This window comes from Cynocephalus volans, chromosome 10 (genome assembly GCF_027409185.1).
Source record: "Cynocephalus volans isolate mCynVol1 chromosome 10, mCynVol1.pri, whole genome shotgun sequence".
NCBI classification, from domain to species: Eukaryota; Metazoa; Chordata; class Mammalia; order Dermoptera; family Cynocephalidae; genus Cynocephalus; species Cynocephalus volans.
This window is the reverse complement of record NC_084469.1, coordinates 46,412,948-46,556,235: the sequence shown is the minus strand read 5'-3', so window position 1 is coordinate 46,556,235 and position 143,288 is coordinate 46,412,948. Positions and strand designations below refer to the sequence as shown.

The 143,288-nt window shown below is 45.7% G+C and overlaps 4 protein-coding genes across 5 annotated transcripts in view; all 4 read left to right on the top strand.

Annotated features, from left to right (window-relative positions):
- FBP1 (fructose-bisphosphatase 1) overlaps window positions 1-16,535 on the top strand; it is a 22,160-nt gene extending 5,625 nt beyond the window's left edge. The window contains exons 2-7 of the mRNA XM_063112086.1: window positions 4,835-4,997; window positions 5,309-5,401; window positions 10,177-10,317; window positions 13,175-13,312; window positions 14,458-14,577; window positions 16,228-16,535. Of these exons, the coding sequence (XP_062968156.1) occupies window positions 4,835-4,997; window positions 5,309-5,401; window positions 10,177-10,317; window positions 13,175-13,312; window positions 14,458-14,577; window positions 16,228-16,419 (847 nt within the window). The 3' untranslated portion in view covers window positions 16,420-16,535. The remainder of the gene's footprint in view (window positions 1-4,834; window positions 4,998-5,308; window positions 5,402-10,176; window positions 10,318-13,174; window positions 13,313-14,457; window positions 14,578-16,227) is intronic.
- An 8,413-nt stretch (window positions 16,536-24,948) lies between these two features.
- On the top strand, window positions 24,949-67,744 carry FBP2 (fructose-bisphosphatase 2). The gene is made up of 7 exons (XM_063110780.1): window positions 24,949-25,223; window positions 28,421-28,583; window positions 30,564-30,656; window positions 38,599-38,739; window positions 42,390-42,527; window positions 63,945-64,064; window positions 67,032-67,744. The coding sequence occupies exons 1-7, from the start codon at window positions 25,054-25,056 to the stop codon at window positions 67,224-67,226; spliced, it is 1,020 nt and encodes a 339-aa protein (XP_062966850.1). The 5' UTR covers window positions 24,949-25,053; the 3' UTR covers window positions 67,227-67,744.
- Window positions 67,745-79,843: 12,099 nt separating this feature from the next.
- On the top strand, window positions 79,844-85,621 carry LOC134387367 (procathepsin L-like). Its single transcript, XM_063109853.1, has 8 exons — window positions 79,844-79,909; window positions 80,459-80,678; window positions 80,752-80,861; window positions 82,900-83,124; window positions 83,598-83,663; window positions 84,153-84,246; window positions 84,915-85,032; window positions 85,522-85,621. The coding sequence occupies exons 1-8, from the start codon at window positions 79,844-79,846 to the stop codon at window positions 85,619-85,621; spliced, it is 999 nt and encodes a 332-aa protein (XP_062965923.1).
- A 37,465-nt stretch (window positions 85,622-123,086) lies between these two features.
- LOC134388180 (procathepsin L-like) lies at window positions 123,087-126,294 on the top strand. Of its 2 annotated transcripts, XM_063111027.1 has the most exons (7): window positions 123,087-123,212; window positions 123,497-123,619; window positions 123,717-123,863; window positions 124,053-124,277; window positions 124,779-124,941; window positions 125,572-125,689; window positions 126,195-126,294. In XM_063111027.1, the coding sequence occupies exons 1-7, from the start codon at window positions 123,087-123,089 to the stop codon at window positions 126,292-126,294; spliced, it is 1,002 nt and encodes a 333-aa protein (XP_062967097.1). The 2 variants fall into 2 exon arrangements, with proteins under 2 accessions (XP_062967097.1, XP_062967098.1); XM_063111028.1 differs by lacking the exon at window positions 125,572-125,689 and having other exon boundaries at window positions 126,195-126,217.
- The last annotated feature ends 16,994 nt before the right edge of the window (window positions 126,295-143,288 follow it).

Genomic DNA, 143,288 nt, shown 5'->3' with positions numbered 1-143,288 from the left:
GACCAATTAATTTGAATAAAATTGAAGCGAAATGTCATAAGCATCTCAGATGAAATAATATCCCTTGTGAGATTTTATCAAATTTAAACTTGGGAGCACTTTTTTTTTTTTTGCCAGTTGCCTGTGACGATAGTTCCACATTGGCTGCCTTCCTAGAAGTTACCTGCAAAACTGGTTTAGAGGTTGGCTCCCTTCCACTGCCCGCACCCCGCAATGAACCAACACTTACCTAGTGGATGCCTCTGGGCTCCATTAGGAACAACAATGGCCACCATGGGGGCTATGAACAGGTGAATTCCACGAATAATTCATCATCCTTGCAAACCTGGTCAGAAGCAATCACGGAGGGAATTTGGACAGCTTGAAGGAGGTCACATAGTCGGTAAGAGGGAAAGGCGAAATTTGAACCTAGGTCTTTCTTGTGCTGAGTTTTTGCCAGTATCCCACTGTGCTTCTCAGCATGGTTGTGTTAAATGCCATGGGAGTTAGGGGTGGAACAGTAACATTTCTTGTATACTTGCCTATGTGTCAGGCACTATCCTGGCCCCTTTACCTGTATCAGCTCATTTATTCTTCCTCTCTACATGCTATGAACTTGATGTTCTGTATATTACAGAGGAAGAACCAGAGGTCAGAGATGCTAAGTGGCTTGCCCAGGGCTGCTCAGCATGTGGCAAAGCTGGGACTTGAACCCCGGTGGTCTGGGGAACACAGTCCACTCATACTCTGAGCACTGGCTCAGTGGGTCAAGCACAGGCCAGGAGCCGAGGCCCACAGCTGCTATTGATTCTGAAGGCAGGTCACACTGCTCTGTCCACGTGGTCATCGGAATATACAAGGATATGTCAAGAAGTTTGTGGAAAATAGATTTAAAAGATAATACGAATCTTTGCATGAACTTCTTGAAGACTCCTTGTATTGTGAAGGCTTCTTGTTAATCTATTCTCCAGGGCCTTTGAGGAGAGATGACTGATTGGCACACAGAAATGAGTTGTTTCTAAGTGGGTTTCTAAAAACTTAGGGGGAAAACTCCATGTACTCTTCAGCTCATTAGTTCCTTGAGGATATTTTTGAGGGCTTTCCCCTCTGTCAAAGCCACAAAGGCCTTGCCTACTTCTGGCTTTTCCTTGACCTGTGGAAACGTGTTACCTTGGAGACATCTCTCAGCCCTTCTCAGGTGCCCCGGAGGCATGTCAGAGGAGCTAGTTGGGGGCCTGCCTAGCCCTGACTGTGGCTGTGCACCCTGACCAGGATGCACAGGGCAGCCTGGAAACCTGAGGCATGGCCAGCTTAGTGTACTACGATGCGACTCAGTGCCAGTGACATGATCACACCCCGATGTCCCTGCTAGCACCTGGCAGCATTTGTGGTTGGCAGCCTGGGAATCATTCTCCTGAACCCTGTTTTGACCTTAGAATTGCTTTCCTGTGCTTTCTTAAAGATTTTCTTAATGCCAGGCTCACCAGGGGGAACCCTCTTGCAAGATGTCCTAGCAAAGCGCATGAGTTTTGAGTTTGAATAATCTATCTCCACATGTTGTGTGTGTGTGTGTGTGTGTGTGTGTGTGTGTGTGTGTGTGTGTGTGTGTGTGTGTGTGTGTGTGTGCTTCACAACAACTGGAGGAGAGCTGGTGAAGGATCCTTCCTGTTAGAACTGGGGGCATCCTTACCGGGGGGATGGAGAAGAGGAATTCTCAGAAAGGGGTAAGAACCCTCTTAATACATGGGTCACCAGCCAGGGGTGAAATGGAAACCCTGGGGGCAGGTGGAGCCCGTGTCTGCCATGGTTTGGTGGATGAAGACACCTGTTCAGTGCAGGGAGTGGAGGGGTCCCCTCCATGTTCATCCCCTCAGCGTACTGTGTGGCCACATGCAACTCCCATCGTGGATGGGTTGTGTCACCTCTGTGGCCCTTAGCTTCTCCGTGTGTTGGTCCCTGTGTGATCCAAGGGTAGGAGCCGTCTTAGAGTATGGGAGCGGTGTGAGGAAGGCTGGCTTGTGATCTTGGTTTGGCAAGTCACCCACCCTGACACCGACTGTGACCGCTTTTAGGCCAGGGCATGGTCTGGGGCAACAGGAGTTGCTTCTCCCTTCAGTTTGGCCATTTGCTGAGTCTGCAGGCTCAGAAAATGCAGTCCAGTGCTTCGGGGAGTCTCCTGCATCCATCCCATCGCACTGAACACATCGTGGTGACTCTGGGACACAGTTACAGGGTAACTTGTCTCTCCTCGGCTGGCGGGCTGGCCCAGGAGTACTGCAGACCAGAGCTGGCCGTGGGCCAGGCGAGCCTTGCAGGGCTCTCTCCTCCGGACCTCTTCCAGAAGTTAGATGCTCCTTGGACCCCGGCGTCATGGGGGGAAACCTCGAGTTTTAAAAAGTTATTTATATAAATGTGCACACAGCACCTGCCCCCTTCCACTCGGAAAAATGTGAAAAATCAGCTTAATGTTTTCTTTGGATAAATTATTAACATGGAGCTCTTCTCTGGAGTCATTACTGGCTCACCACCTTGGGCTCCTTTAGGGCTATTTTATATCCTCTTCTTAAGAAAAGCATTCAGAATGCCGTTCAGTTTGGACGCTCCTTCACAAGGAGTCTTTCCTTTACCATCCAAATAAGCACCTGCCCCGCCACCCATCCCACCCGTCACCTCGTTTTATCTTTGACAGTGAGCTCCTGTCACTATTTGGGATTACCTTACTCAGTCCCAAACACTTACTTGTTTCTGGCTGCTTGTTCGTCTCCCCTCACTGGAGTACAAGCTACATGAGGGCAGGGTCTCATCTGTCCTGCTCAGCACTGTAGCCCGGCACCTACCACAGTTCCCTGTGCACAGTAGGCCCCCAATACAGGCTTGTGGAACAAATGATCCCTCAGACAGGCCTCTGCGAAGCTTTTGGTAAAGGGGCCATGACCCGAGTGTCACTGAGGGAGGGACCTGAGGAGGTGGCACTTGGGCCTTTCCTCCTCGTGCCTGCCTCGAGTCCCCATCCACCTGCCCAGCACCTTCAGCCCCTCTTCCCCAGCTTCCCAGCCTCCCTGGAGCTGTCCCCACTGGCCTGCACCTGTTCGGTGCCAAGGCTGTGCTAAGCCCTCTGTGTGCATTAGCTCACACACTCCTCTGACAGCCCCTTGAGACAGATATTACCTCCCTCTTTGGGCACACACAACACGGAAGGGAGGCTCAGGGAGGGTGAGGGACTCGCAGAGCTGAGGGCTGGACCAGGTCTCTGTCTTGAAGCCCAGGTCTTGTCCCTCAGCCCCGTTCACCCTCCTGAGTCAACAGCGACCTCGCTGGTGGAGATCTCAGGCTAGGAAGGTGAGAAAACTGCCACTAGTGGGGCTGGTGAGGGGGATGCATGTGGGTGGGTGGGCCCTGCCAAGCCCCCTGTCCCCCAACTCCCAGAATTTGGCTTCTCTCTTCCAGCACAGTCAAGGTCAGAAAGAGATTGTGCAGAGAGAGAACTGAAAGCCCAGAGATGGGGGCTACAGCGGCAAGTCGGATGGCTCTCTTGGTCTTTTACTCGCAGATAGGGTGGCACCGTGAGAAGAGAAGAAACTGGAGGAGGGCTGGACGCTGTCTTCCGGGCTGGAAAGGGGACGGTGCCGAAAGTGAGCGACACAGACAGGGCTTTATGACATGACTGGAGTCACCTCCCGGGGACAGTCAGGCCAGGCCAGGCATTTGGGTTTGGACGGTTTGAGGGGTTAGCTCAGTTTTGTCCAGCCAGGCACCAGCAAGTCGTGTTTTAAGAAAATGCATTTTCAGGAGTTGATGCTGTCACAATCCCCGAGGCAGTGACCATCGGCTCCTAAGCAAGCGCGCAGAGCAACCTCGGCCAAGGGAGTAGTTGCACCCGGCTCGCCCGGCCCGGTGGCCTGGTGGTGTCTTCCACGCTCCCTCCCTTTCCCTTCCCACATCCAGGGTCCTCCCTTGTTCTGTGCATCCCTTCTGCAAAACGTCTCCTGTCCTGGAGTCTATATTCAACCCCAGGCTGTGACAGCCTGCCTCTTCCCTTATTCTAGCAAGCTAGGATGAATTTTGGACAAGCTATCTGGGTTCTGGGAATTCTACAATGACTTAAAAATAAAGCAAAAACTTCCTTAGGACTCCTGGGGCAACTGGGAGTCACAAAGTCCTGGCCTGGAAGCGTCTCACCCCAGCTCTGCCTCTGTGGTTTGGAGAGTTTCCTCCTCCATGTAATGAGGCAGTGAAACCAGGTGACGCCTCATTTTTTCTTTTTCATTCTTTTCTTTTAAAAGATTCTCTTCTTTTAAGATCTTTTCTTTTAGATGTGAAGCCACAGACTCCTCGGCTGAGTTCACATCTCAGGCTTGCTCCAGGCCCGCTCCCGAGCTTGTCATGTCTCTCAACCAATTTCTCTAACCCATGCGGTGGGAGGCAGAAATGGTTCTTGGTGAGCAAAAAGCAGAAACAAAAATCCCAAACTTTTTATGTGTAAAGCACAGATATACATACAGTAATAATAAACAGACATAAATGTGTAGTGTTAAAATGTCATGGGGGAGTGTGGTTAAGAAAAAAAACGTTTTAAAAGGCTCCTTAGGGCGACCATAATGAACAAAGAGATTGAGAAACGAGATGTACAGGGCACCATGACAAGTGCTGGCCAAAAGGTGAATGACAGTAACTTCTCCTCTCTAGGAGCTGGTCCAGAGGGATGACCACCCTTGCTGTTTTATCTCTCCCAGATGATGTGTCTGCTTTCCTTTACTCTAAATCCTACTAAACATTCACTTTCGGTGGCTTTATAGATGCTTCTGCATCTTATGGTGGCCATGGCTTATTTTTTTTTGGCTTTTCTTTCTTCTAGCTATGGCATTGCTGGCTCTACCAACGTGACGGGGGATCAAGTTAAGAAGCTGGATGTCCTCTCCAATGACCTGGTGATGAACATGTTAAAGTCATCCTTTGCCACCTGTGTTCTTGTGTCGGAAGAAGATAAAGAAGCCATCATAGTACAACAGGAGAAGAGGGTGAGGCCGTAGTTCTGCTGTCGAGGGTAGTAATGTGACCATTTTTATTCCCAGCTTCATCAGTGACTCCACTTGTTTAGCCAAGCCGGATCCCTAGGAATCGCCCTAGGTCCCACCTGTTGTCTTTTCACAGATTCCACCTCACTGCTGCATGTCAGATCTGTCCTCCCTCATATCTTACATGACAGAGTATAAATAAACAAGACCAACATCTGAGAACTTTCCTCTAGATTCCCATTTTTAAACCCTTAGTATATACTCTCTGTCTTGTTACAATATATTGAAGTTGTATTCCTTTTTTCTTTGCTCAGGGTAAATACGTGGTCTGTTTTGATCCCCTTGATGGATCTTCTAACATCGATTGCCTTGTGTCCATTGGAACCATTTTTGGCATCTACAAAAAGGTAAAATGTGATATATCAAGCACCTGATTTTGCATCAAAAGAAAAATTGAAATCGAGCATCTAGTCCTGATTCACTATAGTGGAGCAGCCAGAAGGTATATCATGAAATTCTGTGGGGCTTGAACAGATTCGTATCTCAGGTTCTGACTTTTTCAGCATTTATTGCATAATGAAGATCTCTTAAGTTGTTAAAAGAAAATATAGTACTAAAATGTGGGTGAAAAGAGGATATTTCACTGTTTTAACTATAGCTTTCTCTTATGATGAAAAATGAAATTTAAAAAAAGACGGTATAGGGTAGGTATAGTGATGATACTATGTGAAGCGAGACTTGTGAAAGTATGGCAACAATAGAGATTATTCATGTTAAAATTTTCTTTTAAAAACCCTCTAAATCAGTGGTGTGCAAATTATGACCCCTGAGCCAAATCCAGCCTGTTGCCTAGTTTGTATGGCCTGTGAGCAAATAATAACCATTGTTCATTTTTAAATACTTGAAAAAAAATCTAAAGAATAAAATTTCATGACTCATGAAATTTATATGAAATTGAATTTTCACTGTTCACAAGTGAAGTTTCACTGGCATATGGTCACACTTATTTGTTTACATATTGCCTTTGGCTCATTTTGAGAGGCACTGTCAAGGTTGGGTAGTTGTGATAGACCGTATGACCCCTAAAGCCTAAAATACTTACTGTGTGTGCATGGAAAAGAATGGCGGAGCCCTGGGGCAGGACAGGAACCCCGAGGCTGCTCTGGGTCTTCCAGCTGCATGACCTGAGCGGTCACTGTGCCTCCAGAGCCTCTCTCTCCTTCCTCTTCTTTAAGTGTGTGTGGGGTTGTGGGGAGGTGGGGGGGTTCAGGTGGAGAGAGCTTAAGTATACAGAAGAGTGAAAAATAGAGTGAATACCTGTGGACCCATCATAAAATGTTATAAAATCTAAAATGTGTCCTGTTAGCTTTAGCTCTTGTTTATTATAAAAATAAAACCTCACAGATACTGTGTGGCTGAACTTATTTCTTCATCTTAATGGATGAAGTGGTTAGTGCAGCTGAACTCTATTCTAGGATACAAAGGCCATAACTTAAAGTGACACCCAAATTTGCATTTTATTTCTATAAGTGACTTATTATCTAGTATTGTACATAATTTCCTTTCAAGCATATGAAAAGCAGAACCACCGTGGGACTGTTGCCTTTGTCACTGGGATGCATGTTGTTTTCATCTTGAACGTTCTAATTCTCGTACCACAAAGGCAAAGGCGGCAATTCCTCGTAGTTTCCACCTCATGCCATGAAACATGCTGTTCGTGCTGTAGACATGGGGGTGTAATTTCATTTGCAAAGTATGAAATCTGTAGCAGCAAGCGAGGTGTGCAGCAAGACTCTTCCATGGGGAGGACGACCTCTGGTTGACGACTGAACCAAGACTAAAGCAGCCCTGATGTCTGCGGCCCCTCTCCAACCCAGCCCCCAGATAACACTCGCTAAGGAAAACTGGGAGACACTGGCTAGCAACTAAAAGAAAATCAAACCGGCTTGCGAGAGCCCCTTGAATCACAAACATCAGCCGCTACCCTCTTCCCAGCAAACCCGCACTGACTCGAGCGGGAGCGGGGGTGGCTACGTCACTTCCGCTTCCGGCAGACCCGCGCCCGAGACCCGCGCCCGCCTGCGCCGCCTGACGCCTGCGCAGAGCCGCGAGGGCCCGGGCGGTCCCAGGCTGGCCCAGGCCAACACCTGCGCAGAGCCGCGAGGGCCCGGGTGGCTCGAAGGTTGGCCCAGGCCGATGCCTCCGAGTGCTGGTGGTCAGCATGGGCAGGTGCCCAGGGCTGCTCCATTATTGCTCAGTTGCCCTTTCAGAGCATCAGAAAATAGTCTTTTATGTGCTCTCCTGCCCTCCCACCTGCTTATTTTTCTTCTGCAAGCTAAGCATCTTCCATATGAGATGACTTGTAGACCTCTCTCTAGCCTGGCCACCCTCTGCTGGATACACGGCAATTTGCAACATCCTTTAAAAATACCCAGTTCCCACAGCTAAAAGCACAGCTTCAAAGGGAGGGTTTGGTTGCCCTGCGAGGGAAGACCATTGATTGGTGACGACAGTGCTCCACGCCCCAGCCACTTCTGATTGACTTCCTCCCCTGCTGCACCTCAGTGTCCAGAATCCACGGTGTCTTGCCTATTACGGGGTGGCGTGGAATAAAAGAGAAACCAATACCTACCGCAGGAGATGGCCTCAGATAGGTAGACAGAGGGAGAGTCCAGAGACGTCCCTCCTTTGCCAAGTGCTTTATGCCCACTGATCCCTGGGCTTCTGCAGAGAGTGGAGTCGCTGTCCTTGGAGGAAAGGCGTCCAGAGCTTGGGTTTGGAGGAGGGAAGTCACGCCTTAGAAAGGGGCTGGGCTAGAAAATAATTCCTCCAAATCCATGACTCAGTGGAATTATTTTCTCTTTCTTTTGAGCATATGGGTCATAGATAGGGGTTACTATTTCTTGTCCCAAGCAAGGAAGTGGAGCTGTAACAGTGTTTGGTGACGGTATTTCAGGGAAAGGCTTTTTTACTTTTGCACCTTCCCTGCAGGCAGGCACGGATGGGTCTGCACAAGATGAAGCTTTGGGGGACTTTTCTTGCTGGAGAACCGGTTATTAGAAGCCTGTAGTTGGGGGGGGGGGAGAGGATAATTAGAGGCCTGAGTCTTCCCACTAGGAGAAGTCTTCAAAAAGTTCATGGAAAGGTTCATATTATCCTTTAATTCTATTTTTCCATGAACTTTTTGAAGTATTCTCATATGTCATTGGCTTCAAGGGAGATGGTAATTATTAAAATGACCCTCTGACAGGTAGTCCATATCGACAAACGCCACTGATTCCTTTTTTCAAGGCTGTGCATTGGCTAAATTTGGAGTTAAGGAAAACAACTCAAATTTTTGATCCTCTGTTTAGTCTGTGTTTAGCTGCACTGCACTATCTGGTGAATACAAAGCAAACTAGATCAAGTAACTTAACCCAACCCGACTGATTAACCAACCACCCACCCAGATGAAAACCAAGAAGAATGGGACTGGTAGGGAAAGGAGAGAAATGGCTTTTGTGATTCTTCCTTTTACATGAATAGTTCTTATACCATAGGTGACTTGCACTAAAGTCTGTGACAAAATGCAGATTCTGAGACCAACTGTAGAAAGTCTGACTTAGCAAGTCTAGGCTGCAGCCCAGAATATGCAGTTTTATAAGCATCCCAGGTGATTCTGATGCAGATGGTCTATGGGCCACAGTTTTGAAAGTTAAAGGAGGAAGTAACCAAGGATGTTTTTGATGGAGGACTTCCCTCTCCAGCTTCATGCTAAAGATGTCCTCATTTACTCTCAGTGGCCGGAATCTCTGACTGGGGAAGGAATGGACGAAATTGGGGGAAATTGCCCATTTTTGTTTCTGTTTAAATTCAAGCAAAGAGTATACAAGCTGAAAGATTTGTTTGGGGCTGTTTTGGGGACCAAAGAAGTCAATCAAGAGATAATAAGCTAGTATTGGTAAGAGGTGGCTGATTAGGAGCCAACTCCTTAAGGTGTTCCCTTCCTTAGTGTTAGACAAACTTGGGTCACATGCCCCAGCAAGCTGTGTTTTTAATGGAAAAAATAGAAAATTAGAGTGCATGCGTAGGGAAAATGAAATGTAAATCGTCCCTCGGGGGGGGGGGTTCGGAATCTTGCTGAGCATTTGACGTAAATGATAACTGTGCGTGTGTGCCCAGGTGTTCCTTGACTATTGTCTGTGGGTGCATGTGGGCACCCAAGTGTTCCTGGGTTATTGGACTTAAGTATAAAGGACAAACAGCTCTGATCCACAGTGCCCTTGGGATGCTCCAGGAGGCCACCAGGGCTGCTGCTGCTAGCTATCTGAGCTTGCATCTGAATAAAGCCTATTAATTTTTACTCACGGCTCCCAGGATCTTTTCTCTATTACTTAGTTCATGGACCTGCAGATGAGGGGTTTGTGACACAGTCTGTACAATTTGAAGGGTCTGTGGGCCCTAGCCCTAGCGAGACAATTGGCTACATCAGCAGGATTCTGACAGTTGTTTTAACCATACAGCACATCATTGTCTAAGTGTAGGTATTGTTCTGTGAAATTGTTGGTGTGTGTGCATGTGGATTGGTACTCGTTTGTGATGTAAAATGTGTTTCTTACTAAGAGTCACAGTCAAACAATCCAGTAACATCTGCCCCACTCTGTAATGACTCTGGGGAGATATTCTAAGTTCCTGTATTTCTGAGAATTTCTTTGATGTGTGAGTGATGTGGACCACACTGCTCAGTGGGGTATGTGCGGCAATTGGCAAGAGCTCACAAAATTCATTTCCTCACCAGTCTGCTGCCCTGCAGCACAGCGTTAATCTGTTTAAATAAAAATGAAGTAGGCAGGTGAAAGACACTGATGCCCATAATGAGATTACATTAGTGAGAGCTGGCGAGAAAGCATGCTTGTTTTTGGAAGTATTAGTGGAGAGATGAGGGAATATCAAATTAGAAAAATTGGAGGAGAACGTTGATTGGAAGGAAGGATCCAGATGCAGGAAATCTGGGGTCTGGCGGGAAGGCTGCTGTGGTAATATCCTCAGGGCATGACTGCCGCATGGAGGAAGGCCCCTGTGGGAAGATGCCCTATCTCATTAGAAGAGCACCTTGATTATGCATCCCATTATTGGTTGACCTGGAAAAAAGCACCACAAAACAACACAACAAAAACATGTTTCGTTTTCTTTCTTGTTCTAGAAATCAGCTGGTGAGCCTTCTGAGAAGGACGCTCTGCAGCCAGGCCGGAACCTGGTGGCGGCCGGCTATGCGCTCTATGGCAGCGCCACCATGTTGGTCCTCGCCATGGACAGTGGGGTCAACTGCTTCATGCTGGACCCGGTGAGAGCTCTCATAGGAGGCTGGGCACGCATGGGAGGTGGCCAGGGTCACGCAGAGGTGGAAGCCAAGGCCCAGGGAGGGACTGAGATGGTGGTGGGTTGGGCGGGTGGGACAGTGCCTATGTCAGAAAGAGATTACGGAAGTGAGAGATGACATCTATCCAGAGCAGAAGAGGGAGTCTTTGTTCCAAAAGGAATTCTTTTGAGCAGCCATAAATTAGTGAAGTGTGCTGGGACAGAAGGCCAGGGGCATGGGGTGGCCCTGGACAACACAGAGACATCCAGCAATTGTCACTGTTAGGGGAGAGGGACCCAGTCTCACCAAGGCTTTTGATGTTGCAAGAAATGCTGGATTTTAAAAAATGTCATGTTTCTCATATGAAACACTGCTAGCCAACTCGAGCTCACTGGCTGGCCGGCCAGGCCATGGCTGGTCTGTTGCACGCACTCCGTCCCCTGTGGCCCCTGCCTTCTGCAGCAGGAGGCTGCTTCCCTGAGTGAGGGGCTGTCCCAGCTCAGCAGTGGACGGCGTCATTGCTTCAAAAATGCCCCCAGACTTAGCTGGTGTTGAGTGTGTGCACTCAGACCTCCAGTTAACTACTGCGGTTTTGATAAGTCTTTGATGAACTCAGGGAAATGAAAGTAAAGAAGGGGACGAAGATAATTCCTTAGTCTACCTTAGGGAGAAAAGTTAGAGAGGAGCCCACAGTGCCATGAAAAATGTTCATTAACTGTTTCAACTTGCGGATCACTCCTTCCTCATGTCCATTAATCTGAGTAATTTACTTATTCAGTTAGATGACAGTTTGAACAGAGCAAGTAAATTGAAGAAATCTCTTTAAATATTTGGTGCAACTAAACCCACCATTGAAACAGACTCAAAGAATAATCTTCAGTAGTTCAACACGTTCATTGTGTGTTTGGTCCAGGGTCCCAAGGAGAAAAGAATTGGATTTATAAATTCCTCTTAATTTTAGAAATGTCCTCAGCCGACATTAATGAAACCCTTTACAAAACCAGTGCCTTTTGCTGACAGTCTGAACACAAGGTACAAACAGTGCCCGTAGTCCTCCATGGGACACAGGTTGCTCCTGGTGAGGCCCGCAGGCCTGTGTGGCAGGACATTTGTCCCTGCACTCTCACAGAACTGGGCTTTCGCCTCCTTGGCAGTGTGGCGCGTAACACATGAGCAAGTGCAGGGTGACGGCAGCCACCAAGGCTCCAGACAAGGTAGGCTTGGGAGATGGCGCCAGAACCAGGGCCAAGCCCAGTCCAGCCCAGGGCATGGTTTCCAAAGCCACTGATGTTTGCGGACATACCGCCTCGCAAGACCTTTGAGTTGATGGATGTGTAGAAGGTATTACACCTCTTCTCGTCTCTAGACTGTGGACAGGCGTCTCAGGGAGTAAGTGTCCATGTACCTGACAGTCCTTCGCCCTCCGCAGGCCTGAATGTGTGCAAGAGCACGGGGCTGCTGTGCTGCTCGGAAGCCAGGACCCTGCTGTGGGCTGTCATTCGGGGGGCTCCTGCCAGGAATTTGCTGAGCGCTTCCTCTTCGGTCTGGCTGCAGTGAGAGTAGGCTGATGTTGCTGCTGGAACCACTGCAGCAGCTGTCCTTGCGTTTCTAGCAGGCTGCAGCTTTCAACAGCTCTTATGTCCCCCGTCTCTGTACAGTGGAGATGCCCCGCTCCGTACCTCTGCTCTGGCGGGCACCAGCACGGGGCACCTGGGAAGCCTGGCTTCCTGAGCTCTGCGTGTAGTCCTGCTGTGAGATGGCTTCCTTTGCTAGACAGATTTTGTAAAGACATGTACTTACTTACTTAATTAGTTGTGTTGATCATAAAAGAATATTCCTATGAATTTGTGGTCAAAATTTTTGAAAATACAAAAAAAAAAGCATAGAAAAGAAAAATCACTCACAATGATACTTTCGATGGCCACTGTTAATTCTGGTCCCTCCTTTCCTCCTGGTTTCAACACACTCCACATGCCGCAGGGCAGCAGGAGCCAGCCTTTGCTGTGGGCGTAGGTGGCTGGGGAAGATGCATGGACGGGCCCTGCCTTCTTGTCAACTCTTGCCTCATTGATTGGAGCAAGCCCCCTCCCAAATGGGCAGAGCCTCAATTGCCCTCTTATCGGCCACACATAGGAGCCTATACTAGTCCTTAGTCCAGAGCAATAGGCATTATGGGACACTTAGTAACCGAATTTAAATCTCCTTTGAAGAATCTAGAGCTAAAGGCAGGAGCTCAGCACTGGGGCCGTGTGGGAGGAGATGTTCTGAGAAAAAGTTTGCGTCTCTGAAGTTGTATGTGCTGGGACTCAGAACGCAGGGTTCTGCTTTGTCCTGTAGCAACACACAGAAGGGAAGATTTGCAGAAATGTGGAGCCGGGAACTGCGCCCTCTGGTGTGACCCGGGGGTGGCAGGCGGCAGCTGCCTGTGTCCACCGCACCAGCTTGTTCTCTTTGTGTTTCCTAAGAGACGCACATCTTACGTTACTCTGGACACACAATCCTCTCTCAGCTTTTGCCGTTGTTTACATATTTCTGCCCTTACGTTTCTGTATGGTTTCTTTCTAGTTTTGCTGAAATCATTTGCAAACAAAGTCAGAAGTCCCCTCTATCCCCGACCACGTCTGCAGCAGCCTCTGCCCCCCACCCGCCCGCCCATTTCCTTTTTGCTTGTTTTTGCCACTTTCGCTTCCCTCACCCCATTCACGATTCTTGGAGAGTTTGGCAGGAATCATAGTGCCCCAGGGTGAGATGTGACCACAGGCTTGGCGCCCCCCAGCCCAGGCCCTGTGCAGGTCTGGGGGATGGCTCGTCACCTCTCTGCTTTTCCTTCCTGGTATCAAAGGCCATCGGAGAGTTCATTTTGGTGGACAGGAATGTGAAGATCAAAAAGAAGGGTGACATCTACAGCCTCAACGAGGGCTATACCAAGGACTTCGACCCAGCCGTCGCTGAGTACGTCCAGAGGAAGAAGTTCCCCCCGGTAAGTGAGGGCCGGGCTGCTGCAGAGTCCAGGTGTCAGGCACCAGGGCAGCTCCGGGGACCGGGTGTCCCCAAGAGGAAAAGGGACCTGGGATGGAGAAGGGCCCGGACCTCGCTTGGGACTTGTGAGTTATGTGACAACCTGTGGATTCACGATTCACCTGGAGGTGGATGGAAGCAGGGACGGAAGTGGACTGGACTTTGACATGTGCAGAGCCCATGACTGAGTGCTTACCTGGGGACTGGGGACTGGACTTCCTGCCCTGAGATGTCAGAACTGGAGTTAACCAGATGAATGAGTGCATGGCAGTGAGATGTTTCCCCTCCTGGGGTCCAAGGTCCCAGGTGGTGCAACTGTGGTTCTCCCGCCTGGGTGTCTGTCCCTCCAGACCTGCGTCCATGAGGGTCTACCAGTCGCCTCAAGATGAGAGTGTCCGTCTTGGTATCTCTCTAAAGAGGTTACAAATTAGAGAATACGGAGGGAAGAAATGGCTGATTGTAGAACTGGCTCTGTGTGGGAGTATCTGATTTTGTCACACCCTTGCTTAAAAGCCACTGATGGCTGCGGTTTTCTGAAGATGAAGCCCAGACATTGTTAGCATGATGTTCAGGGCCCGCAGAGCTAGCACCAGGCTCTCCCCCAGCTCACTCATTTTTCCTTTCCCACCTGGCCTCCCCTGCACCCCAGCCCCCCACACACTCTGGCCTCTGGCCTCCTCTGCCAGGCCCAGCGTCATGGCACCTGCCTCTCTGCCGAGCTCGCCTTGGCTTGTCTGGTTTCCTCTCCTGCGAAATATGTTCCCCACCCCTGCCCAGCTCCTTAGCTTGGCAAAATCCTTCTCAATCTTTAGGGGGCTGCTATAAGCTACAGTTTTTGTGATGCTGCCCAACCCTTTAGGCAGAATCAGCCACACCCTCCTGGCTCCTGCAGGTAATTTGACCTACGTGACCTGTGTAAGAGCCCGTCTCCGTTATTCCACTTTCTGCTTCGTAGGAACAGGATTTTCATCACATGTCTGAGCACAGCCCCAACACGCACCTCATAGGTGCTCAGTAATGACTGTGGAGTCAGAAAAGCATAGCGGACACAAAGAGAACTCTGTCTATTTTCTGCAACCCTAATCATTGCTGGTCTTGACCTTGCAGAACAATGCAGCCCCCTACGGCGCCCGGTATGTGGGCTCCATGGTGGCCGATGTTCACCGCACCCTCGTCTATGGAGGGATCTTCCTGTACCCCGCTAACAAGAAGAGCCCCAACGGAAAGGTAAGCACACCCTGAGAAGTGATGGGGAAGCAGTGGGTTTCATTGCAGCCCACAGGATAGGATTTCATTAGGAAGAAAGGCTATGAGGGCTGGTACGCTTTGTAGTAGGTTGCTAAGGATGTTTGTGGCATATTCTTTTCTAGATTAAAGGTAAAGCAAAAAAAAAAAAAAAAGAAAGAAAGAAAGAAAAAGGAAAAAAACAAAATTAAAAAATGTAAAGCAGGCAATATCAACTACACATAAAAATGATCTCTTGAGAGCCCTTCCATTCTCTTTATGGCAAAAGAGAATTGATGGTGTCATGGTCAGGAGGGGGACTTTAAGTGCCTGGAGCTTATTGTGGGTGTGGCTGGGGTAAAATGAATTCCATTCATAAAGTGAGATAAAACAGTACAGTTTCATTTCCAAGGCAGCAAATCAAATATGTATTCCAAATAGATGTTGTCTTTGATTGCTTTCAAAAGGCCTAAAATAGAAATATCTCATGAGCCTACATTTGCTACTTGGAAAATGATACCTTTTAGGGAAGGAAAGACGCTGGAGCTTTCAGGTGAGCTGTGACTGCTGCCCGCACCGGCCCCACACACGTGGTGTTCCTGGCAAGCTTAGGGTCGGCTGTACTTTCTTATGCCAGCTCAGGGAGCCCCACTTTTCTTCTGTGCAGGGAGACAGGGTGTTCCTTCCTAAGCATTGTGTCCCCTTTACTTTTCCCAATGGATAGGTTGCCTTTTTTTTTTTCTTTTAATGTATGTGGGAGAAGGAATAGGAACAATAATCCTCTTAAGACAGTTAGAAATCTGTATATTTTGGATACATTCAGATCTCTGTACAGGGCTTGTGGTGTCCAGTTTGCTGAAGACATTCTTATTTACTTAAAACACCAGCGTTGTGTCCACTTCAGGCATCTCAGTCTATGTGATCAGCCTGCTTGACAGCACTTTTCTCCAAGGCCTTAAAAAACTGTTCCTTAACACAAATAGTGAGGCTCCTCCTTTTTTCAGTTTTTCATCTCCGGCCATGACACCTAGATGGAAATAGAGTCAGGAAACACCTGCAAAAAGCTGTCTTTTCAGTAGGCAGACTGCATGAAAATGCATACAATAAAAAAGTTAATATTTAATAGTAAATGCCAAGATGTATAATATACTGAATCTCAGCCCTTGAGCCTTAGGAGAATTGTGAAAGGAATGCATAGAGTTGCAAACAATATTACACTGTTTGGAGGAGCCAGTCTGCTTTCCAGATGTCTGCAGCCAGGCACTACCGTGGAATTTTTAATGCTTTTAGAATAGGCAAAGCTCCATCCAAAACATATGCAGAATCACTCATTAAGTCCAGTTTCTGTGCTATAAAGAGAAGGGAACCATCAATTCTGCCAAAATGTCATTTGGTCCTGAACCCAGGTGGTCTGTCTCACATTTGCATCAGGTAATCTGTTGCTGGCTTTGTCCGATGAATGATTTAATTTAATCAAATGGTTGAGGGTTTTGTCTCAGAGGCAGTCTGGCGTGGGAGGGAACTTTCGCAGCCTCACAGAAGGAAGAAGGGAGCATCGGTTACCTGGGAAACTCCCCCCAGCTCTGCACTGTTGTGCTGTGTAGATCAAGTCCCCTCTGGTCTGATGACACTGCTCGCGGTCTTGTCTTCCAGCTGAGACTCCTGTATGAATGTAACCCAATGGCCTTCGTCATGGAGAAGGCGGGGGGATTGGCTACCACCGGGAAGGAGGCTATCTTAGACATCATTCCCACTGATATTCACCAGAGGGCACCAGTCGTCTTGGGGTCCCCTGATGACGTGAACGAGTTCCTGGAGATCTGTAAGAAGCACTCTGCCAAGTGAGGAGCTGGCCTTGCCCGTGACCAACAGAAATGCCTTGCACCTCACGTGGCGCTACCCCCTCAGACAGCAGGCGTGAAAAGCATGGATCTTTCTCACCATCAAATGCTGCGTAATGCCTGGTGCTACCTACCAAAAATGCTATCTTGATAACGCCACTAGTGGGCAAGATATATTTTGAGTGAATGGAGGAGAAATAAACATATTATTCCTTTAAAAAAAAAGTTGTCATTGCATTATGTCAAATAATAATAGCGATGAGATAATAACAGCTAATGCACAGAGCATTAGAGGGTTCACTCAATCTTCACAACAATCTTATGAATCAATATACTGCGAATAATCTGTTTTATAGGTGACAAAACGGAGGACAGAGAGGTGAAGTAATCTTCCCCAGGTCTCCAGCCAATGAGCGGCAGAGCGAGGATTTGAACCCAGGCAATCTGGCCACCGAACTCCAAGTTAACGTGTCACTTTCCCTATGTGTTGTCCTGCTGAGGTCTGGCTGTGCAGAACTAGCCTGAACGAGGCTGCTATGCTTCCTAGAAATGGGAGAGTCAACGGTGGCACTGAGTATGACCTCTTGGCCTCCTGTACGTGGCTGTAACTACCTGTGTCACAAATGAAGGTTTACATTGTTACTCAATGGTGACTTTTCTATAAAAGCGAAACACTTTGTTGAACTCACAAAGCTTAATAATTCCAAAGGTCTACTTGCCATAAGGAAAAAGATTCATCATAAGAACAAGATTTAAGCAAATACAATTTGTTGCCAGCAATTGTGTTTCTCAGTAAGTTCTTATGGAGCTTAAACTGTTCCTCCCTTAGCTAATCCTGTTTCTTTCTGGCCCAGAAGTCCAAGACCATGGCAAGTTCTATCAGATGTCAAGTAACACCTGTGGCCTTTCTTGAGCTCTAGATTTTAAAGTGAGCGTACAACACACACACACACACACACACACACACACACACACACACACACACTGAAAACAGGTGTCTGTGGAAGTCCCACTCCTTCCCCTCCAAACACTCCACATTCATTTCCTGTTTTGCAACAGGAACTCAGTCTGATCCGAAGCATTGGAGCTGCTGTTGTCTGCTGACTAGACCCAAAGCCAGTGTCCCCCTCCCCAGCTGTGTCTGGCCCTCTCAGGAAAGCCCCCTGGCTCACCAAACACCTTTTGATTTTTAACCTTCTGTGACTCACTTGGCTTCTGGCTCTCAAGGCATTGAGGGGGACGTGGCAGTCTGGGACCCTCTCCTATTACGGCGACCACTGTGTGGGAAATGGTACACCCCACCCTGGTCCACAGCAAAGCCAAGCCAAATAGCAAGAGACCTCCCCTCTGCTTTGTCTGTGTGTTGTGTGTGGTGTCTTTCCACTGAGCTATTGGGCCATGTAAGTGCTTTCAACTGATGTTTGCGTTCTACTGAACATGGTCCATCCTCGTCGCTTTCTTCGAGAGAGAGACACAAACACACAGACCCAGAGAAACAGCAGCACAAACGTTGATTCTCCTCTGATGATTCTTGCAAACTCGGAGTTCAATTTGACCTTGGAGACCCTTGAATGCTGCCCTTGGACAAACGAGGGTGATGGGGTCACATCTGCTGAGTGTCCTGTAGAGACGCTCAGGAACTCAGGCTCCATGTTGTCACATTGCCCCTAGAATGGGAGACCCTTTTTATTCCTATCAAGACACAGGCGATTCCCTGCACAAAGGAAAGCACCTGCCAACCACTCGCATACTTGGCTGCTAGAGATTTTCTACTGGGTTCCTCAGTATGAGCATTAGCAGGATTTATAAAGAGGCCCCATGCCTCTCCCTTCCCACCCACAGGTCTGCCTTTTGCTCTGAGAGGTTCTGTAGCCTTACCCCTTGCTGTGGATTGATGTTTCCCAAAACTTAGTCCCCACTGTGACACTGTAAAGAGGCTGGGAAGTCCTATTATGATAATTGAAAGGTGGGGTCTTGAAGAGGTGATTAGATTGTAGGACCCTGCAGTAGTGAGTGGATTAATAATGATGGTTAGGGGCGTGGTTCTGAGGGCTTCAAAAGGAGAGCACATGAGGAGCTATCTTTCCGCTCTGCAATTTTCTGCCATGTGAGACCCCTGGGTCACTGTCGTCACCACCAAGTCCTTCACCAGATGTGTTCCCTGGACTTTGGACTTCCCAGCCTCTGAAACTGTAAGCAGTAAATTTTGTTCTCTTACTAATTACCCAGTTCCAGGTATTTCATTATAAGCAAGAGAAATGGACTAATACACCCCGCACCTTCCAAGTTAAGGCCTTACTTGGCCTTAAGCCTAAATTCTAAGCATTTTAAAGCAAATTGGCAGAGGAGTTTCTCTACAATGGTTTGCTTCTTGCTTTGTGTCCTTTGCCAAAAATAAAGAAACCATCCTTCAAAGAAAGTAACCTTCCAGCTTGACACGAAACACCCATCTGTCCTGGCCTTGCCACTGTGGCAGGTTAGACACAGCCTGTGCCAGTGGGCATCTGATGGATCACCAGGACCAGATGGACACAGAAGCTGCACTCAAGAGTCACTGGTTCCCTGGTCCCTAGAGTAACTGTGCCCGGTCCCAACTTCAGAACCGGGAAGAATTTCAAGATGCCTGTAGTGGGTTGAATGCTGTCCCCCACTCCCCCCAAAAAGACATGCCCATGTCCAAACCCCTGGGACCTGTGAATGTCACCTTATTTGGAAAAAGGGTCTTTGCAGAAGTAATTAAATTAAGAATCCTAGATTATCTGGGTGGATCCTAAAAATAATGGCAAGTATCCTTATAAGAGATACACAGAGCCAAAGGCAATGTGAAGCTGGAGGCAGAGACTAGAGTGAGGTGGCCACAAGCCGAGGAAAACAAGGAATGTCACCAGAAGCTGGAAAAGGAAGGAATGATTCTCCCTTAGAGCCTCCAGAGGGAGTGTGGCCCGGCTGGCACCTTGATTTCTGACTTCTGCCCCCAGAATTATGAGGGAATAAATTTCTGTTGTTTTAAGCCACACAATTTGTGGTCATTTGTTGTGGCAGCCCTAGAAATGTTTTCTAATTGTGTACCCCAAGGGATATGATTCAGGGTCCCTCATGTAAAAGAGCGCAGAGAACATCTCTTCCTTCACTGGCTGAGCTCATCACACAGAGGCTGGCACCCACAGGCTGCCTACTACACGATTCTGGGAATTGGAGGATCAAACTCAAAATGGCTCTGCCCTGTCACTGAGATGCTGCCTTTGGTTTCCCTGAAGTACTGAGGTGCTGCTGCTGAGATGCAGGTGCTGCCCATGGCCTGCACAGGCGGAGACGGCAAAGTGGAGAGCGCCGCTCCTTTGCCCGTCAGGAGCCCCAGGGAGCTGCAGAGAAGGCACGTGGCAACAGTGCCGATGAGATGACTCACCCTGGCGCCAGGATGCCCTGAGTCAAGCCCTGCCTCTGCCACTTACCAGATGTGTGAGCCTGGTGGAGACCAGCCGGGTTCTCACCAAACCTCTCCCAGCCTGCCTTACACGCAAGCAGGGGGTGGAAATGATGCCCACTACTTCTCGGCTGACACAGTCCTCAGCCCCCTCTTCCTTTCCATGCCATCTCGGAAGCTGGGCATCTCAATGACAGCTCACAGTGTGGCAGCAGCCTGGATGCCTGAGCCACCACCCTGGATATATCAGTCTGTGATGTGAAGGAGAAATAAGCCTTCACTGTCTAAGCTACTGGGATTTCGGGCTTATTTGTTACTGCAACATAACCTAGGCTAGCCTGACTAAAACTGAGCTGGGCCACAATTTAAACCCCTCTGAGCCTGTTTCCTCATTTGCAAAATGTTAATTATAATATGTATTGTTGTAGTCAAGGCCGTTTTCACTGTAAGTAGCAGAAAGCCACTCAATCAGACTAAATCAGAAAGGAAACTTGTTGGAAAGATTCAGGGCATCTGACAGTAACTGTCGCTTATCTCGCCCCCTGGTGCATCCTCCTGGTTGCAGCGCTGTTGGCCGATGGGTGGGTGTCTCACCCAAGTGCCCAGGAGAAGAAATCTGATTGGCTCAGCTCGTTTCAAGTGTCTACCTCTGGCCCAATAAGCTGCAGCCAGACATCAGGGTCATAAGAGACATACCTGGTCTGAGTTTTCCTCTTATGGGTGGGGTGCACTTTGCTCCAAGATGAAAATCACGGGCTGAGTAGATACCCAAAGACATCTGCCATGCTATGCGCAGGATGTTGAGGTTTCGTGAAAAAGTGAACGTGGGGATTACATGAGATGGTGCCTGTAAAGCATCTCAGCAGAGTTTTGCTAACAAAGAATGAATGGTCCGTCTGTAAATACTCTAGAGTCACAATCTAGACCCTAGTCTTCCAGTGGAGGGCCCTGCTCTATGAGCAAGACTGCCGTAACTGTTCCGAGGGTCCATGAGTCTTCATGGACTCAGATTCAGGCCTGTGAGGATTTTCCAAGTTGAGCAAGGCCACAAGTAGCTTTGTGATCACTGATGTATCAGTGGCCCTGAAATAACCGAGGGAGAGCCTGTTCTCCCTTCCTCCAGGCTTTTGCCAGAGCTGCTCTGTGATCTTCCACCCTGCCATGTGCCCTGAAAGAACTCTGGCATTTGCTGAAAGGTCACCAGCTGCAATTTCAGGCCATGTGGGTAACTCAAACTTCTCACATTTAAATGTGGCTGCAAAGGGTGTGACTGCTGCTCCCACTGTTGATCTGGGCTAGATGGTGGCAGAAATAGCAGGCCCTCCCTCGGGTCCCTGTACGGGGCAGGAGTTGACTGCTTCTAAATGAAGTACTAGCCAGTACTTCTCGCTGCTGATCCCCAGGCTACCCAGCCTTCTGCTCGTCCTTGGCATCCACACGGTGCTCGGCAGACAGCGCCTCTCTGGCTATCTGTGCTGAAGCACTGGTTTGTTTGTTTGTTTCTTTCACTTCCAATCTGTTGTGAACAGATACAATTATAAAACATAATGAAAAGAATTACTGGAATGGCCAATAAACCAGGAAAAGATGCTCAACATTGCTAATCATTAGGGAAATGCAACTCTAAGCCATAATGAGATACAATGTCATATCCATTAGGATGGCTATTACAAAAAACAAACAAGGAACAGATCCTGGTCTCCGGCAGACAGCAAGCAAACAAACAAAAAACAGAAGCCAACCAGCCAAACAAAAATCAAAGCAAACAAACAAACAAACAAAGCCAGAAAATAACATGTTGGTGAGGATGGGGAGACATTAGAACCCTTATTAATTGCTGGTGGGGATGTGAAATGGTGCAGCTGCCATGGAAAATATTATAGCACTTCCTCAAGAAATTAAACATAGAATTACCATATGATCCAGCAATTCTGCTTCTGAGCATACGCCCCAAACACCTGAAAGCAGGGACTCGAACAATGTTTGTACCCCCATGATCACAGCAGCGTTATTCACAATAGCCAAGAGGTGGAAGCAGCCAAGTGACCACAGATGGATGAACAAAACATGGTATATGCACACAACGCAATGTTATTGAGCCTTAAAGAGGAAGGGAATTCTCACACATTCTACAGCATGGAAGAACCTGGAGGACCCTATGTTGAGCGGAATAAGCCAGTCATACAATAACAGTGGAATATTGTATGATTCCACTCGTGTGAGGTACCTAGAAAAGTCAATCCATAGAGACAGAGAGCAGAATGGTGGTAGCCAGGGACTACGTGCTGGGGAACAGGGGAAGGCGAAGTTACTGTTCAATGGGTACAGAATTTCAGTTTGGAAGGATGAAGTTCTGGAGCGGGGCGGTAGTGGTGGTTGTACAGCCACGTGAAAGTACCTAACGAAAGGAACTGTACACTTGCAAATGGTTAAAATGGTAAAAAAATTACTGGAAAAATGAAATTAAAAAATAAATACATGCAAAATACAAGCCCCAATTATTTAGTGTTAAATTGTAATTTTATTTATATTTAAATTACATGTTACTGTTAAATTTAATTGACATTTTACTGTTAAATTTAAATGGCATTTTAATAAATGTAATCAGAACAAATATGACATAGCAAAATTGCTGTAGAAATTTCTAACTACTCTCAATTTTTCTGCTTTCCTTGTTAGACCAGTTTGCAGACTGCCCGTGATCCACTTCGTATTTCGTTTTACAGTAAAATTGACTTTTAAAAAAGTGTACAGTTCTATGAATTTTACCACATGTATGGATTCGAGCAGCCATCACCGTAATCAGGATACAGAATTGTTCTGTCATGAACAAAACGCCCTTGTCCTATGCCCTCCCCATACTCCTGTCCCCTGGCAACCACGGAGTCGTTCTCTCTCAGCATAATTTTGTCTTTTTGAGAATATCGTATAAATGGAACCATCCAGTACGTAGTCTTGGGACTGGCTTCTTTCACTCAGCATAATGCTTTAGAGGTTCGTGTAGCGATAGTTTGCTTCTTTTTATTGCTGAATGGTGTTCATTCCAAGGATCTGCCGTTCACGTTGAGGAGCATTTGGGTGTCTGCAGTTCCTGAGCTGCTAGCGATACTGACGTGTGGGTTTCTGTGTGAACAAACATTTTCATCTCTCTAAGGTGGACGCGACGGTTTATTTTGAGGGGCATCGCTTTGCACCATCACGTGGGAAACCCTCTTGATCGCATGGCAATGTTAGGCTTAAAAGGAAACCTGAAAACCAGTCACCCGGGCTGCTCTCTTCATCCTGCAGCCATTTACTCTCTGGAGACCAAGCTGTTGCTCTTTCTATAATTATATCAGAGAAATCACCATCGGTCGCTCCATGTGGAAGACAAAACCTATTTATTAATGGCAACATGTAGATTAGGTCAAAGAAAGTTGCACTGTGCAGTCCTCACAATTCTCAGAAGCTCCTGGGAAAGGGAAAAAGAGTTTTCTGGGTTTGATCCCAGTGATATCGAAATCCAAATGCTGGCACAGTGGTTCTTCGGGGCTGTACCTCACCGAGGCATTCGCTCCAGCACACGCACAGACATAAGGACGCGGCATTGTCTGAACAGCAAACTTTTCCAAAATAATCTGGATGCTCATGCTTTGGAATGCGGTCTCTGTGGACCGCCCCGGATGCATTTCCAAGATGTTTTGCTGTGGTGGACACTTTAGAGTAGTTGACGCAACAGCAGCGCCTAACACAGACCTGGCCACTGCCGTGTAAGTGAAAGTCCCTGGGTGGGAGGATGGCTTCTGGGGAAATCTCTCTTCCCTAACAGGAGAGAACTGACTTGGTTGGAGCTGCCCTTTCCGCCCTCTCTGGGTCTTCAGTGTGGTCTAGATGTTCAGAGCTGTGGTGGCCCTTTCGTGCGCATGAGATAGCAAGCACGGGGCAAAAGCCAGCAGACCAAGGATGACAGAAAAGAGACAGAGAGGTCCCCATGGACCTTCTGAACAGCTGAACAAAGGCCAGCAGCCGCCACCTCGTGAACTCACGGTCCGTGAGTTAAATAGCCCACGTGGACAGGCCGCGCTGTGTTGTCTGCTGCTTGGAGCTGCACGTCCTGGCTGAGATCACTGTCAGGGTAAGAGTCAAAGTGCAGGGCCATGTGCGTATTCTACTGCTTTGTAAAATGGAATTCACACTTGACTAATATAGGTACATTGAAAAACTGCAAGGATAACAGCAGCTGACAAAGTATTGAGTGCTTCCTATGTCTCAGGTCCTCTTATCACCTTGAATCCTCACAGCCACTCTACAGGGAGGAGGTCTCATGTTACCCACACTCACGAGAGAGGAAACTGAGGATTCAAGGGGTCAGTAGCTTTCCCAAGCCCTACAACTAGCAGAAAACTAGCTTGGGCCTCAAAGCCAGTTCTGTCTCCCCTAGAGGAAGTGCTCTGACCACCATACACAGACCCCTGCCCGTGCCTGGTGGCTGTACAGACCGCCCCAGCTCGGACAGCAGCGATTTCTAGGGGGTGGGATGGGGGGATGGGCCAGTGGGGCAGACTTCAGTGTTTTCTTTATACACTTCCTCAGTGTTTCCTTTTTAATAAGCAAGTATTATTGTTGTTATAAAAGTACAAATCCAGAGAACTTGATAAACTAACACTGGCACCAGGTCCTATAGGAGGAATATAATTGTTTTCTTCCAGATTTGGATATCTGCTATGGATATCTACCAGTCATACACACTTTCTGGAAATAAAAAGCATTTTTTTCAAACTCGTTTGAAAGAACTCTGGCTAAGGAGACTCCATGATCACCGTTACTGTACTGTGACCTATGCCCCAGATAAGATATTTGTCATCTGCCACCTGTAACGGTGGGAGAGTTGGTCCTGCAGCGGATAGATGTCCTTGAATAGGACAGTTTTATGGGTAATTTTTTATCATCAGATGGATTTTTCACCTCCCACCTGTTCCTAAGTGGTTAGATTGGGGAGCCCACGGAGAGGAAGCAGGCTCCGCCCAGTTCTATTTAGAGCTTGCTCAGGGCGCTTTGGCTGCTGTCACCAGCCTCGAGGCCAAAGGGATTTCCGTGAGGGCTCAGCCAGTTGCTGCAGTCACGTGGGCTGCGGCCTTTTTCCTTAAAGCTCCGGGTCCAGCACAGGTTGCTCATCAGCTTCCTCACTGCCGAGCTGCAGGGCGAAAAGGCGGATTTGAAGCATTACCAGCCACAATGTCAGACAGAAGCCCCTTCGAAACGGACATGCTCACCCTGACCCGCTACGTCATGGAAAAAGGGCGCCAGGCCAAAGGGACTGGGGAGCTCACGCAGCTGCTGAACTCCATGCTCACGGCCATCAAAGCCATCTCCTCAGCCGTGCGCAAGGCAGGCCTGGCCAACCTGTGAGTCCTGGGGAGGGCCCCGGCAGGGCGGGAGCTGCAGGAGCTTGGGCAGGGAACCGGGTCCAGAGCTCATTTGCCTTCTGTGCCCCAGAAGGAAGTTGCATCCAAGTTTCTATCATGGTGCTTCGATAAAGGGGCCTTTAACCTGCATCAAGAAAGGAAAAAAAACTTCGAGACACGCTATGGAAAAAATATATATAATTTTTCCAGTTACCATTTATTAGAATGATAAGTGCAATGGCTTATCACATCTAACGTAGATTGAGTCCTCATGACTTGTACGTGCACGAGACATTGTCACTGGCACGGAGCAGTGGAGGGGAGACTTGAAACATCTCTTATGTCCTCTGCAGAGTGAGCGTTTTATTGTTATGACCTTTGCCAATGTGTTAGAATCTGGAAATCATTCACAAAATAGAAAACTTCACAGGGCCCGTCCTACATCTCTCTCGCCACTGAAAGGAATCTTGCTGGCAACATTTCTTATTTCTTCTCCGTGACTCGCTCTTTCTCTTTGTCTCCACTTGGTGTGCAGGAGGCTGGGAGGAGTCGGGAGGGGGTGCAGAACCTCTTCCACTGGTCGCCCTTGGTGCTTTATCCAGGCACAGAATGAGTCCATGTTCACACTGTGGCTGCTGATGCTCACAGCCACGGGTCCCTCTTAACTCTGTGACAAAAAGAACAAACTTTGTAGCAATTGCAGTGGCAGTCCACTCAGAAGCTGAAGAGACCCATATTCTGGGAGCAGAGGGACCCAAAATGAAGAACTAACAAAGTCCAATAATTTAAAATATTTATCCTTAACAATTTAGTGGTTTTAACACAAAAAAGTGATAGCATTTTATCCTGAGAGTAGTTATCATAAGATCATCATGGACTTTACTTGTATAAGGTTTTGTGATTCAGTAATGGGCCCGAGTTGGAGATGCACTGTGCTTGGCTTCCTCCTGTCTGTGGATTGCTCTCACTGTGTTATTACCTCATTGGGCAACAGCGGCCAAGCTCTGCCTTTAAGGGCCTTCCTGAATGTGAGGTGCAGCCCTGTGCCCCATCCTGCTCCTGTGGGAGATGGGACCTGCTGAGTGACACTGAATAGCGACCTTGTCTCTCCCTGTATATGGATCCTGCTGTACTTGGCGCCATTTCCTGAGCCACATCTTGGGACAATTCACCCACGTTAATGGGGTTCCTCCTCTGGGCAGGGCTCTCGGCTCAGCAGCAGCTGCCGTGGCAGGATTCTTACTTATCTGGGGCAAAACTCTGATTTTGTGGCAGCTGAGTGTTGGAATGAAGTGGGCATAGGAACTGGATAATTAAGGGGCACATCTTTGGCTTTTCCTACCATCTGATCATGGGCAGTGATTTTTCTCTTGTTAGGACCTCACTTTCTTCGTTTGTAAATGAAGAGGATACTAATGTCCCAAACTTGTAATGTTGTTGAAAGGGTTAATAAGCCTGTGTGGTGACAATTTTGACAGTGCCAGCCCCATAACAAATGCTCAGTATATGCTCCTTATTAACATGGTTCCCAGCCCAGAGCAGGGGAAATCTGCCAGCTGGCTCATGTGCCAACTGACCACTAGGTGGCAGACGCAGCCCCTGGAAGCAGGCGTCGAGCTTCCTCTTTTTCTGGGTGGATTGACAGCTGAGGCAGCGGTCCTGGGTCCGGCACATTGCCATTCAGATGGCATTCTTCCCCTGGCCCCTCTGTAACAGATGCCCAAAGTGGGAGAAGCCCATTGGCTGGAAATTCTTTCTTTCTAATAAAATACTCAAGATTATTTTAAAAGGACCCTGGACTCAGTTAAAGTCACCCCTGTCCTGCAGCAGCCTTGCTTCTGCTCATGAGACTGACACTGTCACCTATTCCTGCCACTGTCCCACGTAGGGACCTCAAGGCCCTCGTTCCTTTGTTTCCTTTTTGGGAAGACATTCTTGGCACAGACTTGATAAATGCCATTTAAAAGTTATCAGAGAGTCTCATGTTTTTCTTTTTTTCCTCCTCTTCTTAGTGTAGGAACAAGGGAACACTTCAGTGCCTGCCACCACCATAGCCTCTCCATGGCTTTCTAATGTCCAAATGGTAGAACATTCCATTTAGAAACTGTCAATAAGCTTTGGTGCTAGTTAAAATGCTAGAATATATTGTTTTATGGGTTAGAAAGCACTATTTCCACACATGATCTAACCTGAAGCAGTTGTCAGGAAATGACCTCTCATTGTGAGTGAGTTTCCATTCTTTCTGGAAGGAGGGGTATTGCCCAGCACCTGGGGGAGGGTTGCTTGTCTTTGACTTGAACCAGGAGGCACAGTCCTTGAGGCCAGGCTGCCAGGCTGCCAGGATTGATTTCCAAGGCAGCTGGCAGCTCATCGTGTCACTCACATCAGACACAAATGATGGGTGTGGAGCAGGGAGAGGGTGGGAAATGACTTTGTCGCAGACTACCTGCAGAACCACTGAAGACTCCTTCAACAAATAAATGGTATTAAAATGAGGAGAGGAAGGGTAGTGACCTTCCTGCCATGCTTTCTTCATAACTCAGTGAGCACACGCTGAGCATCTAGTGTGCCTCTGGCACGGTGGAAACGGAGACAGTGAGGCACAGCTCCAGCCTCAGCAAGCAGACAGCCCAGCAGGAAGGAGGCCCATGAAGATCGTGAGCGCTGGGTGTGCCCAGTGTGTGGTGGGAACCTGCGGGGAGCTTCCCAGACGGGCTCAGCAGGGTGAGCTGGACAGAGCTAAGGGTGGGCAGAGCACACCGGCGGGCCGGGCACGGTGAGTGGAGGTGAGACAGAGCGGGGCTCACCGGGGAGCTATTTGAGGATCACCAACAAAGTCACGCACCTGCAGCGCAGGAAGCCACGGGCGTCACTGTTTGGCGTCCTTCGTGATGGTGATGTCTGATTTTCTGAGCTTTCCCCTTCTCCCTGCCTCCTGGTGCTGAGCGTGGGTTTGTATTTTAGTAAGATTGAATTCTGGTTAATCTCACTGGGAGACTAAGGAAAAATGACAATATCCCTGAAGAGTAAAGGAAGCAAGGCTGCAAATCACTGCTGTGAGATGTAATCTTCTCCTCCTCTATTTATAATTTGGAGACTTCAGAGAAAGGAGGATGCACTGTTGGTGTTTTAGCATCGTGTTCTTTGCTGGAGTTAGGACTCCCCTAGTGACTTCACTGAGCCTTTTTTCTTCTTAGGTATGGAATAGCGGGGAGCATGAATGTGACGGGAGACGAGGTGAAGAAACTGGATGTGTTGTCCAATTCCCTGGTGATCAACATGCTGCAGTCCTCCTACAGCACCTGCGTCCTGGTCTCGGAAGAAAATAAGGACGCGATCATCACCTCCAAGGACAGGAGGGTGCGTTCTGGGTGGGCTGCAGTTCCACTTGTCACCAGGAGATGGTGCTACTTAGCTAGGAAGAAGCTGGTTGCTTTTTTTTTTAAGTTTTGTGATTTCCCTCTGTTTTCTTAACATTTGTTTTCTTGTTAGTGCAGGTGTGTCTGGGAAGGGTCAATATTCACTGTGGGTTTACAAACAGTTTATTAGAGAGAGTGGCTTGCTGGTGGCCAAAGAAATCCAAGCAATGTTCAGCCGCAATGTTGTAACGTAAAACAGATGCAGGGACTCCCAGCCCTTATTTTGTACACTGGGCATTGGTGATGAGGAGCTGTTTCCTTATGATTAGTTGGAAGGACAGGAAAGATAAAATAAAGCCTAACCGATTAAGCACCTACTGTGTGCCAAGTGTGGTAGAAGGCACTTTCACACTTGTTACATGGATTTAAGCTAAATCATACCTGCTACGTTCAACTTTCAATTTCAGGGGGGAGGACCCTTGTTCGTCTCCCCAGTTTAATCTACCACTGCCTTCCGTAGTTGGCTTGAGCTACACAGATCTTCATGCTAGTTTTTTGGGTTTTTTTTGGGGGGGCAGTTGGCCTGTATGGGGATCTGAACCCTTGACCTTGGTGTTACAACACTGTGCTCTAACCACTTGACTAACCGGCCAGCGCACTCATGCTCGCTCACGAAGCTGCTCCACGTCTGCTCCCCATGCCGGGAGCTCCCGCTGGTGTCTCTGTCTGCAAGTCTTCCTCGGGCTCCAGGTGTCTTTGCTCCTTCATTCCAGTCAGGCCTCTCATCGAATGTTCCTCCCTCCCACTCTCCTGCCCCTCACCCGGTTTGGTTTGTCTTTAGAGCACGTGCCACAACCTGTTTTTGTGTTTGCCTGTGTCTGCTTCATCCACCAAAACGTCAGCTTTATGACATCGGCCTTGCTGTTGCTCCTCTCCATGAAACCCCGGCGCCCTGCACAGTTTCCAGCACTGGCTAGATGCTCAGCAAATACCTGTTGGATAAATGCACGCATGGGCCAAGTTGGGTTATTCATAGAGGGGTTGAGGAATTCCCATTTAGGGATTACCCCACTTTTCCCCCTCCCTCTGGCGGAGCAAGGAAAGAAAAAGAAACAAAGCTCAAATGAAGCTAGGGCACGACTCATGGAAAGTCAGGGCAGCCAGCGTGAGTGGAGGTGGAAACCACTCCCCGTCACTTGATGCTTCATTGCCCCTGTTTAACTGGTCGGGTGACTCCAGCCTGTCACCAAGGGCTCTCTCAGCACCTTGCACATGGGAGATCTGTGAAAAGTGTCTGGGATTTCCTTCCATGGAAGGTTGTTGGCTGGAATTGCCCATGACAGCAGAGTGGGGGGGGGGGACAAAGGTCTCTCAAGGCCCCGCCCACTTTATCTTCTGGTCTTCACATCAGAAAGGAGAGTTGGATTCAGCAAACCCAGAAGAGTGTTTTTATTCTCCTAGTATACTTTTCCATACCAACCATCTTAGTAAGACAGACCCAGGGGTCCTGACAAGAGCGTTCTGTGACGAAGTCTTCTGCAAAAATGCTCTAAGATGAAAAGACCTGTCTGCAGAGAGGCCAGAAAGAAATATCCCTAAGCCCACAGCTGGCTGACCGTGGACACTAGCAGAGCTGCCCTGGGCACCTTCGGGCAGCAGCCCGGGTTCAGCTTCCACTTCCCACCTCTCCAGGTGGGAATTCCAGACCTGGGTTCCTCTCACACCCTCAGCAGCTCTGAGCCCTGGTGGGCCCAGGAGGGAAGAGCTGCTGGGGCCTCTAGCTGCTGGGTGGGCATCAGTGCATCTGCGTGGGGTGGGGCTGGCCCTGGGCTGCAGAAGTCCTACATGTGGGTGCATGCTGTCCCCCGTGTGTGACGGTGTTTCCTGATAAGGATGCGCATGGCCCTGAGTCTCCTCTGATGCAGTGTGTCTGAGAGAGAGCAGTCATGCTGATCTGCTGGTTCTTCCCTCTGTGATTCAGGGGAAATATGTGGTCTGCTTTGACCCACTGGATGGATCTTCCAACATTGACTGCCTGGCCTCCATCGGGACCATATTTGCCATCTACAGAAAGGTGAGTAGACAGGTTGACACTTCACGCCTCCTTCCTGTGGTGGTTTCTGGAAGATTCCTAGGCTGAGCATCGTGAGTCTGTCCTCCCACTGACTAGACTCACCACTGGAGGCAAACCACGGCCCCCTCTGCCTCAGGCTGCTCCTTGGAAGGACCAAGGTGGCGATTCTTCTTCTGCCTTCTTTCTGGCCTTCCTGGGAGGGTGAGGTGAAAGGACAGAAGGGACCTCGTTTGGAAGTCTGGATGTGACCCAGGTGTCAGGTGTGGCTTCAGGTTCAGGAGGCATCTGAAGCCCATTTCAACTCTTAGGGTGCTGGTTTTCTGTTGCTGCCATCACAATTTACCACACATTAGAGGCTTAAAACAACACCCGTCAATTGTCCCCCAGTTCTGTAGTGAGAATCCGGCAGGCCTGGTTGGCTTCTCTGCTTAGAGTCTCACAGGGCCCAAATCCAGGTGACAGCTGGTCTGGCCTCTTATCAGGCTCCGGGGAGACTTTGCTTCCAGGTTCATTTAGGTTGGCAGGATTTGCTTCCATTCTGTGGTGGGATTGAGGTCCCCGTGTCTTCACTGGCAGATGGCCAGGGTCACTCTCAGCCTCGAGAGGCTGCCATATCTTTGGCTTGTGACCCCTTCATTTTTAAAGCCAGCAAAGGCCATGCAAGGCTTTCTCATGCTTCAAATCTTTCTGACATTCCCCTCCCCACTGGCTTTGCATCATCTCCCCTGCCTCCAGCCGCAGAAAGTTCTCTGCTTAAAGGCTCATTTGATTAGATTGGGCTAATCTAATCTGGACGATCCAGGATAATCTCCCTGTTTTAAATCTGCAAACCTGGTCACATTTTCAGTGTCCTTTTCACTATGCAATGCAACAGATTCACAGATTCTGGGGATTAGGGTATCTTTGGGGCCATTCTGCCTACCCCACAAACCTGACAACAGAGAGGCTCCTCTGGGCTGGTTCGTGACCATCCTGCATGCCCAGAAACCTCAGGACAGACCACTTAATCCAGACAACAGGTTTGGCCGTGCCTCAGCTTTGGGGTCAGTCATTGCCCAAATCAGCATGGCCGAGCTTTGCCCTCGGGGCCTCTGAGCAGAAGCAGCACGGCAGGCGTGGGGCTGGGGCTCCGGCAGCGGGAGGCTGCACCTGGAGAGGCGCTGGCTGCTGCTGGAGGCGCCTCGCTGGCCACCGCTGAACTGCTCGTGGTCCACAGAGGGAGGCGTCACCTCCTTCCTACATCGACCACCAACCAGCTGGGCACTGGTTACATGATGTCTGCAGATGTCCCATCATCACCTCTCCGTGTGCATCTGTCCTGGTACTCCTTCCAGATCATGAGCTCAGTGGAATATTAGGTGCGCCCGTCACCCAGCCGTACCTGTGGGTGACATTCATACAGCCACAGATATGTGTGCTCAGCTGATGGTTGTCCAAAAAGGGGTGGTGGAATTTGATTGTTAGGGGCAACCTTTCAAAAGCTTAGCAGAAAACACACCTTAGCAGGACATGTGAATTAGCCTGAACTTTCCTCCTGAGAAGAGCCGTAGAGCGCAGGGGCGCTGTCCTCATGGGGGGTGCTGTCCTCCTGGAGGACCGAGTGGAAGCCACGTGGACAGGGGACCTCGCAGGGGTTTGCTTTCCCCGCAGGTGTTCCTCTCTTCTTTTCCTGTGAAGAGAGAGAGACTTTTGCTCAGGAAGAGGGAGAGAATGACACAGGACACCTTCTCTGGTATCTGAGAACGTTGACGACTGAGGAAACGCTTCCAGGTTCAGTGAACATGGGGTGGGTGAGCAAGGAGCTCTGCTTCTCCCCGTGAGGTCCAGCTTAGAGGAAAAAAGAAAGAGGTCGGTAAAGTTCATGTGGTTCTGAAACAAAACACCCATTTATCTTGAAGTGGCCTTAAACGTTGGCTTGAGAGTCACACTCTCGGCTGCCCTCACGGGTCAGGCACTGTCCTCACCTCGGCCCCATGTGGAAGGCACAGGTGCTACTGTCACGTTTTCCTGAGGAGGTGAGTGACGTGGCTAAAGTCACCCCATCAGTAATGGCAGGACAGGGATTCACACCGGCTCCCTAACTCCACCGACACAGCTCTGAGTATCTTCTAAGACCACCTGGGTTAAAGACAAAGAGGAAATGGGGGCCGGCCCATGGCTCACTTGGGAGGGTGTGGTCCCAACAACACCAAGTCAAGGATTAAGGTCCCCTAACCAGTCATCTTGAAAAAAAAACAGGAATATTATTACCTAAGTGTAGGACATTCACACTTGAATTTAGATGAGTTTGAACACAGCAATCTTTGTCTTAAATTTTAAATAAAGCACAGGCTTTGAAGGCTAGTTCAAATAACCATGGATTCCCTGGATAATATTTCTAAGGAAGAGGAGCAAATTTGAGAGATTAATAAACCAGTTTTGGAAAGGATATTATGAAAACAATACTCAAAGGAAATCCCTGTGACCCTCAAACAATGTCTACTGAGAGAGCAACTCACTTCAGAGACCTACTGGGGCTGTCACTGCATCTCAGAACCTTGCCAAAACCGGGAGAATGCCTGTCTCCAGCCAGGACTTCTGATGCTCTGACGAATACAAGCAAGAGAAGAAAACAATAAGGGGTGTAAAGAATAATTTTAATTTAAAAACTACACTGCAAAAAAAGACAGTATAAATAAAATTAAAAGGCAATGACAGTTGAGGAAAATATCTGTAACATATACAAGGCATTAATATCCTTCATATGTATAGAGCTATTAAAGTCAACCAGATGACGAATATCCTGGCAAAAAAATAAGCAACAGACATGAAATATACAACTTACAAAATAAGAAATAAAAATGGGCAATAAACATATAAAAAGTTTTACCTTGTTCATTACAAAAAGTAAAAAATAAAACAAAAGACAGGTCATTTTTATTTACTTATTTATTTTTACCTATCAAATTGACCAAGATGAAAGGATAATACTATCTCGTGCTTACCAGACTGAATTAAAGTGAGTTCTCTTGTCTCTGATGGTAAAGGTATAAATTGATGCAATCTTCCTGGAGGATAGCTTTCAATATGAATTTTAAAATTTTTTACCCAATAATTTTATTATTTGGAATTTCTCTTGGGAAAATGATGAGCGATACAAGTATTTATGCACTATATTGTTCATCTCAGATTGTTTTGATATTTAAAAAATTAGGAGCCATAAAAAGGATAATAAGGGAATATTACAAACAACTCTACACACATAAATTTGACAAGTTAGGTGAAATAGACCAACTCCTCAAAAAGTACACTCCTATAACTCACCCAATATAAAATAGATAATTTGAATAGCTAATTATAGGTCTCTATAACTATTAAGAAAATAGAATTTAAAAAAGGAATCTCCAGGTCCAGATGGTTTCACTGGAGAATTCCACCAAATGCTTAGATTATTCAATCTCTCTCAGAAAACAGACAGGGAAGGAACGCTTCTCAATTCATTTTATGAACCAAGCATTACACTGATACCAAAACCAAAGACAGTTCAAAAAAAGAAAACTACAGATGGGTATCTCTCACCAACAGATGCAAAAATTCTTAACAAAGTATTAGCAAATAGAATTCAACAACAGATAAATAGAATTACACACCATGAATAAGTAGGGTTTATTCCAGTGGTGGAAGGCTGGTTCACTATTTATTTTATTTTTTATTTTTTATAGTTTATTTATTAATTGTTTTTTTTACATCCTATGGTGTTGCAGAAGGGGAAGGAAATGGGGAAAGAAAGAGGAAGGAGGAGGGGCAGGATTGAGGCCTGTGGCCCCCCCATCCCTGCAGGAGTCCAGGGGTCTTCCAGCAGTGTCTTGGTCATTACTGGGCTGGGTACAGATGTCAGAAGGGTGTGGCCAAATACCTCACCCCCCCCCCGCCACCCCAACTCAGGAACCCAGGACACTTCTTGTGGCAGCTTGGTGGTCATCACTTTGCTAGTTGTGGGTATCATGGGAGCATGGCCAAGGCCCAAGGCCTGCCACCAACCCAGCTTGGTAAAGCCCGGGGCACTTCTTGCAGTGGCTTGGTGGTCATTGCTGGGCTGGTTGCAGGTGTTGGGCGGGGCGGGGCTGAGGTCCTTGGCCCCCCACCACCCCAGCTCGGGAGAGCCCGGGTTGCTACCTGCACTGGTTGCAGGTGTCGGGGGTGTGGCTGAGGCCCTTGGCCCCTACCGCCCTGGCTCAGGAGAGCCCGGAGCGCTTCCTGTGGCAGCTTGGTGGTCATTGCTGGGCTGGTTGCAGGTGTCAGAGGGCATGGCTGAGGCCTCCAGCCCTTCCCCCTCCCTGGCTTGGTAGCCCAGAGGAATTCTGGTCCTTCTAAGTTTTATAGGTGTTCTTTGGTGATATGAGGCCTTTACTAGTTAATATCAAACATTGTCTCTGGTCTGTGGGTATTTTTTTTTTTCTTCCAGTTCTGTGTTGGATTATTTGTTGCTCCTACCACTTAAACTCTGCACTGGAACTAGTTTGTTGTCCTTTGCTTACTTTTAAAATGGGGGAACTTCCTTTGGGGACCGGCACTTGAGCCCTGTGGTTGAGCTAAATTTTTACTTTGCTGTTGACTCCCTGGGGAAGGCTTTTTGTGCAGCTCAGGCTTTAATGGTTGACTTTATAGATACTTCCAGGTCTGTGAAATCTGCTGCACCTGGGTTGTATGGAAACTCTGGTCTGGGCCTGAGTCTTTTCAGCAAACTGCACCTCCTGCAGTTCTATATTCCCGACCAGTCTCCACTGAGTGCTCCTGCACTGACTGGGGGCAGATCCGCTGTCCATGCTGTGCCCCAGTGTTCTCCTAGTGGGCCCATCTCCCCCACCACCTGCACTCCAAACACTTCCTATGGGGTGGGCTGTGGGCTGGACCCTTGTGATGACTCAGCAGTCTCTGAGTGGCTCCTTTTTTTTCAGCTGTTCTGGCTCCTCGCTCCTACATGGGTTCATGGGAACCCAATTAGTGGTCTTGCTGGCCTGGGGGTCACCAAGGTCCTCTTCTCCCCTGCCACCTCCAAGCAACTTCATCTGAAGGGCACAGCTGTGGCTTTTGCCAGCTCTTGCTCCGTGCACTCAGCAGCTCCAGACTGGGAAGTGGCCGGGGCTCGAAATGGTTGGAGCAGTTCTTTTTTTCTTTCATTGTGGCTTCTCCCGCCTTCATGCACTCCAAAGGTCTCTCCTCCTCTTTCCCTGAGGTCTTGTGGCTCCAGCTTGGCTGTCATTGCTTTTTAATAGTTGTAAATTTGTTGATTTGTGGGAGAGAGTGACAATGGGGACTGTCTATTCTGCCATCTTGACTGGAAGCCTGGTTCACAATTAAAATCAGTAAATGTAATCTGCCATAACAACATGCTAAAGAAGAAAAATTATGTAATCACATCAATCGATGAAGAAAAATCTTTCGACAGAATTCAACATTCACTCACGGTTTAGAAAAGAAACATTGCAAAATAAGAAACAGAGGAGGAGCTTCCCTCAACAGGACAAAGAACACCTACAAAAACTCTACAGCTTGCATCACATCTCATGGTGAAAGACTGAAAGCTTTTCCTTTAAGATCAGGAACAAGGCAAGGATGTACAGCTTCATCGCGGTTTATTCAGCACAGCACTGGAAGTTTTAGCCAGCAGAATAGGGCAAGGAAAAGAAATAAAAGGCATGCAGATTGGAAAGGAAGTAATAAAACTGTCCTTCTTTGCAGATGACATGATGGTATATGTGGAAAATCTCAAAGAACCTACAAACGAAACCCAAACTAAGCAAAAACAAATGCAGCATCATAGCTCAATATAGGAAAGTCTCCAAGTCCGGGAGAAATTGGCAGGACAGGACTCTGGTTTGTACACAGAAAATATGATTTTCGGCTGAACAAAGATGTTTCAGAAGCTTCAATGAGAAGACTAAAGATTTTTTGTTTGTTTGTTTTTTAACTGGTGAGGGGATCGCTCAGCCAGTGAACGCACCGGCCATCCCTAAGTATGATAGGGACCTGCGGCCTCGGTGATACCAGCGCCGCACTCTCCCGAGTGAGCCACCGGGCCAGCCCCTAAAGATTTTAATTAAAAAACCCTAATACTGCCTTTGCTTTCGGCTTTTCTCAAGCATCTTAAGAGATCACACTTTAGAGAAATTCCCAAACTTTACTGTGCATCAGAATACCCTGGACGGCCTGTGAGAATGCTGGGCCCCAGCCTCAGAGTTCCTGATTGTGTAGGCCTGGGAAGGAGCCAAAGAATCTGCATTTCCAACAAGACTGGGGTGGTGCTGACGCTTCTGATCTACTTTGAGAATCGCTGCTCTGGGGCCTAGTTCTCAGAATCAGTATGTGGTCGGGAATTCTGAGAGTGAAGCCGACTTACTGACCACGTGCCCAAATGAAAAACGCTCTTAGTTGCAAAAAAAGTATTAGAGTGAAAGACTGGGAAAGTATGGGAAAGTGCTAAACGGAGCATGCCATTTTCAGGGAAGGACGAGACTTGCTTCTAAAGTGAGGGTCCTCGTACCGTGTGTCGCCGGCAGAGGGCAGACCCGCGCCGCAGAGTCGCCAAGAACGTGGCTCGGCCTCCGGGAGACGTGGGTCCAGTCCCGGCCGTGTCAGTCACTGGTCTCAGGGTGGACCTTTCCAGACCTTCACCTCTTGTCTTTCGAATGAAGTTATGCGGCCTCCCCACTGTTCCACAGAAACACCCCGGGAAAGCATTTCAAAGATACAACGTCCCCTAGTAACACAGACTATCATCACAACGGACACGCGTCCAACGTGCGTGACACGTGCGTTCATCAGACGTCGTTCTCCTTCCTGTCTATGTAATTACTATGTGTCCTCATAATTTTAAAAGTATTTCTGCCACCTTCATTGGTTTTCCCTTTTCTCTGGAATCTTCTGCTCGGCGGGAAGGTTGCAGGGAGCCGCGCCAGCCCCCTCTCGGCCGAGACTCCCTGAGGGCAGCGACCGGCGCGCGGTCTGTGGGCGCCCGGGCCGTGCTCGGAGGGCTGCGAGGCCGCGTCTACCGGGGCCTTTGATGTGGAAACAGCTGGTCGAAGCCTGCGCTTTCACTCTCCCCTCAAGGCTCCCTCAGCCCCGCCACCCACGGTGCCAGCAGCCGAGCACGTTCGTCCTGGACCCCGCTGAGGCGTCGGCGCGGACGAGGACCGCGCGGGTGGGGGGCACTGGGCATGCGCAGTGAGCGTTTGCCGCCGTCCGCGTGTCCCAATCCCCGAGATTATTTTCGACCTGCCGTTTAGGGCACTGGGAGGTGACGGGGAAGGAGCTTTCGAGAGAGATGAGGAAAGGTGGGTCATGCAGTGGAGTCTCGGCCCTCACGGGACGCGCTGTCCTTCCGTTCTAGCTGCCCGTCACGTCTCTGCGAAGCCCGCGAACGCCGCTCACGTCATGGGCACGTCACGTCACGGTCACGTCACGGTCACGTCACGTCACGGTCGTTGGCGCTGGCCTGAGAGAAGGTGTTCGTCGGGAGGGAGTGCGGGTGGTGGCCGGGGGTCCCGGGAGCGCGGCGGGGCGAGGCCTTCCCGGGTCCCTCAGGCCGACTCTTCCCGCGCCGGCAGGTGGCGCCTGCGCGCCGCACGGGCCCCCGGGGGCAGGGGACGCGCACGAGGTCGGGGGCGGCGGGCCCCGTCACGGTTTAGCAGCGTGGCCTGGGCTGGCCGCGGTTCTAGCATCTCAGAGGGCTTTCCTTGGCGGGACGCCGGCACATGTGTTTGGAAAACGGGCAGGAACGAGTCCGAGGGTGGCTGTCGCCAGGGCTCGGCCAGAACCGTTCGTGCGCACGGCGGCTCGTTTCCTCCGACACGTTCACCTGTGCTTCCTGCAGTGGCTCGGGAGGCGTGAAGCCCGGGCCTGTGGCAGAGGGCGCCCTGCAGGGCGGTGGTAACGCACCGCTCTCCGGTCCTCTCCTCCGCAGACCACAGAGGACGAGCCTTCCGAGAAGGACGCCCTGCAGCCCGGTCGCGAGATTGTGGCCGCCGGCTACGCGCTCTACGGCAGCGCGACCCTCGTGGCGCTCTCCACCGGGCAGGGAGTGGACCTCTTCATGCTTGACCCGGTGAGTACAGAGTTGGGGGCCTCCACGGGCCTCTGCGCTTTAATTCCAGTCCTCTGGGGTCATTTTCTGGTCATTCCTAATCACTTGTTTCCGCGGCCAGATAGAGTAATTTGGGAGCCAACACACCGTCAGCAAAAAACATTAAAAACCTCTGTCCAGGCGAGGGCATTTGGTGTGCGGTGGGGGTGGGTTCCACAGAGTCAGTTGTATCCACTCAGGCCCTCTTCTTAAGGAGTTTATTTTCCAAAAATGCATTAACCTCTTTGGTTCATGGAAATACTGTGACTTAAGAATCCCAGTGCTGCCAATTTCCAGACAGAACACCGAGATGGAACGCTCTGTGAATCTCCCTTTTAAATGCTGGGTGCTTTGCCCATCACTTGTGAACCTCTTTGCCAGATACAGTCAGGTCTTGCGAAAACTCAGATAATTTTCACCAAAGACCACATTAAAGCTTCCAGTATTCACTTAGTCAAAAGTTCAGTATTTCAATGTAATTCAGATTTACAAATGTTAATCGAGCATCTACTGTGTCCCAAAGCACCATTCCAGGCAGTGAAGATACAGCATTGATCAAACATTCAGCCTTGTGGAGTTCACGTGTCAGTGCATATGTGTGGAGGAAGAGGGTTGCAAAATTTCAAAATGGAACAGAGTTAACAGAACAGAGTTTACAATGTGGAGACCCAGTAACTTTGCAGATATAATGTTTTCACCTATAAACCCATTAGACCAAGACCTATTGCTGTGCCAGTTTGCTGATGCCCGATTTTCCCCTTATTTTCAAAGAAGCAGTCAAAACCTGAGAAATTCTATGATTTGTAAATGTTACTCTTAGACAATAAAGTACCCTTTCTGAAATTGTTCTGGAATCACAGCTAACAGTTACATAGTTAAGTGGTTAGAATGTAGAAACCTGTTCTAAGCAATTTACATCTATTACTGCATTGGGACCTCTCAGCAGCCCTGTGAGGTAGGCCCTACTTCCCATTTCAGATGGGGAAAGTGAGGCACAGTGAGGGCAAATAAGTTGCCTGAGGTTCTGCTAGTGACCGATGGTGCCAGAGGTCTCACCCAGACAGTCTTGTGCTTGACTACTACACCAGAATGAATTTTGAACAAACTGCTCTTAAGTGCTAACACAATATCTCCACAAACATTCTGAAGTGGTTCTGAAGCAGTGAGGAGGGGCACTTGGCTCCGGGAGCAAATTCCAGGATGCATGGGCACAGACAGAGCCTCTGCTTTCTGTTTTCGGTCATGACAGCAGGGCCCAGTCTGGATACAGGCACAAGAGCTTGTATGCATAACAGAAGAGAGGAACGGTAGCATAATATGCTTTGGTCTCTCTTTACTAGCCTGGAAACCCATTGGCTCACACTGGCCTACTAAGAAGGACATTTGAGCAAAAACTTGGTGTACGAAGCTAAGGGCGTGTTTGGGCTGCTGACACCCAGCTGAGGGAGCTATGGCAGTTGCCCAGAGAGAAACACCGTAGAGGGCAGCCGGCAGCTTACTAAGGCACGGTCTCCCAGAACAGAGCTCCTCGGGGGGCCATCCTATCTGATCTGTGGGTTTGCAGGGCTGGTGATTTGCTTTTGTCAGAATACACTTTATTTGGGCACAGAGGGACCACCCCATGTCAGCCACACTCTCCATTGCAGGGGAACCTCGGTGTCAAGGCAGTCCCTTACAAATGCCAGGTGTTGTCTCTGAGGGGCAAGGATTCAGTGCCTAATCATTATGTATCAATGTGTGTGGGAGGCCATAGTGATATTCAGTGGTTGTTGATCCCATAGCCAGAACAAGGATCATGTTTTCCAGATTGTGATAGGTTCCACAACTGTCTTCGCCCCACAGTGGGGAAACTGAGAGTGCCCAGGGGCCTGAGGGTGCTCACCCCCAGCCCAGGATCAACAAGGCCTTTCCATCCCACATTGAGGCAGAATGAGCTCCTCCATTCAGTTGGGCTGGTGAATACCAGTAATGACAGTTGTGTATCTGCCATGCTTTTTGCTGATAAGCAAGAGAGGAAACAACCCTGGCTCAATTAAGTAAAAGATGTGACTGCATCGATGGAAGCTCTGAGGGCCCAGGCTGGAAACGGGCAGGTCTGGAGGACCAGGAAGCTGGAAGCACAGCAATGGTCTGGATGCCACGCTGGTTGTGTGTCTCTTGCTCAGGTTTCAAACACCACGGAGGAGCAACTCACTGATTTTCCAAACTCAGAGGAGCTAGAGTTTCTGAGACTTATCTCCAATGGGAAGGGTTATCCTTCAAAGGAAGTTAGGGTGCTTTAGAGAAGTGGGACTCAGTGCTGGGCTGCTCCAAAGCAGCAAATGTGCACAGCAAGTTATAAGAGCTTGTGTACCAAAGTCCTCCGAAAATATGCCATGATAGAAAGGAGTGGGGCTTGCTGGGCAAGGGGATGCACTCCAGAGGAACCCTGGGGTATTGTGCTGAGAGGAAGTCGGGGTGAGAGTGTTATAGCACTTGGGTTTTGCTTGATGATTCTAAGGAGGATTTAAGAAGAGAGTCAGTTGTGGGTTGGACGTTGTTTGGAAGTGGGTGCAGTTATGATTAGATAGCCAAATAATTTTTATCTAGGAGTCAGGAAGATTAAAGAGAGGGTAGAGATTCATTGGTAAAGAAGCAGGCATTGCTCACATCAGGCGGAAGAAAGGAGCGTGTGGTTAGTTTTGAAGTTACCGAATATCCTCGTCACTGTCTTTTTCCAGACATGGTCAGCATGGCCTTGTCTCCTTATATACTGGGAGTGTCATTTATGTTCCTTGAGAACCTTCTAGTCTAGCTGCCAGCTATCTTTTCAGGTGTTTTTCACTTTCTTGAAGTTTTCAACATTCATCAAAATGGGTTTGGTTTCCAGGCCCTGATTTTTCTCTTAGTGGTTGAGAGAGACATCAATATTTAAGGTGATATCTGCAGCTAGCTGGTCACATGCATAGGGACTGCTGTCACCAGGACTGCATCAAGGGGTGTCTGATACAAACTGACCACAGTGGCTACAGGGGGACTGGAGGGGAATGGGGCACTGTTTTATTAATAACTCTGAGGATTCCTTTAGTTTTTACCAACTCTCTCCTTATGCTGAGTAAACCCAGTTTCTGATTGAGGAGATTTCCATTTATCCCCGGTTGGGAGTGGTTGGGATACCAGGAACTTGAGTGGTTTCCAAAACTGAATAGTTGAGATAAACAAAATAACTGGGCCACAAATTAATGGTCAAACTGCATCCATCACCCATCCACGTAACTTCTTCCTCTCATTTTTGATGGCCCAAATCTTGAAAACATTAAAGCGGGGTGAGAACGTGGGGTGTCAACACAGCCAGCTTCCTTATAAATGAGCAGCCTCACTGCCCGTGGGAGTTAGGAGGGAAGAAGAGCGCGGGCCTCCGTCCTTGACTGGCCTTTGCGCTCGCTGCCCGTGCCTGAGCTTCCTGCACGGCTCAGTGTGATCGCTGTTCTCTCCACTCACGGTACTTCAGGGCAGGTGAGCTCTGGACTGCGCACAGCAAAGCCCTGGGTCCTTCCAGCAGAGTCTTCCAGTGCTCTCAGCTGCTGTGGAGTGTGCTGTGGGCTTGTTTCCTGGTATCCTTCTTTTTCCTGTGTCTCTCTTCATCTTTCTAGGCTCTTGGTGAATTTGTCCTGGTGGAGAAGGATGTCAAGATTAAGAAGAAAGGAAAGATTTACAGCCTCAATGAGGGCTATGCCAAGTATTTTGACGCTGCCACCACTGAATATGTGCAGAAAAAGAAGTTCCCCGAGGTGAGTGGGGAAACCCCAGGCCAGCAGCAGGGATATGCTGCCTCAGTGGGTCCTGTTTGGGTGGTGGCTTCAGGGTCCTTGCTGAAAGAAGTTCGTGTCACTGCTTACAGCTCTGGTCAGTAGGAGGAGGTTAGACTCTGCCTTTCTTTATAAGCAATCAATATCTTTTATAGCTAAAGTTTACCTACTAAAGTATAGTCCCCATTTTAGTTTTTCTAAGAGAAATTGTTTATAAAGAAGGCAGGGACCACATTTTCAAAATTCAGAGGTTCAGGCCAGAACCTCTCACTTGTTTGCTAAGCTCCAACCTATAGATTCTGGTCACTCAGTTACATGTGCTTTGAGATGGAATAATTATATTGGCAAGGTCCATTCACATGCTGCAATGTCAGGGCCTGGTGTTTAACCCAAGTTTCAGAAAGTTGTTTGGTTCTGGTTCTGGACATCATGTGGCTGTGACCACAGCCCAGACAATCCATTGAGGATGTCTACTGTACACATGTGGAAACAGAGATATTCCAGATCAAGAATGGAAGGTAAGTTCTAAGTGGGGAGTGCACTGAAGCTTACTCGCAAGTTCGATCCTCTCACCGGACTCTGGAGGTGCAGCAGGAGGGCCTGTTTGTGTGGCAGAGAGGCAGCTGTGGGGTGCGGCCTGGCCAGCCTGGGAGTTTTCGGGAGCCCTGAGGAAAAGGAACGCAGTATTGCGTGGGACCGGCGCACTCCGTCAGCAGGATGCTGCGACCTGCCTTTGCCACCTCAGATGGAAGCTTTCAGGGGTTTTCTTCTTTCTTTCTTCCTTTTGTGTATTTTCTAAGATAAATTCTCAGATGTGCAGTTTCCTGTCCTTTGTACAGAATTATTTTGCTATAACGTACAAACCTCTCTGATGTCTTGAGGCAAAAGTAACAGATAAATTGTTAAAGTAAAAAGGACTTGGGAGGTTGATAAAGCCAAAATTATTTATAAGTACTCAGTCTTGGAGATGGTTTCATAGTGGTTCCAATTCTAAGCTAAAAAGTGCCCTGTCTACAACTCATAACAGGAGATGTTTATTTAGCCATTAAAAAATAAAGTTTCCGTACAAAAAACAATTTTTTTAAAGTATCCTTTAAAATGCAGACTGAGGAAAAATGACTTCTACATGTCTGACTGACAGCAGGTGAATGGAGTTGCTGCACAGGACCCTTGTAAAGCAGTGAGAAAGGGCTGAGCACCAAGGGGAAAGCAGGCACAGGGGACGATCATGGTAGGAACATCGATGTCCAGACTGCAAATGGAAAGATGCTAAAGAAGGAAGATGTGCAGTTAAAGCAGCAGTGCAGTGTCACTTCCACATATGAGAGTGCGAAGATTTAACAGATGGGGAGTGCTCAGTGGTATGGGATAAGCCCTCTCATAAACTGTGGGAAGACATATGTGCTACAGCCTTTTTGGAGGGCTCTCTGGCAATGGGATTTCAAATATTAAATATCTGTATGTTCTGACTCAGAAGTTTATCCTACATTTCCCCAGGAATTTATCCTAAGGGACTAATAGGCCAAATAAAAAAAGGTAAGTTTACAAGGATATGTCATTGCAGCATTGTTTATAAAAACCAAAACAAAAGTAACAACTGAAGTATCCATCAGTAAGGGCTGGTTAATATGCTATGGGACATCCACACAGTGAAATCTTGTGTTCCACATCTGTTTGTCCACCGAAAAGGTAAGTCCATCTTTATATGTTGGTAGTGAAACATGTCCACAAAATGTTAAGGGAAAGAAATGGATTACAGAACTAAATATAAATATAATCTCATACAAGTAAGTGTATATATATGTATTAATATACTCCAGTACATATATTATGCATGCATGCATAAAATGTCTTCACAGAATGTGCCACAAAACAGAGTGAAATGCCTTATGGGGATCTACAGAATTTGCCAAGAGATGCCTCAGGAGTAAGAAAGGTTGATGTTTTTCAAACTTTTTTGCTGTGACCACTAATAGGAAATGTGTTTTACACCCAATTCAGAATACATGTGCAGGAGCATGTACACACACACACACACACACACACGTACATGGATACACACACACACCTGAAACAAAGTTAAACTACCTGGCTACTTGTCAGAACAAGTGGAAGATTCAGACATTGGCTGTTCTGGCCACATGGAACATGACCAACAGAGAATATCTGGCCCATTCTGAATAAAGGTGGCAGAGACATGATGGCCTGGACTGGCGCCCAGGGAAAGACTGTCATCGAATCCAGACGCCATTTCCTCTCCCACCCTATTCCTGACTGTGGTCTGCAGCGGCCCACTGCCCTCTGCCTGCTCACTGAAAACACAAATGTGTTTCCTTGAGGACCCTCAGATTACTTCTGCTGAAGATAAAAAACTGCCCAGGGAAGACTATGTCAATGAAAAGACAGAAAAGATTATGGGCATTGTTTTTATTTCTTTGGTCCATTCTATACTTGAATTGAGAATACCAGAAAATCTAGAAATGTAAGATGGCCAACTTTCTTCCCTTGTTTCTCACTTAAAAGAAAACAAGTTCACGGAAATCACGGTTGAGTTCTCTGCAGCCTTTGTTGATATAGGTGCAGTGTCAGGGGCTGGCCACCATGGCAGGTCCCCTTCATGTCACAGAAGTGCTCTCCAGACCCACGCATGCCGTTTGCTTATGTGCTTGCTGAAGCTTGACTGGGTCAGAGGTGTTTTCTTTTCAGAACAAAGGACAGTCTTCGGTCAGTCATAAGCACCACGATGACATCTTCATAAAAAACAATCTGACTGTTGGGCTAGGCTTGGGCAGATTTACTGAGCATTTCCGTAATGTTTGTTTTCTATGAATTAATTCCTTCCAAACACTCATTAGTACTGAAGGTATAAAAACTTATAAGGTAAAATTTTAAATTTAAAAATTCTATCTGTTAAATTAATGTTGGCTGCAGTTGGTGGGGCCTGGGAGTGGGAAAGGCTGTCGATGTTAAATTTTGGTGATAAATCGGCCCAGCTTCTGAGGTACTGGCATCCCCTGGGGCATAGTTTTGGGACCATTTTCAAGCTACGGAGTAGTCGGAGGGAATTTCGGGTCCCGCTGCAGCATGAAGGAGGACGTGCTCGGTGCCTTTGTAGTCATCACTGTCGTTTTCATTTTTCACCGTCCTTCCTGAGTTTACTGTTCTAAGTGCTTTATGAATGGATTCATGTCTTCCTCATGATGACTCTATGAAGTCACTGTTATTACCTCCATTTCACATATGAGGAAACTGAGGCACAGCGGGTTGGTAACTTGCCCTGATCCTCCAAGCTGGTGATTGGCAGAGCCACTTTGGAGTCAGCATTCATAGCCAGGGTGCTTGGGCCTCTCAGCTAGATTACTGCTGCCCTCTGAGCTAAGGCCAACCTCCAGGCTGAACTGAAGGAGCTGGACTTAGAGAAGTCCAATGTGCAGACTTTAGGGGTTGTATCACCCAGGAGCATTAGAGAAGCCCTGGGAGGAAGAGCTGTCCCTTGAGCTCACAGACGGTAGAAGCAACACGTAGTAGCACGCTTTGGACAGGTACAAGATTTGTCAAGTTCAGCCGTTCTTACCTGGCAGCTTTCCCCCCGTGTTTCTAGTCCTTAAGGAAACTGAAACAGCTTGACACAAGACTTGTTCTTTCTGAGGGCCTCTCCGTCTCCTCTGGAGTCGGTTTGGGTGAGCCAATGTGGGCGTTAGCAGGAGAAAGGAGGGGTCAGCATGGCTGGAGGGTGTGCCAGGTGGTAGATTTAGGAGAGGGGATGTTCGTCCCCTCTCATCACAAATGACAACTCTAGGGGTGTCCTTTTTGCCTTCACGCTCTGCCTACTCTCTGCCCTCTTGGCTGCCTCCCTCACTGTCCTCCATGCCCCCAGCACACTGATCTGGGCCACATGTTGGGTGTGTCGTTACTGTTCACTAAAGTCTAGAAACCATCTTTCCCTTTCTCACTTCCTGCCCCCTAAAGGACCAGACTAGCCTTCCTTGTGCATTTGGATGACGCTCAGAGTCAGGAGGTAAACAGAAGTGGAAAGCCCTGCTCAGGAGTCCCAGCCGTGGCCACTTCTTCCTCTGCCAGTGAACCAGAGACGCACCAATTGGGGGAAGAAGTAAACCTGGGAGCTGGGTATGGCACTTATCCAGCCAGTGCTTTCTTCCCCATCTGGCTCTTGGTCGGAACATGACTGTTCCCTGCCTCAGCAAAGACCCATGAGGAATAGTAAGGGGAGAGGTAGGGGCTGCACGTCAGAACTCTTCCCTGAGCCTCTCATAGCAGGCGGACAGTGTTAGACAAGGCCACCACTTTCATATCAGCGACCGACTCTAGCTGGGGAGGAGATGCAAAAGGAGGTAATCCCAACAGAGCCAGGAGTGGACTGGTAGTGCTTTTGTCAATACTGAATTAAGAGCCATAAAATATTTCATCTTTTGTAATCCAGTAATCCCACTGCTGGAGCTCTGTCCTGAGGAAACAATTCAAAGTAAGACAAGAGGTCGAAGAGTACCTGGTGCCCAGATATGAGTTTCTAAATACCATTAGCCACTAAAAGGAACCAGAGCTCCTCGGAGAAGTGGCTCATTCATCTCTGGGGCAAGAACACCTTTTGTTGATCCCTTTAGCTTGCCAGTGGGCGATTCACACTTTGGAAGTTAGGCCGGCAAGCCTCAGAATGTAAACAGAGCTAGAAACCCATGAGGATTCCCCTCGCAGACTGAGACAGCAGCATGGATTGCTTTGCAGTTGTAAAGGGAAGAAAGGAGAAAAGAATGTGTTGGCTTTGTGTGCCAGTGGCTTGAGTGGAGGCTGATTTTTTTTTTTTTTTTTTTTTTGATGAAAAGTGAGATCTTACGGTCGTTCACAGTGGGCTTGGGCAGCCCCCAAAAGCTCCCCTTGTCAGACAGCACTCTAGGTAGAAGGACCCATTGTTTTCTAACTCTGGTTACCACTCTTCCTGATCCTTTCCTTTGGACCTTACAGTGTTTGCTTAATGAGAATATTTTAATCCCTAAGATGGTGACGTGGTATAATTCATCTCATTAAACCTCTCCTATTTGCTTCTGTTTACATAATTAATATCATCGTGTTTTATAGAGTTTATACCAACAAGCTGCTCCTCTGTTTCAGCTCTAGGCCAAAAATCAACAAATGAAATTTTATCTTTCCAATCTTGGATCTCACCTATGTGTCATGCAGTTTGTATAGATTGCACAAAGCACACGTTCCTTTGCAAAGGAAGCAAGCATTCATTTTTTTGACTTAAAAACAGACAACTACCTTTCTGGAAAGGTCCTGGCCATTTCTTTTTATGAGTATAGGCTGGCAAAGACTCATCTTAGAACAGGAAAAGAAAGTATATACTTCCTTGTGGACCGAAAGCCCAAAGTCCCCTAGCAAAAATGCCTGCTCCCTAACTTATATCGGTCTCATAGTACATAGAATATCCTAGAAGCAGAGATTCTGAGCACTGGAAAGCACCTGGGGAAGTTATCTGGCCCAACCCCTGCCCTTCAGAAGATCATACCCAAGATCACGCTGAGCAGGACAGAGGAGAACCAATCTTGTTTTTAAACCCACACAGAGCAGAGCTGTCTTTGAAACAGTCACATGTTTGAAATATCATGTCAGAAAATTCCTTTTCTAAAATTCTAGCCTAGTAAAAGCTTTTCTTGTCATCTCTTCGACTCTTTTTCTTTTCTAGATTGCAAATAACCAGTTTCCATCCTCAGGACATCAACAACAGTTTAATGAGCAGGAACTTCCTATAAGATAGTGGTTCTGAAACATTAATGCACTTCAGAGTCCCCAGGAGGGCTTGTTACACCACAGGTTGCTGGACCCCAGCCCCAGAGTTTCAGATTCCAGAGGTTGATAAGGGCTCTAGAAGTTGCATTTCTAGCAAGTTCCCAGGTGATGCTGGTGCTGTTGGACTAGGGACCCCACTTTGAGAACTGCTGCTGTAAGGCCAGTGCTGGAAACTCTAAAGGATAGAAATACATTTGAAGATACTGAGAGGCAGAAATGGGTGGAGTTAATTAAGGACAAGTAAAACAAGTCAACCTCTGGATGGAGAATGCCGCGTGCCTGTCAGATAAGTTGTGTGCTGTCACAGGGTGCGCCAGCTCAGAGGCCAGTGGGGAGACCACATGAATGAGTCCAGGAGGGTGGCCATTACCACAGGGCCTGTGGGGGCGCAGAGCAGGGACATAGCACCCAAGCAAGGTGAGGAAGTGGCTAGTGGCTTCCTACAGAACGGGAAGCCCTGGTTGGCATTCCTGAGTGGACCCTGACCCCAAAGAGGAATCCAGACAGAGGGGCAGGTGAGGCGTGAGCTTGTCCCGCAGAAGGAACAGTGTGGTAATTTTTTTTTTTTTTAAAGTTTATTATTATTTTTTTTTAATTTTATTTTGTAGATATATGTTGTGGTTGATTATTGTGGCCCCTTACCAAAACCTCCCTCCCTCCTCCCTCTCCTCCCTCCCCACCAACAATGTCCTTTCTTTTTTTTAAAATTTTATTTTGTCGATATACATTGTGGCTATTATTGCTCCCCGTCACCAAAACCTCCCTCCCTTCTCCCTCCCCCCTCCCCCCCAACAATGTCCTTTCTGTTTGCTTGTCGTATGAACTTCAAATAATTGTGGTTGTTATATCTTCTCCCCCCCCACCGGTTTGTGTGTGTGTGTGTGTGTGTGTGTGTGTGTGTGTGTGTGTGTGTGTGTGTGAATTTATATATTAATTTTTAGCTCCCACCAATAAGTGAGAACGTGGTAGTTCTCTTTCTGTGCCTGACTCGTTTCACTTAATATAATTCTCTCAAGGTCCATCCATGTTGTTGCAAATGGCAGTATTTCATTCGTTTTTATAGCTGAGTAGTATTCCATTGTGTAGATGTACCACATTTTCCGTATCCACTCACTGATGATGGACATTTGGGCTGGTTCCAACTCTTGGCTATTGTAAAGAGTGCTGCGATGAACATTGGGGAACAGGTATACCTTCGACTTGATGATTTCCATTCCTCTGGGTATATTCCCAGCAGTGGGATAGCTGGGTCATATGGTAGATCTATCTGCAATTGTTTGAGGATCCTCCATAGAGGCTGCACCATTTTGCAGTCCCACCAACAATGTATGAGAGTTCCTTTTTCTCCACAACCTCGCCAGCATTTATCGTTCAGAGTCTTTTGGATTTTAGCCATCCTAACTGGGGTTAGATGGCATCTCAGTGTGGTTTTGATTTGCATTTCCCGGATGCTGAGTGATGTTGAGCATTTTTTCATATGTCTGTTGGCCATTTGTATATTAGGAACAGTGTGGTATTAAAGAAGGCTGGTGGGGAGTTCATGAAGCAGCAAACCATCCACTTTTCCCAGAGGGGGTAGTGTGAATGAGGTCGTGATGACAGCTGGAGAGGTGGGCAGGGGCGAGGTCCAGAAGGAACATCAAGGCTGGTTCAAGGAGTTTGGGCAATGTTCTGAGACTATTATTTGACATAGAGGATAAAGAAAGAGTAAGACTCCACATAAGGGACGTTGGGGATGAAAAGTGAATAGAGCTCACAGCTGTCCCCAATCCTTGTATCTCCTTCTCTGTGGGACTTCTCTGCCACAGTCACTCCGGTTTCCCTCTAGCATCAGGCCTCTGCTAGCCTTCAGGCCTAGGTGTAGACAAAATTCCTTTTCCTTTTAGTTTAGTTGAGCAATTTTGGAATTTCATAAAGGGAAATTTGTAGAGACACTAGGCAAACATAAAACTAAAATGAACAAAGAGAATACAGAAGCTGGGACTGGAGGTAAACAGACCAGCTTCTAGCTCCACCTGTCACTAGCTGTACAGCCTTGAACACGTTTCTTAGCTTCATGTGCCTAGTTTCTGTATTTAAATAGAGACCCAACTCTCTGACAAGACACATAAAATCTTACCTGGTCCAGCTCCTGCCTGCCTTTATCAGCCTCAGCTTACACCTGCAACCCTTATTCTTTCTCCTCCAACTACGGTAAACCTTCTTGAGAGAAGCTATATTTGTCATGCTCTTCTCTGCCACAGGGCCTTTGCACATGCTGTCTCCTCTGTCTCCCACTTCACTGATTAACAACTACATTTAAGCCTAAGGCCCACTCCCTTAGGTAAAGTCTTTCCTGTTATAGAGTTTTCTAGTATTGGGAACTTTTACTTGATAGCACTTACTGGTTGTTATTTGTGTAATTATTTGCTTAATGTTTGTCTCTTCTGCTACAACAGTAGTCAGCAAATTATAGTCAGCTTTGGCCTAAAGCCTGTTTTTTCAAAAGGAAGTTTTATTAGAACACAGCCACACCACTTTTTGACATACTACCTGCGGGCTGCTTTTGCACTACAGTGGCAGAGTTGGGTAGTTGCAGCAGAGACCTTATGGCCCACAAAGCCTAAAATATTTATATATGGTCCTTTACAGAAAAAAAAAATTGCCAGAGATCTATTTTTGCTCGCTTATCTTCAGCATCTAGCACAATGTATGCCACAGGGAAGATGCACAATTAATATATATATTTTAAAAATGCATGTTAGGAGATTTTTAAATGCGTATTTTTCCAGGGTGTTGAAATTTCGAGTTAATAAGACCATATATTATTTTTAAAACCCAGCAACATATGCCGGGAACGTAGTAGGTGGTTAGTAACTATTAGCAGTTGTTGTTATTCTCAGTCTTCCCTTAGTCAGTGCTATTTAATCTTCTCTGGGTCTGGATTATGCTGACCCTGGCCCTGGCCTGAGATACATTCCTGTCCTTCCTCTGTGTCTTGTCCTCTGGCTTTGGCCTCCTGGATGAGAAAGGCATTTCCATTTTTGGCTCCAGGACTCCTTCCTTGGATCCAGATTCTTAGCAACGTCTTCTCCACCCTTCCTAGAGATTTCCTTCTATGAGGCTCAGTCTGTTTGAGGCATATTATTCCCAAGCCTTGTCTTAGGGTGATGTCCCTCCAATCTGTCCCTGGGGCTTAGCCTCACCAGGGTCATCCAAATGATAATGGGTTATTTTACAGCAACCTCCTGCCGAGACAGCTGGCAGCTGCTTTTCTTCTTGCTGAGAAGAAGCCTGAAGGTCTGAGGAGAGCTACTAATGCCAGAGCAATGAGCATAGGCCCAAAGCTGGCCGGAGCCAGCGTGCAAGGCAAGGAGAGCAGGGATCAAAGCCAGTCCAGAAGCTGTTCTGCCTGGACTTGGGTCCAGCTGGACGCAGGGCCCCAAAGGAGGGAGGTTTGGTAAAACCAGAGTCAGCACACTGTGACCTGTGGGCCAAATCCAGCCTGCCTTGGTTTTTATGTGACTCACACCAACAATGGTTTTACCTTTCTACCTGGTTGGAAAAAAAAATCAAAAGAATAATAATATTTGTGACATGTAAAAATCATAGAAAATTTGAATTTCAGTGTCCATGAATAAGGTCTTATTGGAGCACAGCTGTGCTCATTCATTTATGTGTATGGTGCTTTCATGGTGCAACAGCAGAGTTGAGGAGTTGGCAGCAGAGACCATGTGGCTCATAAAGCCTAAAATATTTACTGTCTGGCCCTTTAGAGAAAAAGTTTGCCAACCCCATGTTACACGAGCAACCTGAACTGTGCAGTGACTTTTCTCTGAGTCCGTGAGAACACCTCCCGTATTCAGTGTTGCACGACCTCTGTAAACCCCACCAGGTCATCCCAGGTGTGGCAGGGAGAGAATGGGTTAGTTAGATGGGTTAATTAGAAGAACCATTCCTCACAGAGGTGGGAAGGGTGAGATGAGAGAACACACATTGCCGTTGAGACTGTGGCTCTGATCAAACGCTGGTCTCACTGCTCACAGCACTGGGGCCCTGAGCAAGTGTCTTAAGTATCTGAGCAGCAGTTTCCATGTTCTAAAATGCCAATAATTATACTGTCAAATACATAGTATCACTGAGGACAGAATGAGCTAATGCATGTCACAGGGCCTGGTGTATCGTAGCACTCAGTAAATATTCACCACTGTTAATTACTGTGATTGGATGGAGCACGCTGTGGAAGAGCTGGCCTTGGAGAAAGAAAACACATCTCCTGTAGTGCAGCCTGTGGAGCTGGGTAAAAACAATAGGCACCGGAGATAAACAGGTCTGGGTTCAATTCTGTCTCTGTGTGACCACAGTAAAGTTGACTAACTTCTCTTAGCCTCAGTTTCCCCTTTATGTATCTCAGATGTCAAGTGGGGCCTTTCTGCTCTTGAATTTAGGAAACATTTTTCCTGTCTGGCACCACCTGTCACCATCTTAGGTGACATATGTGTGGCTTCTGTTTCACCCTGTGCCAGCAAGCCCATTCAGAAAATTCTAGCAAGCCTTTCAAGAGTTTAGTAAATTCATTCGAGATTTTAAGAGTTCTGCTTTTGTTGGTGGGGCACATGATGCCACACACAGCCTTTCTCTAAAGCTCCTGCTCTCTCCTGCCTCTACCCCTCTCCTTGCTCAGTGAGGGCCCCCCCTGCCCCCAGTTCCTCACGTGGTTCCTCATGTCCCTCCCCACACCCCCGTAGTCCAAACAGGCTGATGGATGTTACACCTCTTTCCCTGTGTAACAGATATGAAGAAAAAGAATTACATGATTACTCCAGCACTATGTATTCATTGAGGCCCAGACGAACTGCACTTCAGTCATTTTCCCATTAGGAGGGGCAAAACTGAAGGTGGCAGCCCCCTCCAAAGTTAGCCTCTCCCTTTTATTGTAAAGACAGGGAAGTTTTACAAGAAAATTCAGTTGATTTAACCATTACAAAAACAGAAGGATATTGACAGAATTATGGCTAACAAATGAAAAACTAGTAACATCAGTGAAATAAAGTGACATTCCATAATGCAATTTGCAAAAGGTTGTCATCCACCAACAGAAGCTTGTTCTTAGCAAATACTGTTTTCTCCCTACAGCAATTTCTCCAGTATTTTTACATATCAATCAGTAGGTTAACTAAGGACATCTGTCCTTGAGCCAGCAACTTTGCTGTGTTACAGAGACTTTAGCCTGAGGAAAGTTTCCTGTCTTTTACAATGTTAACATTTCTATGTGTGATTTTAAAAAGTTAAGCTATACCTGAAACTACAGGGCTTTGGAGGCTAGGCCCTGTGAAATACATTTGCTTTATAAATGTTAGTATATTCCACAGATGGAGGCATTTTCCCACAAAGATGGTTCTGTCCCCAAGAGGGATTCTCATACCAGATGCTAAAAGAGTATCATTTCCTCCATCCCCTAACAAGCAAAATGGGGATCCCTGTGCCTCCTCGCAGAGCGTTTGTGGTGGTGAGCAAGGTGAGGTACCTGCAGGTTCCTGCACACAGAAGCATCCAGTCAACTTTAGTTCCCTCCTCCCTTGAGTCTTCATTCATGATTTGAAGGAACAAGGAGAGGTGCTGAGAGATGTGTGGAGGTGGGGACGAGGGTGGGTAAGGCAGCCAGGAAGGTCATGTCCTTTGTCATCGCTCTCCAGTGAAGTGAGCAGGTTATCTGCCCGGAGACCCTGGGAGAGGTGGAGGGGCTCAGAGCGGAGCCATGCAAGGCCGGTGTATCTTGGAGGCCATCAGAAGGGTTTAGCTTCTAAAACAGCAGATCCTCCACATGAATCCTTCAGGTTCCTGAAAATAGTATTAACTCACCCCTGCATGATGATTAATCCTAATTTTATTACTCTTGCCTCTCAGGCCATGTGCAACTCCTGCAGGTCCCTCCTCCTGCCGAGCATACAGGCCCAGGCACAAGCTGTCGGGGCAAGATCCCCAGGCAAGGGCAGTGCCTGGGCTCTCAGGCTGAATGGTGTTAGGTGGCTGTTTTGAATGAAAGTCTGTCAGCTTAGCTGGTAACTACTGTCCCTAGCAGCCAAGAGGCCTGGACAGAGAGCACCAGCAGGGGTTTCCCTGCTGTCAGAGGTCAAAGACACAAGTGATGTGAAAGTTTAAGAGCTTTTAGTGCTTCCAGACCCTGGGGTGTGCAAGGCATACCTGGAGGAGGCCACACACACACACAGAGGTCAGAGAGCACAGGCAGGGGGAGAGGGGACCCTTGGGCCAATGCCTTTATAGGGTCCAGGGCATTATTAAAACAGGTTTCCCGAGGGGGCTTTAATTGGTGGGTTTGAAGCAAGCAGGCAGGAGTTCCAGCAGGTTCACGGGCAACTGTCTGAATGGTCCGTTTAAAGGAAGCTGCGGGAAAGTGGGGAGCCACGCCCGCTAGGCAGGAGACATGTCTCCAGGCCTGTCTCTGGCCACCTCTGGAGCCATTCAGATGGGGTATGGTATTCAAAACTGTGTCGGGGTGACTGATCCCCGCTTCTAGCATGAAAAGTTAAACTTGTATTTAAAAATGGATGCCGAGGTGACATAAAATTATAAGCACTCACTACAATGGCCTGCACTGTCAACGGGCATTCCCTGGAGTTTGTCTTCCAAGCCCTTCAAATTGAGGTTCTTCCCATTAATCTTTCCTTAGGTGCAGGATTCAGAATAAGAGGTTTGTTAGCAAGGTTCTGTGTGCAGAGGTGGGGGAATTTGGAAATTCCATTACTTATCTGTTTGGACTTGTCTGATGTCCTGTTTGTGCTAGTCATCTTTTTCTTTTAAATTAAATAGGATATTTTTAACTTATTCCAAAATTGCTGATAGAGGCTCTCTTTTAGTTTACAGTGGGCCAAGGATGTTGTGAAAGCAAATGATTGAGATTAGTCAATGCCAAATTGTGTCCTATGCCTTAAGAGGCCTGTGCTGTCCTCCCCAGCTGCCCCCAGTCCCATCTATCTGCCTGTCTACGTATCTATGTATCTATCTGTCTATCTGTGTATCTATGTGTGTATGCATCTATCTCTCTATGTCTCTGTCTGTGTGTCTGTCTATAGGTTTATTTATCTGTTTATCTGTGTGTATGCATCTATCTGTCTATGTATCTATCTTTCTGTCTGTATCTATCTAGTATTTTTTTAAACCAAGTAACTTCTCATAGCTTTTCTTTCCAGAGCAAAGATAAGTTGAAGACTAGCAGCATTTGCCTGGTGTTATGTGGAGTCCTTTGAGTATAAAAACAAAGCAGAAGGAGCATAGGAAACATGGGTTTGATCCCTAGATTCTTCTGAAAGATTTTTTTCTTTATTTAAATGTTTTGGTTTTATGACTTGAGGCTTTCTCCCCATATAAAAATTGTTTGTGTTTGTGTGGAAAACATGGAAGGCACCAAAAAATAAAAAGAAATGTAAACAAAGCCATACATAAGCCCTTCCACCCTCAGAAACCCCACTGTGAGCGTGTTGATGCATTTCTATAGAGTTTTATTTTCTCTGAAATGTGCATTCATAGTTACCAAATGTGATCCAATTGTAGGCACAGTTTTGAAGCCGGCTTTTCATTTTTGTTCCCCCTTTTTTGTGGCTGGCTGGTGCAGGGATAGACCCTGGACCTTGGTGTTATCAGCACTGCCCTCTGACCACCTGAGCTGACCAGCCCTGAAGACTGCTTTTTACTTACATTTATTTCATGAGCATTTTCCTAGTCATTAAAAATTCTTCAAAAGCATATTGCTGTGCCGTAACTTACTTAATCATTCTCAGATTGCTGCATGCTTAGGTTGTGTCCAGCTTTTCAACTTATAAATAATGCTGCAGGGAGCACTTTGTACTTTGTCTTTGCATATGCCTTAGAAGGTATTCCTAGAAGTAGAATTTCTGATAAAATAAAATCCTGGAACCTCACTTTAATCTTCACTTTAGTCTTCACTGTGAAGTCAGCCCAAGATGTTTCCTCTTAGATCTGATGATAGTAATTACATAGCAAAATGACTTGTTAATTTTTGCCTACATGGCAGTTTCACGGCATGCAGCTGGAGGACACCTGGAGGATAACGGGGCGCCTGCGCTGCAGGGAGGTGGTGTCTGCTGCTGGCTGCTCACTTCCCGCCCCCTTTACCCTGGCTCCTCTTTCCCCCTTTTCTAGCTGTGTGCCTGCCTGGGTGTGGAAGGGATAGGAACCAAGCTGCAAAGCACCCCATTATGTACCTGAAAGGGAAGAGGAATTTGTGTCAGGCTGTTCTCAGGAAGCTGCTTATTCGGGAGGGGAGGATGGGAGGGAGGAAGGGAACGAAGAAACGCTGCTTTAGGATTTTGGAGTTTTGTTTAGTTTTCATTTCTGTTTTTGATAATTGTTAGAGCATTGGGTTGCCCAAGTAGAAGTCACGTTTCTTGCATTTTCCACAAATGCCATTTCAAGAGGTTCTCAGCTCATCTGTTGGTGCAGTGCCAGACGTGACCAGATGACTTCCTAATTTTTTCATCTCATTCAAATCTTCTGTATTTTTTCTGATTTGCTTAGTTTTTACTTATTTTGACTTATTGCTTATTCTGTCATTTACTGAGAGAGATGTGTTAAAGTCTCTCACTACAAGCATGACTTCATTTCTTTCTTCAGTTTTTGATATGTGTATTTTGAGGCTAGGTTATTAGGTTGAATACAAATTTAGAATTCTTATATCTCCTGGTGGATATAACCTTTTTCTCATAATGAAATATCCCTGTTTACCCCTAGCAATGCTTTCTGCTCTAAGTACTAGTTTGATATTCATACAGCCATACCATTATTCTTGTGGTTAATAGTTGCATCCTTTTTTTCATCTTCTTCTTTTTTTCCATCCAATTACTTTCAATTGTTTTGAATATTTTATGTGTCTCTTCTTAATAGTTTGCTATATTTCCTTTATGCATGCTTTTGCTGACCTTTTAAAATTAAATTGTGACTGTTCAAACTAATACTTTAGCACACATCTCCAAAACAATCCCCTAATATCATCAGATACCCAGTCCATTCTCAGCTGATCCCAGATGTCCATAGGTTGACTTTTAGGACTGTGAAGTATCATTGCACTTAACTGTGTGGCTCTTAGTCTTTCTAAAGCTAGAATAAGCTAACTTAATTGACCATAAGGAAATGAAACAGATATTTGAAAAATCATTCTTAAAAATATGCAAGAAATATAGTTAGTAATACTCTTTGTAATAAAATTCAGAAAAACGTATATAGAAATAAGAAAATGAAAATATTTTTATAGATTTTACCAATCATGAGAATGGCTGTCTTCCTGGTATATATATCTATCTCCATAGATCCACCTATTTGTCAATATTTTCATATGGTTGAGACCATAACGTCCTACCCAGGATGACAGAGATGCTCACAGAGATTGGCTTTTAACCCCTCCTTCAGTTAATTAAAATATCCCAGTATCCTCCCAATAAATTCCTCCCTTTTTCCTAAACAAATTCAGTTTGGATTTTGGTTGCTGGCAACCAAAGGGATTCTGAATAATGAAACAATATATAGTTATTGTCCACCCCTCAAAGGATGAGAGTGTGCAGACCGAGCTCATTCAGGTCAGGAGGCCACAGTGAACACAGCTGTTGCAGTGAATTAGCAGAGGCAAGACTCTGAAATGAGCCCTAAGGTGAGAAGTGGACATCTTAGCTTGGACCAAGAAAAATAAGAGAAAATCAATGGGGAGCATGCAGAAGGGGTTAAATTCAATCTGTGGGAAAGAGGAAAGAGCCAGAAATTTAATAACAACAAAAAATAAAACCAGAACAGGAGCCCAAGCGCTACCAGGACTCTCTCTCTCTCTGTCATCCTGGGTAGGATGTTAGAAGACCCCTAGGTAGGCTGGACCTCCTGACTGGTATCTGAAGGGCAATAACCATTATTGAACTCAGTGGTGATATCTTATGTAAGATCATGAAACACCCCTCTGCATCTCTTATCTTGCCTGACCCCACCTACCAGCAACATGTTGCCAGCCACCTGGATATTCCTGTTCATTAATTCATGCCTGACATGCAGTGCCTTATATTAGGTGTTATTGAATGTCTAAGAATAGGCCAAGAGCCTGGAAGTGAGAGGAAAATTGCAAGAGGGCTGGTGGAGAAAATGATGGGACAGAGAAGCAGGCCTTTTGGTATTTTTCTCTGTCATCTTTCACAGGTAAATAAGATTAATACTAATGGCAGGCCAAGAGCAATAAGACATTTTATATGTTTTTACTTCTTAGCTTATTCCAAAATCTGTTTTATTCCTTTGTTTTAATACAACTTTTCCTTGATTAGGCAAACACCATTCATATAAGACATTGTGCTTTACGTATCTGCAATTGTTACCGACAGATCAGGCTCGGTTTGCCCTCTCACATTAAACAAATGACTCAAAAGTCCAGACATTGGTGGAAGGATTAGAAGGTTTATTCAGATAACTGGCATCTGGGGGATGACCGGGCTAAAATCATCCCGCCTCCCCGATGCCTGTTCTGAGGTATATAAAGGGGAAGAGGCAGGAAGATGAGGTAAGGGTCTTTGATCTAAGAAAAAGTGGAGGAAGGGTCTGGGAGCAGCAGGTGGTTTGAGTCAAATGTTAGGGTCCCATGGTGGATTGGAAACTTCAGCGTCACAGAGTCTGTGGTCAGCTTCAAGTCCTTGATGTTATCTCGAGGTTGGAGTCCTTATCTCCTAGGGAGAGCGCAAGAATAACAACCTTAGTCAGACATCATAAAAATACCTGACTTGGACTTCTAATTAGCACGAATGCAGTTTTCCTTTAAGTAAGAGGGGGAGTTTACAACCAGCTCGGCTGTCTGCCTCTCTCTTATCTCTCCGGTTGGTAAGAAAAACAAGAAACCCAGTTTCAGTCCTTAATTGTAGGTGCACCCCCTCTGAAGTAAATCAGCTTAGTGATTTCATCTCCCAGCAATCTCTCAATTCTTCTACTAACTTCAAGGAATTGATAATTATCAGTTTCCAAGTTAAAGTCTGGCTACAAATGTTCTCCTTGGTCTTAGATACTCCAAAGATGGTTGTTTTTTCTGGCTAAGGTCCCTTTCACAATCATGTTTGCATGTTTGCATTTCTAAAGTTTTGCATTTCAAGTCATGCAGCTAGTTTCAGCAAATAGAGTATCATGTACACATGACCATAATCAGGGCATAAGACTATACTAAAACAACCCCCCTCAAATGGTCTTTAGGAATAAAAGATTTTATGCTTTGTATTTATAAGAAGAATTGGGGGTGGGGTGGAAGTTGGCTTTATTTTACAAATGGAATCATTCAGTATGTAATTTAAATGCTGCATTGTAGACTAATATTTTTCTAATTGTGTTTAAGACTTGAACACTCTGACAGGTTGATTCCTGTGCATGGCCACTACTCAACAACAGACCTGTCTCCCCCCAGCCCCCCGGGACACCCTTCCCATTAAGTGTCACATGCACATTGTTTACTCTCATGCTCTGTTTTCCAAGATGCTTGGCCAAGGCATCTGCTGACATGCTATAAAGACGATTTCACAATAATTTTATCACTATGATTTTATTTAATCTTTCTAACAGATCTATGAGGTAAACATCCTAGGCCCACTCACTATAAATGTCAGGGCTGGGATTTTTACCTGGATTTAAAAATTTTAAATCAAAGATCTTTCGCTTCATTCATATTTCACAGGCTAGGGTCTAAAGATCCTTGAAAGTCTGCAGTAATATTTTCAAGGAGCCTTGAGTTCTCTGGGAGAATTTAATTTTGTGTTTTTATTTTTATGGTAATAATAAATGAATATCAACATATTTTGGTCCATTTGGATGATCAGCTTAACAGAGAGCATCCACATACTTTCAGGAGTTGCGTTTTTATCTGTGTTTAAGACTTTGTTGGTGCCAGGGAGTGCTACTTTATTTGTCATAGACAAATGATTTTAAGAAAACAGAATACACTTTAAGAAAACAGAACGCACAGGCAGTTAATAGCTGAATGTTGTGTTCTCACCAAGTGAGGGTCAAGTGACTTCACAGGATGTACAGAGTACGCAGGCTCTGTGCAATTTAAATAGAGAGCAGTGGTGGAAGCACCAGGTCATTGCAAAGCATGTGGTCTGCAAGCCGAGCTTGGGACAACCCGCAGCTGGCAGAGAGCACCACACTCACGTGGTGGTGGGGGGCAGGGGCGTGCAGCCATTCTGAATTTGTCCCGTTAAATTAAAATTGCTAATTTGAATTTCATGAGTTTCCTACATTTGTTATCTGCAAGTTTGTCTTAGTTTCCTTATTGCATGATATCCATATGCTTTATGCAAACATTTTTTATATCTAGTTTTAAGTTTACATATATTAAAAATAACATTATAATAAAAATAATTTAGGGTGACATCAGAGGCCCATGAGAATGTCTTTCCTTTAAAGAGGTCTGTATGTTATTCCAGTGTGAAAAACAACGCTCACAATATGCTACATTTCCAAAGAAGTCTTAGGAAAGAGGAAAGTAAGTTTGAGTTTTATGCAACTATATTTTCCTCCTTTGCCCATTCAGTGGTGTGTGTGTGTGTTAAACCAAATGTTTATTCTGTGCTGTGCACTCCTTCATGTTAGTGAGTGACGTGGAAATGATGATTATTGAACCTCACTCTTCTAGGTCTAGGAAGGGGTAGAAGAAACATGAGTGATATGATCCTTGCCCGCAGGAGGCTGGCAATTTGATTTCTATGTCAAGGCTTATAAGTAAGGAATTACTAAGGAACAATAAAGGAGAATATGTAACTGATATGAATATGTACAGTATTGATGCAATATGCAGGGTGTAGGCTCTTTTTGACTCACTTGGTAGAGGAGATAATGAAAAGGAACACATGCAGAAAACTGTACAGTACAAGCTTGCAGGTGGTGATGAAAACGTCGTGCCTCCCTTGACAATCGAGCTTTCAGCTGGATGTGTGGAGAATGAGAACAGTTCAGGAGGGTTGCTGCTCTTCTTTCTCTGGTTAAATATATTTTCCTGGCAGATATGCCTGGGCAAATCTCTCAAGCCTTACAGAGCTGGTTGGATTTTCTGGTGGTTAGTGAGTTAAACAAAGAGTGACTGGTTAACAGCACTGGAGGTCCTACCTTCATAATACGTGCAGAATCGGTCATCTCTTGCTGCCTCTGCCATGAGCACCCTGGTCCAGTTGTCAGCTCTTAGTTGCCTGCATTGCAGCCAAAGCCTCCTGGCCCTGCCAGCACCTGGGACCGTGCTCAACCAGCAACCCCAAGGAGGCTGCTAAAGCCTACGTCGTTGGCTCAGATCACCCCGCACCCTTGCCCCTTCACCCCTGAGCTCCCTGCACTGCAGCAAACAACACTGGCTTCTCTCACTCAGCTCCTTGAATGCTCCAGGCCTGCCCCTGCCTCGGGTCCTTTGCACTTGCCTGTTCCTGAGGCTTGGGAAGCTCTTCCCCAGACATCCACATGGCTTCCTCCCTCATGTGGCTCAAGTCTGTCCTCTCACCTCACTTTGTTGGTCACGCTGTGAAGTTGTGACCCTCCCTCCACCTCTTCCCTGTCCCCTTCACTGATCCTTTTCCCGCATGACTTATCAGTTTCAGACATACTATTTGATATCTTTACATTTTTAATACACTAAAAGCAAAAGTATCATCCACTGTCCAATGGCCTAGGGACTTGTTTGTTTATATATCCTTCTAATATTTTACTGTACACATAATTCTGCATTTTGTGACAAGTGAATGTATTACCTGCACAGCAATACATCAGTCAATAAAAATGACAACAAAGAGGTGGCCCTGTGTCTCCTAACACCATCAAGAGGTCCCATCTTTATGGTCTTTGCAATTCAACCAGATGATGCCTAGCCCTGAGCACTACAGTAAAATCCCATTAATTAGGCTGTGACTGTCAAGCACATTTTATGATGGAAACAGCAGTGTAAGGAACTGTTTTCAGTTACCTTGGGAGCTGCCTTCAGTTTATTTCAGCAACTACGTCTTGAGTAACTCTCACCTGCCAGGTGCTGGGCTAGCCGTAGCTCTGGGCAAGACAGACGTGCTCCTCCTGGAGCTTATAGCAGGACGCAGGAAACAGTTGTGAGTGCAGTGAGGACTGAGAGACAGAAGGGCGGGTGCTTCAGGAGCCCAGAGCAAGGGGGACTGTCCCTGCTTCAGGGGTCAAAAAGGCCTTCCTGGTTGATGAGAGATAAGTGGCTATCACCTGGGGAAGTCAGGAGGATGGGCTGAGAGGAAGGAGGGGAAGGAATCAGAAGACAGGAGGAAGACGGTCGTAGACGGGGGAGGCCACACTTCCGTGCTACCAGGAGGAAAGGCAGCGTGTTTACCGAGCACCTGCTACTGGCAAACAGCGAGGAACATGGGCCCTGTCTTCAAAGAGCTGCAGTCTGGTTGGAACGGCTAGAAATTCCAACGGAAAGGACAATAACTCAGTCTGGGCTAAGCCTACAGGCAGTGAGTGCTGTCGTACTGTACAGGCGTCCACAGAGATCGCTCAGACGAGGTTTTGCTCATGTTTGTAAGTCAAGCAAGGTCGAGGTCACTATGAGGTCTAACTGGCCTTGTCCGCTCAGGGTTTCTTCAGGCCTGGTCTCCGTTTTAATCGAGTTTAACAGAATGTTGGTAACTCATCAGACACGCGTGTGGTAACTCATGCACACACGTTTCTAACCACAACACCTCCAGACGACAGCAGTTTACGACTTGTGGTGTTCACTCAGCTGTTGATCCATTACTCACTCTAACTTGTGTTGAAGTCTGTGAAGCCTCTTTTGCCAAACAAAGTACTTATTTTGAAGCTTGTCTTAGTTTGTCGTGACTCATTATTTATACCATGCTGAATTAATCCCAAACTTGGTTGGAACACAAAATATTGGGTGGCTGCCCTGAGGAATTTTCCATCCCTCATGCGCTGTCAGAGAATTATTAGATTAGACAAAGACATCACAGGTGGGTCACTGGGTGGGGGAAGACACAGACCTGCCCAGGGGAGCAACAGAATCACCGTCGGGCTTTGCCTGTTAAGCCGGCTTTCAGAAGAATCACAGCCCAGGACTTCTTTGTCTCTGAACAATCATTCTTTTCATTACCTGTATGACTGATGAAATCGAGGTTTACGAATAGGTTGTTCTACTTCTTTCAAAGTTTTCTAGAGCTGTTAAAATTTTGCTATTGGATAAACACTGCTTGCAGTAAGTGCAAAGTTTGCCTTTGTTCAGGGAGTTCTGGTTTTCAGAAAGCTAAAAGTGCCATGATTCACAGTAAGACAGGCAGGAGCTACAGGGAGCCGATGAACTGCTGCTGTTTGTATATACTGTACTGCATTATTTATTTATTTATTTATTTTGGTAGCTGCTCTCTTGCTACAGGATATTGTCTCTCTAAGTAGTCCTATATTTAATGAGTTCTATCACTGGTTGAGGCTTGAAGGGCTCTTCAGGAATGAAATACTCGATTACATGTGCTTTCAGTTCCTGAGCTACTGGGTGGAGCATGGAGGGTCAGGAATGCTGGGGCTGGCTGGTTGCCAAGCTCATGGGATCTTGTCTCTCCCCTCTTCACCTTCCAGGATGGCAGTGCTCCCTATGGGGCCAGGTATGTGGGCTCCATGGTGGCCGATGTGCACCGTACCCTGGTCTATGGAGGGATCTTCATGTACCCGGCCAACCAGAAGAGCCCTAAGGGCAAGGTAATTCTGCTGTGTCCACCGTGGGTTATCTGGTCAGCCAGCCAGTTGGAGCTCCCTCCCTCCTCATGCCTGCTGTTGGCTACCGCACTGCTCCTTGGCATGTCTGTGTGTGAGTGGGCAGAGGAAGAGAAACAAGGTCTAGTTCCCGGCAGCGAGTTTTGAGGCAGTGGTAGATGGTTGGAGAAGGAGAAGGCTGATGTGACTGGGACTCGTGATTCTCACCAGCCTCCACCTCCTCTGGCCTCATAGCCACCTTCGTCATCTGGCCGCGTTCATCTCACTTCCTGCAGGCTGTGTCTGCCTTCAGCTTCAGCACCGACTGATCTGAAGTCACGGACTCCTTAGAAATCTAGTGAAACTTACCAATCCACTTCCCAGAAAAAATACACATGAACTGCACATTACATTCATGTTCAGAGGGTTCATACATGCCCCAAAGTCCATCCAAGAACCCCCTAGAGAGTTCCCAAACAAGAACTTTTGCTCAAAACTCATTCAATATTTCTGGAAGATCTAGCTGCAATTTTATGACACAAAACCGAAAAATACTTGTCATATCAAGTGGCGATCTTATGATCCCAATCCATCTGCCTTGAATAGAACCTCACATGGAAATGTGTCTGAAGTTTAGACAATCACAGAAATCACAAGGAAGTAGTCAAATCAAGATCTGCCATTTTCTCTGACACACCAACAAGTAGCCATGCATGTGTGTCTCCCAGGGTGGCCACTGAGATTTGAATGACTGGAACACAAGATTCAAGACATGATAAGAAATCTGACATAGCACATGAGACCAGAGAGAAGCTTTGAATACATGGGGTGGTGTAGCAGGCATTTCTCTTTATGTAAGTGTTTAGCTCATGTATATTAACCTCATGAACTAAGGTCACAGATAAGTCTGCACAAGAGCTGCTGAAGAAAAGAAAAGGCTATGGAGTGTTAAGTGAGATCAAGTAGAAGGTGTGGAAATTCTCAAATAGAACCACTCTTGCTGCCTACTAAGTTCTAGTGGGGGAACATTAAGACTTTCATTAATAATTATTACAATAATTGTGAGTCAGAAAATATCCACATGTAATTACATAATCATGTCCTGTAAGCACATGTAATTCCATATACAGATCTGTATTCATTGCACCTTAACCACCACCCATGCTGAGAGTGCCATTGGTTCCCGATCTCTGTGTTTCAGCTCTCATGGTCTCTGTGACCATAGCTGTGTGGGTGTGGTCACAGCATGAAGTCCCAGGCATTTTGGTATTGAGATCAGTTTACTACAACAGGAGCATCTCAAGTCTGAGCAAAAGTAACTTGTCTCCCAGACAAGCACATTGTGTGCCACTGGTGAACTTCTTTTAAGGTATCTAAATCAACAGGCTAATTGGTTACAATCCGAGGCTTCATTGTCCCCCCAAGACTCCCCCGCCCTCCAGACCCCAGGGCAAAGGAAAGGAGGAAGAGAATGCCAAGTTACCAGGGTGAGAATCTCCAGGACCAGACTGTCTGGGCAGCACGGCCTCCAGTGTCCCTCCTGTGGATGGTCAGGGACAAAACTAGCCAACCCAAGTACACCCACTACTCTACGAGCTGGAGGTCTAGGGCAAGGATGTCTTACACTGTTTGACCAAAATGGCAGTAAATGCCCCTTGGAGTCTTAAGCTACTCTCTGATTGCCTGGCTCTCCAACCTAGACCAAAGAAATTTTGTTCTTCTCCTTGAAATAATAATATTAGGAAAAAAAATAACACGTTAGGTCTGTTTATCAAAGTAGTTTTATACTTCAAAATGGATTTGAAGAAAAGAATGAAGAGGAAAAGGCTGCACAGAGCTGGGCCAACGTTTTGTAAGCTGATTACAGAAAATGAATGTTTTTTGGTAAATTACAAATTTTGCACCAATGGGGGGAAAGAAAGAGAAGATATTATGACATGGAGTCCAGACATAGCAGCAGTGCGTCAGCTAGATCATCACCTTGATCTAACGTGATGGGTGTGTGTGTCCAGTGGCAGGGAGTCACAACACAATCACAGAAATAGACCCAAAAGGACATTCAGCCCCACCCATTCAACTCAATTCACTGTGTACTTATGGAACAGTAGGCAGGCACTGCTAGTTCTCATGGTGTCTTTGGGCACTTTAGAGAAGGCCTTCCTTCCTCTGAGCAGGCTGGCCCTAGGTCCTTGTGCAGAGCTTGGCAAGCAGAGTGCAGGCTTTTTTTTAACCCAACGCTGCCCTCAGCTGGGGTCCTTGTGCAAGATAAGCAGTGGCCCTATTGGGAATGGAGATACCACAATGACCAGCCATGATGGACACCGTTCCTCCCCTCCAAGGAGCCAGAAGTTAAACCCACTTTAGTGGGTTGCCTGTTAAGAAAGGGGCAGTACAAGGTGCTTTGGAGTGCAGCAAAAAGATTTAACTTAGTCTAAGGGGCCAAAAAAGACCATTTAAATGCTAGCCAACTATTTAGCCAAATCAGCACTTGAGATGTGGAATTATTCCTCATGATCCCAGCCACTGTGGTTATCCCCAGAAATACAACCTAGCAGTCTCATGGAAACCTTACAATCCCACCCAGACTTGCTTTCTTCTTGGCCTTAGACCTCACCTATAAAAGCTTCTAACTGGGGCTCAGAATTAGTTTACCTCATTGCCGAACCAACGAGAAATGGGCACCCAGACTTCATGTCTCCAAGTCTAGTGGCAGCCTCATCAGCTCAAAGATCACAAGGCAGGTAGATGCATATCTCAGCCTCCTGCCAGAGGTGGCCCCAGAGGCACATGTGCAGAGCACCAGGGAGGCCTGCATCCTCCGTGGGCTCTAACACCCAGGCCGCCCATTCTCTCATGAGGCTAACAAGGCAGATGGAAGCTCGGCCGTTCAGGTTCCTCCTTGAGCTTCAGGGGCATGGCTGGGGATGTTTGTCTACTTGCAAAGCTTACCCACCTGACTCTGTTTCTCCCCAGCTCCGGCTCCTGTACGAGTGCAATCCTATGGCTTTCATCATTGAGCAGGCAGGAGGCTTGGCGACCACAGGCACCCAGCCTGTACTGGACGTGAAGCCTGAGGCTATTCACCAGCGGGTCCCCCTCATTCTGGGGTCCCCGGATGATGTGCAGGAATATCTCCTCTGTGTACAGAAAACCCAGGCAGGCAGGTAGTGAGCGTGACCCCACAAGCTCTCACCTCCTGTCCCTTGTGCTAAGGACCCTAAATGAGTGAGAAGCGGAGGTGGCTGGGAGAGAAGAAGAGGCGAGCGTGCCTTACCGCGCAGAGCAGAGCAGCACACGCTGCTGACAACAGCTTTAGAAGCCAGAGCTGACGTAAAGGGCTAAGTGCTCCATGTAGAGGGCGAAAAATAAAACCCACACGTGAGAAGCACGACTTTGACTTGTCTTCTGTCATGAATAGTGGCAAGTGGGGCTGTAATTCTAAGTCTGTCAACCCAAGTAATCAGCAGCTGTACGCTTGGGGACAAGAGTACATGGATCAGTTAAGAATTCATCTTGGTTGGCTTGAAATTTGAACCTAATGTCATACTGTAGTGACTCCTTCCTCATTATATACATATGTATATATATATTTTAATGGCTGACTTAATTTCTTAGAAGAGTTTTTGTGTCTTCTTTTGGAAAATTTTTGTGTAACAAATCTCATGGCTATTAAATTCTGAAATTTCTGATCGAGACTTTTTTGGGAATCTATAACTTGGATCACCAATAACTGTTTGAATGGAACAGTTGGTCACCTATTTACAAAGCCAGATACTAAATGGAGTCAATATTTAAACATTAATACTTTTCTCAACCCTTTAGCCTTGTATTTTCATTTTTGGGGGAAATGCTGTATTCTACCCTCGGGCATAACCAGAGTGTGCTGGTTAAATTACTCTTCACTTGTCCAAATGACGTCAAGACTGGGGAAGGTGGCACACGCATCTAGAATCTCAGCTTGTTTGAATAAGAGTTGCCATGTCTGTCTGTGGACCTGGAGACCAAGGAAATCCTTCATGAAATATCGACAGATCACATCCAGACCTATTTAAAACAAAGGTGCATCAGGATAAAGTCAGGCCTAACCGAGAAATCCAAGAATGACCCAACATTAGGAAATCTCTACAGCAATTCATCGGAGTAAAGAAAAGGGCGGTGTGTGGAGGTGGGGCAGGAAGAAGCTCGGGGGAGGTGAGGCTCTGCTTTCCCACTTGAGCTTTGGACAGGGTGGTTCACAGCGAAAGCACATTTCAGCGTGGATATTAAATATCCAGAGTCCAAGGAGGCCTACCAAGGTTTGTACGCTGAAGACTATTCAAATGACTTTGTTCATATTAACTTTTTTTTCTTCTTGAAGGGAGAAGGATGTACTAGGCAGTTTTCATCCTCTTAATTTTTGATATTAACATTCAATTATGTGCTTCTTGAATATGTCCATTGGACATGTCTGCAAAAGTTCTTGTTGTATATTGGTAAGAAAAGATAGATAAAATTTTACCCTGGGTATGGCGGCCAGTCCCCAAGCTGACCCCCAGTGACCCCTGTGCCCTGGTATTCACATTCCTATATAGTCCCCTCTCACACTGGGTGAGGATTGGTTAATTTGACCATTAGAATATGGCAGAAGTGATAAGTCACTTCTGAAATTAGGTGATAAAAGACACCGAGACTTCCATCTTGGTCACTCATGGTCTCATTTGCTCCCTTGGATTACCCTTTCTGGGGGAAGCCAGCTGCCCTGGCCCGAGGAGAGGCCCACATGTGAGGAACTGGGGCCTCCAGCCAACAGCCAGTGAGAGATTGAAGTCACCAGCTGACAGCCCAGTGAAAGCTGGGAAGCGAATCCTGCCATCCCAGTGAACCCTTTAGATGACCATAACCCCAGCTGGTCTGAGGAATGCAGCCTCGTGAGAGAGACCCTGAGCCAAAACCACCCAACTGCAGTGCTTCTGAATTCCTTACCCACAGACTGGGACCATAAACATTTTACGTGTACTCTAAATTTGGGGGTAATTTGTTATACAGCAATAGGTAACTAATACACTTCTGTAGTTCTACTAGCAATATTATCTAAATACGAATAAAAATTTGTATTAGTAATATGCTTCTTAAAAGGCACAAACACTGACAAGTCTTAACATTATAAATTCTTTGCATTTTAGAACTGGCTTTAGCCTGCATTTTGCGATCCCCTCCAATACTGAAGAGTGACCCAAAGCATTAAAGCCAATCTTTGTCCCTGCCCCACTGAATCTGACTTCAACGGACTCCTCTGGTCCAGCCTTTTCTGAGACAACTTCTTCATTCTTTCTGCTTACATGAGCCATTCTGTTCTTTGAACTCCCATAGTTGTCATTACATTATCCAGCTTTGTCACATGCCAACTCATCAACAGCAGTTAAAAGCACAGGCATGGGTATTGAGCCAGCACCTGCCATTCACTAGTGCTGGACCTTGAACGAGTTGCTTGATTTCTCTGTGACTTGGTTTTGTTACTAAAATGGGTATAATAATATGAGGGTACTTCAAAAAGTTTGTGGAAAAATAGAATGAAAAGATAGTACTAACCTTTCCGTACACTTTTTGGAGATCCCTCTTATATCTCAGGATTTTTGTGAAAACTAAATGAGCTAATATGTATAAACCACTTAGTGCAGGAACTGGATACAAAATGACAGGGCTCAATTAATAGTGAATATTTTTATTGTGTCAACTTTTAAGTACATTAAACACTTCTGGGGAGGAGGGTGTCTGCCCAGTTCTCATTTCTCTTTCCTGAAAACTTCTACTCCTGTCCCAAGTGGAGTCTCCAGAAGCCATGGGACTCTGCCCCTTGGCTATTAGACTGAGGGTGGCCTCCTGCCCCAAGCTGGACCCATTGGATGGGTGCTCTCTTCTGGGAATATTCAGATTGATGGTCAGTATTAGCTGGTTCCTCAGACTCAGGAGATGTAATGTGGGGAGCCCTAGGCCAGTCATGTTTGGCTCTGTGTCCGCCAGTGAAAACTGAACTGCAGAGAAAGAAAGGGTAGAAAGAAGAAGAAAGAGACAGAGAGAGAGGGAAGCAACAATGAGAGAGTAGGTTTGGGGTTCCTGAGATACCCTAACATCTTTCCACCTATTGGGAAGAGGTTCCCTTTTTGCTTAAGCTAGTTTGAACTGGCTTTTGTTTCTGGTGTAAGAGAACAGGAATCCATGGAGTCAAGCAGAAAGCAACTTCTTTTCACTGTCCCACCCCCAAGTCAGGACAGTCCTTTTCCTTTGATCCTCGCATGAAACCTCAGGCACATACAAATACTCTGTGTTTGCGTAAAAGGAAAAAACCTCCCATCTCTTTTAAACCCAAAGGCAATCTCCAGTTCAAAATTTAACATGTCCCCATAACCCCAGTCTAATGCTAAGAAGAACATCAGACCACTCAGATTGGGGACATGCAGTAGGGTACCTGGCCATTATGCCAGGAGACCATCAAGGTCCTGAAAAGTAAGAATAAGAAACTGTCACAGACCAGAGGAGACTGGGAAGATTTGACCACAAACTGCCATGTAGTTCCCTGGATTGAATGCTAGAACTGAAGGGGGATATTATCGGAAAAACCGATGACATCCGAATAAAGCCCAGAGCTATTAATAATAGGCCAATGTCAGTTTCTTGGTTTTGACAAATGTACCAGGGTAACCTAAGACGTTACATGTGGGAGAAGCTGGGAGAAGGGCGTGTGGATATGGCAACTCTCTGTCCAATCTTTACAACTTTTCCATAATCTAAATTTTTTTCACCGTTAAGTTTATTTAAAATAACTAAAACGTCTAGCCCAATTTAACCATCACACACCAAACTTTATTTGTGGTTGAGGCTCCTTCCCACCCACAGCTCCGAATTGCTTCAGGCCATGCAGAGGAGTGGGGGGACATCAAGATGAACTTGCCACTTCTCAGCCTAGTGACATTCCTCCTCCCCCCTCTCCTTGAAGCAGCTTTGGGCCCCTGGGTTGGAGCTGGGAAGGGAAGGAGAGACAGGAAAGGTCTCTTTGTCTGGCACTAACATAGTCCTGCTTGGTTCCCCCTGGGTGTGGCATATTCCTCAACCTGAGGTCCTTGTGATCCTGGAAGTTTCCCTCAATGGGAACATCCAGGTGTAGAAGCCTCAAAGTGGGCAACACCACTTTGCAGGACCATCACCCTGCCCCCACGTGTGCACACGGGCATTGGCATGTGCAAGCAAATACACACACACTCCTCCAGGTCAGGTGGCACACCTCCAGTCAGTGGTGTCAAGGTCCCCATTTCCTGTCCAGAAGTGCTTTGGGGTGGGAGACTCTTTTCAAAGTCATCTATTATTTTGTATTCAGCCCTCAGTGCATCCGCAGAAACTGAGGAGTTGACTGCTGCAGCCTCGACCACTTGCAATCCAAAGAGCCTTGACTACAACTCCGAAGGGACCACACACGTTCTCCACCATCTGTGCCTCTGACTACAGCCAAGCCCAGAGAGCATGTGGCAAAGGCCTTGCCCAGGCATTCGATCCCTACCCATAGGAGGAAATGAAACGGAACAGCTGTTGAACCCAGATCCTATTCAGTGGTCAAAGGTGCTCAAGGAGAAGCCGTCAAACCTATTAATTGATGTCACTCCTACTGTGCTGTGCAAGTACATCATCCTTCTGGAAGTCCGTCCTTTGTAGAGCCACGATGACAGATAGAATATGTTAAGCATTGTGCTAAGTAGGTTTCATAGATTTTTCTCATTGAATGCTTACAGAAACCCTTTGAGTTAGAAGCCTGCACTACTCCCACCTTCCAGCCGAGGAGAAGGGAGTGCAGAGAACGAAGATGTGCTGAGGCTTCCCAAGCTGGCAGCCAGGATTTGAGAGGAGGCAGTGTGACCTCACAGGCCACACCCCTGGCCTCTACACTCTCATTTTTCTTTTCCACAAGTATTTTCATGGTTCTTTTCCTGCACACAAAGATACCTCTCACTTTTGCAGTGAGAACAGCCACTATGAACACGTCGCTCTTCTGTCAAGCATCTGCTCCTTTTTGAGTACAGCCCACATTCTAGAAGGATTACTCTATTTACCTTCCCTGTGCTGTGGCTCATTTCTCCTCCCCAGCCCCACTGGGGCACCTGTTCCCTGGACCCCCTGCCTCCTGGACACTCAGTTACTGCCTTAATTGAGCAGAAAGGCTCTAAACAAGGTGACAGCCCTTAGGTCAGCAACTAGAATGGGCAGAGCAGATGGCCAAGCTTTTGTGCCCTTTCTTCTAGACCTGTGCTGTCCAGTATGGCAGGCACTAGCCTTATGTGGCTTTTTAAATTTGAATTTTAATTAATTAAAATGATGAAAGATTTAAATTTCGGTTCCTCAGTCAGATTAGCCACATTTCAAGGCTGCCGAGGCGGCAGCGGGCGAGATCGAGGAAGGCAACAAACCAGAGGCAGAGAGTGAGCACCTGACCTGGCACAACCCTGTGAGTGACCCCTGCCCCAGCTCTGTTCAGGGGGCTGATGCCCACCTGGCTCCCGCCTGCATCACTGGTTCACTCATCACCCCGGGGCTGCCTCCATTTTCCCAGGTGCTGGCAGCTCCGCCCGTTTCGGCCGTCACTGAGCCTTCCCACTTGCTTGGCCCGGCGCAGGGCTTTCTGGAGCCTGCAGGCCGGCCTCCCCTCCAACTCCCTCCGCCGTTCTCTGGCGGGTTGGTGGCATGGGGCATCCCCAGCCAGTGTCGGGAGGGCAAGGAAGTACGGGCGGGCCGACTATCACTCCACCACACCCTGGACTCCCGGCCCCCAGTAAACTTCCTGTTACTGGGAGGCAGATACCATCTATGCGGCCACCAGTTCAGAAAAAAGCCTAACCAATTTCTGGTTGGGAATAGTGTGGTAGGAGAGTTCCCAGGTCTCCTTGAACCTGCTGGAGAGCTGGCTGCAGGTGGGCGCTAGACTCGGTCTATGCCAGGGGGACACAAAGGTGAACAAGACCCGAGAAAGATCTACACAGTGCTACAAAGGCACCCAGAGCGACCGGTCATCTGTGCCTACCAGAAACCTGGTAGACTTCCTGGGCGAGGCGGTGCCGAGCAGGGTCTTGAAGGCCCAGCTGATAGACGAGGGGTGCAGAAGACACACCCCAGCCCAGCACAGTGCGCACAGAGTGGGGAGACGTGCGGCCAGGGAGGCGGAGACTCGACAGAAACCACACACCCTGTGGGGTCGCCACTGCACGATCCAACAGCCTGGGCCAGAGCACACAGAACAGGGAGAAGTCCTGCACAGGAAGTGAAAGCTCAACAGAGATCACACACCCTGTGGTACGTGACCCACCAGCCCAGCAGAGTCCAAGCTGACCAGAAAGGTGGCTCCCTGGAGAAGCCCAAGACCCGAGGCAACCACACACACAAGGCACTAGAGGCCAACTGAGCAGTCACGGAGGGAGCCATACGAAATTGGCAACCACAGCAACATCCTAGTTAGTCATTAGTCTCAAACCGGTGGACTGTGAAACCCCCTGCCACAATGAATAAACACCAAAAAAAGATACCAGAAATACAAAAAATCAAGAAAGTACGCCACCAAAAGTTAATAAATCTCAAACTCTAGACCCTATAGAACAAGAAGCCCTTGAAATGACTGACAAGGAATTTCGAGTGATAATTCTAAGAAAACTGAATGAGATACAAGAAAACTCAGCTAGACATCATGATGAAATGAGGAAAAGTATACAGGATCTGAAAGAGGAAATGTACAAGGAAATCAATGTCCTGAAAAAAAATGTAGCATAACTTGCTGAACTGAAGAAGTTATTCAGTGAAATAAAAAACACAACGGAGAGTTTAACCAGCAGGCTTGTCAAAGTTGAAGAGAGACCCTCTGAACTTGAAGATGGGCTGTTTGAAATAACACAAGCAGACAAAAAGAAAGAAAAAAGAATCAAGGACACTGAAGAAAATCTGAGAGAGATATCAGACAACCTTAAGCGCTCAAATATCCGAGTCATGGGTATTCCAGAAGGGGAGGAAAATGGAGATTCCATTGAAAACATATTCAACAAAATAGTGGCAGAAAACTTCCCAGGTATAGGAAAAATCACAGATCTTCAGATCCAGGAAGCTCAACGATCTCCAAACGTATTCAACCCAAAAAGGCCTTCTCCAAGATATGTCATAGTCAAATTGGCAAAACTCAGAGACAAAGAGAGAATCTTAAAAGCTGCAAGAGAGAAGCGTCAAATCACCTATAAGGGAGCCCCAATCAGGCTAACATCAGACTTCTCATCACAAACCCTAAAAGCTAGAAAGGAATGGGATGTTATTTTCAAAATACTAAAAGACAAAGATTGCCAGCCAAGAATACTCTACCCTGCAAGGCTATCCTTCCCAAATGAAGGGCAAATAGTATATTTCTCAGACAAACAAAAACTGCGGGAGTTCACTACCACACGACCACCCTTACAAGAAATCCTCAAGGGAGTACTGGGATTGGTTCCTGAAAAATAACTACCACTGCCATAAAAACCCAAGAAAAATCAATACCCACTAGTATAATGAAAATGGCATTCATGAAGAGAAAACAAGCAAACAAAAACGCTATCTACAACCTAAGGAACCAACAAACACAGAAACCAAACAGTAAATCAGAAAGCAAGGAACAAAAGACACCTAAGACAACCAAACAACCAATAAAATGCTAGGAATAAATCAACACCTTTCAATAGCAACTCTTAATGTAAAAGGCTTAAATTCCCCAATCAAAAGACACAGACTGGCTGACTGGATCAAAAAGGAGGACCCAACTATATGCTGCCTTCAAGAGACCCACCTCACCCATAAAGATTCACACAGACTAAGAGTGAAAGGATGGAAAGAGATTTACCATGCAAACAGAAAAGAAAAACGAGCTGGAGTAGCTATTCTTATATCTGACAAAATAGACTTTAAAATAAAACCCATAAAAAGAGACAATGAGGGACACTACTTAATGATAAAAGGACTGATCCATCAAGAAGACATAACAATCATAAATATATACGCACCCAATGTTGGAGCAGCCAGAATTATAAAACAAACTCTATTAGACCTAAACAAGGAAATAGACACTAATACCATAATAGCAGGGGACCTGAACACCCCACTGTCAATATTAGACAGATCATCTAGGCAAAGAATCAGTAGAGAAACACAAGATCTAAACAAGACTCTAGACCAATTGGAATTGGCAGATATCTACAGAACATTCCACCCAACAACCTCAGAATATTCATTCTTCTCATCAGCACATGGATCATTCTCCAGGACAGATCACATATTAGGTCAAAAATCAAGTCTCAATAAATTCAAAAAAATTGGAATTATCCCATGTATCTTCTCAGACCACAATGGATTAAAACTAGAAATTAATAACAAACAAAACTCTGGAAACTATACAAACACATGGAAATTAAACAGCGTTCTACTTAATGACATATGGGTCCAAGAAGAACTCAAGCAGGAAATCAAAAAATTTATTGAAACCAATGAAAACAATGATACATCATACCAAAACCTGTGGGATACTGCAAAAGCAGTATTGAGGGGGAAATTTATTGCATTAAACGCTCACTTCAGAAGAATGGAAAGATGGCAAGTGAACAACCTAACACTTCACCTTAAAGAACTAGAAAAACAAGAACAATCCAAACCTAAAGTTAGCAGACGGAAAGAAATCATTAAGATCAGAGCAGAACTGAATGAAATTGAAAACCAAAAAACAATTCAAAAGATCAATGAATCAAAAAGTTGGTTTTTTGAAAAGATAAATAAAATTGACAAACCATTAGCATGGCAAACAAAAAAAAGAAGAGAGAAGACTCAAATAACAAAAATTAGAAATGAAAAAGGCGATATTACAACTGATTCATCTGAAATACAAGGAATCATTCGAGACTACTATAAACAACTATACGCCAACAAATTTGAAAATCTGGAGGAAATGGATAAATTTTTGGACACACACAAGCTCCCAAAACTGAACCATGAGGACGTAGAAAATTTGAACAGACCAATAACAATAAAGGAGATTGAAGCTGTTATCAGAAGGCTCCCAACAAAGAAAAGCCCAGGACCAGATGGATTCACAGCAGAATTTTACCAAACATTCAAAGAGGAATTGACACCGATTCTTTACAAACTATTCCAAAAGATTGAAACGGACGCAAATCTCCCAAACTCATTCTATGAAGCAAACATCATCCTGATACCAAAACCAGGTAAAGATATAACCAAAAAAGAAAACTACAGGCCGATATCCTTGATGAATATAGATGCAAAAATCCTCACTAAAATACTAGCAAACAGAATACAGCAACACATATGTAAAATTATTCATCATGATCAAGGGGATTCATCCCAGGGATGCAAGGTTGGTTCAACATACGCAAATCAATAAATGTGATACACCATATTAATAAACTCAAACACAAGGACCATATGATCATGTCTATAGATGCTGAAAAAGCATTTGATAAAGTTCAGCACTCATTCATGACAAAGTCCCTCTATAAGTTAAGTATAGAGGGAAAGTATCTCAACATTATTAAAGCCATATATGCCAAACCCACTGCCAATATCATCCTGAATAGGGAAAAGCTGAAATCTTTTCCTTTAAGAACAGGAACTGGACAAGGATGCCCACTCTCACCACTCCTATTCAACATAGTGTTGGAAGTACTAGCCAGAGCAATCAGAGAAGAGAAGGAAATAAAGGGCATCCAGATTGGAAAAGATGAAGTCAAACTGTCCCTGTTTGCAGATGACATGATCCTATATATCGAACAGCCTAAAACCTCTACAAAAAAACTGTTGGAATTGATAAATGATTTCAGCACAGTAGCAGGATACAAAATCAACACACAAAAATCAGTAGCATTTCTTTTCTCCAATAGTGAACATGCAGAATGAGAAATCAAGAAAGCCTGCCCATTTACAATAGCCACCAAAAAAATAAAATACTTAGGAATCGAGTTAACCAAGGAGGTGAAAAATCTCTATAATGAGAACTACAAACCACTGCTGAGAGAAATTAGAGAGGATACAAGAAGATGGAAAGATATCCCATGCTCTTGGATTGGAAGAATCAACATAGTGAAAATGTACATACTACCCAAAGTGATATACAAATTCAATGCAATCCCCATCAGAATTCCAAAGACATTTTTCTCAGAAATGGAAAAAACTATCCAGACATTTATATGGAACAATAAAAGACCACGCATAGCCAAAGCAATGCTGAGCAAAAAAAATAAAGCTGGAGGCATAACACTACCTGACTTTAAGCTATACTACAAAGCTATAATAACCAAAACAGTATGGTACTGGCATAAAAACAGACACACTGACCAATGGAATAGAATAGAGAATCCAGAAATCAACCCACACACTTACTTCCATCTGATCTTTGACAAAGGCACCAAGCCTATTCACTGGGGAAGGGACTGCCTCTTCAGCAAATGGTGCTGGGATAACTGGATATCCAAATGCAGGAGAATGAAACTAGATCCATACCTCTCACCGTATACTAAAGTCAACTCAAAATGGATTAAGGATTTAAATATACACCCTGAAACAATAAAACTTCTTAAAGAAAACATAGGAGAAACACTTCAGGAAATAGGACTGGGCACAGACTTCATGAATACGACCCCAAAAGCACGGGCAACCAAAGGAAAAATAAACAAATGGGATTATATCAAACTAAAAAGCTTCTGCACAGCAAAAGAAACAATTAACAGAGTTAAAAGACAACCAACAGAGTGGGAGAAAATATTTGCAAAATATACATCTGACAAAGGATTAATATCCAGAATATATAAGGAACTCAAACAACTTTACAAGAAGAAAACAAGCAACCCAATTAAAAAATGGGCAAAAGAGCTAAGTAGGCATTTCTCTAAGGAAGATATACAAATGGCCAACAGACATATGAAAAAATGCTCAACATCACTCAGCATCTGGGAAATGCAAATCAAAACCACACTGAGATACCATCTCACCCCAGTTAGGATGGCTAAAATCCAAAAGACTCTGAACGATAAATGCTGGCGAGGTTGCGGAGAAAAAGGAACTCTCATAAATTGTTGGTGGGACTGAAAAATGGTGCAGCCTCTATGGAAAATGGTATGGAGGTTCCTCAAACAATTGCAGATAGATCTACCATATGACCCAGCTATCCCACTGCTGGGAATATACCCAGAGGAATGGAAATCATCAAGTCGAAGGTATACCTGTTCCCCAATGTTCATCGCAGCACTCTTTACAATAGCCAAGAGTTGGAACCAGCCCAAATGTCCATCATCAGAGGAGTGGATACGGAAAATGTGGTACATCTACACAATGGAATTCTACTCAGCTATAAAAACGAATGAAATACTGCCATTTGCAACAACATGGATGGACCTTGAGAGAATTATATTAAGTGAAACAAGTCAGGCACAGAAAGAGAAATACCACATGTTCTCACTTATTGGTGGGAGCTAAAAATTAATATATAAATTCACACACAAACACACACACAAAAACGGGGGGGGGAAGAAGATATCACAACTACAATTACTTGAAGTTGATACGACAAGCAAACAGAAAAGACATTGTTGGGGGGAGGGGGAGGGAGAAGGGAGGGTGGTTTTGGTGATGGGGAGCAATAATCAGCCACAATGTATATTGACAAAATAAATTTTTTTAAAAACTTAAAATTAAAATTAAAAAAAAAAATTTCTCTCATGTCAGGAAGTTCTACTGGACAGCGCTGATGTCAGTGACAGGTTTAGAGAGCTGGAGTATCAAAATGTGGATTTGAACCCAGGGGTCTGCCTCCACAGCCCACATGCCGGACCTCTGCTTCTTTCCAGTTCCTCGTCTTCTGGTCACCAGCTACTCAGTCCCAGACTGTGCCTCCTGGATGCAGCCCCCTCTTCCCTTGCTTCTCTTCTCTCCACCACAGCCAGGAAGGCGCCCACCACCCTGTTGAGGACATTTCCATTTATCCAAATTCAAAATTCCCTCTTGCTTCCATAGGCAGAGCTTCTCAGCTCCAACAATGTTATTTCTGGGCCTTCATCATATCTGTTTGTCTCAGAATCAGAATTGGACGCTCCCAAAGCATTCCAGCACTTCACCCAAAATTGCTTTTGCAATGGTAAGAAATTTCCTCCCAGCACTTTCAGGCACTGCCTATGGAAAGTCTCAGGCATTCACATTGGTCTCTGACATGTTGCATGTAGACCAAGCCTATTGAGGCCAGGTCCAACTAATCCCTAATTCAATGTAGGGACCTTTCAAGAAATTTTATGTAAAAGCAAATAAAACCGAAACCTTCCAGAGACTAAACAATTCCTCTTATGCTAAGGAGATATTTATATGAAATCTAGAATTTCATAAAAGGCAAATGGAGAATTCTGAAGCCTTGATTTATGTTGGGGAATTACATAACTTTTGTTGTTGTTTAAAATACTTAGTATTTTTTTCTTTTGAAGGGAAAGAAGAGCATCTTTAAATCAATATTGAAGTACTGATTAATATAATGGGCTCCATAGTCTAATATTCTTATGATATTAGTGATCCCCAGACTGTCTATTTTCTGAAAGTGACCAGTAGAGTCATGAGGGCCCCTCAGTTTGCATCCTGGAGCAGAGCAGGAACTACTCCACCCGAACAGATTTCAAAGAGTGAGGGAGACATACGAATAACCTGCGTTTTAGGTTGTTCTGCGACTGCAACACGTCCTACCTGTTCAGCATGCTGGTTGCAGCGATATGTGTTACGCACACGTTGGAAGTGTGCACGATGCTCTAACTCCTCAGAAGAGTAACTTCTTAAGGGTAAAATAATCTGTATACCTAGGGGACGTTGTATCTTTGAAATGCTTTCCCGGGGTGTTTCTGTGGAACAGTGGGGAGGCTGCATAACTTCATTCGAAAGACAAGAGGTGAAGGTGTGGAAAGGTCCACCCTGAGACCAGTGACTGACAGCCGGGACTGGACCCAAGTCTCCCGGAGGCTGAGCCACGTTCTTGGCGACTCTGAGGCGCGGGTCTGCCCTCTGCCGGCGACACACAGTACGAGGACCCTCACGTTAAAAGCAAGTCTCGTCCTTCCTTGAAAATGGCATGCTCCATTTAACATTCTTTCCCTTACTTTCACAGTCTTTCTTTTTTTCAATTTTTTTTCAATTTTTTTTTCTTTTTCTTTTTCTTTTTTTTTTTTTTTTTTTTGCAACCAAGAGCGTTTTTCCTTTGGCACGTGTTCAGTAAGTCGGTCGGCTTTGCTCCCAGATTCCCGGCCTCGTAGTCCTGATTCTGAGAACGAGGCCCCTGAGCAGCGATTGTCAAAGCGGCCCAGAAGCGCCAACATCACCTGCGGTCTTGTTAGAAATGCAAACACGGCGTGGGCAGCAATGACGGCAGTTACGTCCCTGGAACGAGGCACGTCGTGGGCTGGGCGTCCGAGCGTCCGGTGGGGGCCGTACAGCCGGGCGCCATCCAGGGGGCACTGACAGCCAACCTGCAGCCACTGGGCAGCAGCCGTGGACCCCGGAGATCCCGGCGCCCCGCACCTGCCGACTGCACCTGCGCAGCTGCGGCCGTAGCAGGTGAGAGCCCAGTGGGAGTGGGGGCGGCTCGGGGTGCCAGAGCGCGAGTCTCCGGGCCGGCTGGGTGGGACAGGGCGGCTCGACCCCCAGCGGCCAGGGCACGGCTGCAGCCACCCGAGCCTGTGGGAAGACTTTGCAGAGAGCCTTCGGTTCCAGCGCTCTAGGGCGACTGTGATCAACGTTGTATGGCAGACTCTCGCTTAGCTGGGTAGTAGAGAGGATTTTGAATGGTCCCAACAGAGAGAAATGAGAAATGTGTGAGATACGGGGGGAAAGTCAGAGGTTGCCAGGGTTTCAGGGGAGGAGGCTGATAACAGGGGAGGCCCAGAGGGTTTGTAGGGAAAACAGTCTGTGTGAGACTGTAGTGGTGAATACATGACACCATGCATTTGCCACAATCCACAGAACTGTACAACACAAAGAGCCCTAATGTAGAATTTAGTTAATACTATATCGATATTGCTTCATAATTGTAACAAATGCACCACAGTCACGTAACGTGTCAATAGTAGGAGAAACTGTATGTGTGTGGGGGCGGGGAGGTGTTTGGAGCTATGGGAACTATCTGTATTTTCTGCTCATTTTATAACCGCTATAAAAATAAAGTTTATCATTTATTAAAAAAAACTTTTAAAAAATTTCTAAACCTTTCCAAAAAAAGTTTTCAATTCAAAAAGGACATGTTCAAAGATATCTGTCACCTCTGTTAAAGAAGAAACTAATCAATGACACTGTTCATGCACTGCAAGAAAGAATTTATTCGGGACTATCATGGTGAGTATAGGGACCATTGCGATGGGATCTTGCAGGGGGTAAGAGAGATTGGGCTTAGCTCCAGATGCTGCATGGGCAAGTGGGAATTTATAGCCAAGGAGCGGTGTGGGGGTCAGTGGACGGAAATGACTGAGAGGAAACCTCAGGCATAAGGGGGATTCTGGCTCCCTTAACCTAACAGGATTCATGCTGAATGATCAGACATGACCTGGGGATGGGGAAAAATAAGAAACCTAATTACATGTCCAGGATGACCAGATATTCAAGATGGGAGGTTCTTTGCTGAAACTGGGTTTTACAAGGAACTGGGCCTAGCAGAACGTTCAGAAGACTGACTAACGTGTGGCCAAGCACAGAACGTGTGCCAGCACATGGGAGGGTGTGCTGCTAGCACCAGGCTGGTCTCCGCATCTTACCACCAGCTCCTGCAGGGGGCTGTGCCCTGGGCCTCCTGGTGTTTCCTTGCTTGATCACTTCTAGGAGACAAAGCCCTGCACCTTACCTAGGAGCAATTCATGGTCACATTTTTAAGCCTACATGCTTCAGTGACAATCTCAGATATTTAAAAAGTGAAGTTTATTTTATTTACCAATTTTACAGACACACATAAAACATTCTTTTAAAAAATGTGAGACCACAAAAAAGAAATTGATCCGTATTACTGAACATCCCTAATTCCCTATATAATTCCCTCAAAAACCAAAACCAGGGAAATCTTGTCAACATAAACTTTGGAGCTTCTGCTAAATCACTGACCCCACTCTGGTGGTTTATACTTGTTTTTTTATGTCCTTTTCCCTCCCTCTCCTACCACCACCAACGTCCCCCCACCCCACCTCCCGCAGTTGCTGCCAGCCTGTCTTGGTTTCATTTCTTCAAATCAGATCTGTAGCTATGGTCCCAAGCACATCTAACCTTTATCCTCAAACCCGAGGACGTTCATAAAAAGGATAAAAATAACTCAGACAGGCACTCTTTAGGGGTTTTCTTCTAAAAAAAGAAAACTTTTGAACTTTTTTTTGTGAACTTCTTTGAAGGCACAACACTTTAGAATCGTACTTGCTTATAAAGAATTTTTAGGAGGCGCCTCGGAATAAAGTAATAAGCTGTGTGTTGCTTTGCCTACCAAGGATTTGTCACCCCTCTTCCCCTGGGTGATGGAGCCGCAAAAGATGACTCAAAGCCCATCTCTTCTGAGCAGTGAGAAGCCCCAAAGTGGTTAATCTCCCAGAACCCTCCAGAGAGAGGCATTCCTTCCATTTGGGAAATTAACCAAGAATTGGGCTTCTCTTCCTGCATTTATTCTCCAGACCAGGAAGTTACAGGAAGAGAACATAGGTGGGGTTATAGTTTAACAATATAGGCTGGTAACATTCAGTAAAACAAGCCAGATGTCCACGTCATGCTACTTGCTCTGTGGACTACAGCTTTCTAACCCCCTTCTCAGGGTGAGTGTGGTTCTTGTTGGGCTTTTAGTGCGACTGGTTCCCTAGAAGGACAGATGTTCCGGAAAACTGGCAAACTCGTCTCCCTGAGTGAGCAGAACCTGCTGGACTGTTCTCGGCCTCACGGCAATTTTGGCTGCAGTGGTGGCCTGATGGATAATGCCTTCCAGTATGTCAAGGACAACGGAGGCCTGGTCACAGAGGAGTCCTACCCGTACGAAGCAGAGGTAAATGTAGCTTATCTTATCAGTCCAGCTCTGTGTCTGGACTGTGGAGCACTTTGAGAGAGAACAGACACCTTTTTCAGAATTCACGTTTTAGATGGTAGAATCTCTGTCCGTCTACTGTGGTTACTGTCATTACAAATTACTAGCCTCTGTGCAGTCTCTGATTAGATGGTTTACCTATAGCTGTTCTTTCTTCTACGTAACATGGAGAATATACAACTATTCCATAAATAATACAAATCTCTCCATTGTGAGAAGTTTCTTATGGACAAGTCGACCTAGGGGGTCTCACTGAAGAGATATGAGCTACTGTTCAGTTTCAGATCAACTAACAGCACATCCCTCATGGGATGATTATGACAGTGTTGACTTAGAATCATAAGCTACTAATCGCTGAGTGTTTTGGTTCAAATGCATGTTCCCTAGGAGGTGGAAAGCAGTAATCAAGCCTCTATCCTCTTTAACTTTAAAAGAATGAAGTCTATAAGCAAAAGCCTGAGCATTCTGTTGCTAACGACACTGGCTTCCTGAAGATCCCTGTTGGGAAAATAGGATAATTTGGTCAGGCTCCCCTCGCCTAGGAGCCTGTTCAGGGTGGTTCGGTAAACATTGTGTGGGTGGAGTAAGTGCGCCTGCAAGGCAGCACCACTTTGGCTAGTGTTTTACTGCCTTGGGCACCCACCCTGTGTGGCCATGTTTTTTCCAGACCTGTAGCTTCCAAGGACCGTGTGGCCAGTTACCTAGCTCAGAGACCTGCGTGGAGGGGTCTGGTGACCCAGCCTGGCATGTGGAGGGTTTGTGACCCAGTCTGTGAATGGGCTTGAGGGGTCTGGGAGCTCCAGACCCAGCCTTAGCTCAACCATTGGCCCAGTCGGTGCAGGATTACTGGCAGGTAAAAGAGCCTGACAACTAGTGTGGTCACCTAGCTTTTCAATTGGCGTCACAAACAGGATGAAGAGCTAGACAATTGGCGCTATGAGGATTCCAGTCCTTAGCCATAGCCTCGCAGTAGCCTGACAATCCCTAAGTGCAAAAAGGCCCTGATGAAGGTCATGGCAGCTGTGGGGCCCATCTCTGTGGCTGTTGACACAAGCCATGACTCCTTCAAGTTCTATAAGGAAGGTAAGCATTTTTCTTTGTAGAAATTGATGCAGAAAAATTATGAAACCACCACACCATACCAGCATGGTAGACTCTGTGGTATGTAAAATCCAATGTAAATATTTGGGTGCATGGATTTCACATAGTTGTTCCTCTGTGCATGTAATATCTGTACCTGAAGTTTCCATGACACATTAGTTTAAGCATATCCCCATGAGTGTAAGTACTTCCTAACTTTTTTTAAAAAGCTACATTATTTATTGTATAGTTTAATTTACTTTAAATTCTTCCAATTGTTGAATGTGTAAAATTGTTCCAAAAATGTTTACTTCTGTAATTAAATTGGAAAAGAGACTCTTGATTCAGGTATTTTTGTATTCTGTGTTATTTCCTTAGACTGACATCCTATGAGTAGAATTACAAGATTTTAGAGTGGTCTTTTATACCTCTGGGCATATTGTTTTTTTTCTTTTCTACTAAAGGATTTATGCTAATTTATTTCTGCTCCTTTTAGAAGAGAGCTTAAATCCCTAGCTTTATAATGATAGATTCTAATTTTAAGTTTTACCTGAAATTTCTGTCATTGCATTGAATTTAGCGGTGCCTCCCTTACTTAAGTGGGGGACAGGGTGGGTTACTGTCAGGTGTCTCCTAGAGCTCTCACCCCAGCACTGATTTTACTCTTCCAGGCATTTATTTTGAACCAAACTGCAGCAGCCATGACGTGGATCATGGCGTTCTGGTGGTTGGCTACGGCTTTGAAGGAGCAGAATCAGATAACAATAAATACTGGCTGGTCAAGAACAGGTATAAATAGCCAAAAATACTTACATATGAAATTTGTAAGGGAATTCTTTACAATCAGTGTTTGGATACAGATCCACAACCCCTTAAGCACACTTCTGAAATCCCCAGAATACAGAAGTATTAATGTTTGATTATAATATTAAGATACTGTCCCACGCATGCTGGGGGTAATTAGTATGGTATTTGTACCACTGAATTTCTAAGTTCTGAACATTTTCTTAATTCTAAAACATCTGTGGCTAGAAAGACATCCTATCTTTCTTCTGTCTCTGATTTTGCAGCTGTGAAAGGTGGTGGTTTTGGAGTCAGGGATAGAAATTATGTGCAGATTCAGACTCACCGGTTTGTAAGGAATGAAGGAGGACGCCTGACCCCGATCCTGTGCGTCACGGTGGCGTCCTGTGGCACACTGTTCGAGTTAGGGGGTGGCGTTCCTAAACCAGTGTGCTTTCTGCTTTCTATGAAATGGGAAACCTGCTCTTCTTTCAGCTGGGGTGAAAAATGGGGCATGAGTGGCTACATAAAAATGGCCAAGGACCGGAACAACCACTGTGGAATCGCCTCACTAGCCAGCTACCCCCTCGTGTGAGCTGATGGACGGTGACAAGGAAGGACTTGCTGGGGACAGTGTATCCAGAGGAGGAATTTTATCTTTAAACCACCTGGCTCCTGCTGTGGGATACAACACTTGAACATCCAAGTTGTGATTTGAATTCTGTGACATTTTTACACTGGTATAATGTTACCGCTACATTAATTACTGCTATAAACCCATTTGCATTATTGAATCACTTAAATCATTGATTGATTGATTAATAAACTTAATTGCAGGTAGAGATGAGACTCCTTTCTGTTCTTAATGCACTGACTTTTTGTGTAGTTGAACCTGTAATTGGGCTCCAAGGACATAATGGAATGTGCCCTGGTACACTAGGAGAACGGGAGGGTGGCCCTCTGGCTCTTCTAGTTACAAATTCGCAGATCTTATGTCAGCCGCACACTGGCTGTGTCTGACCCGGCCCCGATTGGAGTCAAATTTGACAAATAATTCATAAGGACAAAAGAAAATTGTTTTAATAAAGACAAAATTCACTTTTTATAAAAGTGAACAGATAAATGATTTTGAGACTAGAAAATCGCCTTAGTGATCATGTTCATTTCACTCAAGAGGGTTGCAACCCAGTCAAGTGACAGGAAAAAAGTCTCAGAGCCAGTTTTTGGAGCATCTTCCCAAGTTCTGGTGAAGACCCTGTGGCAATCGTGCGGTTGAGGCAGGACAGGCACTAGTGGATTTCCAAGGCTGCTGTGTCTTTGGTCCACAGGATGAGGGATAAACTCCTCGGTTTGAGGCTGGTCTTCATAAGTGGTGCTCTGGCCTCAAAAGGTGGAAGACCTGAGAGGGGATCAGAAATGAGAGTGAGGCCCCATTCAGACCCAGCCAACTAGTCCCCAAATTATTAAAACAAATAGAATAACTTCCCACATTGTTCTGGCTAAAAGAGCACGTAGTTCCATCAGCTGTGGTTTCACGAGTCCCCTGTTCCCACTCAAGAGAACATAGAGAACAGGTGGATGTGTTCGGAGGATAGACTCCATGGTCCCTGAGGGGGAAACGAGGTGGACAACTGGGGTCTCAGCCCACAGAGCCTCCAGCAGTCTCTGTTCACATCCATCTGGATTGGAACACGCACCGTACTGGTGTGTCCTGTGGCCTTCCCTAGCAGTTGCTGAAATTTCAAGCATTTTGACCTAAAATGACAAATGTGGCATCTGGAGTGAAATTCTTTAGGTTTTGTAATAAACACAGCCAGCGTGGTAGGAAGAAGATTTGGGAGATTCCCAAGCTAAATCCCTTCTGCATGTTGAGACCTAGATTGGGTACAACTAGAATTTAAGCAGCACCTACTGTGTGCCAGTTGTCACCAGCAAGGGTGAGTCAGTCCCCACCCTCAAGGATCTGGTGCTGAGCAGGAGAGTGAGGTGGTCAGGGGGGACTTCCAGGATGAAGGGCCATCAGACCCCAGCCAAAGCTGCCAGCCTCTGAGAGAAGATGAAGACGCGGGTATCTTAGCAGAGACCAGTGCGTCAGCACCCCTGAGACAAGAGACTGTGGCTAGAGACCCTGTGAACACAGGGGACAGGGGAACCACTGTGGAGTGCAGTGGAAAGACTGCTCTGGTCATCTATTACTGCAAAACGAACTACCTGAACCTAGCACTTGAAAAAACATCTTCACATTTCCCAAGTGGATTCAGGTGTGTGATTTTCACTTTGAGGTTTCTGTTCATGCTGGAAACTTCTGTAGGTTTGACTGTTCTGCACATTTTAGTGGGCTTCCCTCACATGGCTGGTTGCAGGTGCTGGTGTCGACTTGGTATTCAGCGTGGGTTGTTGAACGGAGCACCTACAGGGGGCCTGTCCATGGTTTGGGCTCCACACAGCATGAACACAGTGGGAAGTAGACATATACGACATACATGTATATAGCCACACACACATATATGTTCTACATTGATACATTTTGTTCATGATCATCTCTGTTCGTGAATAAGTTAATGAGAAGAAATATCGCCAAGGGACATGGTCTCTTTTCTCCAGGACTACATTTGAAAATTTTCATGATTTACTTATTTAAAAGATTTGTGTTTGTGTGTGTGTATATATATACACACACACACATATACATATTTATGCGTTTAATAGTATTTATTGACCATCTCCTATGAAATGGTGCTGTGCTGGGCTTGGGGACACCAAAGTGAACCAAATGTCATAGTCCCTCCCTCTGAGGCTCACTTGCGCTGGGGGGTGAGGGGGCAGCAAGCACGGGACTGGAGAGAGATGGGCTGTCCCGACTGCAGCGCATGCCTGCTTGAGCACCCACCTGAGCTTCCAGTGTCAGCCTAAGGCATTGGTTCTCAGCTGCTGGTTTTGCCCCCAGGGGACACTTGGCAATGTCTGGAGACATTTCTGGTGCTCACAGCCGGGTTTAGGGGATGCTACTGGCACCTAGTGGGTAGAAGCCAGAGATGCTACTAAGCATCCCGCGGGGCACAGGACAGCACCCCAAAACAGAGAACTTTCCAGTCGATAATGTCAGTAGTATGGAGGTTGAGAGACACTGGTCTAGTGAGGCCCCAGGCGTGGCTCAGAGGGTGACTCAAGGAATCAGGTTTGCTGTTCGACACATTTCGGGCATCCACAGGTATCTGTGGGCCAGGACTTTAACTGTTTATTCTTGATAAACATTGAGAAAGAAGTCAAATCCCCCTTATTTTTCTTTTTTAAAAAAAGGTCACCTTACTTATTTAGAAATTTCTTCTCATCTTTTCTGCTTTTTAATTTTTAGTGATCTCTAAAATGGCAACAGAACAGCCCCCGAGTGTTCGTTTCCTCCTCGGTGGCATGGGGACAGTGACAGCTCCTGCCTCCCAGGAGTGACTCGAGGGTTAATGCAGGCAGAGCCCTGAGAACGGAGGTGGCGCGTGTCAGTAGGAGGCGCCACACATGCCAGCTGGTGTCGGCACAAGCACGGGGTGAAAAAGAAATGAGTTCATTCTGTGTGAAACTGCACCCCTGTGAGAATCTGTAATTAAAAAGTAAGCAAAGTGCCGTGGACCCTTATTTCCTTGCTTTATGTTCACCAAAACTCTTTCCATCAAAATTGTCTGTCAAACTAAGCCTTTCCTTTGGAACGCACGGTTATTACCAGGAGCTGGCATCATGGGGAGGGACTAGGTCTGTCCGTGTGAGGATGGCAAGACATGAGCTGCACTACCTAGAATTTGGCATCCAGTGACAATCTTTATTGTCTGCCTAACTGGAGAGAGGGGCTCAGGACCTGCAGTGATCGGCCCGCTGACGAGGCTGCCGAGTTGTGGTTAACGCCCGTGGGCCTGAGACATCTCCCTGTTACACTGCGAGACACCAACGCACGCTTTGTCCCCACTTCTACCTTCCTTTCCTGGACAGAGTGAAATAAGGATTCCATGGATAGAAAAACAGTGCAGACCATGCTCTTTGTCTACCCGATTTGCTTCTGCTGCCTGTGACGCTGGTTTCTCCTCCCAATGCCCCACAAAGGCACTGCCATAGCAACGGGAAAGCGCCTGCGGGGAGAGATGGCGATGTCTTCACTTGACGGGCACTGCAAGTTTGAATATTTATAATTGTCTCATGGTCTTGGCAGAGGGAATAGCGAGTGCAAAGGGCCCATGGCAGTGAAGAGTGGGGTAAACAAGAAAGGAAAAAACAAAGAAGGAGGGTGACTGGGCTCAGGCCCGAGCTCGAGCCTGGGGCTAGACAGAGACGTCGCCCGACATGTCGGGAGAGGCGGCACAGCTCTGTAGACCTTGGCAAGGGGACTGGGTTGGGTCAAGTGCATTCAGCAGGCAGGTGTGAGATCTGACTTAGGTTCTAGAAATGCCCTGTCCTGCTCAGACTAGAGAGACAGGTCAGGAGGAGATGCAGAGAGCCCTGATAGGAGGGGATCTTGGGTGCCAGGCGAGACATGATGGCATGTGGCCTGGGGTTGCCCAGCTCCTTTGCTTTGTGAGCCTTGGGCAGGAATACAGACGGAGGCTCACACCCTGTGTCAGTATTTAAAGTATGTGATTAAAAAAAAGTATGTGTGTTAAAGCTGACAGACAGGTAAATACAGTATGTCCTGCAAATACACCTCTAAGAGCACCTGCGGGTTCTGGTTCGGAATTCTGCACTCCCTGGAGCTCGGGCTGCTTTCTCCTCTGCCTGCCTGGTCTGGCCCTGCACTGCAGGAGGTGCTGCCCAGCTGTGCCACACCCCAGGCCTCCCCTGTGCGTCCCAGCCACACTGCACTCCCGGGGGACACACCCTGGAGGATATTTCAAGGCATGACCAAAATGTGGGCAGCACAGTAGCCCCACCTCTCCACTCCCCAGGGGGTGTCTGTGGCACATTCTCCCACCTGGTCCCACCAGGGAGGCCTGACCAGGCCAGGCCAGGTCTCAGGGTGGTCTACAGCTTTTTGTAAATATAGACCACCACGGATGGACTTTTGTGCCCCCGTCTCCATGTAAATCAGTATCTATTCCACCTTCTAGAGCTAGCCTAGAGCCCTTCCTCTGGTCAGAGAGCTCAGGCCACTGGGCCGAAGAAAGCCACCTTCCCGGGGAGCCACCTCTGGGCCCTGCAGCCCGTGCCCGCTGCACATCCAGTGGACACAAGTGAGACGTGCCTCCACCAACCAGGGCAAGGGGTCCAGCATGGAAGGCCGTATCAATTCACTTGTGTTCAGATTCTCCAAGGTTCACAGAGGAGGAGTCATCTGCGGGATGGGGTTAGAATCCACTAGAAAGAAGAGGACCCAGGGATATTATGCTTTTCCTTGCCTTTCAAGGTTATGGCGAATTCCACTGGTGTTGAGAGAGCAGTTTCTGGACTTCTCGTCCCAGAGACGTGAAGGTGAATGGATCAGTCTCAGCCAAGGCCAACAGCTCCTGGTGGACGGGAAAAGGGATGCGCTGGGGAGAGGTGAGACGCCCTGGCACGGGGACAGGAGGGAGGGTGGCATGGGGGACCCGTTACTCGTCTTCGACCTTTGGAATCCTTTTCTGCCTTCCCACTTGAAAAGTGAAAACGTGTGTGTGCGTGCACACGAGTGATCACCCGGAATCGAGGACAGCATAAAAGCCCAGCTGTAAATTCAGTAAAGCTCCTCAGCAGCCCGCAGTTGAGAGCAGTTATTATTTGGAAACAGCATGTGAGCTTGTGACTGAGTCTGAGACGAGCGCAGCGCCCCCAGAGTAAGGCTCAAACCCTGTCTGTGAGAAGGAACGAGGCCCCCACAAGAGGACACAGGAGACTGTGCTGACACTGAGGCCAGAAAGTGTAAGAAATTCTTAAGAAACAGAACTCAAAGGAGGTGCTGAATGACATGTGCCCTCACTCTTTTACCTGCCTGATTTGAAGCAACTACTTATAAACGTTACTTAAAATTGATTTAACACCCACCCCCACTCGGCCACACTGCACCGAGGCAGCGCACCAACTGGGAAGTGTCTTCTGGGTGGGCTGCGCTGTGAGCGGCCATCCGGGGTGGTCTTCACAGCCCACACCCTCAGCACACGGGGGTGAGGCTCTGCCTTAAGTTTCTAAGTCCCTGTTCATGCCGTTCTCTCCCTGCTTCTGAGGAACCTGCCACCTCCCTTTCAGTGGCCAGCGGTGGTGGGTACCAAGCCTGACGGTGAGTTCTGGCTTTGCTCTGTGGCCTTGGGCAAGTGCCTTGGCCTCTCTGAGCCTTGGTTTCCTCGTCTGAAGGACAGAATGATGATACTAACCACAAAGGTTTCTTGGAGGTTTAAGTAGAAATGTGAGTGAAAGCACAGGAGGAGCTGGAAGATGTCACACACGTGGAAGTTACCATTGCAGACAGGAAGTGCCTCTGCATCAGCTTGTATTGCTGGGGCTAGGGGTCCACAGACCCCACAAACCCATTGTGCAGACTGGGTCACAGACCCCTCACGTGCCAGGCTGGGCCACCAGACCCCTCACACGCATGTCCATGCTAAGTAATTGGAAAAGATCCCAGGAGCCATTAGCAGATGACAAGAGCTCAGTCCTCAGCAGTAGCAGCAGAAGCAGCAGCAGCAGTGGCCTCAGGACATCCCGGGGGCACTGGCAGCGACAGCTTGCAGCAATAGCCTCCAGCAACAGTAGCAGCCTCCCTTTGGCCCTCTGGGGGCATCCTGGGGGATGGGGGGCCCATGCATCAGAGCCACTCGTCCTACATACTTAGGTCCATAACCCAGGACACCTGGGTGCACATGTGCAATTACATTAGACAATAACCAAGGAACACCTGGGCGCACGTGCATATTTACATCAAATGCTTGGCAAGATTCTGAACATCTGAGGGGCCCTGACCATTTTCTTTCACTTTCCCTACACAGCTCCTCCCAGCTTGCCTCTTTCCTCTTCCTCCATTTCTGGGGCTGGCCCAGGACACATGCAGACAGACTGCCTGCAGCTTCTGACCCACTGCTGCCCTGCGTGGAATTGGAAGGAGAGAGCCACACTCTCAGTACAAGCAAGGCATGGACACAACTTGCCCTAAGCTATGGAGGAGTAAGTCAGCCTGTAGGTTCAGTTGCTTCTAGAAGCCACACAGGGGGCAGCAGTGTCTGGGTCACCATGGTTCAAATCTCCAGAGAGTGAAAGGATCTTTGCGACATTTGCAGAAAGCAGGAGTTAGCCCTCCTTCCTTCAGACAGGCCAAATGTGTTTGCCAAATCTCATAGTGTCAAGATCCACAGGGCAAAAACAGGCAGAAAAATAGCCATGAGCTGATTCGTGGCACAGTTTCTTAACCAAAACGAGGGCACCTGGATCCTGTGACTGGATTCAAGCCAGAGCACGTTTCTGCTGTTCCCCTGCCTCAGGTGAAGCAGACGATGTTTGGTACAAAGGATTTGTGTGTGCAGGTGAGCTGTGGGTCACGGCACCGGTGGGGAGAGTCTTCATCTGCTCCATGAGGTGCTCCTAGTGGAAGCCGATTGTGGTCAGCCCAGGGCGCCTGCAGGTCGGGTGCTCACCTGTGATGGAGGTGTGGGCAGGGTGGCCAGGTAGAAAAGGAAGGTCCAGGGGCTGGTTTTGAAGGTTCAAGTAGAATGCAGGAAGGGAGAGTGGCTTCAGGGGGTGAGTGGCCGGCCGCCTGGGCAACCAGGGCTCATCTGCACCAGTAGATGGCACTGGCAGAATTCCAGCACCCGGTTCCTTCCAGCCTGGTGGGGGCATCCCCAGCGAGTAACGCTCTCAGAACGGAACCTTTTCAGCTTTTGTGCTGTCTCGGGTGATAAGTCAGAATTGCTGCCGAGATACCCAGGCCTTTCCTTCCTCTGTGGTGCTTTGTCTCTGCATCTGTTGAGATTTGAGGTTAAAAGAAGACAGCAGGATAAGGACAACTTCATGTTCTGCAGATGACTGACCGCAGCCACCGCTTCAAACCCTGGCTGCCCCAACATAGCACAGCACACTTTTTGTAATGCCCCCTCGACTCTCCTGAAATAAAACGCATAGACAAGAATGCACCTGCACAGACAACTTTAAAAGACTGTAATATAACAAAGCCATGGGAGGAAAACATGAATGACAGACACAATGGGTGTCAGTGTGCACGTGCTGGGCACGGGGCGCGAGGGACTAGTGACCTAGGCGGACCCTCGCACCACGCACAGAAGCGCTGAGTGCAATTCCGCAGGTGCCGCGCACGCTGCAGGCTGGGGTGGCAACCGGAATGTCACAGCAGCGTGCTGACACGATTTCCAGATATGGGGGGCAGCACTCATGAAAGATTAAAAAAAGGCAAAGTATATTTATCCACTCATGAATAAAATAGTCTCATTTTTGGAAAACTCATGTATATTAAGCCAAGCAACCCCAATACTATTTAGGTTATGTGTAAGATGCAGTTAGGTTTTAGGTTCAGATAATTATAAGCAGATTTTTCTCCTGTATAAATGCTCAGCAGATGCTCAGAAGTCAGGGGACCCAGGAGAATTCTTCAGTGCGAGGGACATCTTGTGTACACATGGAGAGACACCTGGCAGCCAGTGCCAGTAGATCCCCCAGCGTTGTGCCAACTAAAAACGCCACAGCGGATTTCCAGAGTGCTCGCTAGAGGACGGCGCTGTCCTTGTTGGGAAAGACTGCTCCAGTTTAGGATCAAAATGGGCAGGAAGATGGGAGCCTTCAGGAGAGTTACAGAGTTTGTAACAGGCAGTTGTTAACAGTAAAAGTAGCAGTGGCTCAGCGGGAAGAGATCGACAGTAAATGGGCGCCTCCCGGGATTGAGAACTGGAGAAGATGGTCTGGACAGGTCACACTGAGACGCCTGTGAAGTCATCTGTACAACACCTGCATATGGAGCATTCTTCACACGCAGGTGCTGGGGTCTGTGTCTACCCTCAGGTGGCTCCCAGACACCACATCATTGTGCCATCCAGGGGCACCATGCAGAGCCAGGCATGGCCTGAATCTGCCTGGGGAGGAAGCTTCTGGAGGAGGTGACAGGCGAGATAGGTCCTGTGGGGATGGGAGTCAGCAGCTAGAGCAGAGGGCATCCTCCTAGGTAGGGTGAAGGAGGTGCCCCCAGGCTGCAAGGGACAGCTCCAGACAGCTCCTTGTGAGGGAGCAGGGTGGGGTGTGGACAGGGAGGCTGGCATAGAAGGGCGGGATGAAGGCTGGTGGCACGACCGATGCCCCACACATAGGCTCCCTGTGGGTGCGCTGAGCACCTTGCCAGCACCGTCCCGTTGAAACCCTTATGTGACATTTGATGTCAGATCATTCACATGTCTGTGTCTCCCCAGACTCTGGATCTGGGCTGAGTGTGGATCTTCTGTTCTCAGCACTGTGCTCAGCACACGTCCTCAGGGCCTCTGTAAATGTTCGCTGGTGAGTGAGTGAGTGAATCTGTGAATTAGCCTGTGCTGGGGAGACTCCAGCTCCTCCCTGTGTACCGAGAAAGAAGCTGAGAAGGATACCGTGTCCTCCCGCCCCCTCTGCAGCATGTGGCTCCATACCTTGTGATGCCCCTTGTCCCATCCTCTTGTGCCATCACGGTGCCCTAATGGGAGCAGAACCCTCCACACAGGGAGGAACAGGTGCCCCAGCTGGTCGGACAGGGCTGGTCTGTTTCATGTTTAAATTGATGGCTTCACACCTGCTGCACCCAATTTGTTATGCACCAAAATGCAATGGAAATGGGCAAATGCACTGAGATGGAGCAGAGCAGCGGTTGCCAGGGCTGAGCAGGGCGGGTACGGCGAGTGACTGCTGATGGGCACAGCATCTCCTTTTGGGTGGTGCAAACGCTCTGGACCTAAACAGCAGTGAAGGCTGGACAACACGTAAATACACTAAAGGCCTCTGAACTGTACACTTTGATGTTATGTTATGTGACTTGAACACGAATGTCTAATAAAGTCAATGGAGGCAGAACAAAGTATATCTGCAACCTGGGTAGAAATTGCTGAAGAATGATCAGGAACCGTAGGAATCGTCATTTGAGTCTTTTCCATCCCTGTGCTCCGCAGGCACTGAGGACTCTTCCTCCAGCAGCTCCGACCCACCCAGAACCTCCAGCCAAGAATCGAGCTCACGCTCTTTGTCCACTTGGGGTCCGGGAAAACCACCCTTGTGGAATCTGTCAAGTGCGGGCTGCTGAGGAGCTTTGTCAGCAGGCGCCGGCCGAGACTGTCCTCCAGCAACTCCCGCAGGTTCCCCTTTAACCCCGGCTTCCGGGGGAGCCTCCACGCTGGCCACTGTCTCTCCTGTGGCTTCTGCAGTTTCTGTGTCAAGGTCTACGGCGAGAGCTTGCTTTGTTTAGGTCCCCTGGCCTACAGCTGGCCCCGTGGCCTTGGTGGTTTCCAAGTGTGGTCCAGGCTGGCTGTTGGCCTTGTGTCTGCCCCTTCATGTCCAGTAATGGCAAACTGTCACAGCAATAGCAATAAAAAAAAATACATCCTCCCTGAAATCAGAGCCGCAGACACAAGGTTCCTCATCATCGTAGTGGGAAAACTGCAGAACTGCATTGCATTCCCCTCAGAGACTGCGCCCTTGAAGACAGACAGAGCCTGGAATAACCCAGGTCTGAGCGTGGCACAGATCAAATACCGCCCCCAACTCCAAGAGTTCCACAGAACAGGAGAGCGTTCAGGAGCGGGCCTCTGCCCCTGTGTGGGATTCTGCCCTGTGTTCCAATCACATTTCAAATGAGTGCAGCAAGGATAGTCCACTAGGAGCAGGAATGCATCGGACGGAGTGTGTGACCATGGGAGAAGGTCAGGCCTCGTCAATGTCGGAGGTGGAATTCTGCCACATGGGTCTGGCCAAGGCCAGACAGCCTCCATGCGGGCCTAGGCAAGGATAGAAGGGACGAGTCACCCCACAGAGGCCTGTATTGCTTAATTCTCAGAAGAGTGGGCTGAGTTCTTATCCCAGCAGTCCCTGGAAGGAGCAAGATGCACCTGCAGTTCCATCAGCCCCTGCCTGAGGCTGTGAAAAGGCGGCGGCTGTGATGTTCCTGTAGCATCTTCTCCTTCCACCCAGTGCAGGGCACGCGCACCCTGGGGATGCACCTGCAGCCTCAAGCCTGAGGGAGCCACCAGCGGGAGGCACAGCTCGGTGGGCTGGACCCTGACATGGTGGCCAGAGAAGATCCCTCCTTCCCTGGACTGCTGGGTGCCAGTCACTTCCTGGCCTCACAGCCTGTTCATCAGCATAAGCAGCATCCTTGGAAAAGCAGAGTGCAGGGCAAATGGAGGCACCGGGACAGCAGCCTGGGGGAGGCCAGGCTCTGGCCATGGACCACGCATGCTGGGAACAGAGCAGCCGTGGCTTTGTTAGACACCTGAGGAGAGGCTGTCCCTGAGCCTCCAGGGAAGGGGTCTGGTTCCAGAAGCAGTAGCACTGTCACCTCATAGTGGCCCTACCTGGGGGGCCATGCTCTGCTCTCTCCCAGGCCAGGGCTCTGGCCACCCATGACCTCTCCTAGAATCGTTGGGCCTGTTCCTTTCCACAGGGTAGATGCCCACGTGGGGACATTTCTGTCACTCAGACGCAGGAAGCATTTGCATGAACTTCCAGACCGGAGGTGGAGGTGGCGTGTGTCCTCGCTGTGGGTGCAGCGTGGCCGCCCTGCTCGCAGCAGCTCAGGGCTCTGCCCAGCTTCCTTCCAGAGCCCTCTCCCACCCAAGATTCCATTGGAGGGTCAGAGCAGCACTAGACGTGGGTGGAGGAGCAGAGGCTGCTTTATTCCCATCTGACCAATTCTCAGAGCCCGTGACATGAGGGTGACATTGGAGGATTCTGAGTTCACATCTGGCCTGACACGCTGGGCCAGCAGCGACCCAGCTCCCAGTGAACCTCACGCTTGCCTGCAGTCTGGCTGCCACATGCATCATTCTGCTTGTGTCCCCTGAGCATGTGGCTGCTGAGTTGTGGCTCTGCGGGAGGATTGCAAATGTCCGCGGTCACGGGAGGAGTGAATGTCTGGGAAGAGCACTCGAAGAGGCTGCTCCTGTTGTCACACAGGAGCTCACCGAGGAATCTCTTCTGACTGTGGCACAAGTGTGTTCTCCCTTGGGGTTTGCCACTTTCTACCACTGGGGGGCAGTGGTTAGTAAAATTATGTTCTTTGATTTCAGTGTTTCCCTATAAAATATTATGTAAATAAAACTGTATACAAACCTTGTTTTAATTTTTCACATTCCCAAAGAAAACTACCACCAAGTTGCAGGAATAACTGCCATTTATTAAATGTCTGCTCTTCTCTGCAACAGGAGCCCAAGTTTCGGGGGGGGGGGGTTGTTTGTTTTGTTTTTTGATGTTTGATCTCATTGATTTATTCTATTTTATTTTATTTTTTAATTTTTTCCTGAAATTGTTTTATTTTATTATATGTTTTTAATTTTAACTTCTCAATGTACGTTGTAGTTGATTTTCGTGACCCTTTACCTATTCCTCTCCCCCCTCTTTCCCCTCCCCCATCAACATCATATGTGTTCACTTGTCTTAACAAGTTCAAGGAATTGTGATTTTTGTGTCTTCTGACCCCCCTACCATTTATTTGTATATTTATTTATTTATTTATTTTTAGCTTCCACAAATAAGTGAGAACATGTGGTATTTCTCTTTCTGTGCCTGACTTGTTTCACTTAAGATACTTTTCTCTAAGTCCATCCATTTTGCTAAGGCAGTATTTCATTCTTTTTTATAGCAGAGTAGTATTCCATTGTGTAGATGTACCACAGTTTCCTTATCCACTCATCAGATGATGGGCATTTGGGCTGGTTCCAACTCTTGGCTATTGTAAAGAGTGCTGCAATGAACATTGGGGAACAGGTATACCTTCGACTTGATGATTTCCATTCCTCTGGGTATATTCCCAGCAGAGGGATAGCTGGGTCGTATGGTAGATCTATCTGCAATTGTTTGAGGAACCTCCATACCATTTTCCATAGAGGCTGCACCATTTTGCAGTCCCAGAGTTCATTTTTCTCCGCAATTTCACCAACATTTATCATTCTCAGTTTTTTGGATATTAGCCATCCTAACTGGAGTGAGGTGGTATCTCAAAGTGGTTTTGATTTGCATTTCCCAAATGCTGAGTGATGTTGAGCATTTTTTCATGTGTCTGTTGGCCATTCATATATCTTCCTTTGAGAAATGCCTATTCAGCTCCTTTGCCCATTTTTTAATTGGGTTATTTGTTTTTTGCTGTAAAGTTGTTTGAGTTCCTTGTATATTCTGGATATTAATACTTTGTCAGATGTATATTTTGTGAATATTTTCATTGGTTGACTTTTCACTCTGTTGATTGTTTCTTTTGCTGTGCAGAAGCTTTTTAGTTTAATATAATCCCATTTGTTTATTTTTCCTTTGGTTGCATGTGCTTTTGGGGTCATATTCAGGAAGTCCATACCCATTCCTACTTCCTGGAGTGTTCCCCCTATGTTTTTAAAAGAAATTTTATTGTTTCAGGATGTATAGTTATTCTTTAATCAATTTTGAGTATATTTTGGTATATGGTGAGAGGGACAGGTCTAGTTTCATTCTCCTACATATGCATATCCAGTTTTCCCAGCACCATTTGCTGAAGAGGCAGTCTCTTCCCCAGTGCATAGACTTGGTGCCTTTGTCAAAGATCAAATGGCTGTAGGTGTATGGGTTGATTTCTGGATTCTCTAGTCTATTCCATTGATCTGTTTGTCTGTATTTATGCCAGTACCATGCTGTTTTGGTTACTATAGCTTTGCAGTACAGTTTAAAGTCAGGTAGTGTTATGCTTCCAGCTTTATTTATTTATTTATTTATTTATTTGCTAAAGACTGCTTTGGCTATTTATGGTGTTTTGTTATTCTATAAAAATGTCTGGATAGTTTTTTCCATTTCTGAGCCAAATGTCATAGGAATTTTGATGGGGATTGCATTGAATCTATAGATAACTTTGGGTGATATGGACATTTTCACCATGTTAATTCTTCCAATCCAAGAGCATGGGATATCTTTCCATCTTCTTGTGTCCTCTTTCATTTCTCTCAACAGTGGTTTGTAGTTCTCTTCATACAAATTTCTCACATCCTTAGTTAACTTTATTCCTAAGAATTTAATTTTTTTGGTGGCTATTGTAAATGGGCTAGCTTTCTTGACTTCTTTTTCTGCATGTTCGCTGTTGGTATATAGAAATGTTACTGATTTTTGTTTGTTGATTTTGTATCCTGCAACTTTGCTGAAATCATTTATTAAGAAATTTTTTTGTAGAGGCTTTAGGCTGTTCAATATATAGAATCATATCATCAGCAAACAGGGACAGTTTGACTTCATCTTTTCCAATCTGGATGCCGTTTATTTACTTCTCTTCTCTGATTGCTCTGGCTAGTATTTCCAACACTATGTTGAATAGGAGTGGTGAGAGTGGGCATCTTTGTCTAGTTCCTGTTCAGGATGATATTGGCAGTGGGCTTATCATATATGGCTTTAATTGTGTTGAGATACTTTCTCTCTATGCTTAACTTGTGGAGTCTTAATCATGAATGAATGTTGAATTTTGTCAAATGTTTTTTCAGCATCTATAGAGGTGATCATATGGTTTCTGTCTATGCTTTTATTGATGTGGTGTATCACATTTATTGATTTCCATATGTTGAACCAACCTTGCATCCCTGGGATGAATCCCACTTGATCATGATGTATAATTTTGTGTGTATGTTGCTGTATTTTGTTAGCTAGTATTTTATTGAGGGTTTTTGTGTCTATATTCATCAAGGATATTGGCCTGTAGTTTTCTATTTTTGTTGTATCTTTGTCTGGTTTTGGTATCAGGGTGATGTTGCCTCATAGAATGAGTTTGGGAGAATGGCCTCTGTTTCAATCTTTTGGAATAGTTTGTACAGTATTGGTATCAATTTCTCTTTGAAGATTTGGTAGAACTCTGCAGTGAACACGTCCGGTCCTGGGCTTTTCTTTGTTGGGAGCCTTCTGATAACGGCTTCAATCTCTTTTATTGTTATTGGTCTGTTCATATTTTCTATATCTTCTTGGCTCAGTTTTGGTAGTTTGTATGTGTCCAGAACTTTATCCATTTCCTCCAGATTTTCCAATTTGTTGGCATGTAATTGTTTATGGTAGTCTCTAATGATTCCTTGTGTTTCTGAGGTATTGGTTTTAATATCAACTTTTTCACTTCTAATTTTTGTTATTTGGGAGTTCTCTCTTCTTGTCTTGGTTAGCCTTGCAAAAGGTTTGTCAATTTCATTTATCTTTTCAAAAAAACACCTTTTTGTTTCATTGATCCTTTGTATCATTTTTTGGGTTTCTATTTCATTTAGTTCTGCTCTGATTGTAATGATTTCTTTCCATCTACTAACTTTGAGTTTAGATTGTTCTTCTTTTTCTAATTCTTTAAGGTGAAGTGTTAGGTTGTTTATTTGCCATCTTTCCATTCTTCTGAATTAAGCATGTAATGTGATAAATTTCCCCCTCAGTACTGCTTTTGCAGCATCCCACAGATTTTGGTATGATGTATCATTATTTTCATTAGTTTCAAGAAATTTTTTGATTTCCTGTTTAATTCTTTTTGGACCCAAGTGTCATTAAGTAGAATGTTGTTTAATTTCCATGTGTTTGTATAATTTCCAGAATTTCATTTGTTATTGATTTCTAATTTTAATCCATTGTGATCTGAAAAAATACATGGAATAATTCCAAATTTTTTGAATTTGTTGAGACTTGCTTTGTGACCTAACATGGTCTATCCTGGAGAATGTTCCATTTGCTGATGAGAAGAATGAATATTCTGAGATTTTTGGATGGAATGTTCTGTAAATATTTGCCAAGTCCAATTGGTCTAAATTGTTGTCTAGATCTTGTGTTTCTCTGTTGATTTTTTTGCCTAGATGATCTGTCCAATGTTGAGAGTGGGGTCCCCCACTATTATGGTGTTAGTGTCGATCTCATTCTTTAGGTCTAATAGTGTTTGCTTTATAAATCTGGCTGCTCTGATGTTGGGTGCTTATATATTTATGATTATTATGTCTTCTTGATGGATAGATCCTTTTATCATTATATAGTGGACTTCTTTATCTCTTTTTGTCATTTTTTGGTTTAAAGTCTATTTTATCTGATTGAAGAATGGCTACTCCACCTCGTTTTTCATTTCTATTTGTATGGTATTTCTTTTCCTATTCTTTCACTCTTAGTCTTAATGTGTCTTTACATGTGAGGTGAGTCTCCTGAAGGCAGTATATTGTTGGGTCCATCTTTTTAATGTACTCAGTCTGTGTCTTTTGAATAGGGAATTTAGTCCTTTTACATGTAGATTTATTATTGAAAGGTGTTGATTTACTCCTAGTATTTTATTGATTTTTTTTTAGATGTCTTAAGTATCTTTTGTTCCTTTCTTTCTGATTTTCTGTTTGTCTTCTGTGTTTGTAGGTTTCTTGGGGTGGTAGATAGCTATTTTTTCTCTTTATTGTTAGCATTTTTGTTTTACTGGTGGGTTCTGTTCTTTCTTGAGTATTCATGGTAGTAATGGTTGTTTTTCAGGAACCAAACCCAGTACTCCCTTGAGAATTTCTTGTAAGTCTGGTCGTGTGGTGGTGAATTCCCACAGTTTTTGTTTGTCTGAGAAATATACTATTTTTCCTTCATTTTGGAAGGATGTCCTTGCTGGGTAAAGTATTCTTGGCTGGCAGTTTTTTTCCTTTAGTACTTTGAATATATCATCCCACTCTTTTCTGGCTTTTAGGGTTTCTGATGAAAAGTCTGATGTTTTTCTGACTGGAGCTCCCTTATAGGTGACTTGCCACCTCTCTCTTGCAGCTTTTAAGACTCTCTCTTTGTCTTTGAGTTTTGCCAGTATGACTATAACATGTCTTGGAGAGGACCTTTTTGGGTTGAATGTGTTTGGGGATCTTTGGGCCTCCTGAATCTGAAGATCTGTGACTTTCCCTATACCTGGGAAGTTTTCTGCTATTATTTTGTTGAACATGTTTTCAATGCCATTTCCTTTTTTCTCCACTTCTGGAATACTCATGATTCAGATATTTGAGTGCTTAAGGTTGTCTGTTATATGTCTTAGATTTTCTTCAAATTTTAATTTCTTTTTTCTTTTTTTTGTCCGCCTGTGTTAATTCAAACAGCCCATCTTCAAGGTCAGAAATTCTCTTGTCTGCTTGTTCAAGCCTGCTGGTTAAAAATCTCTGTCATGTTTTTTATTTTATTGAATGAATCCTTCAGCTCCACAAGCTCTGCTACATTCTTTTTCAGGACATTGATTTCTTTGTACATTTCTTCTTTTAGGTCCTGTATATTTTTTCTCATTTCATTGTGTTGTGTAACTGAGTTTTCTTGTATCTCATTTAGTTTCCTTAGAATTGATACTCGAAATTCCTTGTCAGTCATTTCAAGGACTTCCTATTCTATAGGATCTAGAGCTTGAGCATTATTATTTTCCTCTGGTGGTGTCGTACTTTCTTGATTTTCATATTTCTGGTATTTTTCCTTTGGTGTTTAGTTATTGTGGCAGGTAGTGTCATGGTCCACTCATTCCACCCTGATGTCTGGCCTGGATCCCCAAGGGACTGCCAATTCTGGGCAGCGAGAACTGGCCTGGGCTGGAGGTCCTGCAGCTCCTGGTTGTTCCGGCATGGCTGACTCAGGGCATGTGGTCCCAGTGGCTCTTGGGCCTCTCTGGGTGGTGGGGACTCCCAAGGTTATTTCTGACAGATGGTTATTCTGGACTCAGGTTCAGGGTCACAGGGAAGTGGACAGATTCATTCTTGGGAAACCCTGTAGTTTTTCCTTAACTTGGACTAATGATGTGCAGAGAAATGCAAAGAAATGTTGACCAAGTTGACCTTGAGGGTTAAGTGATTTTGTTTTGTCTGAGACTTTTTGTTTGCCATGGTCTCTACTTCTATAATTACATATATAGTTAGAAATAACTCTTCCCATCTTATTGCTTTTCCTTTTTTACACATATGTACCCCTGCCCTTGTGGTCCACTCCCCTCACAGCTTGTTCTCTTCTTGGGATATTCCCACCATCCATATTTTCAGTCACATGTTTGGAACATCAATTTTAAACATCACTGAAGCCACCAGAGGTGGGAAAGGGGGAGGAAGGGGGGATTACTGAGAGATTGGTAAAGAGCCACAAAAAATGATTACATTGTATAATGCTGAGTATACTAGTTATCCTGATGACATCACATACTGCACACAGGTATTGATATTCAACATGGTACCCACAGATATGCATCACCAATTATGTTTTAATAAATACAAAAAAAAGAATAACTGTTTTGCTGTGTGATTCAGCATTATTTAATGCCCTTACCTACTACTGCTTAAGCTCACTTTGCATTCAACCTAAAATAATTTCATGCATGAGACTGGTGTTCATCTGTGCCAGTCAGGGTCCTGGTAGAAAATATACCCATGAGACTTAATGAAGGACAGAGTCCTGGCAAAACTCCAGGGAACAGAGCAGCGATGATGAAGCTCCTGGAGGTTGGTGACAGAAGAAGCCGTCACCACCCAGGGGCTGAGAAGACAGATAGAATTCTATGTCACTGAGAGTGATGGAGAACATGTCTAGAGTCGTGAATAATGCTGTGATACAGATGTAGGCAATTTCCTTTTTCATAGGAAAAATTTTAAGTGTGTTCTTTGTTTTTAAACATTTCTGAGGAAGTGAAACTTTCACTCTTACCATGAAAGGTTCACTTCCTCCAGAAAGCCACTGCATGCTCTTTCAGGAACCCCAGCTAAGTGGCTACCAGAGGGTGAGGTTAGACTTTATCACTGCAACCAAAAGTCATGAGCTGCTGAGAGGCCCAAGGCTCCAAACCCCTCAGGCCCAGGACTCAGCAACTTCCAGGTGCAGGTGCAGGACACAGAGAGGCTCATCAGTTTCAGCTGATCATTCTTGCCAGTGGCCACCCTGAAAGGGGGTTTTAAGGAGCAATTAGCCCCCTTCCACCTTTACTGGCAAAAAAGAAACTCCTGGGAAATGCCTGGTACAGAGCACGAATTCCTCAGGACAGACAGCTGCTCATATGTTCCTGGAGCCACTGGGCCTCAGATGGTTGCTGGCTTGTGACTGCTCAATTCTTGATCAAAAACCAGCAAAAAAGTGTGTGTTTGAGGAGGGGTCGAAAGAAACTACACAAATGCCTACAGCCGAGGTTCACTGCGTCCCGGCCTGCTCAAGGTGTGTCACTTGTGGGGGCGGACGCTGGATGAAGGTGGCCTTGTCAGGTGCCCAAATCTGTGATTCCAGCCCGCAGGGCTCCCCATCAGGGGCACAGAGAAGGGACTCCAGGGGCTCTTGGTGGATGATGCCATCTTTCCCACTGAAATCACAGAAAGTCACAAGTAAAAGAGACCTTAGAGATGGGTTGATTCAACCATACCCATTGGGGTCTGGAAGCAAAGAAATGGAAAGATTTAGGCAAAATTGCACAGTTCAGTTATTAACTATTCAGACTAAGTGTCAGGCCACCTGACCACAGTGGAGGACCTTTTACACTGCTGTGGTGTGCACACATGTGTGTGAATGTATGAGTGTACATGTGTATACATGTCTGTTGTGTGTGTGTGTACACGGGTGCATTTGTGTATATGTGCACAAGTGTCTGTGTATTGGGATCATGTGCCTATGAGTACATTTGTGTAACTGAGTTGGTGTGTATGTGTGCATGTGTATATGTGTTGTCAAAGGACAAAACTAGAACACATGTAGTTTAAAGATCTCAAGTGGCTTTATTTGCGATTCTCGACTCGAGCAGCACTTCGTTTCATAACCTACAATACGTGCTCCCGTGAGCTGAGCTGTGGGGGTGTGTTCTGCACACAGAAGGACTGGAGAAAGCAGAGACGAAGAGCAGCCAGCTGCCTGGTCATTTTACAGTTACTTTCCTTGTAAGGCGAAGACAGACAGAACGGTAGAAAAGTTGTTGACTTTAACCAACAATTAAAAACAAAAAGTTGTTGACTTTAACCAACAATTTAGCCAAGTTAACCAAGTTGATTGGTTAACATCAGGGTACTTCCGGTTAGTTTTTGTAGTCAGAATTAAAACAAAGGGAACCTTAATTATCATGCCGATTGAAGATTGAAACAGCTTGTTTGGGAAATTGTTCTGTCTCTCCTGGTTTCTCAGAGGGTCAGATAACTTAGTTTAGCTTGGTGATGTGGAACTTTAGCAGGGATGGCTCCATTTTCATTGTTAGTCTAATCTGTTGGGGCCTAGTGCAGGAGCTTAGTCCAAAACGATGGCCTCCTGCAACCTTTATCTCACAGCGTGCAGGTGTGTGAGTGTGCGTACGTGTGCGCATGTGCATGTGTGCACCGTGCAGTGTCTGAGAGTGTGTATGTGTGTGTAAGTTTGTGTGCATGTGCGTGTGCATGTGTGTGTGCGTGTGCGTGTGTGTGTGCGTGTGTGCACCGTGCAGTGTCTGAGAGTGCGTACGTGTGTGTAAGTTTGTGTGCATGTGCGTGTGCGTGTGTGTGTGCGTGTGTGCACCGTGCAGTGTCTGAGAGTGCGTACGTGTGTGTAAGTTTGTGTGCATGTGCGTGTGCGTGTGTGTGTGCGTGTGTGCACCGTGCAGTGTCTGAGAGTGCGTACGTGTGTGTAAGTTTGTGTGCATGTGCATGTGTGTGTGTGTGCGCGCGCGCACGTGTGTGTGTGTGTGGTGAGGGATTCTCTGGCCACAAAGACTTGCTTTTCTGGTCAACAGCCTTCATTCTCGTGGATTCAGCAACAACGACCAAATGCTGTCACCAATCACAGCCCCTCAAAGGGAAGGCCGCCTATAAGTCAACAAGAAATGAGCAGATTTTTTCTGTAATATTATCCTCATTTTATTTAAAATTAAGGGGCTGGGAGAGAGGGGAATGGATTGCTGGGGTTCAGTGGGTTCAGCGCTTCGGTTTGGGAAGATGAGCAGTTCTGAGGTGGAGGGTGGTGAGGGGCACAACCGTGTGAATGTACTTAATGCCTCTGAACGCTGCACTCGAATATGGTTAAGATGGTAAATTTTGTGTTACAGCTATTTTACCACAATAAAAAGATGAACTTTGGTTCCCAGTGAGCAGGTGAGTAAAGGAAACTCCTGCCACCTCTCGGCAAGAGTACAAGGAAAAGTTGGGAACGCTGGTGCTGTGAACTCTTAGGAGGGCAGTGGGGACAGCATGGGGACCGTGAGCATGGTAAGGGCACATCCAGGTACCTGGCAGTAGAGCGAAAGTGTGCAAACCAGCCTGGACTTCCTGTCTGCCCAGCTTGTCCTTGATGGTGAGCTCTGAGCAGGCAGGGCAGGGCGCTCTGCGTCTCCTGCGTGCAGCAGCACATTACCTGTGCGGCCCCTGCGATCTTTGTAGAGGGCACAAAGGTGCCTGGAGGGACGGCCGGCAGGGCTGGAATCTCAGCCTGCACCCAGCTTACCAAGCCCTGCACCCTCGGGGCCGTGACTGCCACCCTGTGCAGCCTCTGAAGAGGTGCTTGTTGGCCTAAGCCCTGGCCTTTCCCAATACGCTATGTGGCACAGGCTGGATGGGACTTGCAGCCCAACTGTTGAGATCCCTCTGACTTCACTGAACACTGCACTGCGCGAATCCTGAGGTGTCAACCAAGAACAGATCCCCTTTGCAACAGGAGTGTGGTGAACTCGGGGGCAGGAGGACGGGGTGTGGGAAAGCAGCTCATCAGCCGCAAGCGTGACCCGGGCTGGGCTCCCCGCTGGTGAGTGTGAACATCCTCATTACACAAAACCTGGCATTTTCTTTTCTGGGTCTGCCAGTCATTGTCCTTGTGAACACATTCGGATTCACCCACTGCTGTGACCCTGCCTTTGGGCCTAATTAGTCCACCACTTAGTCTCCAGAACTGTCCTGTATTCTTCGTAGAGTAAATCTGGCTGGATCCCATCCGTGAAGGCTCTGGGCTCTTTCACCCTTCAGACGGCCACCCCTCCTCCCCAGGGTGTGCAGGGTCCCGAGCCTGCTGAGCAGTCTGTTGCTGCCTTCGGTCGTCCCAAGACATCCGACCTGCCTCCCCAGCCTCCACGCCAGACTTGTGCATGACAATCTTCCAGAGCCCAACCGTCCTGAGCCCGGCCCCCCAAGGCATGAGTGCAAGTGACCCCCAGCCCTCAGCCTCCTGCACAAACCCCTGCCCCTCCCCGTCTTGGGGACGACTCCTCTCTTTTTCCTCCAACTCCACTAGGCCACGGATACTTCATTCCTGGATGACATTGATTTCTAGCCTCACCCAGTGGTTTTCAGATCCTGCAGTTTAGAAAACCTTTTTCTCTTCAGAGCTGCCTTCAAGAAAATTGTGGACTCAGAAATTCTATTTGGGAATCTAATGCTGAACAATGATTCTTTTTTCTTTTCTGGTTTTCGTTGTTAAAATTCTAATCTTAAATGAGACTGTTAAAAATCAGTTGATGTTAAGTACCATCTGACCTATCTGAGCACATCACACATATCTGGTGGCTCAATCACTGAGGAAGATCAGGGGAGAAGCAGCGATGCTGGAAGCTGGTTTGGCTGAGAAGCTCCGGAGCACAGGAGCTCGTGAGTCCGGCGTCAGCACAGAACAGCACCCCCTGGAGGCGACCTGTTGACATGGCTCCAGGGCAGTGTTCATGGCCCCGTGTCCCTTGTCCATCCATCTCTGCTACATCTTATTACCTCAGGTCCCTGACCCTCCCCATGTGTCCTATTATTTGTCTGTGTTTTCTGACAATCTTGTCTGAAGTTTTCAGTGATGGATCTTAAAGTAAGCCCCTGAGAAGGGTGTTTCAAGGACATAGGACAACTCTTACGTTCCAGAACACATTTAAGGAGAATAACAGAAGGCTCTGCTCTGGAGACTCTACGCTAAGCACTACGTAACTTACCCCTCTAATCCTGCCAACACTCACAGAGGCAGGCGTTTTTAATTCCTGTTTCACAGGTGACGCTCTGCAAGTTTGAGCCTCTTGCCCAAGGTAACATGCTGTAAAGAACCAGAAACAAAAATTCCACCCAGATCTGTTTAATTCTAAAGTCAGTGACCATGATTGCTATTTACTTGACTATTGTCTGTTGTTGCCTGTCAACCATTGTGCCCACCTCTCACCTGACAAAAACATGTCCTAAATAAATATTGGTTGATGAAATAGATATTCTCCCTTCATAACCTAAGGAATGAAGGCACAGTGGTGAAATGGCAGGTCACAGTTTTGCTTCACAGTTTGTTGAAATATCACGGCCAGTGGCCCATGGCCCCGAGGAGTCCAGCCAACTCTGCAGCTCCCCGTGCGGAAGTGGGAACTCCCTGTGCCAAGCACTGCTCCAAGGCTGTCCTTCAATTACTGAAATCGCAGGGAGAATGTTGCCTCGTGTCTGCTCCCAGTGCAGTTAGCCGGAGCAAACACGGTGAGTGGCGAGTGTTACTACAAGTTAGGAAGGTAGATCTTTCTTGCTAGAGGTCAAGAAGGTCACTTTCAAGTTTCTTCTTATTTTGCTGAGAGTATGCAAGAGAAGCACACGAGGCCCTCGGGTGGATCGCTGGCCACATGGTTGTGTTCTGCTCGGAGCTGCTGCCCGCAGTGACCCTCCTTCAGTGCATCACATGTGTTTGGGGGCTCAGCAACCAAAGGGAGCTGGGGGAGAAAGCAGTGATGCTGGAAGCTGCTTCGGGCACAGGAGTTCTTTAGCCCTGCATGAACCGTGGGACAGAGCCCACCACAGGCAACGCGATGAAACTGCTACAGGTCGGCGTGTGTGGCCTGGTGTCCCTAATCTGTCCATCTCTGCTGTATTCTGTGACCTCAGGTGCCTGACCTTCCCTAGACCTCAAGGGCTTGTCACATGCCTGTTACTTTTATGTGTTTTCTGACAATCCTACCTAAAGTCGTCAGTGATATATTCTCAAGTGACATGTAATTCTGATCCCAACAAGAGTGTTCCGATGATATAAGGCCTGTCACATTAGAAAACATCTGCAAGAGAAATGAAAGCAGCTCTGTGCTGGGATCGTACGCTAAGCACTACCTCACTGATCCCTTTTCATCCTCACAATCCCACAGGTGTAGATACTTGTAACTCTCCTTTTACAGGTGGGGATGTTGAGGATGTACAAGTTGAAGTGTCTTGCCCAAGGCTACACAGTTGTTAAGAAGCCAAAACAAAATTTGAACCCAGAACTATTTAATCCTCAAATCTGCAGCCTTAACTACTATGTATTTGTTACTTGGTTTTTCTCTGTCTTTGCTTGTCAAAAACTGTGCTCACCCCTCACCTGACAAAAGTAGGTCTTAAATAAATATTAGTTAAATGAATAAATACTATCTCTCGTCAAGCCCTAAAAAATGAAGGCATAGTGGTGGAACGCAGGTCATCGTTTTGTTTCATAACTCATTGAAGTATCAGGGCTGGTGGCCTGATGACCCCTAGGATATGAGGTGACTGCAGCTTCCCAGTGCAGACGCGGGCTCCCTTGCTGCATGGCAGACACATTTCATGTCGAGACTTTCATAGGATTTCTTTTTATTCTTTTTTTTAAATGTCTTGCATGCTAGCTAAACCAGCTGAAATTGTTACATTGCTGAAAACCTTGAATCAAGTAGAAATCACAAACAAAACATTTTTCAGGAGGGGAAAAGCTAAATTTAGCTTCAAATGGAACACTTACTCTCCCAATATCAGAGTCCCTTAAAAATTTGACGGCTGTGCTTCTCCTGTCAGGAAGCCAACATCACTTTTGCGGGGGCCTGATTTTTTTCATCGACATAACGTGGTTTCTGAGTTTGTGGCAGCCTCAGCAACTAGTCTTATCTCACCTCTTTTTTTCTTGGATTTTTGCCCTTTCTCTGAAGTTTAGGAAGGGTGTTTGAACAAAGCTCCTTGCATCTGCACTGCTTTTCCCTCCTGCCACCTCTCACATGTGCCCCTCTGTCCCTCCAGCGAATGTTGCCCCAGGACGCACCTGCCACAGTGACCAGGTGTCTCAATCTCTGCCTCTTCTCTTTCTCCTGAGCACATTCCCCGTGGTTTCTTGAATCTGTGAACTTTTTCTGAATGCTAAATACGAGCTGCTTCTCAAATGCGACCCAGCATTGTAAACAGTTCCGACAGTCAGATTCCAGGGAAAGTCAGCTGGTTCCCATCTCCCAGCAGCACCTTGCTGTGTAAGGCACTGTCTATGGAACACCAGGGTCACTTGGGGCATTTGAAAGACATTCAGGAAGGGAGTGACCAGTCTGAATTTCTGAAGATGTTTTTAGCAGGGTAGAATTTAGTGTAACCATGGATTTTGGGTGAGTTTCTAGAAAGATTCATAAACATTTTGCTTAACCACTCAGGACAGGACGTCTGAAACACAAGGGAGCATAAATGAGAGCGTTCGGGTGAGGACCGGAGGTGCAGATGCAGGTGGGAAGGCCCCGCAGTCAGCCCGCACCTGCTTGTCTCAGAGTGACGAGTGGCCCCCAGCAGAACGCATGAGCAACGAGGTCTGACTTGTCATAGTTCCATGTTAAGGGACAGGGGACTGGACCATCCTCCCACAGGGCAGAGTTACTATTTATCAAGTTAGGAGTACAAGGTGTATTTCCACTTTTTAGTTTGTGTGCTGTGTGCTTGTTTGAGGTTGGTGACACAGAATACACTCATACACAACAAGCCATATAAAGTGGGTCATACTTACAGATTGGCAGCGAGGTCTAGAGTCTAGAATTCTTTGGAAGCTGGTCCCCCAAGGCTCAAGAAAGCTACCCAGGGAAGACAGAGTCTCAAGTGCATGTGACCCACTTGTACCACAGCTGAGGAACCCTGAAAAGCGCGATGCCCTGGGTTTTATACACAGGAGTGATGGAAATCACTGTGGTAAGGTGTGGAGGGACATCCTGCTTCGGGGTGAGGGGACTAGGACAGAGCCTGGGCTGTTCTGGTCAGTCTTTCCCTGCCTCAGGATGTTATGTTCACAGCATATTTTACAGTTATTCTTGGAACTATAGTGAAAAAAGGGGTGAGATCTGGATTGGTCCAAGGCCACCAGGAGAAGTCCCCTGCAGTGAGAAACAGTAAAGAATTATTGTTTTAAGGTGCAGAGTTCTGGGGTGTTTTGTTACACAGCCATAGTCACGAGGGCAGGGGTTTGGGATGTTCAAGTTTTGCTGACATTACAAGCCCGGAACAAAGGCAATGGCCTCATAACTAGAGGTTATCTAAACTCCAGCTGTGAACTTAGTTCAAGCTGAGGGAAAACAAGAAATTTCTCACTTAGCATATCGTCACGTCCACTTACAATTGTGTATGTAAATGAAGAAAGAGATTTAAGTGTTACTACAGAATGTGGTCACACATGCTGAGACAACACAGAGGGTCTGTTGATGATTTGCATGAGCCAAAAATCAAACAAAGAATGGGTGAAGCATGTGGGTGGAGACAATGAAATCGGAACATCAGGTTCCATTGGAGCAGCCATCCATTGGCTCCAGGGCCTTGGCGCATTTTCCATTAGAAAAATTTTTTAAATGTTGGCATGAAGGCCCTAAAGCATTATTGTCGCTTCACACAGAAGAAGGTGGCTTGCTGGTAAAGCAGCAAGGTGTATGTTCTAATGCATTCCCATGCAACCTCTGTGTGTCCTGTGTCTAATGCAAACCAGACCCTAATGCTTCAGAGGGCCCAGAGAGAGGATCCCTGCAGCAGACACAACCACAGTCCACGCTCGCACTGAGAGGCTCATAAAAGTAGCCACAGAGATTGTGTTGAGAGAGAACGTTCAGAGAGAAGGAAGTCGCTCTTTGCTACGTTTCTCTATCAGAGAGCGCTGTTGGACATCAGTACTGAGGGGCACACAGCACAGAGGAGCCATTATCGGGTCACGTGCCTGTGGAGCCATCGAGGGAGCACTGGCAATGACAGCAGCCATGGCGCTTTACGCTGAGTCGGCTCTGACACACACGCCTCCTGTGTGGAGGAGGAAGTGCTCAGAAACTTCTTACCTTCACCGAGGGGGGGATGCAGATGGCACGTAAGCACGTGAGAGGGAAATGCAAATTGAAGCCACAAGGATACGTCACACACACCTATCAGAATGGCTGAAATAAAAAACAGTGACAGCACCAAATGCTGGTGAGCATGTGGAGAAACTAGACCGCTCCTCCCCTGCTGGGGGAAATGCAAAATTGCACAGCCACTGTGCAGAGCAGCTCCTGCAGCTTCTCATAGAAGTTAAACATGCAATTACCATACAGCCCAGCAATCCAACCCTTGGGCATTTGTGCCACAGAAATAGAAACTTATATTCACATGTGATGACACACACAAATGTTCAGAGCGGCTTTATTCAGATAGTCGTAAACTGGAAACAACCCAAAGGCCCTTCAACAGGTGAACGGCTAAACAGGTGCGTCCACAACACACAACACTACTCAGCAATAAGGAGGAGCGAGTTACTAACACACGTCACATCTCGGGTAGAACCTAAGGGAATTCTGCTGAGTGAAAGAGAAATTCCAAAAGGATCAATACTGTATGATTCCATTTGAACAAAATTTGGGGGATGACGAAATCATAGAAATGGCAAAGAGATTAGTAGCAGCCAGAGTTTAAGAGGGGGACCAGGGAGGGGAGAAGTGTGGGAGGGAGGTGGGTTTGGTCATGAAAAGGAAACAAGAAGGATCATTGTGGCGATGAAATTGTTTTGTGTTTCACGTGGTGGTGGTTAGACAGACCTACACGTGGGATTAAATTGCATGGAACTAAATACACGTACAAATGCGTGCACATAAGCATGGTGAAGTCTGAATGCCATGGCGGACACTGGGTGAAAGGTACATGGGCTTTCTCTGTACCGTTTCTTCCAACTGCAGGTGACTGTACAATGATCTCGAGAGAAACAATTTTTTAAAAAGCTTATCTGTATGGTGGGAAGCTAAAGGCGGAGACTGAACAACAGCTCATTTTAGTCACCTGGCGTCCATTTCCTCTTGTCTCCCGAGCAGCGCCTGGGTTCTTTTTGGGAACCCGCATCTTTTCGTTGTATGCAATCTTGGTAGGGCTATAATCAAAGCACCTTGCCCTCCCCTAGAGAAGGCATGAGACGCTGGCAGACATTTTCTTCTGTGATTCTGACTCTTGAGCAGAGAGCTGCAAGGGTGGAAGAAACAGCTGGAATCCATTCATTCCAGCAGCTGTGCCTTGACAAGATAGCAGAATAGTTTCTGCCAGTTAGAGGCCAGAGGTGCCCTGGTAATTTGTCCATGAAATTCTTTCTTTCTACATGGTGTAGATGAAGACTTCATGCCTGCGCTGGCTGAATTATCTGAAATTATTTTGGGGTTTAAAAAATACAGAAAAAAATGTTGACATAAATGTGAATAATTCAACCTCATTTTCTTATTTGTAAAATAACCAGAGCGAGGACAACTTTATCCATCCATGTACTTGGCAAATCAGAAGAATGTTCACATCGAAGGCGACTGGCAGTCATTGTTTGGCTTTGCTGCCCACAGTCACTGGGCTAGTGGATTCCATGGCGTTTTAGACACGAGCATGACTGTGAGCAGCCCAGCCTGGCAAAGATTGCCAGAACAGTGGAAACATGGTGACAGCCACTCTGACAGCATCAGGTTCCAGGGGCCGTGGGAGTGCAAGGGGAAATCCAGTTCCAGGAATTTGATGTGTGGCTGGAGGAAGGAAAAGGATTCCACCAGATATTTGAGGAGGTGGGAAGGGAAGGAAGAACATTCCAGGTGGAAGGAACAGCATGGGCAAAGGCCCAGAGGCCCGGGACAGCTCCTCAGAGGAAGCCCACGTGGCCTGTGCAGGGCACCTGCAGCCCAGCATTGCTGGTGGCCGGGAGCAGAGGAGATGGGACCAGCCGTGAGGGCTCAGATCAGCGAAGGGGCTGAGGTTGGGGATGAGGAAATGGGGTGAGAGGAAAATGAGCCCAGCGAGGACCCTGGAGAACCGAGTGGCTCGACGCTGTTGGAGATGGTTCGGAGGCCAGTGGCCACTGCGTCTCATCGGGGTCGGACAAGGGGCGCCTGCAGCAGTGACATAAGTGGTCGTCGTGAGTGCTCCTTCCACGTCCTGCTAAATTGCCAGGAAACGACTTTCTCTTCTATTAACGAATCTTGTGGGTGTGGCTCGGAAGTTGTGTAATGGATATTGTATAAAATAATCAAGTGTAAACTTTAAAATTTTCGTGATGAAGAATCCAAAATCTCACGCAATGGTTCCAGTCCTTCGATTGTCCTTGGAGCTGCATCAGACATGCTGTCCTGATGCTTTTTGGCAGCCGACGACAGGTGGAACAAAGCCTGACGTGCTGTCATCTGGAGGCTGCAATCCTGCAGGAAGCTCGTAGCAGAACGGCCCAAGGAAAATGTCTAAACGGGAAACCGTGTTCCTTTCGGAGTTGAAATAAGAGTTCACGTCCCCCTCCTGACTTGGTTAACCTTTTTAGGTTCTGCTAGTGTTTCACTTCCTTGAACCACAGTATTTAATGTACTCCTGTAGTTGACAACAACTCAAAACCAGCAACTGGGCAAATGTGATAGGGGGAGAAGTCACCCGCCAGCCTGCACCGTGTGCTCCAGCTATTTTAAAGCAGGTGTGGAAACACCAGCAAGCAATATGCCATAGACAACCATCTTCGCTTAACGTAAATATCTCGGTGAAAGTTGATTCGAGGTGAAGACTTTCAGGCATCAACCACCTTTAACTTTCTTAGCTGCTCAAATGGACATTTATTTTAAATTCCTTAGGTGTTCAGTTCAAAATACTTCATCTCTTGCCTGCTACCCCTAATTGAAAAGGAATTTAGTGCCCCAAACTTGCATCCTGAACTCTAAATGACTCACCGTTTTCTGTAAAACCCAGCAACTTTCCACACTTTTTCAATGAAGGAGCAAAATCTTTTTGAAATACTACCGACCAGTGAGTGACCGTCAGGTCTCTAAAGATTTGGGGAATTTGCAGATTTCAGGGAAGATTCTGAATGTTAGGAGATAAGAGTTTTGTGGAGTCCCGTAAAGACATTCTGGAACAAAAACATACTTGAAATTATCCTGGTAAGACTATTATGCAATTGTTTCCAGGTTCATCGTCCTTAATAAAAGAGATTCTCGGTGGGCATTGGGTTGAACCAAGACCATTTTCTTCCCTTGTCACCATTCTAATTTCAAAGAGTGTCTTGCTGCTTTCTGTCCCAGTCTATTCCGTCTTGTACCAGATAGAGGCTGGATAGAAAGAAAAACCGAACAAACCCCCTTGTGCCTGCTTGAAGGGTAAACAGCTGTCTGAGAAGCGCTCCCAAGCTTTCTGCAAGATTTCCACGAGGTCATCCCGGTTTGTAAGCAGATCCTGTGCCTTTAATGGGCGGCCGATCACTGTTTACAGAACAAGGTGTGTTTTTCCTGAGACCCTGCACCCAGACTTTCTGTCTTTTCAGTCTTCTTTCTCCTCTGCCATCTTTTCCAACACATTTAGACTGTAAACGTGCTATGTCACCACATGAACAGTTCACAGGCACCATAGAATACTCTTGCAGGTATATAGCAACTTCTATTTTTGACACACCATGATATAGTAGATAAGGAAGATATTTCTCTTTACATTTTTATATTGGAAGATCAGAAAGTCTTCAAATTAATTGCCCACAGGTAGACAAGTAGCTTACATTTTGTTTTCAATTATGCAATGGATTAGTAATTCTTACTTTTTTTTAAAAAATAAGATTTATTTTATTTTTTAAATTTTATTTTATTTTATTTTACTTCTCAAAATACATTGTGCTTGATTTTCATGCCCCTCTGCCCATTCCTCTCCACCCCCCACATCGTATCTGTGCACTTGACTTAAATAGTTCAAGGAATTTTTGTGATTATTCTGTCTTCTTCCCCCTATCCGCGCCCTTTATTTTTTGTGTGTGTTTATTGCTGAAGGTGTACCTGTTCTCCAATGTTTATTGCAGCTCTATATACAATAGCCAAGAGCTGGAACCAGTCCAAATGTCCATCATCTGATGAGTGGATAAGGAAACTGTGGTACATCTACACAATGGAATACTACTCTGCTATAAAAAAGAATGAAATACTACCTCAGCAACAACATGGATGGACTTAGAGAAAATTATATTAGTGAAACAAGTCAGGCACAGAAAGCGAAATACCACATGTTCTCACTTATTCGTGGGAGCTAAAAATTAATAAGTAATTCTTACTTTATATAACTGTTGTGAGTAGTGAACTAAATTAAACCAGGTCTGCAAGTACAGTACCTGGCACATGGGTTCCCAATACAAAGAACTATAGTTAATACCAGTTGTTTATAGTAATGATCATGATGGTGATAAAGATGATGGTGAACATAATAATACTTTGACTTTATAATAATAATGTTGAAATTAGAACAATCTCCAAAAAGATATAGAAATGAGTGCAACAAACTAGATCACATGTTGCCTACAAAATGAGGTAGTTTATAAATTGTGAGGAAATGCACGTGCTCATTCACTGCAGGTAGGATCACACATTGGAGTAACTTTTTTCAGCAAGCAGTTACCTTTCTAGGAGTTAATTTTATAGTAATATTTGCACATATTTATAAAGATACATGTGCAAAAATATTCATTACAGTATAGTTTGTAAATTGAAGTGTCCATCTACAGGAGGAAAGAGATTGTGGAGTGAATTATGGTGTGGTCTCACAATGGAATGCTCTACATGTACGGACAAGGAAAGACACCCATGGTTTAATATTGGATCTAAAACAAAAGAGTTTGTATGATTTGATGCCGCTTATGATCCTAGACATTTTGCGACCACCTTTGCTGGTGGACAGGGGACAAATTCTGTAGCCATTCTGTTAGAATAGACATTTTGTTCCCTGAGGAAGAACTCTAAGGTGGAGATGGTGTTTGGGTTGAAACTTCCAAGGCTGCAGGCCTCCAGTGGCTGCACCATTTCCACCGTTACCTGCCCTCCCTGAGTGGGAACATCGGTCCTTGTCCTGGAGATCACCTCCAGGACTCACTATGCGGAGCCTGCTGTTCCACAATGCAGTGATACGACTCCTTGAAAACTGAGACCAGACACCAGGTGACGTTAGGGTGAGCTAGAACAGAGCCGTGTGACAGAGGATAAAAACGCCTGACTCGTCCAGGTACAATCCATTCATGATGAAGAGCACCAAGTAGCCTTGGCCAGAATGTCACTTAGACAATGGGTAACGTTGACGTTTATGTAATGTCGTTCAGGACTTTTCTCTTTCTCCTGATGAGATCTGGAGAAGAGGAAGCAGTTGTACTCTCTGAGATTCCCTCCATCAGGGGGATGGGATGGCGACATGGAAACTTCACCACTCGGGGACCCACAAATGAGAAAACTGCCCAGGTCATTAGGTCAGTGGGGAAGAAAGGAAGAGAAAGTCTGTGTGTTATTCAAAGGGGACACTGATTGCTGCCTACAGCTCCCCGTGACTGTCCGCTCCCCCAGCACAGGGAGTGCAGCAGGGCGGGGTCACCACTGATTGCTCAGCACAGGGCCTGACATAAAAGGGACTCAAGAAGGAGTTTCAGGGGCACACCCGCGGCTCACTTGGTAGAGTGTGGTGCTGATAACACCAAGGCCACGGGTTCGGATCCCGTATAGGGATGGCCGGTTGGCTCACTGGGTGAGCGTGGTGCTGACAACGCCAAGTCAAGGGTTGAGATCCCCTGACCGGTCATCTTAAAAAAAAAAAAAGAAGAAGAAGAAGGAGTTTCAGAATGAATGAATGGAAAAACGTCACTTCCCGAATCCAGCCACGGTGCTACCATTACCCCAAGCACCCTGCCCTTCCCACCCCAACATTATAGACCTTCTCCCTAGGAGGACAGAGTGGAGACCACTTGCAAGGGAAGAAGTGGAGCCAGTACCAGTCCCACAGATCTGGCTGAAGGGCTGGAGGTAAGGACAAGGCCTGGTCACTCATGTTACCCTGGACTCAGGCCTGGTCCCTCAGGCCAGCACCGAGAGAATCAAGCAAGAACTGCTCGAGACCCTGCACCTCACACCTACCACCTTTCCCCAAGTGAAGCTGGAAGCATCTTGATAATGCTGTCACCTTCTCAGAGGACTCAGATCCATTCATAGGCCCACATAGAACCCCTGGAGGGGAGAGCTTCCTATGACAATAAGGTTGGAAAATGGAAGAAAACTGGCAGAAGACCACCCTGGACAGGAGGGACCAGCTCCCACAGCTTTGTGGTTATTGAAGGCTGTTCCCTGAGTCGAGTTAAACCCTTCTCTAATGCACTACAGGAGGATCCCAGGTGGGTAGGAACGGTCAGAGCAATAAACGCGATCAGTCCACCGTTTCTCAATGCCAACAGATTTTGCTGTGGTATTAGTGTGTCTTTGGATTGAATGTCACTTCTTCAAGAAAGAAATTCTGAATATGTCTGTTTATATCACCACTCGTGTTATCTAATTTGATTTTTAACACAACTGTGTGAGGTTGCTGGCCTTATCCACGTTTTATGGTGTATGAAACCAAAGCTTAAAGACTGTGCATCATTTGCCCCAAATTTATACCTACTCAGAACGAAGCTGTAGTTCCCTACATTCCAATTGCATAGTAAATTGGGTCAAGAAATACTGAAAATTGTAGTTTCTGTTTGTCATTTTGCCACTGACTCTTTAATGCAGACCCCGTTAAAATGTAGAAGGATTTCAAAAGCTTTAGTATACTCTGTAATTTTGGTTATCGGAGTTCAGTATTTCTGGCAAAACATTCTTGGTTGTCAACTCTGTTATCTACCTCAATCAAAACAATAAATATGAGGAAGAATAAGCAAAAATAATTTCTGTTATTTCTATAATCCGAAAGAAAAAAAATTAGAATGACAAGTTTAGACGAGTTTAAAATTTTCTTTCCTTTCATTAAGTGTCAGAAAGTAAAACAGGGTAGCCACCGTGGAAAACAGTCTGGTCATTCCTCAAAAGTTATACGTAGCAATTCCCCTTATATGTATACACCCCAGAGAAATAAAAACACACAGTCATGGAAAAATTTGTACACAAAGGTTCCTAGAAGCATGATTCATAATAGCCAAAAAAGTGGAGGCAACCAAGGTCTATCATTTGATGAGTGGATAAATATTCCTACAATGGAATATGTACTGGAATGGAATGGTATATTCATAAAATAGATCCATAAGAGGAATAAAGTACTTCTACATGCTAAAATGTGAGTGAAACATGAAAGCACACTAAGTGAAAGCAGCCAGACGCAGAAGATCACACATTTTATGAATCCATGTATATGATATGTCCAGAATAGACAGATCCTTTATGATAGAAAGTAGAGTACGAGAATGAATGTCAGGATTTTGGCTTAACTGTGACTAATAAATACACGGTTTATTTTGGGGTGATGGAAATGTGGAATTAGATAGTAGTAATGGATGTATAACATTGTGGATATACTAAAAACCTCTGAAATGTTCACTTTAAGATAGTGCACTTGTGTTATGTGAAGTATATCTCAAGGAAAATAATGCTATAGGTGGTATATAAAAAAGAAACACAAACGTAAAAATCCATCATTGTGTCATTATGGTTAGTGGTAAAGACAGAGAAGACCTTTTGTTTCACGGGGGTTGCTCCAGAGGACAGGCTTCTCCATTTTGAGGAGCTGGTACTCTTGGAAATTAAGCATTATTAGAAAAGATCTCTGGGATGATGGTGATGATGATGGTGAGACAAAGAATAAATAACTCGGAGGTGCCAGCACTGTTCTGAGCGTGTTACACGTGCTCCTCGCGTAATCTTCACCGCACCCCTGGTGGTGGTTCTCAGACTTCAGCGTGCATCAGAATCACCTAGAGGGCTCGTGAGAACTTCAGGTTGCTGGACCCCATCCTCTGAGTTTTGATTCGGTGGGACTGAGAAGGGGTCCCAGAATCTGCATTTCTAACTAGTCCCCGAGGGATGCAGATGCTACTGGCCGGGACCCCACTTTGGGAACCACTGCCCTAGAGATGGTGCGCTTTATGCCCGTTTTACAGGTGAGGGTGTTCGTGGCAGTGGGGGATACAGAATCAAGGGTGCTGTCAAGTTCCTTCCTAAAGTCAAGAAAAACCTTAAATGCATGTCAGGCCAGCAGGGCTTAGAAAAGGAAGCTGAGCTTTTGGGCCTTCACCTCTGTCCCTCCAGCAGCCTTCATCACCTGCTTGGCAAACTCAAATCTGGGAGCTCCAAGGAACCAGGAGAACTGAGCACTGAGCCATAGTGAGGTAAAGCCCACAGCTCCCCGGGCCTGGCTCTCCATGTCAGTGCTGATGCTGGCTCACCAGGAGTCACGCTGAAAGGAGGAAAAGACAGGTGAGCCACTGTCAAAGGAAAAGCCACTCGGTGACTCTTCTTAAGGCACGGTAAGAATGACTTTATTCAGGGCCATTGAGATATAGGGACCTCTGCAACAGGGCCTTTCAGTGATGGGAGAGATGGGCTCTACTCTTAATACAGCATGGGCAAGTGCGAGTTTATGGGGGCGGAGGAGGGAGAGACAGGGTCAGTGGGTGGAAAATTACTAAGAGGAAATGTCAGAGGTAAGGGGAGATTCTGGCTAAACCAACCTAACAGGATTCTTGCTGAAGACAGGCCAGAGTGATTGGACATCACCTGGGGGGTGGTGGCGGATGAGGAACCTGGTCAGATATTGGGGATGATCAGATATTCAGGATGAGGGGTTCTTGTGAAACTGAATTAGCAGAGTTCTTTGCCAAAACCGGATTTTACAAGGAAATGCACAGATGGGCCTAGCAGAAGACTCAAAAGTCTGACTCAAGTTTGGCCAAGCAAAGAATCCTTGCCACCACGTGGGAGGTAACCTGTGCGTCCAGGCTGGGCCTCCCCACCTGCCTGCCCCCAGCTCCAGGATCCTGAGCCTCCCCACCTGCCTGCCCCCAGCTCCAGGACCCTGGGCCTCCCCACCTGCCTGCCCAGCTCCAGGACCCTGGGCCTCCCCACCTGCCTGCCCCCAGCTCCAGGACCCTGCGCCTCCCCACCTGCCTGCCCCCAGCTCCAGGACCCCGGGCCTCCCCACCTGCCCCCAGCTCCAGGACCCTGGGCCTCCCCACCTGCCTGCCCCCAGCTCCAGGACCCTGGGCCTCCCCTCCTGCCTGCCCCCAGCTCCAGGACCCCGGGCCTCCCCACCTGCCTGCCCAGCTCCAGGACCCTGGGCCTCCCCTCCTGCCTGCCCCCAGCTCCAGGACCCTGGGCCTCCTGGTGTTTTCTTCCCGGATCGGTTCTGAGAGACAAAGCCCCGCACCTTACCTAGGACCGATTCATGGTGGTCCTTAAGCCTAAATGGGGTGACGGCGCTTCAGTGACAACCTCAGCTATTAAAAAAGGGAGATTCAATTATTCACCCATCCTCAAGAAACACATAAAACATTCTTTTAAGAAATTTCCAGCCACAAAAAAAGAAATACAACCATTTTACCTAGCATCCCCAGTTCCCTATATGATATCAAAAGCCAAAACCAGGGAAATCTTGTCAGTATAAAGCTTGGAACTTCTGCTAAGTCACCGCCTCCGCTCTGGGGGTTTGTGATTCTTCTTCTTATGTCCCCCCACGGGCCCCCCAGGCCCCTCGCAGTCCCCACCTCGGTTCATCGTCCTTAACTCACACCTGTAGCCGGGGTCCCAAGGACAGCTAGACTCTAAGTCCAGGGCACCCACTGAGGACAAGCTGCGGCGGGCGTGGGGCGGGGCGGCCGCACACCGGGGCCTTAAAGCCGGACTCGGGCGCCGCCGGCCCAGACCGGGGACCCGCGGGGCTCGGCGGCTTCTGCAGCTGCGGCCGCGGGTGAGCGCCCCGGGGCTGGCCCAGGAGGAGGGGACCGCGCGGGGACACGGGCGCGACCCCCGGGAGGGACTGCCCGTCCCTGAGCTCTGCCGGCCTTGAGGTGGGGACTCGGGGAGGCACCGAGACCAGGGGGTCCCGGGTGGCGCGGGTCCGTCAGCCTCGGGCCATCTCCGACCGTGGCCGGGACGGAAGGGGCAGCCGGATCCCGCCCGCCGGCCGCGTGCCTGTCCTGCCTGCGCCTCTGTAACATCCTCGGGACGTGCGCGGCGGCGGGGGACGGGTGGCGGGGGACGGGGACAGGCGGGGGGACACGGGCGGCGGGGACAGGCGGGGGACACGGGCGGCGGGGACAGGCGGGGGGACACGGGCGGCGGGGACAGGCGGGGGGACACGGGCGGCGCGCCCCCGATCGCTCCGTGCGTGGCTCAGCCGGGACCAGAGCCCAGAGCCCCTGAGCTGCCCGCCCGGGCCAGACGCTGGCACTGGGGGCTCTGGCTTCCAGCGGCGCGGGCAGGTGACCCCGTCCCCTGTTTGGAGTCGTGAGAGGGGCTGGTGGAGGCACAGTCCCGAGTGTGGGGTGGCAGGAGCGGTGGATGCTTTTTTCCCCACTTTCTCCTGGTGGCGCATTCCTGAAAGATTTCACTCAAGAAGGGGAGGTTGGAAGACTTATCTCATCTCCTTCTGTATGTTGGCCAAGAAAGTGTGATGCCCTCCCAGCTCTTGGGGATCCCTTTGCCCCCACTTGGGATCACACGTCCTCATTAGTGAACTTTTCTTGGGTGACCTCAGCACCACTGGTACAACACCTGGTCCAACCAATTCCTCGCTTCCTAGCTGTTGCCTTAAGCTTCTGACCCAGGAGGTACCTTCACACCGTCTCATAACCTAAATCGTCATTGCAACCCTGTGCCGAATCCTGGAGCTCTGCACGGGCTGCTTTTCACTTCGGTGGCTCCATCAAATACCTCCCCTTGTCCTCCAACCATATCCTGAGCCTCTTCCACAGTCCTTGGGGAAAATACTTGGGAGAATAATTTAAAGATTTTCATCTCACCATGGTGGCCTTAACTTCTCAGGGGGTAGTAAGGTGGCTTTCTAGAAGAATTTGTTTACTCAGATACTCATTGTTTTATCTTCGTAGGTGTTTGAAACATGAATCCTCCAGTCTTCCTTGCCATGATTTGCTTGGGAACAGCCTCAGCAGCTCCAACAGCTGATCACAGTTTAGGTGCACAGTGGAACCAGTGGAAGGCAGAACACGGCAAAACATATGAACTGGTTGGTAACATCTGAAACTGTCCAGTGGGACCCAGAGGAAAAGGATTTTGTATTTGGGATTTTATCATCAGAAGGCGGCTTCCAGAGGCCAGCTCTAGACGCCCATTAACAGCACAATGTAAGCTCACACCCCCATCGTGTCGGAGCTTGGAGAGCATCTCCCGCCAGTATAAAGCCATCCCTGACTGTGGTTTCCCTCCCATCTCTCTCTGCAAATCCACTTGGTGAGCCTGGGTTTGGTTCTAGGTAGAAATAAAGACGGTCAGTTATGTGTTTGCTTCTAGGGTGATGAAACACAGAGAAGAGAAATGTGGGAGGGGAACATGAAAAAGATTGAACTGCACAATCGGGAATACAGCCAAGGGAAATATGGCTTCACAATGGCCATGAACGCCTTTGGTGACATGGTGAGTGCGCGTGGATTGCTTACCCCGTGCTTCCTCTCCTCAGTTCTTTACCAACATCATCTCTTGCTTTTCAACATTTTTTTACTTCCCCTTGAAGACCCATGAAGAATTCAGGCAGGTGATGAATGGCTTTCAAAACAAGAAACATAAGAAGGGGAAAGTGTTCCCTGAACCTGTCTTTCTTGAGGTCCCCGCATCTGTGGATTGGAGAGAGAAAGGTGCTGTGACCCCCGTGAAGAACCAGGTATGACAGCGTCAGATACAGACCTTGCATTCCCCACAGGAAAGCCAGGGAGGAAGTGGCCTTGCTGCTCTCGCAGACTGCAGAGTGACCTGCAGTTCACTGTTTTCTCAGGACGATTCAGGTATTTGAGCTGTTGTCAATGTCTCACCATGTGTTCTGTGGACGACAGCCTTTCTGTCCCCTTTTCAGGGTCAGTGTAATAGTTGTTGGGCTTTTAGTGCGACTGGAGCTCTTGAAGGACAGATGTTCCGGAAAACTGGCAAACTCGTCTCCCTGAGTGAGCAGAACCTGCTGGACTGTTCTGAGCCTCACGGCAATTTTGGCTGCAGTGGTGGCCTGATGGATAATGCCTTCCAGTACGTCAAGGACAACGGAGGCCTGGTCACAGAGGAGTCCTACCCATACGAAGCAGAGGTAAATGTAGCTTATCTTATCAGTCCAGCTCTGTTCCTGGACTGTGGAGCACTTTGAGACAGAACAGACACCTTTTTCAGAATTCACGTTTTAGATGGTAGAATCTCTGTCCATCTACTGTGGTTACTGTCATTACAAATTACTAGCCTCTGTGCAGTCTCTGATCAGACGGTTATCAAATAGCTGTTCCTGTTTCTAGGTAACATGGAGAATATAGAAACCATTCTACATAAAATACAGATTCCTCCATTTTGAAAAATATCTTTGGACAGGTAGACCTAGGGGGCTCATTGAAGAGACATGAGTTAATTTTCAGTTTTTGGCTTTCTTTTAATTTTCAGTTTTGAATCAACTAACAGCATTTTATTTCCTGGGACAATTTATAACAGGGTTGACTTGGAAATCCTAAGCTGCGAACTTCTAAGTATTGTGGTTCTAAATCGCATTCTTTAGGAGGTGGGTGGCAGTAATCAATTCTCTGTCCCCTTTTGCCTTTAAAAGGTTGGATCTTGTAAGTATAATCCCAAGTATTCTGCTGCTAGTGTCACTGGCTTTGTAGACGTCCCAGTGCAGGAAGAGGCCCTTATGAAGGCCGTGGCAGCCGTGGGGCCCGTCTCTGTTGGCATTGACATGAGCCGTGACTCCTTCCAGTTCTACAAAGAAGGTCAGCATTTCTTTTTTCATAGAAATTGATGCAGAAAAATTGTAAAATAATCATGACATACCAGCATGATAGGTTTTGGTATGTAAAATCCAATGTCAATATTTGGGTGCACGGATTTCATATAGTCGTCCTGCTGTTCGTGAAATATCTGTACCTGAAGTTTCCATTTGACATTACTTTAAGCATATCCCTATGAATGTATTTCATATTTTTAAAAAAATAGCTGCATAATTTATTGTATAGCCTAACGTACTTAAATTTCCTCCAATTGTTGGATCTTTAAAATTTTTCCAAAATCTTTTACTTCTGTAATTAAATTTGGCAAGAGTCTCTTGAATCAGACATTTTAGCATTTTGTGCTATTCTTGTACATTGACATGTTACGAGTAAAATTACAAGATTTCAAAGAGTGGTCTTTTATGCCTCTAGGCATTTTTTTAAACAGAAGTTTATGCTAATTGGTATTTCTGCTGGTTTTAGTTGAATGCCTCAATAACAGTATATCTTACCTGGAATTTATGTCATTTCCCTGAATTTAGCGGTGCCTCCCTTACTTAAGTGGGGGACAGGGTGGGTTACTGTCAGGTGTCTCCTAGAGCTCTCACCCCAGCACTGATTTTACTCTTCCAGGCATTTATTTTGAACCAAACTGCAGCAGCCATGACGTGGATCATGGCGTTCTGGTGGTTGGCTACGGCTTTGAAGGAGCAGAATCAGATAACAATAAATACTGGCTGGTCAAGAACAGGTATAAATCACCAAACATACTTATACTTGAAATTCTAAAGGGAAATCTTGTTTGTAATCAGCATTTTAATACAAACCCTTAAGCACACTTCTGAAATCCCAGAAGTGTTTATCCCACTCAGGTTGAACATAGAAATATTAATGTTTGATTATAATATTAAGATACTGTCCCACGCATGCTGGGGGTATTAGTATGGTATTTGTACCACTGAATTTCTAAGTTCTGAACATTTTCTTAATTCTAAAACATCTGTGGCTAGAAAGACATCCTATCTTTCTTCTGTCTCTGATTTTGCAGCTGTGAAAGGTGGTGGTTTTGGAGTCAGGGATAGAAATTATGTGCAGATTCAGACTCACCGGTTTGTAAGGAATGAAGGAGGACGCCTGACCCCGATCCTGTGTGTCACGGTGGCGTCCTGTGGCACACTGTTCGAGTTAGGGGGTGGCGTTCCTAAACCAGTGTGCTTTCTGCTTTCTATGAAATGGGAAACCTGCTCTTCTTTCAGCTGGGGTGAAAAATGGGGCATGAATGGCTACATAAAAATGGCCAAGGACCGGAACAACCACTGTGGAATCGCCTCACTAGCCAGCTACCCCCTCGTGTGAGCTGATGGACGGTGACAAGGAAGGACTTGCTGGGGACAGTGTATCCAGAGGAGGAATTTTATCTTTAAACCACCTGGCTCCTGCTGTGGGATACAACACTTGTAGATCCAAGTTTTGATTTGAATTCTGTGACATTTTTACACTGGTATAATGTTACCACTACATGATTTACCTCTATAAACAGATTTACATTATTGATTAACATAAACCATTTATTGATTGTTTGATTACAAAAAAAATTACGTAGAGGCGGGACTTTCTGTTTTTAACGCTCTTCTTGTGGAGTGGCACATGTGATTGGGCTCTGTAGACATAACTGAATGCGCAGTGGTGACAAAGGCAAAGGATGAGTGAGCTCTGGCTTTTCTAATCACAAATACACAGATCTTACATCAGGTACACAATGGCTGTGTCTGACCCAATCCTTGATTGAAGCCGAATTTGACAAACAAGGTATAAGGAGAAAAGAAAATTATTTTAATAAAAAATTTCCTGTGAACAGGTATACAAATTAGAAAAGACCTTTAGAGATTGTGTTCATTTTACCAACTGAAGTTATGGGACAAAAGTCTCAGAGCCAGTTTTTGGAGCATCTTCCCAAGTTCTGGTGAAGACCCTGTGGCAATCGTGCAGTCCAGGCAGGACAAGACATTAGTGGATTTCCAAGGCTGCTGGGTCTTTGGTCCACAGGATGAGGGATAAACTCCTCGGTTTCAGGCCGGGCTTCATAAGTGGTGCTCTGGCCTCAAAAGGTGGAAGACCTGAGAGGGGATCAGAAATGAGAGTGAGGCCCCATTCAGACCCAGCCAACTAGTCCCTATTAAACAAATAGAATAACTTCCCACATTGTTCTGGCTAAAAGAGCACGTAGTTCCATCAGCTGTGGTTTCACGAGTCCCCTGTTCCCACTCAAGAGAACATAGAGAACAGGTGGATGTGTTCGGAGAATAGACTCCATGGTCCCTGAGGGGGAAATGAGGTGGACAACTGGGATCTCAGCCCACAGAGCCTCCAGCAGTCTCTGTTCACATCCATCTGGATTGGAACACGCACCGTACTGGTGTGTCCTGTGGCCTTCCCTAGCAGTTGCTGAAATTTCAAGCATTTTGACCTAAAATGACAAATGTGGCATCTGGAGTGAAATTCTTTAGGTTTTGTAATAAACACAGCCAGCGTGGTAGGAAGAAGATTTGGGAGATTCCCAAGCTAAATCCCTTCTGCATGTTGAGACCTAGATTGGGTACAACTAGTATTTAAGCAGCACCTACTGTGTGCCAGTTGTCACCAGCACGGGTGAGTCAGTCCCCACCCTCAAGGATCTGGTGCTGAGCAGGAGAGTGAGGTGGTCAGGGGGGACTTCCAGGATGAAGGGCCATCAGACCCCAGCCAAAGCTGCCAGTCTCTGGGAGAAGATGAAGACGCGGGTATCTTAGCAGAGACCAGTGCGTCAGCACCCCTGAGACAAGAGACTGTGGCTAGAGACCCTGTGAACACAGGGGACAGGGGAACCACTGTGGAGTGCAGTGGAAAGACTGCTCTGGTCATCTATTACTGCAAAACGAACTACCTGAACCTAGCACTTGAAAAAAATCTTCACATTTCCCAAGTGGATTCAGGTGTGTGATTTTCACTTTGAGGTTTCTGTTCATGCTGGAAACTTCTGTAGGTTTGACTGTTCTGCACATTTTAGTGGGCTTCCCTCCCATGGCTGGTTGCAGGTGCTGGTGTCGACTTGGTATTCAGCTTGGGTTGTTGAATGGAGCACCTACAGGGGGTGCCCATGTGTTGGGCTTCACATGGCATGAATGCAGTGGGAAATTATATTACAGGTATAGGTAGATACAGATATGTTCCAAGGTGATGAAATTTAAACACTCAATTTCACAAATGTTCACGATCATCTCTACTTGTGAATAAGTTAATAACAAAGTGTTCCTGACAGCCATGATCTCTTTTATTCAATATTTCATTTTAAATGTTCCATAATTAATGTTTTGAAACCATGTTGTTTTTAAATATATTTTCGTCTTCCACAGGATGAATTGGGTATGTCTCGTGAGGCTGTGCTGTGCTGGGTTTGGGGACACCGAAGTGAAGCAAATGTCACAGGCAGTCCCTCCCTATGGGGCTCACTTGCGTTGGGGGTGAGGGGGCAGCGAGCACACGGAAGCATGGCCACACTCCACGTGCAGGAGCAGTTTGTGCGGGCTCTGCAGGGGGAGCTCGGAGCACGATCAGGGTATGGACCAGGGACTTGACGCCCTCTAGGGGTGGGGGAAGGTCCTGAGCAAGTGGCCTCGGATCTGAATTTCAAGAGTTCATAGGTGTCACACGTTAGATGGGATATGAGGGGGCAGCATCTTTTTATGCTGTATTATTTTAATTTTTAATAATAAGGTTTTATTATTTCATTTCATGAGATACCAGATTCAGAAGGATGTAGTTTGAGAAAAAAATTAAAGAATTGATGAAAGAAGAGGCAGGGAGAAAAGGAGGATCTTTAAATCACTTGATAAAGGCAAGTGTCCGATTTGGGGGATTGTGTTCCTGAGACTCGTGCTCACACTGCTCAGCCCGTCCATCGACACAGCGCAGACGTAAGGCACTGCCACCCGCCAGTTGGATGCCTGTGTGTCCACGCAGGTCCCAGCAACACAGAAACCCTCTGAGAAGGGTGGGCCGTTGCCTCCAACTTATTGTTCTCAGCCAGGAGAATAAGGGAGAGGGCTGTGCTAAGGGCAAGAGGAGAAAAAGACAACGAGAGGCCACACCAGGGCACAGTGTTCAGACACGACAGCATTAGTGAGAACGCATGATGGCTCTGGTCAGAACTGCAGGCATTAGGTCCCTTCAGATCCCCCCACAGCCCCCACCAACACACACGCTCCCCGTATCCCAACTGTGGGGCAGTACATCGAGCTAATAACAGAAGTGCCCTTTCCCCAGCTTTCTATACCCTTTTCTCTTCCTCCACACTTGGGATCAGCATAGATTGCTAACCACCCACCACTCAGGGCAAGTTGAACGCAGGCAGAAGCACAGAGCAAATCCTGGTCTTTGGATTCTTAATTGTGCTCTTAAAAGTCATAGCAGCTATGTCCTATTTCCATGCAGCATTTAAGGAGTTTTGCAGGTGTAACCATCTCCGAACAAGTAAAAAAGCAACACAAATTGAAAAATCAACAACTCTTCTTCCGTGCATTAGACAGTGAGGTCACAGAGCAAACCATGCCCCGATCACTGGAGAGACAGCTCAGTAACAAGAATCACAACTTACAGGAGCAGAAACCCATGAGCAGAGACCTGCGTAAGGACAGGCACCTGGGCAGAAAAACCTAAACTGCAACTAACAAAGTTCTTGAGGCTCCGTGCGGACAAGTCCGACAGTTAAAACTTGGGTGTTCCAGCCATGGGGGGTGGTGCCCACAATTCTGGGGAGCTTGAATAGCTCTACCAGGTTCTCAAAGTGAAAATCCAGGAACATTCTTCCCAAGATTAGGACAGGGAGAGGAAGAAGTAGTGATTTTGAAATATGCCAGAGCATTTTGTTCTTTTTCACAGGACTGCCCTCAAGAGAAACTTTTAACAAAGCCTAATCCGTTGGGGTTTCATCAAAATCTAACTGACCTGGGAGAGGAGGAGGGGGAAAGGGAGAGATTGGACAAGGGGCATAAAGAATAAGTATGATTTGTAACAATGAATATGGCAATAATAATAATAATAATAATAAAAACAGGAGGAAAGTGAAGGGAATAAGGAACAAACATTTAGGAGAAGAGAAGAAGCAAGGAAGTGATGGGCAAAAAAAAAAAAAAAAGTCTAACTGACCTAAGGGAAGGGAAATACCCCACTCCAGCCTGCTCTATCCTTCCACGTGGAGAAGGGTAATACCTAAATCCAGCCCCCTCCAACCATCCTCTCTGACCTAAGGATGTTAAAGCTGAGCAGCACTTGTGAATTCCGCAGCCAGGGACACAAGCTCATTAGAACACTGAGACCTACTCCTAGGGCTGTGGAACACTTCTGCTCCCCCTAAACCTTACAACATCCTAGAGGTTTATTTATCAGAGTTCCTTTTACCCAGTACGTCATGTCTTTATTTCAACAGGAAATTACAAGGCATACTAAAAAGCAAAAGGCCCAACTTGAAATGACAGAGCAAGCATCAGAAATATCAGACCAAGAATTGAAAACAACTATGATTAATATACTAAGGAGTAAGGACAAAATTTAATGATGTGCAAGAAAAGATGAAGAATGTAAAAAGAGAGATGTAAATTCTAATAGAGAAGAAAAAAGAAATGCCAATTCTCAGCAAACTAAGAATAGATGGTAATTTTCTCAACTTTATAAAAAACGTCTATAACAAATATACAGCTAACATCATACTTAATGATGAGAAATGAGAAGCATTCTCACTAAGATAAGGAGCAAGGCAAGGATGTTTCCTTTCACCACACTCTTTTTCAACATAATACTGGAAGACCTAGCTAATGCAATAAGGCACGAAAAAGAAATAGAGGTATATATTACACATTGGGAAAGAAGAAATAAAATTGTTTTTGTTTGCAGATGACATAGTTGTTTATGTAGAGAATCCAAAAGAATCGATGACAACAACAAAAACTTCTGGAACTAACAAGTGATTACACCAAGGTTGTAGTATATAAGGTTAATATCCAAAAGCCATTGCTTTCCTATGTAAAACCAATAAACAAGTGAAATTAGAAATTAAAAAACACATGAACTACTTAGGTATCTAACAAATTATGTACAAAATGTATATGAGAAAAACTGCAAAACTGATGAAAAATAAAGAACTAAATGGAGAGCTAGTCCATGTTAATGAATAAGAAGACTCAATATTAGCATGAAATCAATGTTTCCCACTTTAGACTCAAAGCAATCCCTATCAAAATCCTTGCAATTAATTTTCTGGAGATTGGCAGAATGATTCTGAAGTTGTTATGAAGAGGCAAGAATCTAGACTAGCTAACACAATATTGAAGGAGAATTAAACTGGTGAACATACACTATCTGATTTCAGGACTTACTATAAATTTACAGTAATAAAGAAAGAATGGTTAGTAAATAAATAGACAAATTATCAATGGCACAAAACAGAGCTCAGAAATAAACCCACATAAGTATAGTCAACTGATATCTGACAATAGAGTAAGGCAACAATGGAGAAATGATAGACATTTCAACAAATGGTGCTGGAACAACTGGGCATCCATTGGAAGGAAAAAAAGAATCTAGATACAGATCTTGCACCCTTCACAAAAATTACCTCAAAACTAATTATTTACCTGATGTAAAATGCAAAACTAGAAAACTCCTAGTTCAATTTTTTGTTCTCTGAAGAACCTCCATACTGTTTTCCAAAGTGGCTTTACCAATTTACATTCCAACCAACAGTGTAGGAGTTCCCTTCTCTCCACATCCTCACCAGTATTTGTTATTTTGTCTTTTCGATGATAGCCGTTCTAACTGTAGGAACATGATACCTCTTGTGGTTTTAATTTGAATGTTCCTGATGATTAGTGATATTGAGCATTTTTTCATGTGCCTGTTGGCCATTTGCATGTCTTCTTTTGAGAAATGTCTGTTCGGATCTTTTTACCATTTTTGAATTGAGTTATTATTACTATTTTTAGTTTTTGCTGTTGAGTTTTTTTTAGTTCTGCATACATTCTGGATATTAGCCCCTTGTCTGATGTGGAGTTTGCGAACACTTTCCTCCATTCTGTAAGTTGTCTCTTCACCTTGTTGATAGTGTCCTTTGCTGTGCAAAACAATAGAGGTTGAACAAAACCAGCACCGTTTTGTGCCCCACCTGCTGTGCTGACTTCTGTTTAACCTCACTCCTTTGTTTCACTGACTAGTTATACATTAGCCTTAGGGCAAGATGTAATAGGAACATAAATTTAAGGAGTGAATGATTATAGCAGGTGCTATCAGTGGTCTGAGCGCTAATATCACAAGACTCCCTGCCATGTGAATCACAAGACAGCTGGTGAATGACATTATCAACTTCTTTTTCTTGAAATGTTTTCTTGAAGTTATTTTTAGTAACAGTGGCTTTTGCTATATAAACATTGTCTAACTTGCAGAGAGAGAGAGAGCTTTCATCTGGCGATGTCTGATTGTTCATTGAGTCCAGCTTCCTGGTATGTAAGTCACCCCAATTAATAAATATATGTGATTACTGAATGCACATGTCTGCCTCCTTCAATCTCAAAGTACCTTCTCAATTTGGGGGCCTTTATACTTTAACTCTCTCCTCATACAGAATGCCAGCCAGCCACAAGGAGACCAAGGGAAAAGCAGGCATGAAGGGCGAAGGGAACACGGCAGGGGAAAGCCTGGGTTCTGCGGGGGAAATTCCAGACTGTCCAGTCACCTCTGTTTGGTAAGACCTGGCCAGTTTTGTTGAATGCTTCGACCTAGTGCATGAGTATGGAGATGCCCCCAAAATGCCTAAGGGCTTGTTGGACATTCTAAACAAAATGGTCAGGAATAAAAAATAAAATGGGAAAAGAGAACAAGCCATCACAGCAGCCATTTGGCCCTTCCTTTGTGTTATGAAATTCAGCATAGAGAAAGGGGTGCAGCTGCATCAGGAATTAGAACAGACTAAAAAGTCTTTAGCCTTTGAATGAGATATCAGAATGATTTCCTGGACAATTCGGATTTGCTTTCAAAAAAGATACAGCAACAGGAAGAACATATTAATGTCAGCTTCTAATACACTGAACAAGTCTGAATAAAAATAAGAGACCCACCAATAAGCTGATAACAGGTGTCACCTAATGTGGGCTGTGGACAATGAGTCAGGGGCTCAGGCCATTGGGCAGCAGTTCCACCACCTCTGAACTCAGCTTCCCAAAAATCAGTCCAAAGCCAAGACCCACAGAGGATCACAGCTCCCCCATGGCACTGGAGCCACCACAGGGCTCTGCCCAGTAACCATGAATCCAGTAGCCACAACAAACCCCAGGGATCATCTCAACATTCCACCTAGAACCCAGCCAGCAACTGGCACCCTGGATTGGTCCATTTCATGGTTGGTACTGCAGGAGATTTATTAATAAAATACACTTGTCGCCATGACTGTCTGATGGTCCGTCTTCTTTTCTGTTTTATTGTTTTTATATCAAAATAAAATTAAGACATAGAACAATGTCAAATCACAAATATATGCTTTATAAATTTTCAAAATATTTTATTCCCTACAGTAACTGACAACCCTATCAATATTGGAGTCAGGTCCAATAACAGGAAAAATATCTCCCTGAAGTTTTCAATTAATACCAAAGTACCTCACCACGTGCAGATTCTCATTTGATCTCAGTAAACATACATTAGTTTTGCAAATTCTTAAAATTCATAAGAATAAAATAAATCACAATGTGTACTTCAAAGTCTATCTTTTTTGTCCCTAAGAATGTTTAATCTATCCACCCATATTTTTGTGAGGATAAGTAATTTACTCAGATTTTATCACTAAGTAACTTAATATTGTATGAATACAGTCACAAGATACTCATTTTGTATTAATGGATGTTTGAAGTATTTAAAATATGGGGATTCAGGGATGAAGGTATTATGAACATTAGTAAATATAGCCCTTGTACAAACGTGTAGTTTTACTTCCCCAAGGTGAATATATCTGGGAGTAGAAACACTGGGTAGATATGTACTCATTTTTCCTTTTTTAAACAGCTTTATTCAGGTGGTAGTCAGACACTTAAAATTTACCAATTTAAATGTACAATTCAATTATTTTTCTAGATTTATGGAATTCAGAAATCATCACCACTATCCAACCTTAGGACACTGCATTCTCCCCAAATAGACCCTCCAGTTTCACTCTCCTTCAGAACACTTTTCATTAACTTAGCTTCCACTTCAACACATTCTATTATAATTGCTATTTTCTTTCTGACCTCACCTAATTGAAATGGACAAATTCCTACAAACACATAGATTACCCAGACTGGCTTGAAAAGAATAAGAAACTTTAAACAATCCTGTAACAGGTAAAGAGAAGCAGTAATAATAGCAATCAAAAGCCTCCTAAAAAAAAAAAACAACTCCAGAAGTAGATGGTTTTACTGGTGAATATCAAATATTTAAAGAATTAACACCAATCCTTCCATAACTTTTCCCAAAAACAGCAACGGAGAGAACACTTCCAAACACATTGTATGGCACCAGAATTACACTGATATCAAAGTCATAGAAAGACAATAAGAGAAAAGGTAATTACAGGCTTCTGGCCAAAATGGCAGAATAGATGACCCCCAACATCACTCTATCCCATAAATCAATGAATTTTCAACTATTAAAAAGCAATGACAGGGAAGCCGTCACCACTAGAGCTCAGGGGAGCAGGAGGAAAGACCTACGGAGTGAACGAAAGCAGGAGAAGGTGCAATGAGAGAAAGAAAGGCCCACTCTTACCATTTCAAATCCCAGCCACTTCAAGGCTGGACCTGGTGAGCACACAGAGCAAGAGCTTGCAAAAACCACAGTTGTGCACTTCATTGAAGTTGCTCGGAGGTGACAGGGGATAAGAGGGCCTCGGTGGCTCTTAGGCCAGCATGACCGTTAACAGGGTTCCTGTGGACCCACATAGAACAGAGGAGCCACAACAACTGAAAAAAGGAGCCACTCAGAGGCCGATGAGTCATCACAAGAGATGAGTATATGGCCCATCCCAGGGGAAGTGTTTGAAGTGTGGGTGGTGGGGGAGACAGGCCCACAGAGGGAACACTGGGACACAGCATGGACAGCTAATCTGCCCTCAAATCAGCACACACCCATTCTGTGTAGACTGATCAGGAATATAGAACTACAGGGGGAGCGGTTTGCTGAAAAGACTGAGGTTCAGACAAGAGTTCCTACACAACCCAGGTGTAACAGCTCTTACAAAACCCAGAAGTCCATACAAAGTCAACCATTAAAACCTGAGCTGCCCAAAAAGTCTTCCACAGGGAATGAGCAGCAAAGCACCAATTTACCTCCACCACAGGGCTCAAGTACTGGTCCCACAAGAAGTTCCTCCATTTTAGAAGTAAGCAAATGACAACAAATTAGTTCCAGTGCAGAGATTAAGCAGGGGAAACAGAATAATCCAACACAGAACTGAAAGAAAAACGAAATGCCCACAGACCAGAGACAAAGTTTGATATTAATTAGTAAAGGTCTAACACCAGCAAAGAACACCTGTAAAACCTAGGAGGACCAGAAGCCCCCTGGGCCCACCCAAGTCAGGGAGTGGGGAAGGCTGGGGGACTCAGCCATGCCCCCAACACCCACAACCAGCCCACTGATGGCCACTGAGCCACCACTGGAAGCACCTGGGCTTCCAACCCATGCAATGGGGGGCCAAGGGTCTCAGACATGCACCCTTTGTCACCTCTCCCCCAGGGTGATGGAGATGCAAAAAGTATTACTCAAAGCCCATTTCTTCTGAGCAGTGAGAGCCCCAAAGGGGTTAATTTCCACAAAGCCTCAAGAGAGAGGCATTCCTTGGAAAATTAACCTCGAACTCCAGTCTTCACCCCATATTTATTCTTCAGGCAGGAAAGTTACAGAAAAGGAACATATGTGGTTACAAAAGAACAGTAAGATAATCATCATGGCAACAGTCATTAGGTTTAGTTGCACCAAGGACATCTGCCCTTGGAGCCAGCAATTTTGCTGTGTTACAATTCTTTATCTACAACAGAGACTTTAGCCTGGGGAAAGTTTCCTGTCTTTTGCAAGCTTAACATTTCTATGTGTAATTTTTAAAAGTTAGGCTATACCTGAAATTACAGGGCTTTGGAAGCTAGGCCCTGTGAAATACATTTGCTTTATTAATGTTAGTACACTCCACATATGCCCCTTTTTTTTAAAAAGAAAAAGCAAGTGCTATAGATCAAGCTTTTTTAAGACAAAAACATTTTGTTAAAGCAAAGTCAGTATCACTTAGCAAGGCAAATCCTTTTTAATTTATGCCTGGGGACTGATGATGTCATCATCTCTCTGGGCTGTTGCATCAGCATCATTCCTGCTGCTGTGAATTGGGGTGTAATTGCCAGTTGCTGAAACTCTGGAATGGGGTTCTGTTCTGTATAATATTTGTTTCTGAGTCCAGAGAGTTTGTTGATATTCACCTGTCCAGGACACTGCTGCTCTCAAAGCATCTAATCTTTGTAAAATTTTTTGGATAGATTACAAATCTTTTGTTTAGGAACAGGATGTCTCATCCAAGTCATAAGCACCCCCTTTAAGGCTGTGAAACTTTAGAGAACTGCTTTTGTAGACAAGATATTATTTCCCCCTTTTAGGATCAAAGCATTCCACATAAAAGCATTGATGATCAATTTTCTGATTGAAAAGGTTTTACTTTTCTTTGTATAGATCCCTCAGCACTGGGAAGGCTCATTCCCAGGTTGTCATATCCCCCATTGGGGGGGAATGACGAAACAGCAGTTAGGCCAAATTAGGGAAACATGAAGAGGGGTCAGGAACTTGGAAGAAACATGCTATTTTATGACCAAAGTTTTAAATTATACCCTGTTCAAAAGAGAGAGTCAATTTTTATTGAACTTATTAAAATAGCCACATTGCCATAATAATCATAAAGGTACTCAAAGTTTTTAAATTTTAGGAGGGTCAAATAGGGAGAAAACAAATGTTTTCATCTCTGTTTTAGATGATATTTTACCAAACTGCTGTTAGTTATAGATAGCTTAAGAGAGAGAGGTTTCTTAAATCTAGAAGACAAGACATTAATGAGCGATGTTTCAAAATAAAAATTGTAAAAACCTATAATTATTTTTTAAAAATCAGTTCATTAGTTTTATGTAAATTACTTTTAGTGTTTTGACCTTGGTGAGTTATTTCATAAACTCATCAGTTTTTTCATTAAAATAAACTGTATCTTTTAGTTTAGGATATAACACTTTAAAATAATTATTTAACCAAGATTGTGATTGATAGCATTTTATAAGACATAGATTTTTAAGAATCTTACATAATTTTGGAACACATGTTCATAACATCTCAGTACTGACAATGCTTTCCCTTATAGTCTAATTTATCAACTAAGCCAATTGGTTTGGATAAATCTCTTACACATCCTTTGAGAAGCTCCATGGCCCTTGGAACCTCCCAAAGTTAGTTTAAGTCTGAGTTTTTAGAATTTGGTTTTGGAAAGTTTGTCAGATAACTAAAGCTTAAAACACTTAGTCGAATAAGATCACAAATCACTACAAAAATAAACCAAAGTGACAAAGGATTTCAAAGGCAGAGAGCACAAGAAATTATCATGATAAAACATGAAATAACTTTCCTAGGCCAGTTATCTAAAAGATAAAGAAAACCTTTTATAATTTTGTGTTAAAAGCAGTTAAGGGCTTTCAAGAAATCTGGTTCTTCCATTGCAGGAGAGCAAACTCTATCCCTGCATCAGAATACTTTTGATATTAATTTTTAGAAAAACTCACACATAATTTGTTTTCAAATCCAGTTAATCCTTGTACTGTAAAACCCTTTACACAAATTTATTTACTCAAACCATAATCATGACCTTATCCAGACTTTCTGTTATTGTCCTATGCTTCCTGCTTCTTAAATAGCCAGTCATTTTACTCTAGGACAAAAATACACTGTACCAGAAGCTTTTCCACACAAAAATTATTTTATTTTCTTTTTAGCCTTTTTAACCACAACCACATTTTCATATGAATAGCTTTCTTTAAATCACCTTTTTTTTATACACTTGTTTTTTCTCTATCAATGTTAAATTGGCTTCATTTGTCTAAAAATTATAGAAAGGTTTTTCTGGTTTTGGTGGGTCTTACAGCTTAAAAGACCTCTAGCAAACGCAAATGTAATCCTGCTTGATTACAAAACCCAGGCAAAGATGTGTGCTGATAAGGACATTTTTATGCATTCAGGTTAGTAAATGGGGGTCCATTTGTTGGAGCAGATTACACAAAGCCCAGTTTGAGCCTCAGCTATTTTAACCAAATAAATATTTATAGTTTCCCAGCCAAAAACTTGGTGCATAAAATCTACACCCTTATCAGTTAATGTTGACTAGGGCCTTTGAGATATAGGGCATAGGTCTCCTTTCACTAGCCATCCTGGGTCCCAAGTATCCATGTGGTATTTAGGGTCATGTGGAATCCAGAGAGGTCATGTGGAGCTTGGGCAGAGGGCAGCATTCACAAAGATAATGTCTAAAAGACATTGTTTCTCCCAGCACAGCCAGGAGGCAGAGCAGAGATAAGGAGGAGATGTATTGGGTTCTGTCCTGTAGCTGATGGCTCATGTGCTGCAGACATATTATGTCCTCTGATCTCACCATGGCTCTCTGTTTAGTGCCCAGAATTTAGAGGCTTAAAACCAAACACAAGCTAACAACAAGACATGTGCAGGGCTTTAGGAGAAGTCCAGAAGCCAGTTTTCTTACATCATTTAGTCCTTAAACTAATTAAACAAGTATCAAACATACCACAAAATGTGTTGACCAAAAAACAAATTTAGGCAAAAGGTTTAAATCAAATTTTGAAAACACATCTATTTTATCAACAATTTTAGAAAATTAAAGTCACATGAACTTGAAAAGTATACTTATTTATTTAATGAGTGTGCATTATTTATAAGCCACTTTGGTACCATGCAGACAATACAAACACATATAGACATGAGCATGTAGACATAACATACATTTACATACATATATATGTAGACATAAACAGAAACAATAAGGATTTTATAGGTTTTGTTTAAAATATAATAAGGAGACAGATAAAATAGAAAACTCACTAGTAAAAGGTCAGTCAGGTTTAAATTGAGTTTCTAAAGAATGTTAAAGCTTATCTGTGAGGCCTCACCCTGTTTTAGAGAAAGTAAGGTAACAAAAACAGAAAGTCTAATGAAGCCATTTGACTTTTGGGGTTTCTAGAAAAAGGCAGCAGACCTAAAAGGAGGTCCGGTTGGCACTGTGGCTGCATTTCTCATAAGGCCTCAGAGTCTTTGGCAAAGAAGAGAAGCACATGCAGATAAGAAAGGAACCACTGCTTTAAAGAGAGAAGAGAAGCATTGTGCAGATAAGAAAAGAAAACATGCTCAAACAAAACCAATATTGCAAAGAAACATTAACCTTTTTTACTTTAGATTGTCCAATTTAAAGTGTTTTCAGTTACTGGCAAATATTAAGTTTTATCCTTTTTCAGTGACATAAACATGTCTTTGTCTTTTGTAATGTAAAAGCTTTTTCCTTGGGATACCAAGGACATTTTGTTGCTTAACAGCCACTAACAGTTTTATAAGCTGCCATTTAGTTACTTCATAGCCAGCTGCTTTAAGGAAACATTGAAGTGGTAATTATGTTGAGTCTCTCTTTTTGTTAAAGAATTTTCCATATTTTAAAAGTGAAAGAAAAAGAAAAAAACCTTCGGGTTGAAAGCTAGTTTGACCTGCTGCAGGCATGGACCCCTAATCGAGAACCGCCTGTGATCCCCTTCCTGAGATGAGTATTCCCTTACCAAGATGCACAAACATAAATATCGGACCTCCTTTACTTTTCATGATAAACACACTTGCACAAAAAGGAAATAAGAAATATAATCAACATGATACATGGTTTTTAGGACCAACCCATAATTGACATAATAATCACTATAAAAGTGATTTTGCCAGTGCCACAGAGAAGACAAGACTATCCCCTGTTAGCACTGTAATTTAACAATATTCTTTAAGCTCTAGCCAGAGCAAATACACTTGAAAAATAAATAAAAGACATCCAGTTTAAACAGGAAGAAGTAGCTCTATCCCAACTAACAGATCACATGATATTATATACAGAAACTCCCAAAGAACACACACACACACACACACACACACACACACACACACACACTGCTATAATTAATAAACAAATTCAGCAAAGTTGCAGTGTGCGAGGTCAGTATGCAAAAATCACTGTGTTTCTATGCACCTGCAATAAAAAATCCAATAAGGCAATTAAGAAAATAATTTCACTTACAGTGAGAAAATACCTTAAATGTAACAACACGTGAAAAATTTGCACACTAAAATTTAGGAAATGTTGCTGAAAGAAATTAAAAAGTCCCAAATACACAAAAAGACATCCATGTTCATACACTAGAAGACTTAGAATTGTTAAGATGGAAATACTTTAAAAAGCAATTTATGCATTCAATGCAGCCCCTTCAAAATTCTGACAGGCATTTTTACAGAAATGGAAATGCCATTCCTCAGATTCATAGGGAATTGCAAGGGACCCCAGATAATCAAAATAATGGTAAAAAAGAAAGAAAGCTAGATGCTTCACATGTCCCAATTTGAAAACATACTACAAAACTAAAGCTCACAAATTTGTACTTCAACTTCATTGATAACAGCCAGAAATGGAATGAAACAAGATGACCCTGAATAGGTTAATGAATAACCATGCTGTGGAATATCCATGCAATAGAATATAAATCAGTGATAAAGGAAGAAGAGTCGTTTCATTTTTATTCTGCATCTATATTGGAATTTAACCCCAGAAACACTCTCGAGGGCAGTATTCCATGCCTTGACAACAACGTGCTAGGGTTAGAACTGTCACCACACAATGAATGAACACTTTTTTGTTATATAAGCAGTGCTGAAACATTACATGACAAAATAAAGTAAATGACACATGGAAACTATGCATAAAATGAGAGCTTCCATGTTCATTATAAAAGACAAATAAGGTTCAGGAGAAGCTCTGGCAAACCTCCATCTTTAAGCAGTCAAACCTGAGAAAAGGAAGAATTTTACTGACTGTTGATATGACATCAAGTTGTTCCCAAAGTTGCAGCACTGCCTCCGTAGGGCACTTGGTCTTTCTGAAAGGAAAAGCTCCTGTTCTCCCTCAGGAAGGAGCACCAAAGTCTGTGGGGCTGAATACAGAGGCCTTTCACACATTGTTTCAGGTGTCAGCTGGTCATAAAAGTCAATTGAGGTGCCTGCTTGGCACTCACTGTTTAGCAGTTCCCTTATGTGCCTTCATGACCCTCCCATGGAATAAATGAACTTCAGTGTTCAGATTGGTCCATGTCAGCATTTTAGAAGTTCAAATAGTAACAGAGTTCAGTATGCCATGCCAGATGACACAGAATAAACATTGCAAAAAGCAAAGTGTAAGTAAGGTCAGTATGCAAAATTAGTTGATTTCTTCTCTACAAGCAATGATCATCGAAATTAAAATCTTTAAAAAAAATTTTTCAACAGCAACAAAAATAAAATTTTTCTGTATACATCTAACAAATTATGTACAAATCTGTTTTTAGAAGCTATGATACACTGTGGAGAGAAGTCAAAACCAACCTAAACAAATAGAGAGATTGTCTCTTTTCATCCTGGAAGATGTAACATTTTTCCAACTTCTTCTATAGAATCAAAGTAATAGCAATCAAACTTCTAATGAAGTATTTGATAAATACAAAAAAAAATGTTTCTAAACCTAGGATAGCCAATGAAATGAAGAACAAAGTTGAAGTTACACTTATTTATTCCAAGCCATATTAGAATGCTAGAATAACCAAAAGAATGTGATTGTGAAAGATATACAGACATATAGATAAATAAAAGAGAATACAGAATTCACAAGTAGAACCATACAAACACACACAACTCACTTTTGTCAAAGGTGTAAAGCATATTTTCATGGAACAATTAGATGACTAAATTTGAAAAAAATACAGGCAAAAATTTTGCACCTTATACAAAAATTCACTGAAAATACTTCATAGATGCACATGAAAAACACTAAAGTATAAAAATTCTAGAAGAAAGCAAAAGAGAAAATCTACATGACTTTAGGTTTCCCTATGAGCTTTTATATACAACATCGAAAAACTGTCATGTCATGAAAGAAAAATAAGTGTACTTTGTCAAAATTTAAATTTTCCACTCTGTGAAAGACATTATTAATAGAATGAAAAGACTATGAGACATATTTCCAAATGAGATATCTGAAAAAGGACTTGAATCAAAATATACAAAGAGCCTGTGAAATTAAATAATTAGAAAACAAACACCTCAAATAAAAAACTGGTCAAAAAGACAGAGAACAACAAATGCTGGTGAAGATGTGGAGGAAAGGGAACACTTCTACACTGTTGCTGGGACTGTAAATTAATACAGCCATGATGGAGCACAGTATGGAGGTTTCTCAAACAACTACAGATAGAGCTGTTGTATAATCCAGCAATCCTACTGCTGGGACTGGAAATCATCATGTTGAAGGGACACCTGCACTCCCACGTTTTTTGTAGCTGCCTTTACATTAGCCAAGCTATGGAACCAACCTAAATGTCCAACAGTGGATTACTGGAAAAGGAAAATGTGATGAATATACACAATGGAATAGTACTCGGCCGCAAAAAAATAATGAAATTCTGACATTTGGGGGTTTTTTTGTTTTTTTTGGTTTTTGTTTTTTGTCCTTTTCGTGACCGGCACTCAGCCAGTGAGCGCACCGGCCATTCCTATATAGGATCCGAACCCGCGGCGGGAGCATCGCCGCGCTCCCAGCGCTGCACTCTCCTGAGTGCGCCACGGGCTCGGCCCAAAATTCTGACATTTGAAGCAGCATCTACGAGCATGGAAAAAATTATGTTAAGGGAAATAAGGCACAAAAAGAAATACATCACGTATCTTCACTCATAAGTGGGAGCTAAAAAAATAAATAAACAAGAAAGAAAAAGAGAGGGAGAGAGAAGGACAAACAAACAATCACAACAATACCTTGAAATTTCAGGAGAGAACAAAACTGTGGTTACTAGAGGTGGCGGAGAGGAATGGGGTAGAGAGTTAGGGAGAAATTGGTTAATGGACACAAAGAATGATTGTGTTTTGTAGTGACAAATAAGCTAACTATGCTAATTTGATGACCACCTTGTACACAGGTGTTGACATTCAACTCTGTACTC

Bases quoted from the DNA above. Each gene is read 5' to 3' on its own strand.
- FBP2 (XM_063110780.1), top strand. From the start codon at position 25,054: ATGTCAGACAGAAGCCCCTTCGAAACGGACATGCTCACCCTGACCCGC. The intron at 28,584-30,563 runs GTGCGTTCTGGG...TCTGTGATTCAG, and splicing joins TCACCTCCAAGGACAGGAGG to GGGAAATATGTGGTCTGCTT. The intron at 64,065-67,031 runs GTAATTCTGCTG...GTTTCTCCCCAG, and splicing joins AGAAGAGCCCTAAGGGCAAG to CTCCGGCTCCTGTACGAGTG.
- LOC134387367 (XM_063109853.1), top strand. From the start codon at position 79,844: ATGTGTTACGCACACGTTGGAAGTGTGCACGATGCTCTAACTCCTCAG. The intron at 80,679-80,751 runs GTGAGAGCCCAG...TGGGTGGGACAG, and splicing joins CGCAGCTGCGGCCGTAGCAG to GGCGGCTCGACCCCCAGCGG. The intron at 83,664-84,152 runs GTTGGGAAAATA...ACAATCCCTAAG, and splicing joins CTGGCTTCCTGAAGATCCCT to TGCAAAAAGGCCCTGATGAA.
- LOC134388180 (XM_063111027.1), top strand. From the start codon at position 123,087: ATGAATCCTCCAGTCTTCCTTGCCATGATTTGCTTGGGAACAGCCTCA. The intron at 123,620-123,716 runs GTGAGTGCGCGT...TTCCCCTTGAAG, and splicing joins TGAACGCCTTTGGTGACATG to ACCCATGAAGAATTCAGGCA. The intron at 124,942-125,571 runs GTCAGCATTTCT...TTACTCTTCCAG, and splicing joins CTTCCAGTTCTACAAAGAAG to GCATTTATTTTGAACCAAAC.